The 138423-nt window shown below is 54.4% G+C and overlaps 5 protein-coding genes and 1 long non-coding RNA gene across 16 annotated transcripts; 2 read left to right on the forward strand and 4 right to left on the reverse strand.

Annotated features, from left to right (window-relative positions):
- Positions 1-1657: 1657 nt before the first annotated feature.
- Positions 1658-10359, forward strand: PTGES (prostaglandin E synthase). 4 transcript variants are annotated; one of them, XM_054084067.1, is made up of 4 exons: positions 1658-1922; positions 2683-2865; positions 4333-4415; positions 7616-10359. In XM_054084067.1, the coding sequence occupies exons 2-4, from the start codon at positions 2758-2760 to the stop codon at positions 7863-7865; spliced, it is 441 nt and encodes a 146-aa protein (XP_053940042.1). In that variant the 5' UTR covers positions 1658-1922; positions 2683-2757; the 3' UTR covers positions 7866-10359. The 4 variants fall into 4 exon arrangements, with proteins under 4 accessions (XP_053940042.1, XP_053940040.1, XP_053940041.1 ...); XM_054084065.1 differs by having other exon boundaries at positions 1659-1926; positions 7616-10358; XM_054084066.1 differs by lacking the exon at positions 1658-1922 and adding an exon at positions 1963-2105.
- Positions 10360-14531: 4172 nt separating this feature from the next.
- Positions 14532-40493, reverse strand: PRRX2 (paired related homeobox 2). 4 transcript variants are annotated; one of them, XR_008452988.1, is made up of 5 exons: positions 40236-40493; positions 18052-18236; positions 17708-17886; positions 15536-17133; positions 15447-15465 (listed from the first exon to the last, which is right to left on the reverse strand). XR_008452988.1 is itself a non-coding variant. In XM_054084064.1 (4 exons), exons 1-4 carry the CDS (start codon positions 40477-40479, stop codon positions 15423-15425), a joined length of 651 nt encoding a protein of 216 aa, XP_053940039.1. In that variant the 5' UTR covers positions 40480-40493; the 3' UTR covers positions 14532-15422. The 4 variants fall into 4 exon arrangements, 3 of the variants coding, with proteins under 3 accessions (XP_053940039.1, XP_053940038.1, XP_053940037.1); XM_054084064.1 differs by lacking the exon at positions 15536-17133 and having other exon boundaries at positions 14532-15465; XM_054084063.1 differs by lacking the exon at positions 15447-15465 and having other exon boundaries at positions 15528-17115.
- On the reverse strand, positions 32507-39636 carry LOC128854086 (uncharacterized). The gene is made up of 2 exons (XM_054084061.1): positions 37805-39636; positions 32507-37707 (listed from the first exon to the last, which is right to left on the reverse strand). The coding sequence occupies exon 2, from the start codon at positions 34615-34617 to the stop codon at positions 33493-33495; it is 1125 nt and encodes a 374-aa protein (XP_053940036.1). The 5' UTR covers positions 34618-37707; positions 37805-39636; the 3' UTR covers positions 32507-33492.
- Positions 40494-47297: 6804 nt separating the features above from the next.
- ASB6 (ankyrin repeat and SOCS box containing 6) lies at positions 47298-52688 on the forward strand. 2 transcript variants are annotated; one of them, XM_054084440.1, is made up of 7 exons: positions 47298-47367; positions 48163-48396; positions 48835-49016; positions 49262-49368; positions 49767-49875; positions 50385-50471; positions 50657-52688. In XM_054084440.1, exons 2-7 carry the CDS (start codon positions 48284-48286, stop codon positions 51331-51333), a joined length of 1275 nt encoding a protein of 424 aa, XP_053940415.1. In that variant the 5' UTR covers positions 47298-47367; positions 48163-48283; the 3' UTR covers positions 51334-52688. The 2 variants fall into 2 exon arrangements, with proteins under 2 accessions (XP_053940415.1, XP_053940416.1); XM_054084441.1 differs by lacking the exon at positions 47298-47367 and adding an exon at positions 47377-47460.
- Positions 52689-53390: 702 nt separating this feature from the next.
- On the reverse strand, positions 53391-57301 carry NTMT1 (N-terminal Xaa-Pro-Lys N-methyltransferase 1). Of its 4 annotated transcripts, none has more exons than XM_054084445.1 (5): positions 57213-57292; positions 55754-55818; positions 54754-54949; positions 54278-54530; positions 53391-53900 (listed from the first exon to the last, which is right to left on the reverse strand). In XM_054084445.1, the coding sequence occupies exons 3-5, from the start codon at positions 54913-54915 to the stop codon at positions 53644-53646; spliced, it is 672 nt and encodes a 223-aa protein (XP_053940420.1). In that variant the 5' UTR covers positions 54916-54949; positions 55754-55818; positions 57213-57292; the 3' UTR covers positions 53391-53643. The 4 variants fall into 4 exon arrangements, with proteins under 4 accessions (XP_053940420.1, XP_053940421.1, XP_053940418.1 ...); XM_054084446.1 differs by having other exon boundaries at positions 57155-57262; XM_054084443.1 differs by having other exon boundaries at positions 53392-53900; positions 54754-54996; positions 57213-57301.
- Positions 57302-67031: 9730 nt separating this feature from the next.
- Positions 67032-83288, reverse strand: LOC128854088 (uncharacterized). The gene is made up of 3 exons (XR_008452990.1): positions 81858-83288; positions 76448-76557; positions 67032-71636 (listed from the first exon to the last, which is right to left on the reverse strand). It is a non-coding gene; the product is annotated as an uncharacterized LOC128854088 (long non-coding RNA).
- Positions 83289-138423: the final 55135 nt, after the last annotated feature.

Raw genomic sequence — 138423 nt, forward strand, 5'->3', positions numbered from 1 at the left:
CCGTTTGGTTTAAATGTCTGCCAGTTGCTTGTGCAAATTGTCCAGGGCTTCCTGCCCAAGCTTGAAAAATGCTGAGGAGGAGCAAGTCTGTTTGGCTAGCAGAAGTCTTGGCTTGTCTGCAGGTGGTATCAAGCTTGTGTGTATTCCTGCTGCCCAGTGAGGCATGCTGGCTGCCTCAGGAGGAGAAGGTACACAAAAGAAAAAGGTCTCCCTGCTGAAGAGCCTGCGGGCTGGATCCTCAGCAGGTAAAACCTGAAGTGACTCCATGCAGGGTGTGATATGTTGGTGAAGGGTCTGGTTGCTTGTCCTGGCCCCTGGAAGAGCTGGGATAGGGGCTGCTGGAGAAAGGATCATCTCCGTTGCAGATCTGGTCTGGCCCTTACATCACCCCAGTCTTTGGGCACCAAAGTCCTCCCTACTATGATTTTGCTCCCTATCATGTTTGGAGAGGTGTTAGGCCTACAGCTCTGCCATCAACTGCTGATGCTGGGCATTATGGCATTTGTAATTGCTTGGTGACAGCACAGGACTGGGGTCCAGGACAAACACCCCAACCCTTACTGCAGTGTTTGAATCCGCGTGGCTGCTGTCTGTCCTGGTGTCCCCATACCCATCTCTGTGGAAGAAGCCCAATGGAAGCGTTCCCTGTAGAGCTCCACACTGGGCTGTGCTGGAACTTGTTCTACAGCAGCTCTGACACAGAGGTGGTTGTGACTAACTACAAACACCCCCACCTTGAAACCATGCATTTGGCATTTCCAAAGGCTCTCTGCACACTCAGACATTGTGGGGCTGAGCCAGTGCATCACAATGAGCGGTACGCTGTCTCTAAGGTTCACAGCATCCAGACAGAACAGCGGTGGCAAGGGAGATTCAGAGGCAAATGCAAAGAATTTGCAGATCTCCATGCCAGAAGGGAGATATTGCGCTTGAAGGGTCTTTCTAGTCAGGGCTGGTGGGATAATTCTGCCCAGATGGAGAGTGACTCTTTTCTTCCTTGCCTTACTCCCCAGGCACGAGTTGACCTTCCAGATCTGCCCCTATGACTGGACTCACGCTCACGTTGATGATGCTGTGTACAAGCTGGGCCAAGGACTGCTGTGCCCGGAGCAGGAGGCTGCCTTAAACCCACACCAGGACCCCAGGAAATGACTCCTCTAAATTGTTCTCCCTGGGAAGTGAGGTGAGGTGCCACCGGCATCCCATTGCTGGGGACAAACCTGTCCTTGTGCAGCAGGGACTGTAGCGACAGGACTGGACCCCGGTCCTGGGCTCAGTGCAATGCTCCTCTCGGGTTACTGTGGAACTTCTTGGAAAGGACAGGACTAATTTTGCTCAATGGCTGTTAAAAAGTTCAAAAGCCCCAAAAACCAAAACCAGTCCTAGAAGCAACAACACTTCAATGGATTCTTTTGTAAATGACAAACCCTCATACTCCATTCTTTGGGGTTTTGGGGGCTTTTTTTTTGTGGCTTGAAATGGAAGTTTTTATTCCAACATATTGGTGAATTAAAAAACTGCTCACATCTTCAAAGCATTCATTTTCCACTCAATCTCCAACAGTTTCCACTTGCCTGAAATAAGTGTGGGCTGTTCTTTTTTTCGGTGTAAAGGAACCAAATCCCAAATCCAGCCCTTTAACACTAATAAACTTGGAGAGCTCCAATCTGCTCGCTGGAGGTTCGCTGCTGCCAGCGCTGGGGCCAGGGCTGGGGAAGAAGGAGTTAAAGGTTTGTGTTGGAAGAGCAACCCAGCTGCCTGCGGAGCCTTAGATCCCACTCCTTCACCAGCGTTTGATGACTATGGAAAAGGCAGCTCCAAATTCAAACGCTGCTTTCTAGACCGAGGACAGAATTACACCCAACTACCCTGATTCACTCTCTCCGAGGAAACCAGGAGGAGCTGTCTTTGGGGCTGGACAGGCTGGTATTGATTTCTCTGCGCATTTAGGGTTGTGGTCTGTGGTTTGCCTGGTTGTGCTTCCAGACTGGTCACTTCTGGAGCTCCCGGGCCAGCCAGGGGAGCAGGAGCAGCCCAGGCCCGCGGGTGATGGGTGCTGGTAGGGCAAAGGACGGCTCTGTCCCCTCTGCCCCATCCCTCAGCAGGTGGCTGTGTAGGGGAGGGCTCAGCCTGTACTGGGCGGGACTGGGGAGTACTGGGAGTGCTGCCACGGAGGAGTGGGCTGTGGGATCTGGGACAGAAGGAGCAAAGGGCTGGATGTGCCTCTGAGGTAGGTGCCTACCTTCTTCCTAACTCTTCCTTTTTCCCACGGCGGATCAGCTCGTTCCCCTGGGTGAGGGATGCTCTGTGCAGCTCTGTCCCTCTGGGCACAGACAGGAGGGGACATAGGGCATGGGGGTCATGGTGGGCTGTTTTAGGGAGGCAAGAGTTCTAGCTGTGGCCAGGCTGAGCCCTGCTGGGTCCCACACGGTCAAGGGGGATTGTATCCCAGTTTGGGGACTACATCCCTGCGGAGCTGGTGGTGGCAAGGAGTGAGGAGCAGGAGCAGCCTGCAGCAGGGAGCAACGTATCCACATCTGGGATTCACTCACCAGCAGCTCTGCTGTACCATTTACTCTTGTCCAGCGTGAAAGGGGCCGCAGGGCTGTGGGCTTTTGCTGAGGAAACAGTGGTGACTTCTGTTGTCTTTAGACATGGCTGTTCCTGCCCCCTCTCCCACAGAGCCCTCTCGCAGCCCAAGCAACATCTCCACCGGCTGTGAGTCCTGCAGGCGACCGAGCGGCACTTCCCTCCAAAATGATGGAAAACACAGTCTTTATGTCATTTACATTCTACAGCACAATCCTGATTTTAAAAATGTATGTGGTTGCTATCATTACGGGACAAGTGAGACTCAGAAAGAAGGTAAGTTCTGTTTCCTTTACCTTTTTCTCCCTTTCTGGCTTTTTCCTTAGGTTCCTGTGGGTTTTCTTTCCCTTTCTCTTTTATTTGCTTTAAAGGCTGACGAACTTTTCCAGAAGCCAGTTGAGTTTTCTTTGACTTAAGTTGAAAGCAAAACTTGTTTCATTGCTGTGGCAGATAAAGATCTTGCTTCTCTTTGGCTCTTTTTGTTTGTTTCTACAATCTGTAGCTTGATTTTATAATTTCAGAATCCTAATCTAAATAGTAATTTCAGATCTAAAATGCCACCACGCAGGTGAGCTGCTTCTGGAAAGGGAGTGTTTACAGTCAGTTTGCCGTGTCGGGAAGAGAAGGAGGAAAGAAAAAAAGGTTTAAGAACAGATTATTGAAATGGTCTTTTTTTCTTGAAATGTAGCAGAAAGCTTTTGTGCTTCCAGAGGCTGAATCGCTGTGTCAATGCTTGAGGAGAGCAGAAAGTCATGGAGAATAAAAACTATAGCTGGAGGAAATGCTTCTGGGACACAAGGGGGAAATACAGGGAGGACAAAGGGCTCTAGCTGCTGTCTGGAAATGGGGTTAACCAGACCTTTTATTGCCCGCAACCCAAACTGAACTCATGGCAAAACTCAGCTGTTTGTAAAATCTGTTTTAAAGTAGTTGAGTTTCTGACTGCATCAATGAAATGGGAGGGAGAGGTTTCTGCTCTGAGATAAAATACAAAGATAGCTATTCCTGTGCTGCAGCATTATTGTAGCGAGTGATTTGGCTTCTCCCGTTGTGTCTGAATGATGCTCCAGCCCTGGGACAGCCTGTGCTTGTAATGTGGTTAAAGAAAGAGCCAGGATTCCTTCCAGGCTGCAAAGTGAAGCTGCTGCGTGTAACCCAGTCCCCGTGAACAGCTTCTAAGCATAGATGGGGAGCTTGTATAAATTATTTTTACTTCTAGGTTTGTTAGCGTAGGATCTGATTTCCCCAGGACTGGTTTCAGTCGCACAGCCTCACTGCTAAAAAGCCAGCTGGGGAATATTCTTTCTTGGTAGGGTGAACTAATCTGTCAGTCTAGTTATCTTTTGGATGCCTTATTCAGTGTCTGCAAGCTCTGTGCCAGCAATGAGCTCACTTGATGGCTGGCAAAGTCTGCTTTTGATGGGTTTCATGGGGAGAAGCAGACTGGGAGGAGGCTGGATCTCCTTTGAAGCCCCTGATTGGGGACCTGCTTGGAGGGCAGAATTGGGTTTTTCAGAGAATAAGGAAAACCCATTGAGAGGTGCAAAGTTTAACCCCTAGGATCATGCACATGGAAGTGCAGTTGCTCTTGCGTTTGTGAAGGGTGGTGAGAAACAGGTGCTGAAAGGTCTCCTTGGGCAGGAAGAAATTCCCACTGGTCTTAGAGACATGGGGCAAAGCTTCTACCTGTAAAGTTCCTGAGAACATTATGAGCACGTATTTTATGGGGATTCTTTCTTGCAGGCGTTTGCAAACCCAGAGGACGCGCTGCGGAATGGGGGGCTGCAGTACTACCGTGAGGACCCCGATGTGGAGCGGTGCCGCAGGTGAGTACACAGTGGTGCTGACATTTCTCCAGCAGCCGCAGGGAGGTCGCCGGCAGCTGCTGGCAAAGCAACAGTGGGAAGCTAAAGGGCTCATTAGTTAAGTAATTACCTCCATGGGTTGGATGCTTGGAGCTCGGCTGCAGGACGCTGTACACTGCAGCAGCTTAATATTTAATGGAAGCTTGGTGTGCACTGGAGCGGGGTTATGTGGAAGGACCTGGGTTTGGGGTCTGACTCAGACACAATGAAACTCCTTCCTAGATGCTCAAAATCCTGCAAGCCCCAGAGGGTTTATCCCATACCCACACCCACAGGCTCCTCGTGCCCTGCTCCAGAAGGACCCTGAACCCTCCCAGATCCCTGCACAGCTTGGACAGTAGAACCAGACCATCACTGGAAGTCCGTGACTGGTCACGGTACTGTATGCCACCCTGTTTAGGGGTCTGGGAAGAGGCTGGACACTGTGGCAATAACTTTTGTCTCCCTAATTAAGCAAACCTTGTATCAGGTATTCAGCCCTGGGCTTGCTTTGCTGTCCCTTTTCCCCAGGAGGTGACTAGACTGTTGGGCTGGATTGCTGTGTGGGCTGGTGACGTGCAGGAAAAGGAGTTGGAGCAGTCCCCTGCTGTCACTCAACCCTCAGCCGCCAGCTCTGCTGTGGGTGGGGGACCACGCTGCTCACCTCTCACTGCCTGCAAGATTTGCTTTAAAAAACATCCAGGGCCACCTAATCCCTGGGCTTGCAGAGGAAGGAAAAAGGGAAACAAGCTGTCCCCTTGCTAGGAAAAAGAAAATAATAGTAGTAATAATAATCATAGACCTCTTTTGATTAGTCAGAAAAGACAAACTTCTATAAAAATAAATAACCAGAGCTGCATTAAAGACCTGGGGAGCTCTGGGATGTGACTTGTGCGGTTAAATACTCAAGGGCAATCCTTGCTGGCCTATTCATAGCCCTGGGGAAGACAAATTCAACCCAAGGTGTCTCTCCTGAACAAGGCTGATGTCAGGTTCTCTTCTCGGGTGTTATCGGAGCAGAGGCACAGCCGGGCTGCTGGGGTCTGTGCAGGGCAGGAGCAGAGCAGAGGAGAGCAAACAGCAGCCAGGTTTCCCCCTCGCCTCTTAGAGAGGCCCCTGACTTGGTCTCAGCTCTGGAACATCAGAGCCTTCTCTTTCCTTTCTCCTCCCTGTTCTTTCGCTTGTCCTTCCAGCCCCGCTGGACCTCCTGAGGGGCTTGTTGAGATGGGGCTGCTGTGGGGCGAGGTGGTGGGTATCTGGCAGCTGCCAGCTCCTGGCACGGCTGACACCAGAAGCAAACCATGTTCCTCACCGTGGTCCCGGCTAGGCTGTGGAGCATTTTGTGGCAGTACCTGCAGAGGCAATGCTGGCTCGGGAAGGCAAGCGCAATCCTGGGCTGGGAAGAGAAGAGGCTGTGAGCAGGCAGACAGCAGCCTGTCCTCGTGTCTGGGAAGGGGCTGGCTCTGCCCAGGGACCACCTGGCCGAGGGTGGAAGCAGAGGGCTTCCTGCAGCTCCCTGCCTTGCTCCCAGGTTTGGCAGGGAATAAGTCTGCGTTCTAATCAGCCCATTCCCACTAAGTCCTCCTACAACAGCAGGACTCGTTTTATTGTCTTCTCCAGGTCAATTCCTCTGTGCTGTCCCAAAACCGCACCCAGAGAGCAAAGGAAATAGGGTTTCCTTCCTGGCCTGGGCTTTGGTGTGGGGAGGGAGCAGCGAGGGACGCTGGCAGGGGCTGGAGCTCAGCACAGGGGTCGTTCATGGTGATGTGAACCAGCTGCTGGACCTGGAGCCTTGTTCATGTCCCTGTCTCCAGGCAACACAGCGGGGGCGAGTAGTTTGGGACAACCTGGGTGATGGGACTGATCCTGCCTGGGAACAAGAGTCACCCTCAAAAAGAACAGAGCACTTGGTGTTGAAAATTTCTGATGGAGAAGCTTTTGGCAAACCTTGGCCTGAAGAAATCAGTGCTTGGTGGGGCAGTTAAAACACAGCCCTCTTTCTTTTCCAAAGTCAGTTTTCAGCCAGGGCTGTCCCTGCCTGTGTCTGCACCAACGAGCTGTAACGGAGTGTTCTAAAACTTCCTGGCCACTTCTCAGCTTGCGCAGAAGAGCAGCGCAGGCATCTTGGCCTTTGCTTCAGGGAGAAAATAGCTTACAGTTTTCTCTGGGCTTTGTGAAGATTTAAATGTCCTGAGGCACAGGAATGGGGAAGCAACTGTGGTTCTTATCAAGGCTTCATCTCTGCCTCTCAAACCTTCAGAGATAACAGGGAAAAGGCAACTGAGACTCCTCGTGCCTGGGTCACTCTTCAGCCCAGATCTGAACCCACGAGCCAGAACACAACCCAAGGGTCCCCCTCACCAAAGCGCAGGGCTGGGCTCTGTGCTGCAGAAAGCAGCTCTTGCGTCGCAAAGCAGCAGAAGAAGGAGAGACGGAGGTGGTTGGAGGTCGAGGGCAGCCTCACTGCTTTGGGAAGCAGCCCCTCCTTCAAAGAACTGCACCTGGGGTAGAAGGGACATCGCCTATGCTCATGGCACGATCCCCTCCTGGTTTTGTAGCGATGTGTGGTAGCAGGTGATGCTGTGACATCCAGGAGGGTGCACGTTCGAAGGGAGCACAGGGCTTGGCCCCGTCAATGTGTCATTGCAAGGCCACAGCAGTCCCTTCTGCCCGGCTCCAGTGCAATTGAGTGGTGGCTGCTGGCAAAGTGCAGGGGTGCCTGGGGCGCTCCTCCCCAGTCCCATGGGGCAAAGCCATGAACCCTTCCATGCTGGGAATCTCTCCTCTGGAGAAATCACAGCCTGGAAACCATCTTGTTATTGTTTAACTTGGTCACCTTTGGGGCTGTGCCATGCTGGCACCGCACCAGCTTTGAGCTTTTCACAGCCCTGCAGGGTCTTTATTTTACTTTGTTTATTTAAGAGCTGTAACCCTGGAGCTGTCATCTGTTGTGGCAAAGGTGTCCCAGTCATGGAGGGCAAGCTTTGGTAGCACAGCATCCCAAGGGAGAGACAATGAGTGTAAAATCCTGCTGCCTGCTTATGTCAGGGGATCTGACTCCTTTGAGGGTCGCATCCGCCCTGTCTCATGGAGCTGCACCCTTGACTGGGTGCTCTGGCTAGAAGGGATGGGACATGGCAGGGAAGCCTGGTGAAAAGGAGCAATCTTATCTCCCTTTTCAGGGCCCACCGCAACGACATGGAGAACATCTTCCCCTTCCTCTTCCTTGGAGCTGTCTACTCCCTGCTGGATCCCAGTCCTGCGGTGGCCAGGATCCACTTCTTCATCTTCTGTGCGGGGCGAATCGTCCACACCATCGCCTACCTCCTGCGGCTGAAGGCACCCACACGCTCAGTGGCCTACAGTGTGGCACAGCTGCCCTGCTTCTCCATGGCACTGCAGATTCTCCTGGCCACCACCCCATACTGGTAACACCCAATGAAACCGGCCTTCCAAACCCCCTCGTGCTGTGCTCTGCCCGTTTCCCAGCTGGACCAGGTGATCTGTGTGTGCAGGCACTTGGTAGGTTGCCAGGGAGGCCACCTGCACCCCAGGGATGCTCAGTGCAGCCTTGGTAAAGTCCCTGTGCTATTGAAATCAAGCAAGGAAGTCACCAAAAAGAAGGGACATGTCTCCCCATGGAGTACGGAAGGGATGGGGAGGCAGGTTTCTCTTGCTTCAGCTAAGGATGGGAAGGGGAAAGCACCCGGACTGCCCCTTGAGGAAGGGGTTCATTGAAGGAAAGAACATTTTCTGGCCCAAGTGCATTCAGAACTGGGAAGAGGAAGATGTGCCCTTTCCCCTTGGTCATTCACCCTGTGAATCAGGAAGAGAAAGCCACGAGGGCTCCATGGAATCTCTTGGTCATCAGGGGTGGGTGGTCACAGAGGGAGGTATAAAACAGCCAGCCTCCTCCTGCCTGGCCGTGTGGGTCTGTGGAGAGGGGAGGGTCCCTTAGTTTCCCTCTCCCCACGAGGAGGAGGACAGGAGGCAGGTGCCTGCTGGGCAGCGTGATGTGGAAGTGAAAATCTCAAGGGTGATGCTGCAAAGCCACTGATGTGGCTCAGCGCTGCCAGCACCGCCTCATCTCACACCACACAACACAGCTCCTTGCTGGGGAGCCTCACTGCAGGCAGGAGCTGGTCTGTCCCAGCTGGTCTGTCCCAGCAAGGACACGGCTTGGCCAGTATTCGGCACCTCCCAGCCAGCAGCAGCTGTGGCTTTTCCATCTCAGTCGCGCTGTGGCAAGATGCAGAGGGATGTGACTGGAGCAGCCGTCAGGAATCGCTTACCTTGTGCAGAGCCGGACACAAAGCTCTGGGACTTCTGGAAAGACTGAGATGCTCACACAAAACAGAGGGTTTGCTGTTTGCAGACAGAGCTTTCTCCCAAGGGCGGTATCTGCGTTCATATGCTGCTGATGCCTAAAAACATTCCCAGGGCAGCAGAGCAAATTTCTCTTGCTCTGTTTGTAGCCTTTCTCCAGCCGCAGAACAGCCCATTGCTATTTGGGGAATGTGCCGTGACCACTTTGGGGGTGTTTTCTTTCCTGCTCTCCACTGCTGCCAAGCCATGCACAGCCTGGATTAGCTGGTGTTTGCAGAAAGCTCTGGAAATGAGCAGACTGGCTTTGAACCTCTTGGCAGGAGGAGGATACCACTGCTCTGAAAGCCGTCGTGTTGGAGATGAGAGGCTGGGACAAGGGTATCACAGGATGACAAACCCTCCTGAGCTCCTGTTGTGCAGCTGTCCCGAAGAACCAAGGGCTGGTCCAGGCAACAGCGGCATGGGATGGAGAACCGCTTTGGAGGACAAGGCAGGAAGAAGGCTCTGCTGTTCGGTGCCTCCTCCCTCCTTTAAAGACGACACAGGGGTTTGCTAAGAGCACAGGAGGAAACAAGAATGAGCAGAAAATAAATTCCCCTTCCATGTGTCCCAAGCACTAAAGCTGTTCCTTTAACTCTGCTGCTCTCAGAGGTGCTTTTACCTCACTGAGCACCTGTGTGCACAAAGCATGAGGTGAGACATCAGCAGAGACGGATGCTCTGAGCCCGTGCCTGGCTTGGGTAGCAGCTTCTGTACCAGTAACTCTTGACCCCCGCCTTAGGCTAAGGTGTTTGGTGAGGTTTGGAGCGGAGTCTGCAGCTCTCCCATGGGGGATGCAGGGCCCACTGTATATGGAAAGTGAGCAGGACTGCAGGTTCTGCAGTTTGCTCCTGGCCAACAGAGCCTTAACAGATGTCTGGCTAATAAATTCCCCTCTTAACAAGCCTTTTCGGCCTCACATGGTGCAGGTCCCGAACTCCTGTACATTTTGCTGCTGCTGCACATGCATCCTGGTGACAGGAAGCAAATATTCCCAATAAAAACAAATCATTTTACTCTGATACATCCTTCCTTCGGGAGCAGCAGATGCAGCTGGGTAGCAGCTGGCTCCAGCCCCAGCAGGACAGCTCTCCAGCTGTGAACGGCTTTGCTAAGCCCCACTGCAGAGCCTGGAGCGCCCCAGAACTGAAGAGATGTCCCTTTCTTCTTGGCCCACCTGCCCTGCAGAGGAAGCTCTTTTCCAGGTGTGCATTATTTGTGCTAATCCTTTAAATTCAGCAGAGCTGGAGCTAATGAAGTAGTTGTGCTGTTTTCCTGCCTAGAGTAGCAGGTTGCTACAAAGCTTGGTGTCCATCTATCCCTCCTCCATCCCAGCTTACCCAAAGCAGTCTAGCGGTCTGATATGCTTTGTCCTCACAAGCTTGCTTCACACCCTGATTGTTCTCAGCCAGGTGCTTCTTCCCCAAGTGGTCAAGTTTGCGCTTAAATTCTGGAGGGCTGGAAAAGTTCAGGTAAGATGTGGTTGCTCTCATTTCTGTGGTTATACCTTGCAAAGGAGCTACCTGTGTTTTTAAAGCTCAGCTTAGGTGTAGCTTGCTGTGATGCAAAAACTTCATTTTTCTGTTTTTTTCCCCTGTTTTGTGAACCTGTTGGTGTTTAGGTGACGTCAGTGTCCATGTTAGCTGGTTGAGATGGACAAAATGACTCCATTTGGTAGTTTTTTTTCTTTCCTTCATGCTTTCTGCTTTCAAATAAGAAAGGCAGAGGCTTTATAAAAGGGACTCTCTCCAATATATTTTGCTGTGGTTAGGGATGTAGCTTGGATTGAGATATTGGCGTGGAAAAGATGAAATGGGGCTGCAGAATCCCCCAGCCCCTAGAGCTACCAGTTCCTTCAGCCTCCTCTAAACGGCCTGTTCGGTGCCTGGGGCTGATTCCCTGCGTGGAAAAGCCGAAGTTATGCGCAGAGCTCCGCTTTCTTCTTTTTTTATTAAAAAAAAAAAAATAAACCCTGCTGTACTGGCTGCAGGGAAAAGCTTGGGAATGTGAACTCTCCTGGCTCCAGAAAAACAAACAGAAAAGCCCACGAGGCAAACTTCAGAGAGGCCCAAGCATTGTGCTTATTTTGAAGCGCTGTGGGGGTTTGCGAGCGGCAGGATAGAGCCCGCTCTGCGCTGCGTGGCCAGCCCGAGCCCACCAGGGCTCTCCCAGGACCAAGGCTGCCAGCTCTGCCCTGGGACGGCCGGGAGTGTTTGCTGTGTGCAGGACAACTGATGAGCTAGAGCATCCCCTGCCTTTTCCTAAGTAATATCCTAAAGCCCAGAGCTCCCAGTTTCCTCCTCCAGCCTCGGAACAGGGGAAGATGTGTGTGAGGTCTGTGTTATGTGCGCCTACAATTTGGTTTTCACACCTGGCTCAGACCTGAGGTGGGAACACTACAAAACCCATCCGGGGCTGAGGCACTCGGAGGTTGGTGCTCCAATATTTGAATATGATTCACACTGCTGGTTTGTGTCTTCCCTCCTCCTGCTGAGCCCAAGGTGTCTGGAGGTGGGAGAAAGGCAAGCAGAGACCCATCGCAAGCCACTTGCCCTCCCATGCACTTCCAGTCAGTTCAACCCCAGGATCCCTCCTACCCCTTCCTTACCTGCCTGTACTGCTTCCTGGGGGTCTTCTGTTCATCCAAACTTCTCCCCTTGTGGGGTCTGGAATGAAGATCCCCCTCGAGCATCTTTCCTCTGACAAAGGTCACTCTGCCTTCCCCAAATCTCCCATTTCTTCTGGCAGGTGTGGGGCTCTCCCATCCTGTCCTGTAAGGTTTTGCCGTACAAACCCCCTTTTCCCTCTTGGGAATTGGGTTTCCCAGGGAGGGAAGAGCAAGAAGAATCAGCTTTACAGGTACAGACATCCCAGCCATTAGTCCCCTGGAAAAGATAACCTGGATAACCCCCCTGGAGAAGTGTTTCCCTGCTTCTCTGTGGCATCAACAAGGATGAAGGTGACACAAGGAAAACTTTATCCACCTATTTTTTCCCTGCCTGGCTCTTGAGCTGAGCTGTGAGGTGATGCAGGTGCCAAGACTCAGCTCCAGGCAGGGGAGAAAGAGTGGGACGGGGGGTTCCCAAGCTCTGGGGGGGATGGGGAGAGGAGCAGCATGGTGCGGGGAGCTCAGCTCTGCACCCCAGACCCAGCCCGGGTTCCAGGCTGCGCTGAGCGGGGCTGCAGCTCCCTCGTGTGGCTGCGGGGGGACCAGGCTGTCCCCAGAGCCCCCCGCTTAGGGCGGTGGAGCCAAGGATGCTCCATGGGGAGGGGGCAGCGAGGTAGAGGCTGGTCTCTTCTCCCAAATAACGAGCGATAGGACAAGAAGGAATGGCCTCAAGTTGCGCCAGAGGAGGGTTAGATAGGATATTAGGAAAAAAATCAGTACTGAAATAGTGGTAAAGCATCAGAAAATGCTGCCCGGGACAGTGGGGGAGTCACCATCCCTGGAGGGGTTTAAAAAAGGTGTAGATATGGCATTTCAGTGCATGGTTTAATAGGCACAGTGGTATTATATTGATGATTGGACTTGATGATCTTAGAGATCTTTTTTTCCAACCTTAATGATTCTATGATTCCTCGAGGAGATCGTATCTGCTCCTGTGCCCGTCGGCCTCTCGGGATCAGACAGACGCGATGCTCTGCCTCACTCCTGGCCGTGCTGTGCATCTGTATGCAATAATTCTCCCTTGGCTTTGTAAGACCCACTACAAAGTGAACCTTGCTTCCTCCCTCCTTCCCAGATTGCTCCAGAGCGCTACACCCCAGCAGACAGCTACCATCCGGCTTCTCAACTGCTTTGCTGCACCCTCGCGTTAATTCCTTTTGGGGTTTGGAAAGAAGCAGCAGTGAGTAAAATACTGTATCGGCCCCAGGGAGGAGATGCTCCTTCCTAAAGAAGCGCAGAGTTTGGAGCGATCAGGACAGGAGGGGTTTGGCTGCCAGGAGGTGACACATTACTGTCATATGTACATACCTTTCTGCAGCTCGTAGGTGTTGACAACAGGGCTTGGAGGGTCTCCAGACCTTTCTGTTGCCACCAGAGGGAGAAGGGCTCAGCGCAAGGGTAGTGGGAGAGGAGGCTGCTGTAACCACTGGGTGTCTGGAGTGTTCATTCTCGACAGGGATAACCAGGATGGCAAACCTGTGAGCTGGGAAATGTGAGCTCTGTTTTGTCTCACTGCTGTGGCAGCCCATGGTGATGACAATAAAAAACCTGTTCTCATTAAAATATTGCAAGGGGCAAACGTCAGCTTTCGTCAGTCAGAAACCCATGCACGAGCGTTGGGCTGTGGGGTCAGAAACGAGGAAAGGGGGTACAGGGAGGTCCTTCCATCAGCCGAGACTTGCCCTTTTGTTGAAATCCAGCTGCTTCGAGGAAGGAAGTCCAACTCGCAGCTAATGTTCTTGCAATCTCCCCCACCACCTGAAGTTGTGGTGTGCGGAGGGAGAGCAGCTCTCCTACAGAAATCTGTTCTGATGATGGATGTGTCCATGATAGATTGCTTCCTAGGAGGAAACATTCCCCCGTGCTGGAAGAGGAGAAGTAGCACAGTGCCCTTGAGCTCTTTGCTGGCAGCCTTCCCCCAGCACACCCCTCCCCTGTGAAGTGCAGACCTTGCCAGGTGAGCTGCAGCTCTCAGGGCTTTCTTCTGGCTTGCAGAAGTAGCCCATCAACTCCTGGGAGCTGGTGGACCGGGGGGTGAGAACTTCAGCTCTAGTGGGAGCTGAACTGAAGCTGGGACAGTTCAGGCAGGAAATAAGTGACATATTTCCAGCAGTTAACACTAATGAGTCACTGGAAGAATCTGCCTGGGGATCTACAAGCTTTTCACTTCCAAGGATCTTTTGACTCTGGGCTGGATGCCCTCCAAAGGGATGCTCTGCCTTGGCCACATGCTGAGGACATGAGGATGCTGCTTGGGTGATATTCTCTGCCTGCGGCTAGGCAGAAGGGTGGAAAACTGACCTACAACGCCCTTATTGAATGAATAAATGTTTACAAAGCAGTAGTGGAGCAGGACAATAGGGGTGGTTAAGATGCTGGTGTGGGGGACCACGGCTGCTGGAGTGGGTCATTGTGTGTCGGTGTGCTGCACGCCCCACAGATCACATCTATAAATCATGTGTGAGATGCCTTGAGTCCCAGCACCCAGTCACAGTTCTGGGCACCGGCTTGATTCCAGGTGCTGAGGGAAGATTTCAGTGTCTGTGAATTTACCCACTGCTCCAGGGATGACACGAGGAGCTCTAGCTGCATTGTGGAGGATTCATGCTCCTTTCAAACCTTTCATTTTGGGGCCACCCCTTGTCTTTCCTCTCCTAGAACTGAAAACAGGGCTGGAAGACATGAAACCTCGGCCTTTGGGATGATGTCAAACATAGAGATTTGCTCTCTTCCTACCAAGTGCCGCACTGAAATGGCTGTAATGGCACCAACTTCTGGTGCCTCCTCCTTCCAGCCCAACAGTCTGAGCTGGTGGTGCCCCCGTGCTTGGCTGATGGATCTTTGCAGTGATGAGGAGAGGGTGGTCTCTCATCCCATTGCCCGGGGCAGTCTGTCTCCTGCCCATGCTGCTCATCCAGGGCAGGTGGGAAGCCGCAGGGCTGTGGCCGTGTCCCCGTCACATGCGCGAACACATCTCTACTCAGTAAAATATTTATTCCTCCATTATTTCACAAGGGTTGTTTTTACAAAAAACCTTAGAAAAATTTCCAAAACAGAGACATGCAGAAGAGAAAACAACAAAAAAAAAATCCGCCGTGGATCTTGTTACAAGTAATTGAAATGTACAAATAGAAAGGGCGAGAGGGAGCTTGGATTACAATAATCCCTCTGTCCTGCTACCCCTCCCTGGGTGCAATTTGCATCTCGTCTCGGTGCGGCTTCGGTGTTGACTGACAAGCTGCGAAGAGCTGCCAAGAGCACAGCGAAGGAGGGGCCCTAAGATTAGGAGCGAATGTTTTCAAATATATATACACATATAGATATTTAGTGAAGAAATATTTATTCCCTGCTTTTTTTAGGTTTGCAGAAACGGCATCTGCAAACTATTAAATGGGTTTATTTTCATTAATGCTCTCAAAGAGGCAGCGACATTTATATCCCTGTGGTTTCTTCTTGTATAACTGAAAGAGCCCTGTGCTTTCCATGGGAATAGGACCCCCCCTAGTCCCCTCCTCCTGGTCCAAGCGGCGTTTCTCATGGTGGATGATTTGAGCCGCAGTGGATCCGTCTTCCCCCCCTAGTCTGGTATCTGAGCCTTTATCAGGTGTCTGTGCGGTGTCTTGCTGTGGTCTGGGGATCTGCGTACTCTCCTTCTGGCAAATGGGGGGGTGGGAAAACAGGCCTGGAAATAGGGGTGGGGGACACCAGATGGGTGTTTAGGGTGACTGTGCTCCCTGGGTGAGGTTGAGTTGTTTTCTCTCCGTGCCCACCATGCTCGGAGAAGAGGAAGAAGCCGTTTCTGACTGGGAACTGTGTGGAGTAGAGCAGAGAAAGCCAGGACTGGGGAAGGATGGAAGGGCTGGTTCACCCCCAGCTGGAGAAGTCACTCGCTCCTCTCCTGGTTCTTCTATTGAGTCTTCAGCTCCAAGTGCTGGGTGAATCCAAGGGTCCTGGTGTCATTGCAGCCGCTGGGTACCACACGCTGCTGCTGTGAGAGCCCTGGTGGGAAAGGGAGAGGATGCTTCTGGGAGCAGGAAGGACTCGGGTGGGCGCATGGGTAGCTTCCAACCTTGGCATCATGTATTGGAGGGTGTTCATCTGGAGGAAGCACCTTAGCAATTGCTGTATCTGTCCTTGGTTCGACCACTACAATCCCTGGCGGGGCTAAGCCCTTTTAGGTAAACAGGGCTGGTGCCTCCTGTCCAGGCCACCTGTCTTGAGCTGGTGGTGTCCCCATGCTTGGCTGGTGGACCTTTGCAGCAGGTAGGAAAGGGTGGTCTGGTTTTCAGAGGGCTTTGTCCACAGGTAAAACCTCCATCGTTCTGGCTCCTCTCCCCGTGCCGCGGTATCAGCAGGGGAAGGTGGAGGGTGCGTCTCTCTTCGGCTCAGTCCCATGGGTGAAGGACTGGCGTGGTGTAAGCCTGAGGCAAGATTGCCCGCCCTGCATCCATCCCCTGAACATTCCACTTTGCAACCTCATTAGGCTGCACGGCAGGGTGGGATGAGGGGGAAACCACTTCCTTTCTGCAAAACCAAAAAAGCCCACCCCTATGGAGTCGCCAGCCCCAGATCCCCACACACATCTGTGGAGCTGCCGATGGGGAGGCTGTGCCTCCGGAAGGCGAAGCCTGCTTTGCCGTTGGCACAAAGCACTGGGAGCCGCCTACTCAGCTGAAACCCAACAGCTTTTTCCAATTTTCTCTTTCCCTGGGATGGTTCAATGACCTGGGGCTCTGCAGAATTGCTGGCAAACCCACTGAGCCAGGGCAGCGGTGCCTGTTTGGGGACCAGCACTGCTCCCCCCGGCTCATGGGAGAGCTCACAGCCTCCAAGCAAGCCTGTTGAGATGTTCCAGCCCTCCTCGCCCCTCTGGGAAGAAGCAAAACCTGACGCCATTGACATAGGCAATTCCTAAATGCAGGCAGCGTGGTACAGGGAGGGCAGCCGAGGACTGCCCATACAGGGGCGAGCCATCAGCTTCCCAAAGTCTCTCCCAAGCGCCATGGCTGGCGATGCACAAAGAAACAAATGTGTGGGTTGGCTTCGGTATGCGTGGTTGAGTGCCACGAGTCGCAGCCCAACGGAAAGGGGGTTCATGATCCTCCCACCATCGCATGCTGTCCCTGCGGGAGGAGGAGACCCAATAACTCTTTGGCTCTCTGGGCGCGATACCCAAATTGGTCAAATCCACTGGTCCAAGATCCTTCCATGTTTGGAAGCAAATTCTTGTTCCCTTGGCAAGTCTGTTTGTCCTCGATGAGTGTGTGGGGGGTATGTGTGTGTATATATAGCCTTTATTATAAGGGTGCACGGAAAAGCAAGTTCTAACCAAGTTTGCTCCATATGTGGCTATAATTATGTGCCACTTCGGCCTGGGACCGACTCTACCTTCAAAAGGGAAGAGGAGAGGAGAGGTGCTGAGACATTGGATGAGTGGCATATGGGTTGGGTGGGCAGTGGATTTGTCCTGGATGGGCGCAGGAGCTCCACGCTGTATCCTGGATGAGGCCATGGAGTAGGCTTTGCCCTGGTCAGTTCACAGTTGGCACCTGGTTCTGATGAAGGCTGAACTCTTTGGCTTTGAGGCGCAGGCTGGCGATGCTGTTGGCCATGTTCACCCCTTGGGTGGGCGTCGCAGTCCCACTGGAGCTGTAGGAGGGCACAGTGCTGCAGGGAGGGGAGCAGTGGAGGAATGAGGCATGGCCCACGGAGGAGTCCTCATGCCCTGCACTGTCCTGCCGGCTTCCCAGGCCAGACTTGCAGTTCCCTCTTAAGACATCTCCCACAAGAGCAGTCAAGGCTTCGGCATTTTTGTGTGGTTGGAGGCATGTGGGAACCCCTCAAACTATGCACCAGAGGGCCCTGCCTTGAGCTTTTGGACAAGATGGCTGGATGCGGAGGGCTGGGATCCAGAAGGGACCCATGTCACCTCCCATGCCAAGATGTGGGAAGGGTCAGCACAAGGCCAAGCAAATCTCTTATGAGGACCAGGGCCCCTTCTCCAGCCCTGAGGCCCTCTCTCCACGGAGGCAGAGAATTCTGCTCAGCAGCAGGCGGGGGATGCTTAGACAGGGCTGAAATGGGTTCCCAAAGCCGGACAAGCTCCTTTTGGACCCTCCTTTTGAAGTCCCTGCGTCCTCAGCAGCAGCATAGGGCTGTGCTCCTGTGGTTGTGGGGCAGTACCGCGGCAGCCTTGTCCCACGGCCACCACCTCCCCAGCTCCTCCAGTGCCTGCACCTACCTGTACGGGGAGGTGCTGGTCCAGGAGAGATATTCTGGGGTCAATGCAGTGGGCCGTGGTGCCATGGGCTGCTCAATGGCTGCTTCCTGGCTGTAGGATTTGAGGAGCGATGCTGATCTGTTGGCCAGCATTGCCCTCTCATTGCGGCGAAACTTGGCTCTCCGGTTCTGAAACCAGACCTGTGTGTGGGGAGGGAAGGTGGTCAGTGGGGACCTGGTGCGAACAGGGACGTCCCAAGTTTCTGTCCTACCCATTGTGGTCACGTACGAGATGAAACAAGAGAGGGGACGGTCCTGGGGACAAGGCAGAAGGTGTAGTTTTCTCCCACACAAACCTTTGCTCACCTGGACTCTGGCCTCGCTGAGGTTGACCCTCCTTGCCAGCTCTTCCCGCACGAAGGCGTCAGGGTAGTGCGTCCTCTCGAAGACCCTCTCCAGAGCCTGCAGCTGGCTGCTGTTGAAGGTGGTGCGGTTCCTCCTCTGCTTCTTCTTCCTCTTGGCCGTCCCGCAGCTTGGGCTCAAGCTCTCACCTATGGGGAAAACACAGAAGAGGCCACGTGAGCCAGACCCATGCGAGACCCCACGCAGGGTCCCAGCAGGGCTCAAACCCTCCTGGGGGTCCAGGTGTGCTCCCGTGGGCACCTGGGACTCTAAGGAGCAGCATCCAGGCAACCCTGTGGTGTCCATGGGAATGAAACCCCTTTCAGGCCTTGCTGGACCTTAGGGTTAAACCAAATATTTGCAAAGACCTATGATGGTTTTGAGTCTGGCTAAAACCACCTGGACCCGATTTTGAATACAGTGGATTCTGGGGCAACGCTTGGCTCAAACCGCTGGGACTGTGTCTCGCAGCCCCTCCCTAAAAGGGACACATCCACAGGGTGTCTTTGGCTTGGCTCTTGCTAAGGGTTTAGGTCAAGTTTTCATGGATGGCGATGGAAATTCAGGACCAAAGCGTCTCTGAGATGTGGGTCTCAGCTCCCACCTCCAGCACCCCCCGAAGCCCTGGCTGTGGCGTGTCCCCGAGGTGACGGCGCTGCAGCCAAGCATCTGCTCATCCCGCTCTGGTCTTCTAGGAACGAACGCCGCTGCGTCTTGCAGAGCTCAGCCTCCGCAGTGTTTATTTCAGGCTTTGCTGGCTCATGGAAACATGAAGCTGAGGGTGTAGCTTGGTTTCTCAGTATTGATCTTGGGCTTTCAGCCAGGCTGAGATTAATCTCCTCTTTGTCACTAATATCATCAGGTTTAGGCAAGTTTATTAAGTCTTTTTTTTCTGAGCTATGCCGTCAGCTGTGTGCAAAGGCTTCGCGGGGAACGCATCTCGCTGTCATTCTTCCTTACGGAGGTATTGGTTAATTATTCTTTCCATTAATAAAGCATCTGGATCTAATCTGTACCTACTGGTGGGAAAGTATTTTGGTATGATTTGAAACGTTAATAGTTTTATGACATTCTGATCCCTAGCAGGGTTATATTGGGGTTTTCTGCTCTGTATCACTGCAGAGGCTGTGATGGCAGGAATTACTGCTCCCTGAGTATGGTCAAGAAATAAACACTTGCTAATAAGCTATCTTGATGCTTATTAAATAGATGTGCGGTGTTTTCAGATTATACTTGAGCAAGTAACAAAATCTACTGGAAAAGATATTAACTCTCCTGCTTCACGACACCACCAAGCTGTTGAGCAGGAGGTAACTACAGGTTCCAAGATCTTTAAGGCCAGAAAAACCTTCTTGGACCTTCATTCTAAGTAATTCAAGCCATGAAACCTCCACCAGCAAGTTCTCCATCAAGTTCCTAAGGTCCCTTTGTGCCTGAGTACACCATTCTCAAGGGTTGTCCCATCCTGAGATGAGCCAGGAGGACCAGAGAAATCCCAGTATCTGCTGGCAGGTTGTCCCTGGGACTGGTCACCTTCTGCCCAAAGCAGGGTCCAAACTTAGAGCTACTGCTGAGTTTCCTTGCACCTTTCCCTGAAAACCATACTGCTTGCTGATGCCACCAACAGCATCCTGGTGCCAAACATGAACCATGCCAGGAGATATGGTAGAGAAGGAAGGATTAAGCTTATTTCCATTGCTGGCAGTGGCATCTTGGAAAGAGCTGATGGCTTTTCTGGCACTCCACTATAGCAAGGACCAGTGCCAGGGCCTGGGAGCACTGGGTGCTGCCAACACCCTGACCCATTGTGGGGTGAAACGTTGGGCTGGGAGGAGATGCGGAGCTGGGACCTGGGCACCACCGCTGGCCCCGTTCCCCATCTCCCAGGCACAGGCAAAGATGCTCCATTATTTTAACAAGGATGGCACCAAACGGTTAGGATCTTGGGGAGAGGAGAGCACCCCTGGATGGGAAGGGAAGGAAAATGAGCTCCATCTAATTCCCAGGACCTCGCTGCAGCCGTCGGCATTTCTCTCGGTCTTTTATTGTGTTGTAGACGCATTTGGACCTTTGTTGACCATTCCTTGGGCTGGAAACAACCTGTGCTATTTGGGACATGGCCTTCTTGGTAGGATAAAGACAGAATGGACGGCGCCATGCCTGAATACATGTGGGTTTGAAGCCCTTTCCCCGGCCAGGAAACTGCAGGCTGCCCTTTGCCGCTGTTCGTATTTAAAGGCTCACAAATAAAATTCTCCAGATTCTCTCCAGCTCTTGTTCCTGCAGCTTCAAATGTTCTGCCAGTCTCTGCTTTCCAGTTGTCCCTTTTACTTAAACTCCTTTTTTGGTCCTGTTTTCCTTCAGCGAGCTAACGAGCCGCTGGATTAAGATACACGAAGTCCAGCCACGGTTGTCCCTGGGTTTTCCAGGAGCCTGGGACCAAAATGGGAACCATCAGGCTGGGAAGGAGCTGCAGGATGTAAAAGGGTGAGAGATGTTTCCTTGCAGGTTTATGGCCACCACGTAGGGGCTTATGGGGAAATTATAGACTGGGGCTTTGTCGAAACGGTGCCATCACCAAGGGCACCCACTGCCCCCCACCGAAGTGGCAATGATTTGAGCAGAACCCTAGTAAATGTATAAATAAAATTTATAAACCTCCTTTGGTTTCATCTCCAATTTAAAATCTGGCCGTAGAACTTTTCCCTAAGAGAAAGGGAAAGCCTAAGCCTAAGCCCTAAGAGAGGGCTTCTCTTGCCCATTCTAGTTTGGCTGAAAGCAAGGAGGAAAGGTTCTTAAGTTAACTCTCAAACCAGCTCAGTAGGATCTGGCCCCATTTCTGGCTTGTTTCCATCTCTCCAGACCTGCAGAGTCAAGAGCTAAATGGCCACCAGAGCTGCTTCCTGTACAGAGCTGGCAGGCTCTGGAGACTTAAGACCAGAACTGGGTCAGGATGCATCCAGGTGCTGTTTTTTCCTGGTGGTTGGAGAGCTGCAAGCGCTGGGCAGTGCCTGGTTTGGGGCATTTTGTTTAGCCTCTCTTGTTGCTTTTAATGGAGGGACCTTCTCCTGCACCACAAACACCCTGGGAAGCTCCAGGGAGCTTTTTGGAGGATGTTTATGGCCAAAATCCCTTTCCAACATACTCAAACCTCCCCTAAAACATGCTGCACCCTGGCATAGCCCAGAGGTCCCCAGTTCCCCTGAGAAACCTTTACTTTCTATCTCAATTGTCTGCTATGTTCATTTCCCACCCCAATTTCCACTCCATCTCCATAGTGGAGAGAGGCAGCTCCATGCCTGGGTCCTCCGCTCTGCTCAAAGACAAGTTGGGTAACGGATCAACATCTTTTCCCCATCAGCTCAGGCATCGCAGGCTTGTGGGACCAGATAAATGCCACCCTCATTGCTGGTGGCGTGCATCTGACAGGTTTACAGCGTGCAAAGTCGGGCTGGATCGCTTCTATCAAAGATGCTTCAACAACAGCTTTAATCAGCTTTACAAATCAGCTTTACAAAACCAAGCTAAGGGCTCTGCGGTACCCAAAGAGGACGAGTTGGATCCATGTCCGTGTGCCACTGGCACTATCAGACCCAGAGACCTCCCTGCCATCTCCCTGTCACCCACCCATGGGAATCGGATCGGAGCAGATTCGTTGGCGCTTCAACAGAGCAATCGGTGGTGGGCTTCCAGGAATGAGAGTTCGTACTTGTGCAAAGCTAAAACCAGTTGCTGCCGTGCTTCTTTTGCCCTAAAGCAGTTGTCAGGGAGGTTACGGAGAAAGGCAAACCCCTCCCTTTGTCAGTTCGAATTTGGGGGCTCACTTGAGGTGTGGCTGGAGGCATTGGCTGGATTGTCCAAGCCTGAGGTCAGAGGGGACCCCTGAGCCATTCCCCCAGCTGCCTTCGGTGTATTTATCTTCCACTGATTACAATTTCCGCTAAAGGGGAAAAGAAAAATGCAGGGGAAGGGGGAAAACGTGAAGGATAACGTTACTGAATAATGAAAGATGACATGGGGGGAGGATGGGGAGAGGGAGGTGCTGGGGCTTTGCGCAGAGCAGGATGGGCTTAGTGTGATTCATTTAGAAAGCCTTAAATTACCCCAGTGTGTTAGAAAAGACACGAGTCTTTTCCCCCATGATGTGGATGAGTTTTGGGGTGCTGGATGCAGCCTCGGTGACCTCCAGCCTCAGGCAATGCTGCTCTATGGTTGCTCAGGGGTGCTGAGGGTCATCCTAAACTTCTCCATGTGGGAGCACCAACACTAGCAAGCTTGGGGCTTGCCGTGCCGGTAAGCGGCTTCGCCATCAGGAACTGGGGAGAGACTGGTCTTGCCCCATTTGCAAAGGCAACAGTCTCAGCACGGCTGGGTCAAGCCGTGCTGGTTCAGCTGAGCAGCCACCAAGCCCGCTGTTCCGGCTCTTGCCCTTTCCCACTGTGCTTCCATTAGTAGGAAGGACTCCGAGGGGTTTCGGCTGCTGAAGCCCAGGTGCGGGGCTTGCCAAGGTGGGGCCCCACGCTGGCAGGGCCCCCAGCCTCCCACGCAGCAGCCGCCAAGTGCTGTAAAGAGGTAATTTTCACTAGATTTCCACTGAGGCTTCGGCTTTGACTTACAACCTCCATTAGCGAGCGAGAAACGACCTCCGTGCAGCTGCACTCCAGACCTAACCAGCTAAAATCTCAGCTGCTCACACGCCTGATCTCACGGAACCGCAAAGTCCCTGGGCAGGGATGCTCCAGTGGGGCGGCTCATCCCATGGGATGGCTTTTGGTGGTGGGCTCCGCTTTGCATTCCTGGTTTGGAGGGGGTTTCTTTCCAAAAATCATAGAATCACTAGGTTGGAAAAGACCTTTGAGATCATCGAGTCCAACCATACCTGTCCACTACTAAGCCAGATCCCTGAGCACCTCATCTACCCGTCTTTTAAACACCTCCAGGCACCTCCAGAGCACCTCCCTGGGCAGCTGTTCCAGTGCTTGAGAACCCTTTTGATGAAGAATTTTTTCCTAAAACCTCCCTTGGTGCAACTTCAGGCCATTTCCTCTTGTTCCTTGGGAGGAGACACCAACACCCACCTCGCTACAACCACCTTTCAGGCGGTGATAAGGTCTCCTCTCAGCCTCCTTTTCTCTAGCTCATTCCAGAGCACAATGTTCACCCTACACTGTCCCTGCGAGCCACGACAGTCACCTCAGCTGGCTGCAAGATCATCTACCCCCAGGCGATGCCGCAAATCCCAAGTGCGCACTATCATCTCCAAGGGTGCCACCAGCTCTGCCACTCAGCTTTGGGGCACAAGTCCCCCCTCTTCTGGGGTGCCATGAGGGAGGCAGCGAGTTCGACCCTTTGCTGCAAAAAAAAACTGGCTACATCTCCTCCAAAGTGTTTCATTTTCCATTGCACCATAGACCTCCGAGCCCCAAACAGTTTTCTGCTGTTAAATTATTTCACGCGTTCCATTTATTTGCGAGCAGTTTGCCAAAGACCTTTTAAGCTTTAAATTCTTCACCCCCTCCCCAGCCAAATGATCAAATCTGTTGTACCATTTACTTCCCTTCTTCGCCTGGAACAGCATTTTTTTCCCCCCTTTCTTCTTCTCGGGTATAATTTAAGGGTTGAAATAGCCTAGAGGGAATTAGCTGTAAATTCTTCCTAAGACAAATAAATTCAGCCCTCTAAGTTTCTACGTTTTTCAAACTGTTGAGAGACGTTTTGGGTTTGTTTTACTTGAAATAATGATCGTGGCATATCTGACCCTCAGGCTGCGGCCGGCTCTAACCAAATAAATAGCTTTTATTAATTAAGGTTTATCCTTAACAAATAAAACCCCAATTTGATCTCGGCCAGCTGAATTAGCAAAAATAAACAACGGGTTCTCCGGGCACTTGATGTGGATTTAACAAATTAACGCTGGGCCTTCATCAGGGAAGCCGCAGGGTGGTGGAGGCCTTTTACAGCCAAGAAATCCTTTGGAAAAACAATGTCTTTCGTTTCTCCCATGGTCTCTCTCAGTAAACATGTGGACTCCCTTCATCCCTTTCTATACTCGGGGGAAGCGAGGAGAGCTCCGGCAATGACGTCCACCAGCGTTTCATGTGCAATTGTTTAGCTTGTTGCTCTAAATCATGCGATGGAGAGGAAGCGCTTCCCTTTGGAGCAGCGCTGGAGCAAAACTCTTGGGTTTGGGAACTGCCCTTCTGTGATGTCCGCCTGCTCCAGCTCCTTTTTATCTCATAACCTTCTGCTGAGACACCCGAAGCTGGGGGTGATTTGGGGCAGCAGGGAGGTTTTGATCTGCCCACACTGGCGAGGAGGGATGGCAGGAGGGACGGATGCTCCACACACCAAAAGGGGGCTTGTGGTTGCCGGCAGCACAGGGTTTGTTACACAAGTGATGGTGGGAGCCGCCTATGCTGTTGCAGGTCTTTAATCTTCCCAAATCGTCAGCCGGAGGGGCTGAGAAGCAGCTGGGAAGCTGGGACACCCAACTGTGGTGCCTGTGCTGCACCCACCAGTAAGCCCAGCCAGGGTGCACGGCACCAACACGGCGTCACAGCTCAGGGGCAAAACCATATCAGTGTAACTCCACTTTCTGGGTGGTTTCACCCCACTATTCGCTTTCACCCCACTACTTTCAACTCTTGAGTTTCAACTCTTGAGTTTCACCTCTTGAAGCCACCAACCCCTGCCCACAGGGTGCTGGTCCCAGCTTTGCTCAGCATGATGCTGCGAGGTCCAAACGCATCCCAATAGCAATCCATAGGCACGGGAATCAGGGTATCCTGGGAGAACAGGGGCTGCCAGCCCTTCCCCAGGCTCTGATCTCCTTGCCATTACTCACTCCCACTCCCTGCTCCCCTCTCCCTAGCACATTCCCAGCCTTGCAAAGACCCCGGGAAGCCCAGGGGCTTCGAGAAAGAGGGATTGAACCTGCGGGGGGGGTCCAAATATGCTGAGTCCGAAGGAAACTTTCTCGGCTCAAGTGGCGTACATGAAAAATTTAAGAGAGGGGCAAGGCTCAGCTACTGGAGAAACATTACAGCAAAATGTTTCCGAGGATGTTTCACCTCATTAATTGTGAAAAAACTGAAACGCTGACACGTTTTTACAGGCTGCCAGTTTTGCTGGGGGAAAAGTGTCTCTGTTAAAAGGAGCAGCTAAAGCCTGGACCAAGAAAGAGGCCAAGGCTGTCCCGAGAGGGCCTTAGCCTGCGCTCACTGACAGGCAGCAGCAGACTTGTTTTACGATTATAGAGCTGCTGCTACACCAGCCAGAAACCACCCAGCGCTGCGGTTCGCTGCCCCTGGCCGTGCGGATGCCCAGTTTTTGGGAGGATCCTGCTGAGCGGTGCTATGACCGCAGGGATGCTCTGGGCACAGCCTGCACCCCCGGAGCCCAAACAGCTTTTCCCCTTGCACCCTCAGGAGCTGTGATTACAGCTCAGCAGTGATGCTAGGGATGCAGTGTGGTGTCCGCGTGCCCATTGTGGCACGTCTGACCGAAAGCCTGAGCAAGCTGGGAAGGTCCCAGAGAGCCGGACAAGCCAGCATCATCCCTGAATCCAATCAGGGATGTGTCCAACCCATGCTTGCAACCCAACGGCGGCACTGAAGCCTTTTTTTTCCTGCTCATCCCCATCTTTAGTGCAGCAAACACGGTGGGAATGTGATGTTTAGCTGGGTTTCAGAACCAGAAGGAACCTGGAAGGGTGGAGCCCTGTGTTGCAGGATGCTGCCTCTCTCAGGGACAGTCCCAGTCCAGCAGCAGCCACCAAATTCACTGGTGAGAGCCACAAGCAGATTCAAAACCAGCTTTCCAGCAAGGATTTATCTGCTGCAAAACCGGAGCACAGAAGAGGGACAAGACCAGGAGGTCACAGTGAGGAGGGCAGGAAGAGCACAGAAGAAGGGGATGAAGGAAGAAAGGGGTGAAGAGAGGGGAACCGAATGCTGGAGAAGTCAGGTGAGGACCAGACCAGCTGAGTTGTGTGCTGTGTGTGCCTTGAAATTCGAAAGCTGGTAAAATCCACAGGGTTGCAGTTGTTTGCTGCAGGTAAAGCCCAGAGGCTTTGACATGCCCAGCATTCCCTGAACTCTTCATAGCCCTTCCCACCATGCCAGAGCCTCCTGCCCCATCCTGAGGCTCATGTGTAGCCCAAGAATGTGTTTGCCTTGCTGAGGCCGGGCCCTGGGAATGGTGTTTTGGCACAGCCAGCTCCTGCGTCAGCGGAAGTGTTTAATTAATTAATTGCAGCCGTGTTCCCTGAAGGAGGAGGCAGGGTCGATGGGATGCTGTCAAACCTTGGGAAGGAGCTGGGAAACATCTTTGGCTACAAAGCTCCTGTGGGAGAGGGCTGAGCAGCATGAGAAACTCCCCTCTGCTCTCCCGGGCAGCTGGGGGTGAAGGTGCCATCACCCACCTTTTATCTGGGGTGGGAACCGCCTAACTGTGGGCAGACATTTGGAACAGTGGACATGGACAGACGTTGCTGCCAGGCTCACCGGCTCCAGGATGGACCCCAGCATCCTGAACCTGCAGCAGGATCCAGACCACAGGGCCTGGCACCATCAGCATCCCCTGAAACAACTGCTCCAGAAACAACCTTTAAAGCCACGCAATGGTGTTGGCGCCCGGGCGCAGGGCTCAGCAAAGCCTCTTTTTGTGCTTTCCCACCCACCTGGCTCCCACACACCCTGGGAGACGGGACCAGGGCCATTGTGCAGGGCTGCAGGGCTCAGACTGCTTGGCTTTGCCTGCCGACGGGTGGCACCAGCCCAGGGCATCCAGCCCGGGACGTGGGGTACGGAGCTCATCTCTTGGGCTCAGTGATTTGCAAGTGAAAAATTCCCTCCCAGGGCTGTGTTTGCAAGGGACAGCGTGTGACCCCAGGCTAGGAGAGGGCTTTCAGGAGCTGCCAAGAGCATCCCATGTGCTCGCAGGGAGGCTGCAACCACAGCCTGACACAATGGGCTGTCCCAGCTCCAGTTGCCTCCATTGTGTCAGGTCTTCGTGGGGATGGAGCTGCTGAGGAGCTGAGTGGGGAACAAGCTGGGCTGCTGCTCCTCACTGACGACCCTCCTGAAGGATGGCAGGGCGAGGAGAAAAAGACTCCCAGGAAAGGTCTGCACGAGTTTGTCTGGAACAGTGGCACTGCAGTGGTCACCACTTGGCTTTGTGTGGTTGGGGTCTGGCCAGGGTCTGGCATCATCCCCAGTCACCATGGGAAAACACGCAACTCAAAGGATTCACCTCTTCTAGGGTCACCCTTTGCCTAAATGAAGACTAAGCCTCCAAAAACTCATCCCTCATGGTGCCAGTCTGGGATCATAGAATCATAGAATCATAGAATGGTTTGGGTTGGAAGGGAAGTTAAAGCCCATCCAGTTCCACCCCCTGCCACGGGCAGCGACACCTCCCACTGGATCAGGAGACTCAAAGCACCATCCAACCTGGCCTGGAACACCTCCAGGGATGGGGCAGACACCACTTCCTTGGGCAACCTGCGCCAGGGCCTCCCCATTCTCATCGTGAAGAATTTCTTCCTGATGTCTAATCTAAATTTTCCCCCTTGCCATTTAAAGCCATTCCCCTTCGTCCTATCACTCCATGCCCTTATAAAAAGGCCCTCCCCAGCTTTCCCGCAGCCCCTTTCAGTACTGGAAGCTGCCCTAAGGTCTCCCCAGAGCCTTCTCTTCTCCAGGCTGAACAACCCCAGCTCTCTCAGCCTGTCCTCATGGCAGAGGAGCTCCAGCCCTCTGGATGTTCCCTGCGAATGCCAAAAAGCAAGAGAGGAAGACGGGATAGATATAGGGACGTGGTGGGTGCTGTGCCATGGCTCCCAGCTTTGCCCGGGGATGCTCAGAGAGCCTGTGTCAGACCGAAAGGCTCCTCAAGGCAGAAGGAAAAGGCACCATGGTGGGTTTGAAGCGCGGAGCCGGGCCAAGCCCAGAGCAGCACCGACCAACGGGGGAGTAGGAATTTTAATTTTGTTCTCCCGCGAATCTGCCAGCCCCGCCGTGGGGGACGGGGGACCAACAAAAGGCGCTGGCTCTCCCCCAGCCGCCAGCAGCCCGGAGCCTCCCCGGCGAGGAGGCATTCGCTAAGGGGGTTTGCTTTCATCTCCCGGCCAGGAGATCTTCTTGAGGTGGGACGAGACCCATTCTCAAGCTTTCCTGTGCCTTACACCACTGTAGCACCCCGAAATGCCTTTGGGGATGAAGTCCCTGGGCACCCACCTGGGAGCAGCCTCCCTGGTTCTGCCGTGCATTAAAAGAGCTGAGTGCGGAGAGCGGCAGCGCTGGGTATGGTTAACAGATGTGTGAATGGGCTGCGGTGCTGGGAAATAGCCGGCCCGGGCCCCGCTGCCAAAACGCTGGGGTTTGGGTCAGCCCTGGGCACCACGGCGAGGGGGACGGGCACAGGGGACAGGGGGTGAACGATGCCAGGATGGAGGATGCCGGGATGGATGAACCCTACCATCCCGTCTCAGGGCAGATGCTGCTTCTCTCCCCATCCTGCAAACGTTTTCGGCACCGTTTGGTGCATCCGTGGTGCCAACATCGCTCACACGCGGCTGCCTGACAGAACAGGTCACACAGTTTCCCAGCAGGGCACGGGGCATATGTAATTAATTAGCACTAATGAGATTTGTGCAAGCGCCGACCCTGAGTGCAGCACCCGCCCGCGCTCGCAGAGCCCTACCACAAACTCAACTTTAACTGTAAAGTGTTTTTTCCACAGGGGGGAAAGGGGACGGGAAGGCGGATGCCTCGGACCATCACGGCGTTGAGAGCTCGCTGGGACTTTTGCATGATGTTTAGAAATAAAACTGATCGGCCAGGGCTGCAGAGCAGGAATGCTGCCTCGAGGGATGGCTCCCAGCCAGGGACCCCTGGCATGACAATCCCAGCCTTCCTCTCCCCCTCCTCACCACCCAAACAAGGTGGTTGCTTGAAATTTAATAAGCAAGAGCCCATAGGAAGACAGCCCCAACGGTGCCTGGCGCTGAAACCCAACCCCAGCCCTCCAGGATAAAGCACAGACCCCATTGCATCGGGTTTATTGCCAAAGGGAAGAGAAGAGAACGCGCAGGGACCAAACGCAAACCCCATGGTGTCCCCTCCTTTCACCGACCCGACTTCCCTCTCCTTTCTGAGGACAGCTGGGTGGTTTTCACACACAGGATGAGATGCCACTGAGTGCCCACCGTGTCAGCAAGCACCAGCACCTGCTGAGAGCCCATCCCGTGCCTGCATCCAGCATCCCTGCGCCAGGAACACCAGGATATTTGGCCAGGGTGTGGGATGGGCACAAGCCCCTGGCCAGGGCCCCGTCCCACCGCTGCTCCCGGGAGCACCTTCGTGGGCGCGTGCATGCACAGACATCCCAGAAACCCTTGCCAGCGAGCAGCTTTGCTGCCCTCCAGTCTGGTTTTCATTTGAGGTCGGTGGCCTCCTGCCAAATTTATTGTAAAACATTCATTTTAATAAGTGGCTTGTATCTTTTGGGGGGTTTTGGTTTTTTGGGGTTTTTTTTTTTCAACCCAGCCCGGTTAACCGTTTCCAGGTTAAAGCAGAGCTGTGAACGGGGAGGGTGGGGATGGCAGGGACAGCAGAGACAGCACGGATGGCAGGCAGGATGCTGGGGACAAGTACCAGCCATGGGGAGGACACCAGGGGACACAATGGAGGTGCCAGGGTGGGGGCAGCTGCATCAAGGTCCTACTTCTACAAAGCACAACAGAGCTGAGACCCTCACCCTCATCACCCTGAGCCTTCATCCTCTCCACGTCCCTAGAGAGCCCAGTCTTGCCACATTGGAGACCATAACCCCAGCACCCAACTTTCTGAGACCCCCAGAGCCATCCAGGAGCAAAGTGGGGGCACCAATGTTTGGGGTCCTGGGCTGTGGGTTGGGGACCTCCAGGCATCCTCATACAAATCTGATTAAAACTTAACCCCCGATGGGTAAACCAGCTCATGCTGAACACGTGAAGGGCTTTGCGAAGTGGACAGTGCCTGGTAGTTTAGTTTTGACATTTGGTTTAGGTTTCATAAAGTTCTCCTAATACTAATAGAAATGCTTCAGCATCTTTTAATTTAAATGAAAACAGTTATTTTTTTAATTGAAAAATTCCCCTGAGGTATTTACAACCCCCAAATTACAGCCATGTGGCCGGCCCGGCAGAGAAAGTGAAATCGGTGAGGAGGGAGCGTGGCAGCTGCCCCAGACTGAGCCCAGCGTGGTCACAAGTGCCGGTGGCCATCCCCGTGTCACTCATGTCCCCTCCACAGCATCCCACGGAGAGGCTCTGCTTTGCATCTTTGCTGGGGATGTGAGATCCCAAGCCACGGGGCAACCAGCCCCCTGGGCTGCCTGCCACGGCTGTCCCCAGCGGGATGGCATCCTTCCATCTTCCCTGCATTCCTTCTGTCTTTCCTTTTTCATCCTTCCCTCTCCCCCTTCTCTCTTCCTTCTCTCTTCTTCTACTGCAGCGCCCTGCGGAGCTCAGGGTGCACTGCAAACCCCCCCTCATCCAAGCAATGCCCTGGGGTACAACGCAGCTCCCTGCATGACTCAGGGTGCAATGTAACCCCCCCAAACACACTGCATTGCCCTGTACAGCTTGGGGTGCAACTCATGCTCCCCAACACACGCTGCATTGCCCTGTACAGCTTGGGGTGCAACTCAAGCTCCCCAACACACGCTGCATTGCCCTGTACAGCTTGGGGTGCAATTCAAGCCCCACTCAACCAATGTGCTGCATGAACAGGGGTACAACTGAACCCTCCCTCCATAACTTAGGGTGTAATGCAACCCCCTGCTCCCCAATCACCAATACACACACTGAAATACCCTGATACCCTGTACAGCTTGGGGTGCAATGCAACCACCTATACACACATTGTATTGCCCTGTACAACTTGGGGTGCAATGCAACCCCCCCATATACACATTGTATTGCCCTGTACAGCTTGGGGTGCAATGCAACCCCCCATATACACATTGTATTGCCCTGTACAGCTTGGGGTGCAATGCAACCCCCCACACACACATCTTGGGGTGCAATGCCATGCCCCCATACACACATTGTATTGCCCTGTACAGCTTGGGGTGCAATGCCACCCCCCATATGCACATTGTACTGCCCTGTACAGCTTGGGGTGCAATGCAACCCCCCCCCCACACACACATCTTGGGGTGCAATGCCATGCCCCCATACACACATTGTATTGCCCTGTACAGCTTGGGGTGCAATGTAACCCCCCATATACGCGTTGTACTGCCCTGTACAGCTTGGGGTGCAATGCCATGCCCCCATATACACATTGTATTGCCCTGTACAGGTTGGGGTGCAATGCAACCCCCCATATGCACATTGTATTGCCCTGTACAGCTTGGGGTGCAACATAACCCCCTATACATTGCATTGCTCTGTACAGCCTGAGGATTAACGCAGCCCCCCCATACCCACATCTTGGGGTGCAATGCAACCCCCCATACCCACATCATCTTGGGGTGCAATGCAGCCACCACCTCTGCTCCAGCTCTGTACCCGGGCTTTCCCCCTCTACTGCCCAGGCTGTGCCCCCCTCCCCAGCACCCGCTTGCGCCAGCGCTGCCATGTGCTCCGCGGCGCTCCGGCGGCTCCCCTGCCATGTGCACTCCAGTTTCCTTGCGTGTGAAGCCTGCAGCCTCTCAGATTCAGTGGCTGGAAAGGATGGCGCCTCTCCACATCTGGTTCAATGCGCGAGCCTGGCGCCTGGCTTAGCCACAGTCTCCATTCAGAGACACACAGACTTTAATAGACTCATACAATTCTTCCTGATCTATCGCTGCAGCCGCAGCTAAAAAGCTGCTTTCCTATATGCGCTCCAAAGGGGGATGAGGAGGGAAGGGGAGGGGGCTGGTTGGTGGCTGCCGCTCTCTGAAGGTTCGCAGCCTGCCCTGCGTCCCCCCCGGGACCTGAGCTGCGCCCCTCCCGCTCCTGGGGGCTGTTTGCCCCCCAACTCTGGGATGGAGGAGCCATGCCTCGGCCTCGTTACGCCTCCTGCTTAATTTTAACGCCTACAGTCCCTTCAAGATGCTGTTTACACCCAGCATCGTGCACGGCCCGGGCATTCCCAGCAGAGCTGCAGGGGATGGCGGGTGGCAAGGGGGACCCCATGTGCCCTCCTAACATCCTCAGAAAGTGCGGGGGATGTCCCAGAGTTGGGATGATTCTCCCAACTCCTCCAACATCAGCATCCCATTGACCTCGACCTCCCTGCTATGGGATCTGCAGCTGGAGCCCACGGGCAAGGGGCTGCCCCACAGGCTGATGCCATCGCCCCACACCCCCTCCCCAAACCCCTCGTGATGCTCCCGGCGGGTCCCAGCGCTGGGTCTGGTTTTCCCAGGGGAAGCGCAGGGCAGGGAAGCATCCAGCGAGGGATGCTGAGCATGGACAGGGCGTTTCGTTACACCGTGGGAAGGCTGGAAAACATCACCCGCAGCCACGTGTCCCTCGGGTGAACACAAACTCTGGGAATGCCTCAAGGGTAAGGGTAGGATTTTTTTATTTTAAATTCTCAGAAATTTCAGGGCGTCCAGTTAAAAGCAGCCCAGTTCTGCGGTGCTGGGGTAGCCCAGGCCAACAGGAGCTGGAAAACTGCCTTGAAACCCAAAATCAGTCCTTCCATACCACAACGAGTTTCTTTCTCCATCCTCCCTGACCGGGTTGGGCATCGCTGACCCCGCACAGGCACTGGGACCAGGCAGGGGATGGTTGTCTCTGCCCACCACACTTTTTCCCCTCGTCCCAGTCACTTTTTCCAGCTGGGAAAAAAAACTGTTGTGCATTAACCCTGATCTAAACCCTTGCCCAGTTCCAGCTCAGCTCAGCCAAAACACGCTGCCCTGACAATTTAAAGGATGCTCCGAGCCTGCCCAGTAGCTGAGGGATCCCATCCTGGGAGGATAACTCCTTCCAGCTGCTGCTCAAGTCACAGGGAGGGGATGAGGTGCCAGCCGGGGGACACCAAGCCTCTGCCAGCCACAAAGCGCCCAAATCCCATCCTGCTTCAAACCTCATCTCTTCGTCTCAATGATTTTACAGCTCCGGGGGCATAATTCCCCGTGGCCGGAGGAAATCAACCCCAGCAGAAGGGATGATCAGCCCCGCTCCCTGGGAGAGAGGAGGGTTTCTAATGAGGCAGCCTCAAAGCCCCAAATCATTTCATCAGCCTCCCAGCTACAGACACACGCCCAGGCTCTCTTAAAATGCTGATTCGTTGAAATTCACCCATCTTGGCTGCGCGGAGTCAAAATTTCATATTTTTCTTGTGAATCAGCCCTGTTCCCTGAAATAACAGCCCAAAAGGAGAGGGGAAATAGTCTTGCACTGAGCTGTTCCTGGTTCAGCTAGACATAACGGCCCGGGGAAGGCTGGGCAAGGTGTCCCTGTGCCCTGGCACCCTCCAGAGCTGGGCACGAGGTGTTTCGGAGCTGCTGCTGGGGCTTAAAGCACATGAGTGGGTGCTGCTGGGGCTCCCAAGGGAATAGGGCAAAGCGCCACAGCCTCAATGCGTGTGGGACCCCCACACTGTCCGCTCCAGACTCAGTCAAGTTGTGGCTTTTGCAGCTCTGCCTCACTCTCCTGTGCCCTTTCCCTGCTGGAAAGATGGGGTGGGAACAAGCACGCCCTGCAGAAATACTTGCCAAAAACCTGGCTTGATGGGGGTGCCAAGGGGAGAAAAAATTTCCTGCCATCCTGGTGCAGGTAAGTCTCCCCCAGAAAGGGGGGATCCATCCCCTCAGGGTCTGGTTTTGGGTTTTTGTCCCTTTACCTTCTGGCAGCATCTCTCCCAGCACAGATGAGAGTGTGCGCAGGGACCCTGCAGAGCCCTGAAATGCTGCCCAACACGTGCTGGTATTTCTTTCCCTGTGGCCCTGGGGAGGGCTCCAAGTGAGCAGGGCTTCTTTCCAGGGCTGCAAAAGCCCCTGCTCCAACCCAGAGCCCCCTGAGATGGGGTGGAGGGAGCCTGGAGCCCAGGCTGAGGTGTTCAGCCCATCTGGGGGCAAATTTTCCCCAAAGTGGAGCAGAGGTGCCCTCAGTTTGCAACCATAGGTGTAGAGCATCCTCCTGGTGCACAGGGAGGTGTGGGATGATGAGCAGGAGTCACCATGGGAGGAGCAGGATAGTGCACAGGTGTCACCGCAGGAGGAGTAGGATGGTGAGCAGGTGTCACCCTTCAGGGCTGGAGGGGACAGGGAAGCACAGAGCAGCAGTACCAGGGTGGTCCCCATGCCAGAAGCCCCATCAGGCTCGGGGTCTCCCAGCCGTGACCACCACCCCAGGGTCCCTCCCTGGCTAGTTTTGGCAGGGCTATGACCTAACTCAGCCTCTTGTCTTGCCTGCACCATAGGAAAAGCATCACTCCCATTCTTCCTACTGGTTTTGGATGGGCAAGACCTGAGGAACCAGTTTGCCCCATCCCTGGGACACAGCTCCCCCAGGCAGCCCACGTTCAGGACAGCAGGTTCCATGGCAGTGACACAAGGTGAGAGCCACGATGGGATGGGGGGTCCCCAGTTAGGGAGGGGAAGCCCGGCTGGAGGGTTCCCTCAGCAGGTTGGGGCTGTCCCCTCTGACAGCCTGTGGGGGTGCAGAGTGGGTCCCTCCCTGTAGCCCCCTTTTTTTCCTGACTGGGATACGCTGGGCTCCCTGCGAGCGGCTGGAAACTGTCTGGGTGAGCTGGGACACATCAGGCTCCTCATCCATCCCTCGCCTGTCACCAGCCTTGCACTAAAGTGCAAACAAATGTGGAGGCCGGGAGGCGGTGAGGGGCGGGGAGCTCCCGCCTAGATTAATTGGCGCTTTCTCAATACCCGCTGAGGGATGCTGCACTGGGGACCCACCAGCGTTGGGCACCGGGCAAGTGCTGGTCTTGGGCATCAGACCCATCTGTGCTGTCCCCTCGCCCCTGGGGACCATCTCACTCCAGCAGCCCCACGGGTGTTGTCCCTGCATGGAGATAATCCCCTTGTGTTGGGGTCTGCAGCCCTCAAAGTCCTCCAGGGAGGGAACTGGGGACAGTGAAGGTGATGTCCAGTCCCTAAGAGCCATCGCCAAGCAAGGGTGGCTCCTGTCCCAGTGCCACCCAGCCCAGCAGTGATGGCTTTGCAAGGACCAAGACAGCTCGCCTCCCCCTTGCTTTTAGATGTCACTGTTCCCAGCTCTGCCATGCAGGGTCTGTCCCCACCAAGGGCCCTGCGGGAGGTTGCCAGCCTAGGAGGATCCCATGGATGGGGAATGCTGTGCTCAGACACCCTCAGCTGCTGCAGTTTTGGGGAATGGAGAGGGAGCCTTGTACTCAGCCTTGTACCCTGGTGCATCCCAACTTCTTTCCCCAGGCTCTGGGATGAGCAGGTCCTGGGGCCACCCCAAGCCGCTGGGACCCCTGCTGTCCCCTCTTCTGTGGGACAAAGGCAGAAGAGTCTTTCCTTGGTGAGTTGCAGAGATGACCATCAGACACCTCTCCAAGCCTCCCCTCCCTGCAGGGGCTGAGTTGGGGCGCTGACACCCCCATCCCTGCCCAGGTGGCCACCCAGAAACTGCAGAAAGGCTCCCAGCCAGAGGGGCTCAGGGGATTTCCATCACTTTTGGACCACAGAAAGCATATGCTGGGGAGAGGGGTCTGGTGGTTCTGGAGTTATGGGGTGGGAGGACCCCAGCTGGCTACCCGTGGACCCAGCTCAGGAGGTCTGTGTTGCCTTGAGTCAGGCACAGGGGGTTGGCCATGAGTTAATGGTGCTGAGTTTAATTGCAGCTGAGCCATGTACGTGCGTGGATGTCCCAGGGAAGGCAGATCCTCATGGGCACATCCCAGCCCTTTTCCAGCAGCGTTGTGTTACAGGGCAGCCTTCTGCCTGTTTAGCCTGAGGGGCTTGAGGCGTCCCCAAGTTGTGTTTCCCATCTGGTTGGGATGAGTGGAATGTGGGAAGGCAGAGAAGCACAGTCAGAATGTGCCCTGTGAGCCAGAACCAGCACAGCCCTCGGGCTGGACCACATGGGAACATCAGCCGGGATGGCTCTGTCTCAGGACGGTGCCCAAGCCCTGGGAGCAGCTCAGGGCTGCTTGGGGCAACCAACCACCACTTGTCCCCAAAGCAAATTCCTTCCCCTTTTCCACTCTGTTACCAGGTTCCTGCCCCTCCCTGCCTCACCTCTCCTTTTTCAACTGCCATCGCTTAAATAATTAAAACCAATTTGCAGGAACATCATCTTAATCCCTCTGCCCCCTCTGGTGCAGCCTCTCCTCATCACTGCTCAGCACCCACACAGCCCCAGTGCAGGTCGGAGGGTCACAGCCACCCTGGGGGTGAGGAAGGGGCCCCACGAGCTGTTCTGCAAATAGGATGTCCAGGAGCCACCACATCTCCCCATCCCATCACCCAGTCCCACCGGTTGCAGATGAATGGGCAATGCATGCCTGCCCCATGCTGGAGGATGCCCTTGGAGGGGCCACAACCCTTCCTCTCAGCCTGGCCATGACAGAAGTGGCTCTTTCTGAGTTTTTCAGCCCAGAAGTGCCTGCCAAAGCCAGCGCCCGAGTCCCTCTCCCATCCCCAGGCGGCACCAAAAGTAAGTTCATTGTTTGAAAAGCCATCAGTCAAGGCTTGCTGGCTAAAATTACCCTCCTGTTTTATCATCTTGAGAACATTAAGGGCTGTTGTTAACAGATGTTTCGCGTTACACATTATTTGTTAGTCTAATGAAAGGAGGTGAACAAGCTTTCAAGACCTCAGAAGTTGTGCGAAAGGTTTGCGTGGGGAGGCTGCTGCACGGCTCCCAGGGAGGATGAAGGTGAAGATGAGGATGGGGATGAGCCCTTGCCACCCTGTGGGTGTTTCCTTGGCTTGTGGGATTTCTGCCCCTTCATTTTTGGGTGCCGTGAGAGCAATGTGTGGCAGAGCTGATGTTTGCAACTGTCCCCAGTGAGGACTTGCTGGGTGCCCTCAGGGCCAGTTTGGGGCTGGGGCTGAGCGGCCCCCTTGGCTGGAGCTGGAGGAGGGGATGGCTCTGATCCTCGGTGCCAGCAGAAGGGATGTGCAAGGGGCTAATGGAGGAGCTGCTCCTGGAGGAAAGCTGTGCTCAGGGGCTGGACACGGGGCTACCCCCAGCCTCCCTCCCCAGCAGAGAGGGCTGTGGGATAGGGCTGGTGGCTGCGGGCAGGAGGGGGTATAATCCCTCTCTGCAAAGAATAATACTCTGCTCCGAGCTTCTCTGGCTCTGCCAGCCCTGGGAACAGAAGCATCCTCCTGCTGCAGCTCCCTGGGGAAAGGGAGAGGATTTTGTGGGGGTCACAGTCTGCCAAGCACAGCCTGGGGCTGTCTAAAGCATCCCTGTGTCAGCTCTGCCAGTGTGACCCTCGCAGAGCATGTTGAACCCTGCCCGGTGGAGGGGACACCCACCGGGCTCGGGGCAGCTCTTCCTCCAACCTGGTGGAGCGATGACCCTGATAATCGCTTCCCAGCCAGAGCGCGGAGCTGCATCCCGCAGAGCAACACTTGGGTACCAGGGGCTGTTGGCATTGACAAATGCAGCCAGCGACTCGTGGGGCTCCAAACTTGCATCTGGCAGAAAAAAAACAACCCTACGATGGTGAAGAGGAAGATGAGGAAATGCTGTGAGGCTGTTTTACTTCAGGATGCCAATAAAAGATAGCGTTACCAGTAAAAGTTTCTCTGCTGTCATCACGCTGATGCTGAAAGCGTTGCAGATGTGTAGCAAAAGGCTGACGCTGGCAATAGCAGGGCGTTCGCCTGGCATTTCAAGTCTCTCCATCTTGATTTAGGAAATTGCGTGCCAGTTTAGGCAGTGTCAGTGGTTAACGGGTCTCCCAAGTCGATGTTTTTATGCACACGAGTTTTCTTCTCTGCTTCTTTGTGGTCTTCTTGCTCGCTGCTCTCAGCTCCCCATTGCTCAGGTATTTCTCTCTCCAAGGAGGATCAGGGAGAAACGCTTCCACTCCTGGATGTGTTGTTGGAGCATCTCAGACGCCGACGGTGTCTTCATCCCTGCAGCCTCACAGAAACAAGTGCTAAAGGGGAAAAATCCCCTTGGTCCAGCGGCGCTGGAATCAGCAGGCCAAACCACACAGGGCCTTTCTTCCAGGAGGAATGGGCTTTTAGTGTGAAAAATGGGTTTGGTGGGATCAGCCACCCCCCTTGCCTCTCTTTCTGGTATTTGCATCACCCCTGGTCCCCGCTGAGTCTCTTAGGGGTGTACTAGGAGCTCAGCAGGGTGGTGGTTTCTCGGTTGGTTTGCAAATATGAGATGAACTGACTGCTGTAGGCTTTCCGAAAGCTGCTCTGGTCCCACACGGCACACTGTCCCCTGCACGGTCCCATCAGCGGGCAAAAACCTCCAGGCAGTCCCAAAGGCAAAGCGAGTACAAACAAAACCCAAGGGAATGGGAAGGAGGATGGAAAATAACGCCCAAAATACTAGATACCATCCCGGAAAGCAACGCTCAGCCTCACCCAGCCCTCAGCATCCCAAGCAGAGGCAGCCTGGGGGCTCAGAGGGGCTTCTCCGCGGAGAAAGGAGGTTGTGCAGGGAGTGGGATGTGGGAAGGAGATCCTTCAGACCTGCACGCAATGCAGGAGCCATGGGAGGGGACAGAGAGAGCACCCAGTGCGTGGGGGGGGGTTCCCACTGGGAGCCCCTCAGTGCTGCCTCTGGGCACGGCTCAGGCCCCCAGCAGGATGCACTCGGGGGGCTCTGAGGACAAGCTGGGAGACCAAAGCTCAGGCGGGAGCAGGTTTGGAGGATGCCACCCTCAGGGTCCCCTCTGGGTGGACACCTCCACCCCACGCTCTGCCCCTGCGCTTCTTCTCCATCCCCATCTCCACCGCCCTTGTGCCCCGAGGGGACACCCAGCTCCGGGGGCTACCGGCTGCTTCCAGACTTTTTTTTTCCCGCAGGAACGGAGAGAATCCTCCTGGCCCCGGAGCCGGGAGGGATGCGCGCACCGGGGAAGCGAGGTTTTCCCGTTAAAAACGCGTGTGCTGCCAGAACGGAGCGCCGCAAACCCGTTTCTTCTCCCAGCCCCGGTGCTGCCGGTGCCACCGGCCCCGAGGGGACCCGCAGCATCCCGGTCATCCCCGCCCCGGGGGAAGGGAGGAGGGACCGGCCCGTGCCCGGCATCTCCGGGGGCGTCGAGGAGACAGACGGTGAGGGGTCCCTGTGCTCCCCGTCCCCGGTGCGGGGTCCCAACCCCCCCAGTGCCATGTCCCGTCCCCTGATACGATGTGGCACATCTGATAGGATGTCCCGGTCCCTCCGCTACGACGATCCCGTCGCCTCGCGAAGCGATATTCTTCCCTGTCCCTGGGTGCGATGTCCCTCTCTACTGGTGCGACACCCCAATCTCCCAGTCCGATGTCCCTCTCCCCTGGTGGGACATCCCATCCTCCTAATGCGACGTTCCCTACTCCCATGCGACATCCCTGTCTCTGGTGGGATGTCCCTCCCCTTCACTGCGATGTTCCCGTCCCCCGGTGAGACACCCCAGTCCCTCTGCGACGATGTCCCTCTCGCCGGGTGCGACATCCCAGTCCCCCCAGTGCGATGTCCCTCTCCCCCGAGCGATATCCCTGTCTCCGGTGGGATGTCCTTCTCCCCAGCACGATGTCCCTCTCCCCCAATGCTGTGTCCCCCTCCCCTATCGTGATGTCCCTCTCCCCCAGTGCTATGTCCCCCTCCCCTATCGCAATATCCCTCTCCCGAGCAGAATGTCCCTCTCTCCCAATGCTATGTTCCTCTCCCCTATCGCGATATCCCTCTCCCCAGCAGAATGTCCCTCTCCCCAATGCTACGTCCCCCTCCCCTATTGCGATATCCCTCTCCCCAATGCTACGTCCCCCTCCCCTACTGCGATATCCCTCTCCCCAGCACGACGTCCCTCTCCCCTATCGCGATATCCCTCTCCCCTATCGCGATATCCCTGTCCCCAGCACGATGTCCCTCTCCCCCGCTGCCACCCGTGCCCCCGGAGCGCCGTCTCCTCACCTCGCCCTGACGGACTGTCCCCCTCCTCCTCCTATCCCCCCCCCCTTTGTCGGCGGGGACCCTTCGCCCCCCCGGTCGGGACACTCACCGTCCTGGGGCGCCGCTTCGCTGCCGCTGCTGCCTCCCGACGGCTCCGCTGCCGCCCTGGTTCCTCCGGCGGGCTGAGCACCGGCCGGGGGGGTCCCGTTCATGCCGGCCGCCACCTCCTCCAGGTCGAGGAGATGGCTCACGCTGAAGTTTTTCCGGCTTTGAGGGTTTTCGGGAGGCTCCGCACCGCGCACGGCGCTGGGGGCGAAGGGTTTGTCCATAGCGAAGGTTGCCGAGGAGTCCATAGCTCCCACCCCCAGCCCACCCCGAGGTGCCGGGATGCTTCCCGGCCCCCTTCCCCTTCCCCACCACCCTCTAAAAAAAAAACCAAACAAACCCTAAAAAAAGTGAGAAAAAAAAAATAGAATAATACTACTTAAAAAAAAAAGAATAAGGGAAAGGGAAAAAAAAATAATGGAAAGGAAAAAAAATAATAATCAAATAATCAGAGCTGCCCTGTGAGTCCGGCTCCCTCCCCAGCCCCTGTTCCGCCTTATGCTGACGTCTGGGGAAAAAACCACGCTCCCAGCCCAAACTTTCTTCCCCTGCTCTTTGCTCTGGAGCTGTTCAAACAAACGCCCCTGCTCGGAGCCGAGCGGGGCGGCCCCTCTTTCCCCCCCCACCCCCCCCACACCCCGGCACAGCGACCTGCCCCCCTGCCAGGGGCCGAGCCCCGCCGGCAGCCAGGCTGGGAAAGGGAGGGCACAGACAGAGGGGGACCCGCTTTTTCCCCCCCCCCAACTCTTACCCCATCCACACACCCCCCCCAGACCCCCTTCTTTAAGTGCTTCTATCAACAAGTGTAAGTGGCTGCGCTCCGTGGGGAGGGATGAGGGGGGGAGATTTCCAGCCCAAATGGGGCTGGAGGGAGAGGTGACCCGAAGGTTAGCGGGGGACACGGCCCCCCCTCCACCTCCAGCCCCCCCCCCCACCCCCCCCATCCCGGTCCCCATCAACCCCGGAGCAAGGTCACCTCTCCTGGGAAAAGCCTGGCTCTCTCGCCTTAATGAGATAATTACGTCCTGCACCACAGTTAAAAACTCATAGGCTGTTTCCCTTGGGGTTCGAAAGAAACCTCCCTAATGAAAACCAGCCACCGGGAGAGGAAAAAGGAGGTTTTTTTTCCTCTTTAAAAATTGGATATATATTTATGTAGAGACACATAGATGCGGGGAGGAGGCGGTGGGAGGGAGAGGGGCAGAGCCAGTGGTTGGGGCTGATTGCCGGTGTCCGGCGAGGGATGATGAGCAGAAATCGAAGAGGTTAACGGTTATGATTTCTTCCCAGTGATTCCAGCGTGCCCTCCTGCCCGCTGCTTGCAGGCACATATGGACGGGGCTGCGCGCACCAAGGCTTCCACGCAAAATCTCGGAGCGAGATATCGGCTGCTGCAGCCGAGCTCTGAGCTCATAAACATCCCCGCTCCAGCGCAGCCGAAGGAGGCAAACCCCTGGCTGAGTTATTTTAACATTTGTCGAAAGCTTTTCTTGCGCTCTCTTCCCCTTCGCGTTGGAGGCGTGCGGATTTTGAAGCCAGCCAGCGCTGCCAAATCTGATCTTCCTGATGGGGAAGCAGCTTCCCAGAGCTCTCCAGCTTGGAAGGGGTGTAGCTGAAGGCAGATTTTGGCTCTTTCCAACTCTGCGGGGGGCTTCCAACAAGCCAGCCCAACCTCCCTTCCCCCTTTCTTTTGGGGGGCTTCATTCATTTGGTCGTGTTGGCCCAATTTATTGACCCTAGGGCCACTTCAGGATTCAGCTCCGGTGTCTGGTCCTACCTCCCTTGGCTATGGAAAGCGTGGGTTGGTGTCACACCGCTTTCCACTCCTGTCTTCCCAGGGGCTGCTCCCCTTGGATCCGTGTTTGCCCATCTGGATGGGTCCCCGGCGGTGCCAGGGCGATGCTGTGCCCTGCGGTTGTGCGTTAGAACACGGATGGTACACCTCGCCGTCAGCCCTCCTGGCTGCCCCGTGCTCTTGGCAAGGAGACACCTGCATCGCCCTTGGAACCACCAAGCCCTGCTGGACCCAGCACAGCCCCATGCCACCTCTCCTTGGCTGGATACCTACTTTATCCTGCTTTTTTTTCCACCACGGCTGCAGGAACCTTCCCTTCCCAGATGAAGATGACACCGCATCCAGGAAAAACCACTCAAGGAACAGCCTGGAGGGTGGAGAGTTGCCCTTGGAGGACAGTGACCCATGGCGATGCGCCCCATGGGTGGGGTCGGGGCAGTGAGAACCCTCATCCTCCCCCCAGCATCCCCCCTTTGGCCCCAGAGACCGGGAACATCTTGCTGTGATTATTTTGGGGGAGCCGTGTGGCGGCTGCTCTCAGTCCATGAAGGAGTGAGGATGGGAGGGGGGGAAAAAGCAGCCCCAACCCCATTTATAACCCTCTCCCTCCTCCTCATTCACAGCCAGACCTTCTTCTTGAACTGTCTGGCTTTTCCAGGGGAGACGGCTTTCCTTCAGTTTGCAGCATTAAATAATTAAATGGAGAGAATAATCATCGGCGAAACCCCCTTGGGTTCGCACTTCCTCGGGCCCTGTGATTGCTGATATTTTTTTGGGTGAAATATGACCTTTTTTATGATCAAAGGGGATCAGAGTTCCAAAGGAAAGTAAAAAAAAAAAAAAGAAAAAGAAAAAAGGAAAAAAAAAAACAGTAAAAAAAAGAGGGCAAGCATTTTCTTTTTTCCCAATCCTAGCGGTCTGGTAAAGTTTCTTTAGACATGCAAAGATTTACACACCTTTCTGCAGGGTGCCTTAAATTACCCTCCAACTCTTTACACGTTTCCATGAGCAGAGCAAGAACAGTAAGTCATTGAGAAATTAACTGGCCTTTCAGAAATATCCCCTGTCGGCCTTTCAGAAGGAGAATGTCTAATGACTTTTTTGAAGTAGAGGTCAGGGTTTGCTTTTTTTAAATAAAACAATCTGTATTAATGCAATTTCCTTTTTAGCTCTAGGATTTGCCCTTTTTTTCTTTTTTTTTAGCATTTTTTTTTTAACTCCACCAGCCACACGGTGTGAGACCCGGTTGTTTGAAACCCACCCTCCTGGCGTTTCCGAGCTCTTTCCTTTTTATTTCGGTAAAAACTATGTTTTAAGTGATTAAAAATTGGACTTTGGAGCTGGCGAGGTGACTCTCGGCTGCGTTTAGGGCAAAGGATGGGTGGTTTGGAGGTGAAACCAAATGGGTTTGCTTTGCCTGACACCCAGCGCCGGGGTTTTGCTGGGCTGGGCGGGTGCTCAGGGTCTGGCTTTGCTGAGCCAGAGCTGTTGGGCTGATGGACCAGAGCGGCACCGAACCGGCAGTGCTGTGCCAGGCTCTTGGGAGTGAGGATCTGACCGGCCAGAGCTTGCCAGGTTTGCAGTTTCAAGCCTTTGAGATGAATGCGTTTCTGTTTGCCAGCCCTTCATCTTCCTCTCTTAAGAAAAACTATATTTATATGTATATATATATATATTTATTTTTGTAATCTCGCTTTGTGTCCTAGAGGTTTCCTGATATTCCTCTCATGCTGCGATAACATCTCGCGCTTCCAGAGCTCTCGTTGCGGCACGGATCCGGATATCTCCGCCAGCTCCAGCCTTCCTCCTCACTCCCAGACATGGGTGGCTGGGGTGGGACGGTGCAGCATCCTTGGAGCTCTGCTTGGGTTGGTGCTGCTCGCTTTCGTTCCCGGGGTTCTTGTTCTTCTTAATACTCCCCAAATCTTGCTTTAGGTGTATTATTGTGTAGAGAAACCCCGTGAGTGGAAGGGGTCTTGTTACTATGGAGATGCACTACACCTTAAGGAGAGTGTGAGGAGTAATGGGATAGTAAGGAGTAAGACTACGGGAGATGGGTGGGGGTTGACGGTCCCCAGCCAGGACCCAGCAGCCACTTTTGGGTCAGGTTCTTGCCCATTGCTGGGGTAAGAGGGCTGCCTGATTAAACCTGAGCCATGCCCAGCTCTTCAGGGACCGGAGCATCCCCATCCTGCCCCTGGCACTGAGGGCATCGGGCTGGGCAGGAGCCAGCGCAACGTTGCCCACAGGGATTCCAGCCGGGGGCTTTTGCTGGAGGAGCCTCCCCCATGCCCAGCCCTGCTGCTCCCAACAGGAATAGTATTTCTCTGTCCACTGAGCAATTCCTCTTTCTCCCTCCAGCCCCCAAAAGGGCAGCGTGCCCTGTCCCAGCTCCTCTCCTCCTCTCCCCTCCAGCTCTTCCCATTCCCTCCAAGCTTCTTGTCTCTGCGGTCGGTGCCATTTATAAAACACCCCAGCCAGCCCCTTGGTGAAGGTTTTTCTCTCAGCTTTCTTATTCCCTCTGTTCCTGCCTCTTTCTTTTGCTCTTTCTTTCTCTCCCTCTCTTTCTTTCCCTGCCAGGAATCCCAGTCCCAGATGAACCAATACTCCGTGGCTCAGCTATTTCCCTTTTATTCCACCCCCCCTCCTCCTTCCACAGCGAGATGGGAAAAGAGTGAACTAAAAAAAAAAAAAAAAAAGAAAGAAAGAAAGAAAAAAAAAAATCAAAGCTGCACATATTGGATCCAGATGTGCTTACAGCCCTTTCCAGCAATTTAATTAAATTCCCCCAGACAGCCAGGAGGATTTCTTAATGATCAAATTTCCCTGGCTTTCCTCCTAAAATGCCCCTCTTTCTTCGGTTGGCTGTTGCTCTGTCTCCCTGATGGATCGCCAACTCGCATTCTTCTCAGTCCGCCCAGCCAAGGTGATGGGGAGGAAGGGGGCAGATCCCCAGGCTGTTATTTTAGCCGGGCACTCCATCGCCTCGGCCGACCGCATCAGAGACATCCTTGCTTACAAAATGGACTTTTTCACCCCAAAAATATGAGGGTGGGGAGTCAGCTCCCTAGAGGTCGTGGCTCATGGCAAGGTCATGGCAGGACCAGGGCAGGGATGCTCTGGGGAAGGGCTCCCGTGGTTCCTCACCAGCTGATGGCCAGGGAGGAGTCAAGAGAGACCCAAGCCCAGGGAGAGAGCCAAGTCTTGGGATCTCAGGACTTGACACCTTCCAGGGCTGGTTTTGAGCCAGGATTGGCCCCACACTGCACGCTGAAAGCATCCTTTCCAGCCGAGGGGATTAGTGAGGTGGGGGCAAAGCCTCTACAGAGCTCACGGGGGCATGGCTGGGCTGGTTGGGCATTTTGAGGCAGCCCAGGGTTGTCCCCTCAGCCCCAGAGCAAACACAGCGGGTGTTGGAGGTGGCAATGGGGTGACCCACACTTGCCAGCCCTCCTTCCCCTGCCAACAGCGGGGAATGCAGGGGGGATTGCCCCCAAAACAGTGTCTGATGGAGGGCTGAACCTGCGCGGACCCCACGAGTGCAAGGCAGGTGGGGACAAGTGGCTGCGCCTGGTGCTGCCACCCCAACTGTGGAGGGTCCAGGGGTTCACTGGACCACGGAGGGTTTGGGCTTTACCCAGACCAGGAGGGTCCAGGGTTTGTCCATCCTCTGGTGGCAGCGAGGAGGCACTCAAGACCATGGTCCAGCTGAGGCAAGGTTGCACTGGTTTGAAGGCAGCTCCTACATGCATAAAACATCCTCCATGCAAAGGGAGAAATTCTTGCTCCTTGTTACTCCTGTTGTGATTCCCCTCTGGTCCCTGCCCAGGGTGCTCAGACAGGATTATTCCCACTGCCTCTTGAGACAATACACGGATGATGCCCCTCAAATCCTACTCAGGGGGTCTACCAGGCTGAAAGGGGGACCCCACGCCTGATGGCATGGGCATGGGACCCCTGCCCTGATGTGGAGGTGGACTTGGAACCAGGGGGCTGTGGGCATTGGGGTTCCCCACCCGGACACCTCACTTTGTGTAGGGTACGATAGGTGGGAAAGAGCGGGAAATGTGACGGCACATCAGAAAAACGTGCAACCAGCCCGGTCCTCTCGCCCCCTCTGCCCCCGGGCCACGGCTGCCTCTGAAATCTGGAGGCGCTCCACCAGAATAAAATAAATACGTAAATAGGAAACCCAAGAGGGCTTCAGCTATTGCCGGCTCTCCGGAGCTCCCTGCGTCTGGAAATTCCACCGTAATAATAATAATGATGATGATGGTGATAATGGTATGAATAAATCCTGGGCTACACTTCCCCCGTGGCTCTTTCAGCAGGGAAGGGTCCAGGCGTGCTGTGGGCAGCACCATCTGAGCCGCCTGACACCCGGAGCCCCCCAACCCCTGGAGACCTGGGGAGCGGACAGCCATGGGGTGCCACCTCCCACTCTTCCAACCCAAACCGTTCCCTGATTCCACGCGCACATGTGTGTTTGCCTCTGCATTTGCAGGTGTGCACCGTGTGCATGCGAACAGCTGTGCACATCTGGGGGGGGGCTTGGAGGGGTTGTGCCACTGTACCTGGGGTGGTTGTGCCTGCGCACGGGGGGTCATGCACTTGCGTGTGCACATGGCAGCGCCTTGGGGCGCGCAAACACCCCGTGTACACCTGTGCCCACTGCATGCACACGGGAGCGGAGTGTGCACGGGTGCCATGCGTCAGGGATGCCCATGCTCCGGGGGTGCACATCAAGGATGCCCAGCCCGCACACTGAGGATGCCCACGCACCGAGGATGCAACCTGTGCACCGGGGATCGCCATCCCTCGGCGATGGCCGTGCCCTTGCACCAGGGATGGCCGTGCCCCGGGGATGCCCATGCCTGTACAACGGTGATGCCCATGTACCGGGAATGCCCATGCTCACACACTGGGGGTGCCCAGCCAATACCTCGGGGATACCCACGCACCGGGGCTGCCCATGCCCAGTGCATAGGGGATGCCCAGCCCGCACACCGGGGCTGCCCGTGCCCAACGCCCCGGGCTGCCCAACCCTCCGTCTCCCCGCCCCGCGCTCCCGCCGCGCCTCTCGCCAGCCACGTGCTGCCCCCTGCCGGGCGCCCGCCGAGGCCCCGCCCACACAAAACCACGCCCATCCACAAACCACGCCCACAAAGGAGACCACGCCCACTGAGAGACACATCCCGCGCAGATGCCACGCCCACAAAAAAGAGACACCACCCACTCACGAAGCCCCGCCCACACCCACGCCCTGCCCATATAAGACCGGCCCCTTGAGAGGCCCCATCCGGTGCTGGTGCTTCCGCTTCCGGCCGCGGCGCCGGTAAAGGTGAGGGGCGGGTGTACTGGCGGCCTCCGCGTCTTTCCCCGTGCCTGCTGAGGGCTCCGGGGACTCCTGCGTGGGGTCGCTGAGGCTGTCGCGGTGAGGGCCTGGGGGCTCCTGGTGTTGCTCCCTCTTAGGGCCTCAGCGCTCTTCCCTGTGGCGTGCAGTGAGGTTTATGGGCCTCTCGGTCTGCCCCTCCCAGGGTTGTAACCCTGTGCGATGAGGCGTGTTGGCCTCTGGGCCGGCTTCTGTGTGTTACTGGGAGGGCTGATGGGCCTAACTTGTTTCCATGGGTCACAGGGAGGGCGGATGGCCTCTGGGCTGGCTCCTGCGGGTCACTGGGAGGGCTGGTGGCCCCTGGGCTGGCTCCTCCAGGTCTCATGGAGAGGCTGGTGGCCCCGGGCTGTTCTCTGTGTGTCACAGGGTGATATAGGTCTTCCAGCCCTGTGGAGGCTACTTCAGCCCTGCTCCCTCTGAAAAAGGCAGGCCCTTGCTGGATGCAGACACTCTGGAGCACTCAGACTGGCCCCAGTCACCCCAGAGCGTGGGTCCTTGTGGCAGAGCCTCCAGAAATGGAGCGTGCCCTGAGCCTGGGCTCTGCCTGGTGTGTTTTCTTCCTGCGCGCAGATAACACCAATTTGTGGGTCTGCGTGCAGGTGATAATCTGAATGCCCTGTGGTGTGTGGGAGGAGATCCCTGTGCTGGTCTTCATTGCGGTTTAGAAACAGAAAAGGAAGGTAGGAGGAAGGCTGTGCTTTTTCTAAATATAAAACTGCTAGAAGGGCTTGTTTGTTTTAACAGGAAGGAAAAGTCCTTTAGAAACCAGGCAGCGCCGGGGTCTGCCTGCTGGAGGCCTGTGTGGGAAAAGACACCACTGCCATGCTGGAGGCCTCTGGATGGTCTGTGTGCAGAACAGAGCACAATGCCTTTCCTGCATGGCTTCCGCAGGATCATCTTCGAGTATCAGCCCCTGGTAGACGAGATCTTGGGGCTGCTGGCGATACAGGACACAGAACAGCAGAGTGCTCTTGAGAGGTAATGAGATGAGGCTGTGAGTGGAGCTCTAGGATTCTGTTTGGTGTTTGAGGGGTGAGAGTTGGAGCTCAGTGTTGCAGCTGTGGTCAAACACAGTGCTGTCTGGGAACAAAACCTATTCCTGGTGAGCAGCTTGTCCCATGGTCCCCCTTCTTGGTGGAGTTCTTTGGGAACATGGGGACAGAGTAGAGCAAACTGTATGTGCTCCCCAGGAACAGCCCTTTCTGCCTGATCTGTGGCAATAAAACCTGAACTGGGGTTAAGCTGTGACCTGCTGCTGCTGCATAATCCCACATCAACATGTTAGAGACGAGAGGATACAAGACAAGAGGGGACACTGGGGCATTTTTCTTTACTCTCTGGAGCTACTTTGACCCTTGCAAACACCTGAGGTGTGTGCTGTTCAGATAAGTAACTGGCTGTTTTCTGTGTCTTAAGCCCTGCCTGTCTGGGTGGTGACAGAAGCCAGCTCTCAGCTGTGAGACGAGTCTTGGAGAGGGAGACCCACTCCCCCTTTTATCAGGAAGGTGTCAGCTATGCCTTGCTGAAGGTCATCGAGCTGGGGCTTGTCCCTGCTGCAGAAATTCTCCTGGAGTTTGGAGCTGACCTTGGATTTGAGGGTAAGGCTGGTGGCCCTGGGAGGTGGTTATGGTTGGGGCAGGAGGATGGGGTACTGCCAGTTCAGCCCCCTCTCTGCTGGGGTAGCATGGATCTAATGTTTAGCTGTTGCTAAAGCAGGACTTGGGTTTTCATGGGCACCGCTGTGTTCTCAGGGCCCACCCAGCTGCTCCCTCCTGCTTTTGGTGGGTGTTTGGGTCATTATGGGGAAACCCTTGGTTCTCTCTGACTCTGTTTTTGTCCTCAGATCCCGTCACCTACTACACCCCCCTGCACATAGCAGTGCTCCGCAACCAGCCAGATATTGTGGAGCTCCTGGTGCACCACGGGGCTGACATCAACCGGAGAGACCGGGTACGGGATTAGCTGCCTGAACACAGCCAAAGCTGAGCCCCCTTGGGATTTAATTGTGAGGGACAGCCCTCCCTGCTCGCCACCTCCCAGGCCACGCTGTGTGCTGCTTCCCCTCAGCAACCTCCTGGTCCCGTTGTCCATAGTGCTCCAGTGCTGTGGCAGAAGGTCAGGTTGCCTTTGGCCAAGCAAACCTGCCTCTGTCATGGAGTGATGGGTGAGGGGAGGCTGGAGGAGACAAACCTTTCCCTGTGGATGCACCAGGGAAGGCTCACTCTGATTTTGGAGGATGGGATGAAATAAACTCTTATGTTGGCTGTACCGAAGCCCCAGCAGCGACTCTCCAGAGGCTCAAGGTCTTTAATAGTGGTTTTTGGCTTTTTTTCTCTTGCTCTGTGCAGATCCATGAGAGCAGTCCCCTCGATCTGGCCAGTGAGGAACCTGAGCGGCTGCTGTGCCTCCAGCGGCTGCTTCAGCTGGGGGCTGATGTCAACGCAGCTGACAAAAATGGTCTGTGTGCCCTGTCTGGTTCCCTCAGCCCAGGTGTCCCCAGCACTTGGCCCACACAGGTGGGCTAGGGTGGGACACAGACTCTGTGTCATTCCATCCCTCTGGTTACCAACTGGTTTGGAAGTTGGATGCAGGCTGCAAACCCTCCCTGGTGTTCTGTGTTTTCTTACATCTTGGCTGTGTCAGATGCACGAAGGGGCTGTAACCAGCTCTGTGTGGCCCACAGGAGGGGCGATGGCTGTGTTACCTCACAGCCCTGCGTACTCATGTGCTCTAACAGCTGCTCTGCCATGGCATCTGTGCTCTCCGGGGACATCACTAGCCTTGCATGTTTGGCCTGTAACCCTGTCCCCACTGCTGTGATGCATCATGGGGACAGCAGGAGCCTGCCAGAAGGGGAAGGGCCGTTTCTCCCCATGGCTGGTGATCTGGTTGGTGGGGTTGATTGTTTTCCTTCTTGCATTTTCGGGTGTTGCCCTATTATCATCTGACCAATGGCTCCATTGCAGGAAAGACGGCACTGTTGCATGCCTTGGCCAGCAGTGATGGTGTCCAGATCCGCAACACCGAGAGCATCCGTCTCCTGTTGGAAGGAGGTGAGGACAAACTTCTCTCCCCTCCATGCATGGTCCTGCCAGGCCTAGTGTTGGTTGATTCTTTGTACAGAACCAGGCACTGCCCTCTGATCTCTTTTATGTTCCCACATGAGCAAGAGTAAAACCTGGTGGTGCTGGAGTTAGTGTTGTCCTAGCCTCATTGTCTGCTGTGTCCTTTCTTCCAGGTGCGGATGTCAGAGCCACCACCAAAGATGGTGACACAGTCTTCACCTACATCATCTTCCTGCTGGGAGAGATGGTGTGCAGCAACACCGAGGAGGCACAGGTGATCAGTTGCTTCTGCTTTCGTGTCACGCAGCTGCTGCTGGCCCATGGTGCTGACCCCAGCGAGTGCCCGGCCCCTGAGTCCCTCACCCACCTCTGCTTCAAAAACTTTGAATGCCACTTCCCGCTGCTGCGTTTCTTGCTGGAGTCAGGTGCTGCCTACAACTGCTCCCTTCACGGTCCTTCCTGCTGGTCAGGCTTCCACATCGTCTTTGAGTGCCTCTGCTCACACCTCAGTGTCTCTGAAGATGATGGCTTCTCTACAGACCTCATCCAGAAGGGTCAGACTCTGCTGGAGCTCATGATGGCCAGTTCACAGGCCATCCGGCTGCCCAGCAACTTTGAGGTCAACACCAGCAGCTGCAGGTACCATGGGGAGAAGATCAGGACTCTCTTCTGCTCTCTGAAGCAGCTGGAGCGCTCCCCGCAGGCACTGAAACATCTCTGCAGGGTGTTTATCCGGCAGCGCCTTAAACCATGGCCAGTAGATGTCAAAATCAAGGCTCTACCTCTTCCAGACAGGCTGAAATGGTACCTCCTCATTGACCACACTGCTGCCGGGCACGAGGACCCCTGAGCCTGACTAATGCCTCTGCATCTTCCCCCTCCATGGTCATCGTGTGCCTGCAGCCACCAGACCTCTGCTCTGGGCCAGTTTGCTCCACAGCAAGCAGAGTTGCTGCCCGAGTGCCTACTGCTTGGCCAGTGCTGCCCATGGTGTCCCCCTCTGTGTGTGCTTTTAGGGGTGTGATGCCACATGCATGTCTATGGAGATCTTGTCACTTTGGGGCATGTCATGGGGAGGTGGGCAAAGCCCTGTGGCTCCCTGAGGGAGCATCCAGGAACTGGATACTGGGGTGTGGAGTGTAAGGGAAGGCCTGGTGGGCAGAACCAGTGGCATGGTTGGGGTGGTGTGAGTGGAGAGGCAGCCTGTCCCCTCTCTTTCCAGCCCTGTGGGGTCTGGGGTGGGTGAAGTAGTGCCTTAGGCGATTGGTGGAGCTATGAGATGCATTGGGGTGCTGGGAGAAGAGGTGTTCCCTGTGTCAGGAGAGTGCTGATATTTGTGTCCTGGTTTCCTGCCTCTGGGTTCTGGTGGTGGGAGCAGCTGTGGTGGAGGCAGGTCTGGCATCTCCATGTGGATGAATTCCTCGCTTGCCAGGGCTTCTGAAACCAGAGTGGGGCAGGGTGAGGGGAAGCAGGGCTGGGAATGGTGGCCAACTGCTCGGCACCCTCCAAGGTTATGCTGGGAGCGCCCCATCCTCCCAGCACAGAGGATTGTCCACCAAGGCATCTTGGATGTGCTGGGCTCCAAAACAGACAAATGGATGTTTCTTGACTGTGTTGTGTTCCCTGCGCAAAGACAAGGAGCAGGCAGCTGAATGCCTTGTGCCTCCCTCCCTGTTCCTTGGCTCTTCCCCTTGCCAACTGCTCCCAGAACAAGAGTTGCAGCAGGACTCATGGGTTTCTTCCCAATCTGTTACTGGAAGCTCCAGACCCTGAGGCTGCACATGGAGGTCCCACGTCCCAGCCTTGCCACAGTCGTTTGGCTCCCCTTTCTAGGCATCTGCTTCCTCCTGACATGCCAATGACTACCTGCGGCACTGAGCCCTCCATTGTTTGTTTTTTGTTTGTTGTGAGGGATGTGCAGAAGAGGATGAAAAGAGGAGAAATCTGTTTGGAGCTGTTACAGTTTATGGCAGGCGGATCTGGGATTCAAGGGCAGTTTGGCTGCAGAAGAGTTGTCTGCCTGCATTGCCCTCCTGGCAGCATCTGTGTTTTCTCCCACCCTGTGGAACTGGAGCTGTGCACCATGATAAACTGATGTTTAAGGAAGAATATTAATGTCATCAACTACTCCCTTGGATTTGTCTGGAATGGGGAAGGACCAATTAAATGAGGCCTTTTATAATAATGACAAGGGGATCATTTCTTCTGTGGGAGAGAGGGGGTGGAGGAGAGGGTTCTGCGGGGATGAGGGAAACTGGATAAGCCTGGCTGGAGGGACCAGCTGCACCTGGGGTTTTCTCACCCTCCTGGCAAGCTGTTGGGCCAGTGTTGGCAGAGTTGTGTTACGTTAGGGTGGCACAAGTTAGGCTTTGGTAAGTGATGTGGTATGGCCAAGGAGGAGATGGGAATGCTCAGTTGTGGGGATTTGGGGAGCAGCTGTAGCAATGCAGTCTCTGAGCAGGAGGTGGTGGGCATTGCCATGAGCCAGGGGTGAGGGGAGGGCCGTCTCAAAGGAGTTTGGAGCAGGTTGGAGGGCTTTGTCTGGGTTACCCTTCTCCCCATCCACCTCTTCTGCTGCTTGTGGGTTTAACGGAGAGGCCCTGCAAATTCCAGAATGTGGTGTTGCCTCTCCACCCCACCAGAGGGGAATGGGAGAGGTTTCTCCTCTCTGCCTTACTCAGCTTGCTGCAGTGAACAAGAAGTTCAAAGAGTAGGAAAGTGTCAAACCTGCGAGCAAGGAACAGAGCCCAGACTGTCACAAAGGTGCTCTGAGCTCCTGTTCACTGACAGGAGCCCTGTGCAATGGCAGTCAGCAACCTGCTGGTGCCCGCGGAGCATAACTCTGGCAGAGTACTCGTGTACAGAGCCCCCAAAGGTGGCATTAAGCCAATGCTGTGTCCAACAAAACCCACGTGCAGAAGTGCAACAGCAGGAAAATGTATTTGGCAAACACCTCTTTTCACAAACAGCAGCAACTTGGAAGACAAAGCTCCGTCCTTGCCACCAGCCCTGGAGAGAGGGAGTTGCGACGCCCTCGCCACTGTCCACCTCCCCCTGGTGAAGGCACGGTCCTCACCCCTCCTGGCCCCAGCAGGAACGGCTGTGCTGGCCTGTGCTCTGAGCTGGCCTCGGAGAGACCTCCTCCCGCTGCTGGCCACCCTCATCTCATGGCAAAGGTGTAGACATGGTAGATCTCATCAGGGAAATTCTCCTGGCGCTCCTCAGCCAGGAGGTGGAGCCCAGCCCGGTGGATGATCTTGCGGACCACATCCAAGTCCCGGCAGACGCTGCTGTCCACATCATCCATGATCACACCCTCCTGAGCCATATTGTCCTTGATGACCACGATGCCATTGGGCCGCAGGCCGGCGCGGCACCGCTTTAGGAAGTCAGAGAGGTGGTTGTCAGTGAGATGTCCTGGAGAGGCAGAGCAGGAGGGTTAGAGGGCATGGGGTGATCGGGGCAGGAGGAGAGGCGAAGACAGGGAGCTGTGGTTGGAATCCCTCCTGATACAGGTAGCCAAATACTTGAGCTAATTGCAGGTGAAAGCTTTAGCTTGGGGATGTCCAATTTCTGTTCTCTACACAACTCCATCCAACCCACACCTCCTCCCTGGCCTCCAAGGGCTTGGGAGAAAAGATTCTACCCACAGAGGGCAGGTCCCCAGACCAGCCTCCCACCTCATCCTCAATGCAGATCTTGAGCTCTCCTCTCCCGTGTGGGGCACCTTGGCAGGGAAAGCTGGATGGAGGACAGGCTGGTGAGACCCCCCCCATAAGCTGAGTGACCCTCACCAATGACCCACTGGATCCAGATGACATCGTAGGAGTTGGGCTCGGGGCTGAAGTCCTGAAGGCCACAGCAGAAGTAGTTGCGCACGCGCCTGCCCTCCTCTCCTAGGTAGCTCTTGGCCTTGGTGAGGAAGTCCTCAGTCACATCTACCATGTCCACTGTCTTGAAGAGAGGGAGCAGCAGCCGCTTGGTGATCCGGCCGATGCCTGCCCCACAGTCCAGAGCGCGAGTCGTCCCAGTGCGGTTGGGGCCATCCTGGAACAACCACAAGGGGCTGAATCCCACCATGAGGTACCCACAGAGCGGAAATGAAGCAACCGCATGGGATGGGGATGGGGTAAAGGGGACCCATTACAGGGCAAAGCCCTCCCAGCACAAATGCAATGGAGGATCCTACAGAGCAACTCGGAGGCAAGAGCCCAGCTCTGTGCTGGGAGAAGGATGGGGTTTTGGGAGCATGACAGACTGTGCCACCTACCCGCAGAAACCTCTGCAGGAACTTCCTGGAGCTGTTGATGTCTATGCTGGAGATGTGGCCGTAGCCCCCAAGCATGCCGTCCACCGTGGCAGGCACATCCTTCCAGTACTTCTCTGCCTTGGAGTAAAACTCAAATTCATTCTCCACCACCTCACTTGTCATGCTGGCTGAGGGGCATGCGCCTGCGCAGGACTCGCTGCTCCTCCAAGACAGGGGAGAAACCGCTGGTCAGGTCTGGAAGAGCTGTGGGCACAAAGCCCCCCCCAAACCAGGGAGGCAGATGTGAACTCTGTGCACCCACCCCAGTTTCTCTTTATCACTCCTTCCCCTTCCCCAGGGCTACTTCAAACTCTAAAAACCTTCAGCAAGATGGAGTCAAGATCTAAATCCTGGTACTCTCTGGAGACCAACAAGTCCCAAACCCCCTCTCAGACAGGGATGCCACAGCCAGAGCAGGCATCCCCAAGCCCTGATCAGCAATACACCCAATTATATATATTTTTTTTTAAGGCTGAAGCACCCTGTTCACCTATTCTGCCTCTTCCTCCCTTGTCTTAACATTTTACAGATTACACATTTATCTGCAGAGACCATCAGTCACCTCTAATTACGTCTGGAGTTGTTAAAAGTTACCCTAAGCACCTACCTGAGGATTGTAAATCTCAGCCATGACCATAAGTTAGATGTTTGCAATATAATAAAGTCAAGGTATAATCAGCAATACAAGCTATAAATCCCCCCAAGACATCTCATAATTCAAACCACTGTGGATTTGATTAACTGTGCCGGGGATAAGAAACTAGATTTAAGGTGGCCAAAGGGTAAATTCAAGGACTTCAAACACCTTTACAAATAAAGGAGTATAGAGTGTTCATGGCTGGAACTTGCCGGCAAATATCCTATTAGATACAAAGCCTTTTTTATCACAGCTTAGGCAGCTTCAATGGCCCCACGTGGTCTTGAACATCTTGGGGATGGAGCAGAGGACGCAGCATCTCACCTTACAGATCACCAGTTGAAATCCAGTTTGGCTCAGTGGTGCCAGGAGCTGGTCTGCGGTGTGATCTTGAAGAAGAAAAGAAAGGGTTTTAGTCCCAAACCACCCTTTTAGACCCACCAGCATGAGCGAGGCCAACCACAGCCCCAGGGAGACAGAAGTAAGGGCCACCTCAACCCCACAGGCACCATCTGGGCCTGTTGGGGGACAGGAGCTGGTGTTGCCCCATAACTTAGAGGTGGTGGGAGTCTGAACCATGGGTGCAGCCTGTGTGTAGAGGGTTTAGCCCTGCTTTGAAGCAGTTCTACCATCTGATCACCTGGGCTGGCACCCTAGTTCGCCCTCCTGGCAGTGTAACGCCTTCTTTGTCCCCAGGTTCAGCTGTGTGGTGTTGTTCCTCAGGGTGTCACAGGCTGGGAGCACCCAGTGCAATGATCCTACACACCAGCGTGGACCCTAGTGCCCTGAAAGCCCCCAAACCTGGCAGCTCCCCAGCTGGGAGGTCACACCAGGCCTCCTCACATTCAGGGGAGGGAGGTCACCCCACTATGGGGGCCCTTCCCAACCTGCTGGCATCATCTGGGGGCTGGAGGGGGCAGAGAGGTCCTCAGAACAAGCAGGGCAGAGGGGCACTGGGGTCTCCTCCCTACGGGGACAGAGGGTCACCAGGAAGAGAGGGACAGGGTGGCACTGGGGTCTCATCCCCAGGCAAGGGCAGGCAGAAGGGTCCCCAGGAGGAGCAGGGCAGGGGGATACTGGGGTCCCATCCCTAGGAAAGGGGGCAGAGAGGTCCCCAAGAGGAGCGGGGCAGGAACGCACCACCCTGGAGGGCACTGGGGTCCCATTCCAAGGACAGGGGGTCTCCAGGAGGAGTAAAGCACCACTATGGGCGGCACCGGTGTCTTATTCTCGGGCGGAAGAGGGGACCCCCAGGAGAAGTGGGAGAGGGGGGCACCACCACGGGGGCACTGGAGTGTCATCCTCTCGGAGGGAGGAAGGAGTCCCCAAGACGAGTGGGGCAGGGAGACACCGGGGTCCCATGCCCCCAGGCAGGGGGTGGCACGGGGGCACTGGGGTCCCATCCTCAAGGGGCCGGAAGGGTCCCTTGGGCGAGCAGGGCAAGTGTCACCGCCATGGCGGACACCAGGGTCCTACCCCCAGGGGGAGCAGGGGGCAGAGGGGCCCCCAGAAGGGGTGGGAGAGCGGGGCACCGCGGCCCCCTCCCGGTGTGGTGTTACCCCAGCCCTCCCCGTGGCCTCTAGGCCCAAGCCGGCCGTTCCCCCGGTGCCCCACCCGCTCGGGGCCTGCGCCGTGGGGCGCCCCGCAGGCCGCAGCCCTGTTCGACGGGGGACGGTCCGTTCCGGGCCTGGCCGCCTCCCCCCGGTCCGCCCTCGCTCTCCTCACCGCAGCGGGCACGGAGAGACCTGGTGCTGCCCGCGACCCCCGCCGGCCCCGCCGTTACCTGCGCCGCGAGGCCCCCTCAGCCCGCACCGGCACCGCCACAGCCAATCGGGCGGCGCCGGCGCCGTGACGTCATGGAGTAGGCGGAGCATCACGACGGGCGTGGGCTACAGATGGGCGTGGCCTGACGCTTATCCTCATCCTCCTAGTGGGCGTGGTCAGCATATGGGCGTGGTCTGAAAGTGGGCTTGGCCTCACAAGTAAGCGTAGTCTGCTCTGATGGGCGGGGTCATGATATTGGACGGAGCTCTGATGGGCTGATTCCTCCTAGTGGGCGTGGCCTCTTGGAAGTGGGCTTGGGAGCCCCGCAACTGGGCGTGGCTTCTCTGTAGCATGCCAACTATTCCAAGTGGGCGTGGTCTCCTAGAGGGCGTTTCCTTACAAATGGGCGTGGCCTATCAATGGGCGTGGTCCCCGCTCTGTCTTACCACGTGGGGGAGAGCGGGGGACATGTTTGATGCGGAAGGGACTGGGACAGACTGGGGTGAACTGGGACGCCCCGCGGCGGGGTTGGCGGCTGAGGGCGGCCCCGTCCCGAGCCCGCAGCCTGTGTCGAGCGGCCCCGGCGCTGCCCGCGGGCTCCAGCGGGGCTTCGTGCCCGGGGAGGCCCCGCCACTGCGCTGGGCTCGGGGGAAACGGGCGGGGGATCTCGGCTGGGGCACTGCGGGGCGGCACCGCGGTGGCTCGGTTGGGGCGACCGGGCCGGGGAGTGTCGGGGTCCGTCCCGGTACCGTCCCGTCCCGGTCCTTCCCGCCGTGCCCCGCCGCGAACACGCGGGGGCGCTGTTGTCCTGCCGTTCCGCCGCCGCGGGAACTTCGCTGCGTCCTGCGGGGGGCGGGGGGGGGGGGTAGAGCGGCGGCAGGACCCCGCACCGGCACCGGGAACTGCCCCAAACCCATCCCGCACCGGCACCGGGCACTGCCCCAAATCCACCCCGCACCGGCACCGGGCACTGCCCCAAATCTGCCCCGCACCGGCACCCAGCACTGCCCCAAACCCATTCCCCACCGGCACCGGGCACTGCCCCAAACCCACCGCACACCGGCACCGGGCACTGCCCCAAATCTGCCCCGCACCGGCACCCGGCACTGCCCCAAACCCATTCCCCACCGGCACCGGGCACTGCCCCAAACCCAAACCCCGCAGGTCCCCGTCACCCTCGCTGTGCCCCGGTGGGGACATGGGTCCTGCCGCTCGCCCTGACTCTCCCGTGCCCTATCCTGCCCTGTCCCCATCCTGTTCTGCTGCACCAACACGGGGAGCTGAGACCTGACAGACTCATCACAGCTGTGCCCCTCCACATCACACCCTGGCAGCCCGGGATGCAGCCGGGCTTTGCCCCTTTGGGAAGCTGCCGCCTTCCCCCTCACGCTCTCCCAGGGATGCTCTCCCAGGGATACTGTCTGGTCAAGGGTGAACATCCCACCACACCTGGTCTGTACCCCAACTGGATCAGGCTGATTCCCGCTCATCTCCGTGGATAAGGATAAGCGGTACCCAAAGTGTTCAGAAGGGAGATCACTGTGGGGGACAGTGGCAAAACAGGGCTGCAGGGTCCGTGGGGAAAGGAAGATGGTGTGGATTCTCTGGTGTCTAATACAGGATGAGTCCTTCCCTCACCTTCCCCCAAGCACAGTCTTGCACGAACCCTGTAGGAACAAAATCTGCTTGACATCACCCAAAGTGGTCGGAATGTAGCAGCCACAGGGAATGTGCTGCACGGGCACAGGGGGAGTGACGCCCATTCCCACCCAACCAGCACCTATTTACACCTGAAAATGTCCTAATGGCCCCAGAAAGGACTTGCATTCCCCCAAACCGAGCTCCTCACTGGAGAGCCATCCAAAGACCCACGGCACAACCAGGATGTGGCCTTGGTGCCAGAGCTCCCTGCCATCCTTTCATGGTGCCTCTGTGGAAAGCAAAGGGAGATTCCACCCTTGGCAAGAAGCCGTCACGCCAGGGCAGCTTTTGGGCATTGAGGTCCCCCCAGTTCCTGCAAAAGGACGAAGCACGCCAGGGCCAGCAGTGGCCCAAGGTGGGGGTTGGTTCTGGGAGCACGTGTTTAGTTGGCTGTGGAGTTGGGGATGCAGCAAGAGCACCTCTAAGCACAGAAAGCACTGGGTTTACCCCATTTTGCTTTCTACATTTTAAAGAAACGAGGCTGTCATCACTGGGAGGGGACACTGAGCCTGGGGTAGCAGCACACAGCTGCTCCCGCGGTGGGGTGGTGTTTGGGGAGTTGCATGGGGGTGATGCCGAATGCCCCCCTGCATAATTACCTTAGTGACTAAAATCCAACAGTTCTTCCCTCACTGAAGACACCGGTGGCTATTGCATTGCTCTGGCCATCACCTGCATCTTCAAGCAGGCCAAGAAGCATCCACATCCCATCTGCATCACCTTTTCCCTGCAGGAGCCCGCACTGTTTCCTCCCTGCTTCCCCCCCAAAAAAGACATTTTAATCCTCTTTTCACTATACTGCACTGGGGTTCCTGCGGACCCTTTCTATTAAGCCTCAGCCTTTCCATCCTTCCCTATCGCCAAAGTCCTTTGTGGTGGCAAGGAGGAGATGGTTCTCCTCTCATCCCCCAAGAGCTGGGGCTCCAATTTGGCCCCTCAGGTTACGATGAAACGCGCAGTGTTTGCCTTGAACCTGAGTCAATCTCTCTTGCAAACGTTCCCTTGGAGTTTATATTATGGTATATTATTAAGGCAACAGAGTGTGGCTGAAGATTAAAAGAGGAAAAAGAAATGGGTTGAGCATCCCTCAGCTCGCCATGCTCCCGAGACCAGCAAAGGACCAGGAACAAGAGTCTCGCTATCGCGGATGCCCTGTTGATCCCACTCTGTTGGAGAAGGGTCCAACCTCGGGGCCAGTTTGTGGAAAGCCAAGTCTGCCAAATCGTGGTGGCAGCAGCACCAGCTCTGGTGGCAGAGCCGCCCGCTCCCCTCTGTGGCTCAGCTGCCTCTCCCTGGTCGCCACTGCTGGGAAATGCTTTTCCTCTGACCAGTTTCAATCTTGTCACTCAGTAATTCCATGTGTGACGAGACAAAAAAAACACACCCGGACCCCCTTCTCCAGCCCATTTGTTTCCCCGCTCGCTCTCCTCCATTCAAAGGTAATCACCGGCGCTGTGATCGCTCTTCAGGAATATATATTTGTATTTTTGTTCTTTTCCCCAGGTGCTTAATCACCCTTATTACCCTTTTCTGATTAATTAATTTTAATTAATTTTGCACTATCATTTTTGAGAAGAGGTGACCATGACAGCACATGTTGTTGCAGGTGATGTGCAAGGCAGGTCCTGCAGTGCCGGCACAGCCCTCCCCTCAGCACCATTTAACCCGGGTCCAGGTGGGTGCCTGCTGCCCTGTTTTCTACCATTAATGGCAATTAATTAAGAAACGAAGCCCTCCAAGGCCCCGAGAAGAGCCCCGAGGTACTTTGCTGGGACCCCCGCAGGATGCCCTGCCAGGTGGGGTTTAATCCTGGTCAAACCTAACGCTTGATCCACGTTTGCCCGGTTCCTTCAGCCGCCTCCGCTGTGCCATGGCCAAGGCTTGGGAAGTCGGAATAAATTAGGTCAGAGCTTCTCCCACTCACTGAGAGTGTCCAAGGCGCTTGGAGGGGTGACAGAGATGTGGGTCCCTTTGTGACCGCCGCGTTCCAGCATCTCACATCTTCCAGCACTGATGCCAACCCTTCACTGGATATCGGCACAGGCTTCAGCCCCGCATCACCCCAGAGCCAAAGCACACCCTGTCCTTAGAATAAATACAGATGTCCTGGGGACAGAGGTCGATGTCCCTTTGCTGTTCATCCCCAAAGCAACCCCAGGTCCGTACCTCATCCCCAGCAAGGAGAGGGAATGTGGGCTGGGAGGCTGCAACCATGGGCACAGTCACACCCAGGAGATTTGTCAGAGCTTCCCATGTCCCTGTCACTGGCCACTGTCTCCAGATAGAGCTGGTCGGGTCCTTCTCCTGGCTGGATGACATATTATATTATATTATATTATATTATATTATATTATATTATATTATATTACAATATATTACATTATATTATATTATATTATATTATATTATATTATATTATATTATATTATATTATATTATACCATGTCATATCATATCATATCATGTTATATCAATCATATCATATCATATCATATCCATTAATAACTATATATAGTATAATATAGGCTATATGCTATAGACTGCATGCTATGTATTGAACAGGAGATAATACATAGTGTGTGTATGTATAAATTCTCTCTATACACTGTGTGTATAATATTGTGAGTATAACTGTGCATCTATGTGCATTTATACACATCTATATAGCGTAGATGGACTATTTATACCTATATACATACATGCATGTATACAGCATACCATATATGCACACGCATACACCACATAGATATAGGAATATGCATGTAAATACATGCACATGGATTTATGTGTGTATATATATATGCACTCACTCAAATATATATGCATACACATATATAAACCATATTTTTATAGATGTATATATGGTGTACAAGGTATGTTAAGGGGGAAGAGGAAGAGAGAGAGTATCTACGTGTATATGTGTGCACAGTGAAGCTGCCCTGGCTTCGTGGCCGATGCGGGGCAGCACAGAGGAAGAGGAGGAAGAGGAAGGAAACACGGAGGAAAGTGCACGGCAGGGAGAAAGGGAGAACGCAAACCGCTCTGCGTTACAAAAGCTCCCCTCTTTGATTAATTGTACTTTCTGGTTGATAAATGTTACTCATGAGTATAAAATATGCAAAGCACTTAACAAGTTCACACTGTTTAAAGAACTCAACTAACTAAATTAAAATTCCATGATACGAACAGAGCTGCTGAAGAGCAGCGTGGCAGCGCTCTGCTCGGGGAGCCGGCGGGAGCGGGGAGTAGCGCCGTGGCCACGCAACGCATCCGTGCATCCCTCCCCGTGAACAGAACCGTGCTGGCCCCACCACGGCAGCACCCAGCAAAGGCATCTCAAGCCTGGCTGCAGATGGTGGCTTTGGTGAAGCTGTGGGTGGCGATGTCTCTTGTGGCCCTGCTGAAAGGGTCAAAGAATCATAGAATCAATGATAGAATAGTTTGGGTTGGAAGGGACCTTAAAGATCATCCAGTTCCAACTCCCCTGCCATGGGCATGGACACTTCCCACTGGATCAGGCTGCCCAAGGTCCATCCCACCTGGCCTTGTACACCTCCAGGGATGGGGCAGCCACAGCTTCCCTGGGCAACCTGGGCCAGAGTCTCACCACCCTCATGGTGAAGAAATTCCTCCTTATGTCCAGTCTAAATCTGCCCCTCTCCAGTTTATCCCCATTGCCCCTCGTCCTATCCCCACAAGCCTTTATGAACAGCCCCTCTTCAGCTTTTTTGTAGCCCCTTTCAGGTACTGGAAGCTGCTCTAAGGTCTTCTCTGAGCCTTCTCTTCTCCAGGCTGAACAACCCCAACTCTCTCAGCCTGTCCTCGTATGGAAGGTGCTCCAGCATTTGGATCATCTTTGCAGCCTCCTCTGGACCTGTTCCAACAGCTCCATTCCTTTCTGATGTTGACGATTCCAGAACTGGACACAGTACTCCAGATGAGGTCTCACAAGAGCATCCCCATAGAGTGGTGAAGGACAGCAAAGGGCCAACCCAGGGCATCCACAGCCCTCAGCGCTGCAGCACTGCCTTCCTGGGTCTGTGCCGGCAGGGGTGACCCCAGCACGGGACTAGAGGCCAGCTTGGATGGGCAAGGGCTGAAAAATTCATTCTAATTCCCAGCCACCCACTACAGAAGGTGGTTGCAGGCAAGAATCCAGCCCCAGGGACCAGAGCAGCTCCAGAGGGCACCCAAACCCCCAGAGCAAGGGGCTCCTAGCTGTGATGAGGCTTGATAGCACCCCAACTCACAATCACCCTGAAACCACTGTCTCTTTCATCACACCCTCATGAATCTGATACCTCTCTGCATAGTTGCAGTGCTGTGTCCTTCCAGACCTTTGAAAAATACCATCTCAGCCTGTCCTGACCCTCCTGAAACGGCAGCTAAGCAGCCTCAGGGAAAGGGGAGTCCAACAGGCACAGGGAGAATGGGAGACCTGATCCCCATCCACGGGGCTTATGCAGTCCTGCAAGTTCCCACTTCCACCCTAGCTCATACTGGAAGAGTCAGCAAGGACCCTGGGGAGGATGCAGCACGAGCACTGGGAGGATGCAGTGTGAACTGGGAGGACGCAGTATGTGCACTGGGAGGATGCAGCACGAGCACTGGGAGGATGCAGTGTGCGCTGGGAGGATGCAGCATTAGCACTGGGAGGATGCATTGTGAACTGGGAGGACACATTGTGAACTGGGAGGACACAGTATGTGCACTGGGAGGATGCATTGTGCACTGGGAAGATGCAGCATTAGCACTGGGATGATGCATTGTGAACTTGGAGGACACAGTACGTGCACTGGGAGGATGCGGTGTGCACTGAGAGGATGCAATGTGCACTGGGAGGATGCATTGTGAACTGGGAGGATGCAGTGTGCGCTGGGAGGATGCAGCATTAGCACTGGGATGATGCATTGTGAACTCAGAGGACACAGTAAGTGCACTGGGAGGACGCGATGAGCACTGAGAGGATGCATTGTGAACTGGGAGGATGCAGTGTGCACTGGGAGGATGCAGCATGAGCACTGGGAGAATGCAGTGTGCACTGGGAGGATGCAGCATGAGCACTGAGAGGATGCGTTGTGAACTGGGAGGACACAGTATGTGCACTGGGAGGATGCGGTGTGCACTGGGAGGATGCAGCATGAGCACTGGGAGGATGCAGAGTGTACTGGAAGGAAGCAGCATAGACTGCGAGGATGCAGTGGCACCCTTAGCGGTTTCCCCTGCTCCCAGTGCATGGCATGGCTCCTGGGTCACGCTGGCCGTGCTGCTCTGCTTGGCCTCCTGCGCTCTGCCACTGTCCCAGGGCTTGCTGGAGGCAGCTCTGAGCAGCAGCAGGCAGACAGGTAGCAGCTCCCTCCTGCCTGTATTTGTGAGAAGAAGGAGCAAAACCTGGCCTGCGTCTGGCCTGATTGAGTGCCTGCTTCTGAAAAGATTTAAGAGCCCTCCTTCAAGTGTGTCCCCAGAGCCATCCGTGAGCCCCCAGGTCCCACACCCCCAGCCACCCTCACCCAAGCTCATAGCAGCCCACTGCAAACCTCTGACTTACCAAACCATCTCACAGGCAGGACGAGCCCCACACGCAGCCCCACTCCTTCTTCCCTGCGCCTCCAGTGCCAAACAGTGCGCCGATCGCAGGCTGGAGATCTCCAGCCCCACCTGCCCTGGGCAAGCACCACAGGCGCTGGACCTTCACATCGTCATAACTTTACTGCCTAAATACTGATGGAGCTACAAGTTAATCCTTTTTTGTGATCCCAACAGACCTCTCAAACATGTTGGGGCTGATGGACCCAAACTTGCCCGTGTCTCAACATCCTGGGATGTTTCTTCATCTTCTCACGCTCCTGAGCCTCCTTCCCAACCTGTGGCCGAGCCGAGCTCTCGGCACAAGAAGCTACAGGCAGGGGACAAGCAAGACAGAGGGACCTGACCAGAGGAAAAAAGGGGTTGTTGGTATGGGTTTGGGTTTTTTTTTCGAAGTTAGTCTTCACTGGACTGGAAAATCCTTCTGCAAGATGTGACCCTGCACCCACTCAGCCCCAACAGGGAGAGACTAAAACCTTCCACACTTTGCAAAAGCTCCTAGGAGTTTTTGCCAGGAAGGGTGAGCCAGCGTGGCACGGGAAAGGAGTGCCGGGGAGCCAATCCTGAGCTCAGTGCTGAGCCCCCGGCACAGCCCGGAGCCTCCAGCACACCCCATCACAGCACAGCCGGTGCCGGGCTCGGCGATAGCAAGCTGCCTTGGCTTATCCTTGCAGTTTGAGAGATGATTTAGCCCTCGTGAACCCAGCCGGCCGTAAATCCTTGCATAGACAAGTCCCCAACATTCGTTTCAGGCAATGCAGTTTGTGTCACCTCAGCATTAGCATTTACACTCTTATTAATTAATACTTGTTAAACTGAGACTAAAAATAAAGTGCTCGGCTCCTCGTCTCTGCTAACGCCTCTTTGCCCTCGCCTGACAGCGTGGCTGGGCTGTGGCAGGCTCAGCACCCGGCTCCTCCCTTCTCCATAGCCAGAAAGGAGGAGAATAAAGGGATATATTGGAGCAGGAATCCCTCTCAAGCAAAATTTGCCCCTTTCTGCACAGCCTTGATGGGACAAACCAACTGGCTCAGCTATTGCTAAGGGCGTGTGGCAGCGTGAGGCTCACTCTTTTGCCTCCGCTCCTGCCTGGGACCAGCTGTGAGGTGATGGGGATGGTTGTGCACGCAGTTTTTAACCTTTATTTTCCATTCCAGCTTCTGAACTTGTTTTTCTTTTGCTGTTTTTTTTTGTTTGTTTTGTTTTGGTTTTTTTTTCCTCTCTCTTTTGAGAGAGCACAGTTGCGTTTCCCATTTTGAGCTGATTTTATTTCCCAGGCTGGACACCCCAGCAGGGCTCACGTCCAGGAAGGAAATGGTTAAGCGCGGTGGGCGCAGGTGGGCTTTTGTGCTTGCACACAGGCAGGCGCTGCCACCACTGCCTTCAATTAAATCGGAAGGGCAGCAGTTGCTGCAAAAGTCTCTTTTCCCTTGTTGAAAGGCTGGGGGCTGCTGCCCATCAGCATCCATTTGGACGCAAAGCTGCGTATGTGGGGTCGTGCTGCAGACAAGGGTCTGAAACGGGGGTCAAAAAGGCTTTTGAGGAACCCTAGGGATGAAACCTGGTTGGGTTTGGGCTCGGGCGACAGTGCTCTCCACCACACGCCAGCCAGGCGTTGAACTCACGAGGCTCCTTGGTTTCTCCCTTCCCAACTGCGCGAGCTCTCGGGCTCCCTTCAGACCTCAGCGAGGCACAGAAAGCTCAGCCTCAGCGCAGGCGGCTTCACGGAGAGGTTACCCACCTTGTACTTGGATCTGTCGCATATGGAGCTGGGGCTGCGTGAGGCTGTGCCGACTGCAGCTCTCTGGCCCCTCTTGCTGGGAAAGCAGCCTGGTCTGCAATATTTAGTAATATTATTATTAATAGTAAAAATAAATAATATTTAATAACAATAATAAGTTGCCAAATAACCTTTATTAATGAAAACCCAAACCCTGCAAGTTTATGCAGCTCTGGGAAAGCCCCGGGTTACCAATCTGCATGACTTATAACACCAGATCTTGCAAGACTTGGCCATGACCTTGGGTCCCGTCTTGGGTGCTCTTCCCAGAACCTTTCTGCTTTAATTTTCCTGGAAAGCCCAAGCTCCAGCAGTAGAAATCTGGAGGCCAGGATCCCACCCTCCCATCCCAGCTGGAGCAGCTCAGCCTGGAGTTGGGGGGTGGAGGAGGTTGTCCCAGCCGTGAGAGGGAGAAGCTGATGCTGAGGTTCCCCTCTGAGCTGGGGGTGGATGCCGGAGCCAGCAGCGACGACGGCGCTTGGTGATGCTGTGTGGCTCGCGTGCATCAGGAGTGAATGTTAATGGTGCTGAGCTCCAGGGAGAAATGATCAAATTCTCCATCTAAAGTGGGGAGGAAAGGAAGAGGAGGGGGAGGAAAGGAAAATAACTCTACAGATTAATCCTACTGATGAGAATTAAAAGCGGGCATCGCCAAACCAACCCCAGAACGAGCTGCTCCGGAGCTGCAGCTCAGCCCCAGCCACCCTCCAGCATCGGGTCTGCCCGAGCTTTGCTCCTGCTTGTCGCAGACGTGTTAAGCCAGGCTTCCTGCACAGGTGCTGCAGCCTGTGGGGCAGGATCAGGCCCCTGGGGCCAGGATGGCATGGGTTAACCCGGCTGCGAGCCTCATGGTTTTATCTTCATCTCTGGTGCCTTCGGTTTCCCCGGCTTTACCTGCCCAGGGGGCGAGCCAGAGCACCCCAAACCCTAAGAGTAGTTTCAATGCCAAATATTAAAAGAATGAAATGTTCAGGGCTTTTTATTTATTTATTATTAACTTCCTGGTTTTTAAGCCCTTAAAGATTTACTTTTCCCTCCCGTTCTCTCCAGCAAGGACAGCTCCAGAGGTACCCCCAGGCCTGGAAGGAGGGCAAAGACTCGGCAGTGATGATGGGACTCCAGGAGCTGCTGTTTGAAAAAGAAAACCAGCTTGAAAAAGAAAACAAGGTAAGAGCTTGGGAGCGGGCCATGCCACTGCTGCTGCAGGATCCGACCCTCCCGGCCACAGCTCCCTCTGCTCTGCTCCTGCCGGAGCTGGAAAACCTCCTGGGAAGTCCCACGGGAGGGACGTGGCTCCAGCATTCCCGGAACACCTCTGGGGGCATGAGGGCACCTTCCTTGGCTTGGACAGCCATGGTCACGTTGGATGACACCAAGGAGGGTGCAGGGCTCTGTGCTGGGGGACACAGCCAAGCTTTGAGGGTCCACATTGGAGTCGTGGCTGCAGCAATCCCAGGGGATCACCCACAGGTGGGACCCCCTGCACCTCCCACTCTGCTGCACCCCACCTTCCCGCTCCCCTCCACTGCGCCGCCAGCCGTCCCCTCTCCCTGGCTGTGATTTCATTTTGATCTCGGGCTGCTTTCCTCCCTCCTTCCATCCCTCCTCCCTCGCTCACTGCTGCCAAGTCCGCAGGTTCCCGCTGTGACCTTGAGCTGGTTCCTGGAGCCGGTTGTGGGTTTCTTAAAGGAGCCGTGGGGGCTCTACCACCTCCGTTCTGCTCCCCCAAACCTCAGCACAGCCATGCACCAGGACCCCCGGGGATGGGGGGAGCCAGGAGTGAGAGCGGGGTGGTCCCTGAAGGCATAAAATTTGGGAGAGGTTGGAAGTGGCCAGTCCTGTGGCCACAGAACCACAGCTTGGCTACACTCACCACCACCTGCTGTGTTTTCTCTGGGGTCAAACAGCTACTGGGATGGGGTTCCTGCCCACCAGACTCAGCACTTTGGAAGGGGTGGGGTGGGCAAAGCCCCCTCTGAGCCTGGTACCCAATGCTGGTGGCTACACAGAGAGGGGGAGACCAGTGCCGGCATCTGGAGGCGGAATAATGCCTGGGTTATGGGGTGCACGCACCTCCTAGCACGGCAGCCAGTTGGTGCAGTGGCCATCAAAGTCCTCCAGCAGTGGCAGAGAGAACCTGAAAGCAAAAGCGATGCTTCCAGCTCTTCTCCAAAGCCAAGGGAAGGGGTGGATGACAGCCCATCCACCACGGAGTTGCACATAAACCCCAAATCCCATCTGCATTTCCATGCCCCAGGGCAAAGAAAAGTGATGCCTAGAGTCTCAGTAGGGCAGAATCACCCCGAAATGCCCTCCTCTTGATTCCTAAAAGCACCTCAAACCCTCCCAGGAAAATCCTTGTCTGGGTTGAACCCCGCTTGCGATATGGTCTTGGGGGAACCAGCTCTTGGGCTGAGACTGAGAACCCAAAAAGCGTCTCAAAGTGCAAACAGCTCTGGTGTGGAAGTGCAGATGGAGACTCTGCTCCTGGGAGCAGAGCTGTCCTGGTGCCCATGCCATGGAGGTTTCAAGCCACAGCTTAGCTAAACTGGACAGGCTGAGACTTCAGCCTTGCTTGGCCAGCCCAGACCATACTAAAAGCTCCATCAGCTGGAGAGGACCCCAATCAATAATTGCCTTCAAGGCAAGTAATAAAACTTTGAAATTATGCAGGCAGCGCTTGGCGCTCTGCGGCGAAGGCAGTGTTTAATTCATGGGGGATGCTCTTGGGGAACCAGGGATCAGGGTCTTAAATTAGGGAGAAAGGACGAGGGGTCACACTGCCGTCATCTGCACTGAGTGTACGGTGCTTGGATGGGCTTGGAAAATGCTGCAGTGATGAACCCTCTGCTGAGCCTTCCTTGCTGCGAAGCCCAGGAGCAGCACCTCATCCACAACCTGCCGGAGTATCCAAGGGATCTAGAGGCGCCCCAGTTCACACCCTTGTTTGAGCATCTCTTGGTCCTGGGGAGATGCTGAGCATTGTTCCCTGCTGCCTTGTGGTTGCTTGGAGCACAGAACCCCACAGATCAGCCTGGGAACCCCAAACCAAGCACTACTCTGTGAGCTGGGAATCAACAACAACACCTTCTTCCCTGGACATGGAGCCCGTGGTTTCCCTCTGGATCACTATAAAAACATTTGGACCACATAAAGGCAGCAGAGGGCTACCAAAAGTCACAGCCCAGTAGCCAGGGCACCCTTGGGAGCCCCATATCCCATGAAGAGGATCATAGAATCATAGAATCACCAGGTTGGAAAGGACCCAAAGGATAAGCCGCTCCTCTTCATCCAAGCTGCTGGAACCGATGCGCTCAGGGCTGTTGAGGCAGCATGGGAGGCTCGGTCATCATCCCACCACCACGGGGACAGTTCGGGAAAGCCCAAACTCATTTTCCACCTGACGTGGGGACACAGCGCTCTGCTTAGCCAGTGCCACACAGGGAAGAGGAGAAGGAGGGATGGAGGGGGAGGAGGCAGGAGAGAGGGAAGAAAAGGAGAAAAATGAGTTTTCCTGCTGCCCGAGCGGCGTGGCGATTGATCGGGTGCAGGCTGGTGTGGAGCGGTGCTGAGAGCCTCATTCCCCACCGCCAGCTCACAATTATTGGAAAAAAACCGGCGCTGCTGCTGCAGCGAAATTAGTTATTGATCTCTTGTCTGGGTAACAAGCACAGCGCTCGGCTCCGGGGCTGCTCTCCCCGCTGGCCGGCCCCGCAGCCTCCCCTGCGCACCCCACCGGGGCTCAGCATCCCCAGGGCTGTCCCAGGGCTGGAGGTGACGAGGAGGCGACCAGAGGTTTCAGTGCTCACCCAGGCTCCAAAGCTGCTCCCCAAGGAGGTTTTGCTCATCCCACTGCATGCGACGAAGACATAAGCAGCAGAAAAAGGGCCCTGCCCCATGCAGGATGGGACCCCCAAGTGCTGACAGCCTCTCACTTTCACCCTCTGTAAAGCTTTTGGCCCCACACACAGCCATCTCCCACCAATGACAGGGCACCCTGTCGCCAAGAATGGGGTCAGGGTGTCTTGGGGACCTTTCCACCTCCTGGCCATCACAGCCTAAGATAAGGCAGTGGGAAATTAGGCAGCCAGAGAGCTTTTGTTGTCTGAAAAGGCTCCGCACATCCCTGGCCACAGCCGGACAGAAAGGCTGGACCAGCATCCGCCGCCTGGCCCCACAGGGATGGGGACACAAAGGGAAAGGCAATGCTGCAGCGAATGGTTTCCACCCATCCTAGAGACACTTTCACAGTTTCAACAACAACAAAAAAAAGGGCATTTATTTTCTTGTAATTCCTAGTGTGAGGCTGGAACAACAGGGGACATTTCAAACCATCCTGTTTTTCTTCACACATGAGGTCACCAGAGAAACTTGAGCTTCGGGCAAAATTGGGGTTTGGTTACCAACAGGTTCGTTTCAAGTCTCACCTTTGCTTTGAGTTAATTTGGGCATTTCTTTTGCACAGAGCGAGGTTGTTGTTGGCAGTTTTAGGCTGGCGCTGGGGTCCCCTCATCCACATTGGGGTTGTTTGACTGTTCAAAGGGTTTTTTTCCACCAGATTTTTGCCCCACAAAGAAACTCCCTGAAGGGCTCCCTCCCCGGGGGTGTAATTAAAGCAACTTTGGGGATGTAAATGAAGAGCCCCCCTGATGGGTTCCTGGGGCCACTGGTCTTCGCAAACCCCACAGATCTTTATCTTAGGCTTTTTCTGTTGGGTCCCTGTGATGGGGACATGGCCTGAGCCGCTCTGCCTGCAGGGTCCCAGAGGTGCGGGGTGTAGATCAGCAATCTCGGGGTGATCCCTGGTGGTGAGCATGAGCTGGTGGCTTTGTCCATGTGCAGAGCTTGCAGGCTGTGCCGGTGGCAGGGTTCCACGAGGGGACACAACGGACCAGGACCCATCCCATGATGCTCTCAGGGATGGGCAAAAAGTGGCAGTGGGGTGGCAGGTGAGGGGACAGCATCTAGAAGCCACTGAGGGCCACCAAGGTGGCTCATGGGGTGTCCTCAAGCCCTGTGGCATGGCACACAGCCAGTTATCACCTCCTGCTTCCCTCTCAGCATCTCAGGCAGCGCAGGACCCTGTCCGCATGGGTGTCCCTTGGGAGGCTTGGGGGGTTCTGGCCCCTTCCCCAGCCTTGGACAAAGGCGTGGAAACAAAAGCCTGTGGGATGGGAAGGTATCTCCCTGCCGGGGTATTTGTTTAGCCCTGGGGGAGGCGGAGAGGGGAGAGGAAACTGCATTTCAAAGTTTTTCACCCTTTGTGAACTCTTCAAAGCGCCCCCAGTGCCCCCCGCATGGCTCCGGTTACAGAGGGGTCCCCACATGTTGCACTGGGTCCCCTCCATCAAGCCTGGCCCCTTCCCTGTTGGTGTCCTGAGGAGAAAAACAGACAAGATAGGGAAGGAAAAAAAAGGCCAGTCCAGCCAGGAAGAGGTAGCAGAAAACTGCGGGAATGCTTCCCCGGCTCAGCCCCTCTCTGGGTGGGAAGCTGAGGATGCCCCAGCTCCAGGGACCACTGCTGGGCTGAGAGTGAGCTTGGGAATCCATGTGCTTCTCCCCATTTCTCAGGAGGGAGAACTTGGGCTGTTACCCCAAGTCTGGATCAAACCCGATGCCTGGCCCCTTCCCAACCCTCCCAGAGCCAGAGCAGCGTGGCAGGCACGCAGGTCCCACTGGAGGCACCATAGGAGGTTGGTAGAAGACATCCAAGCCAATCCCATCACTCGCAGACCTGCCCAAGCGCTGCCAACAAGGTGCAGCCAACACTAGGAGGGCTCCGGCCACCTGTAGCTGTCCTCAGGCTGCTTTCACAGGTCCCCTTGTCACATCCATCACCCACAGCTGGACGCATGCCTGCCTCTGGCCCCGAGGTCTGCTGCACATACGGAGCCTCCTGGGGCTGTTTTGGTGTTTCACTACCCTAAAGGCACTGATTTCCCACCTCGGCCACGCAGGGAGGTACAGCAGAAACAGCCACTGATGTCTTCTCACAAGAAGCAGCTTCCCAGTTTGCAACTGGGAACTCTCCCAATGAGTTAGCCTCACCCTGTTGCCGGCACCGAGAAAACCAGCCAGCAATTTCCCCCCCCCAAACCCCGGTAAAGCTGGGATGTGGATCCTAACTGCTCCTGACAGCCTCCAGAGCTTTGCACTCCACGGGTGCTGTGCAGAGATGAAAGCGGAGGAAGGTGCAGGAGATGGGGCTGACTCCATCCACCGGCTCTCCTGCCTCCTCACGTCCCTCCCGCACACTGGCGAAAGCTGAACCCACGCCGATGGCAGAGGCTGGGCAGATGGAAAGACCAAATGATGGCTTTGCAGGGGGCCTGGGATTTGTTTGAGCCATTGCTGTCTCGGTGAGTGACTTCGAATAACGGATACACTTGAGAAAATCGCCATCTGCTCCCGGACAATTCGCAACCAGAGGAAAAGGTGAAATAAATTCAACGACTGTATTATCTGCCCAGTCCTCGCTCCGACAGAAGGGTCAGGCTTTGTGCAGCATCCTGAAAGCGATTTGGGAATGAGAAGATGGTTTGGGATGAGCAAAGAGTGCCGGGCGAAAGAGGCTCGGCTCGGGATGCTGCGCCCGCAGCAGGGCTCTCCTGGCATCTCAGCTTTGGTGAGTTTGGCAGGAAGACAAAATCTCACCAGATCCATTATATTTTTTCCATCTCTGAAATTCGAGTGCCTCCTGCTTCCAGCTGGGCTCGAAATACCACAAAAACAGATGCTACAATGCAGCACTTTAGTGCTCCGAAACCAGAGATGAAAAATAAATGCAGGGGTTTGCAGTGCCAGCCCCACCGGCCGGGCTGGGGATGAGTCCTGAGGGTGGCTGGAAGAGTCCTTGCAGCCACAGACCAGCCCTCCACAGGCTCAGCAGCTCCAAAAACCAACCCCCTCATCCTCAGCAAAGCAAATCCATCTCAGGAAGGGATAAAAGTGCCCCCTGCATCTCTGCTCAGCCACGTCTGCAAGCCCAGAACTCCCCCCTCCTATGACTTAGATGCCTGCTTTTTATGCACTTGCAATTAGGAGGTGGATAAATCCTCCCTCCAAAGTCACAGCACCATGCAACAGTCCTTGGCTGGAGGAGCTCTTGGTAACTCTGACGGGACTTTGCTGGGGGTGAGGAAAGTATCAGTGCTTGGTCTTCCAGGAGCAAGAGGAGCAGGGGATGAACTGAGCTGGATGTGACCATTTTTGGTGGCCTTGACTCCCAGCAAGCCCAAAGCAAGGGTGCGGAGGCGCTCAACGCTGGTGCTGCCCTGCACTCCTCCCGCACCGAAGGGAGCCTGTTGTACTGTGAAAGGTCACAATGCGGTTTCTTCACCCAACTCTTCTCCTCGCTGGATTTTATCTGGGCATAAGGGTGCATTTGATGCCCAGGGAACATCACCCAAGCTGGCACCACCAGCCATCGCCTTGGCCAACATTGCCACTTCACCCCACCCCAGCCCTCCCAGGTGGGAACAAGCTCCCAGCGCAGCCAGCCTGGCTCCCACCCCACCAGCCCGTTTTCCTGGGCAGAGGCTGCCCACGCCTGAGCACCTGGGACCACATCAGCCTCAGCGTGCTGCCACGATGCGCTGCAGCATCACAGAGATCAACCAGCAATAAACTCTTCCCCAAGAGGCGGTGGCCACCAGCGTGGATGCTCTGGTGTGCCCAGACAAAGCTGTGCGTGAGCGGAGGAGACTCCCTCCAATGTGTTTGCTGCCCACACAGGAAATAAAAGCACCCGTTTGGTTTTTAGAGCACGCAGGAGGTGGGAAAGGCACTGCTGTTGAGGTCAAAGAGAGAGGAAAATAACTGCAGAGCCCTGACCACGGCATCATGGGGAGCCCCAGCTGGGTGACACTGCTAAGGGGACCCCATGCAAGGTCCTGGGAAGGGCTGGGGGCTCAGCAGTGAGCCCCAACCACAGCCACACATGGGTCCCACCAACACAGCATCCTTGAGCTAGACGCTGCCAGCCCGCAATGGGCAGGATGCTCCCGCTCCCGCTTTGCCTGTGTGTGGTTGCAGCGCTGCTGTTGCTCCCTGCAGCCAGTCCCCTCCTTGCAGAGGATTCCGGGGGTGCCGGGTCCCCGCCAAGACCCCAAATGGCCTCATGCCAAGTGTCACAGGCAGGACTCACTCAGCTTAGAATCATGGAATGGTTTGGGTTGGAAGGGATCTTTAAGGCGCATGGAGTTCCAACCCCTTGCCAAGGACAGGGACACCTCCACTCCCACTGGATCAGGTGTCTCAACGCCCCATCCAACCTGGTCAAGGAAAGTGAGTGCCTGGGGGGAACAAGCCTGGTCAGCTGCCTGAGGAAGAGGAGGAAGATGAAGATGAGGACGTAAATGGGGAGGAGGTTGGGGTTAGGGATGAGGATGAGGTTAGGGATGGGGACGGGGATGAGGATGAGGTTGGGGATGAGGACAGGGATGGGGATGAGGATGAGTTTGGGGATGGGGATGTAGACAAGGATGGGGATGAGGATAAGGATGAGTTTGGGGATGGGGATGAGGATGGGGATGGGGATGAGGATGAGGATGGGGATGGGGATGAGGATGGGGATGAGTTTGGGGATGGGGATGGGAATGGGGATGAGGATGAGTTTGGGGATGGGGATGTAGACAAGGATGGGGATGGGGATGAGGATGGGGATGAGGATGGGGATGGGGATGAGGATGAGTTTGGGGATGGGGATGGGGATGAGGATGGGGATGAGGATGGGGATGGGGATGGGGATGAGGATGAGTTTGGGGATGGGGATGGGGATGAGGATGAGTTTGGGGATGGGGATGAGGATGAGTTTGTGGATGGGAATGGGGATGAGGATGAGTTTGGGGATGGGGATGTAGACAAGGATGGGGATGAGGATGGGGATGAAGATGAGGACGGGGTTGGGGATGAGGATGGGGATGGGGATGAGGATGGGGTTGGGGATGAGGATGGGGATGAGGATGGCAAGGCAGGCAGCGGGACAGCAAGTCAGAACTGCGCAGCCGAGCCGCAGCGGGCGGGAGCGGGAAGGCGAAGCTGAGCGAGCGAGGGAGAGGGAGCAGAAATCTGTTGCCCAGGATGTGTGCTTCGCTGTCAGCCGGCTCTGATTAACGGGCTGCCTTCCAGCTCCGCGCCGGCTGCGTTCCTGGCAGAAGCGGAGCCCCCCGGCTTCCTGCCGTAGGAGTGGCTCGCTGAAAGGTTACATTTGCACAATGTGCCGCTGGAAAAGCGGTGCCAGAGGTTGCAGGAGGGGGAGCCGGGCGAGCCGGCAGCTCCGCTCCGCTCTGCCTGTGTAATGGAAAAAACCCTCTGGGGGACGCGCAGAAAAATATCAACTTGTGCTCCCCTCCCCAGCAGGGAGATGCTGGCAGAGCTGGGGCCATCCGGCTGTGGATGGGGGGGATGAGAGTGAGGGGTGGGGACATGTTAGAATGCACCCCCAGACCCTTAGTTCTGCTCTGGATCAGCCCCTGTGCAGGGAAAAATAAGGCTCTTCCCGCATATCCCCATCCCCATGCGCTGCAGGGCAGCGAACCCCCTCCTCGGTGATGCCAGGCTCCCTGGGAAGGGTTTTGCCCTAATCAAGACCCGCGTCTCTGCCGCTTGGAGAGGAAAATTGAGATGGTTAAGGGGAAATTTCCAATTCTGACAAGGAAGCATTTCCTTCGATGGAGCTTCAGTGCGCACCACTGTGATTTATGGGGCTTGGCACAGCCGACGACTACATCCACACACACGCACATGTCTCATCTCCAGTTTTCCCAGACCCACTACCCTATAACTTTTGGTCTGGGAATATGATTTTGGTGTCTGGAAACGCCAGCTCCTTGTGGGATCGCTGAGCCCACCATCCCTGCTCTCTGCCCCACAGCATCTGAGGCTCTGAACAACCTGATCCAGTGGGAGGTGTCCCTGCCCATGGCAGGGGGTTGGAACTCCGTGGGTTTTGAGGTCCCTTCCAACCCAAACCATTCTATGACCTCCTAAAAACCTCAGCTCACCTCCTCCATCATTCCTCTTGCACCAAGGCAGTCTCCTTCTGAGCAGTTTGGCAGCCTCAAGGGCAAAGACCTTCATCCCTCTCTGCACATGACCCTTCCTTTCACCTTCTCTTTTTTTATTGCATCTCAACCTGGTCACCTTTTTGCCCTCATCTGCAGAGAAGGGGTCAGGACAGCACCCACCTTCATCCCAGGGTGCCGGAGCCAGCTCACTCTGCCTTGTAGGAGCTGACATTTTCCTTTTTGTCTCCCTTGTTTCCTTGGTTTCAAGGTTTTTCTTCCTCATTGAGCCCCTAATTAAAGAAAAAAAAAAGAAAACTAGTGAGGATTCCCAGATTCGAGGCACTCGGAGGGGAATTGCAGCTCCCCATGTGGGCTCTCCCTCCCTGGCCACCAGACCCAACAGTCTTGCCCTTGTTCCTTGGTTTTGCCCCAAACCTTTTAAATCTTACCCTTCTCTTTTCCCAGAACTGGGCTGAGTCCAAACCCCACCAGGTTTCCCTGCTCAGCATCGCCCAGCCCTGGCCCCCACTGCGCTGGGGTACAAGACCTCCCCCTCCACTGTCCCCGGCTTCCCTCTGTGTCTGTTTTCATTAGGATTTGGAGATAAGCTTCCAAATAAAAGCAGTGTTTTTAACCATTTGGCCTTATCAGTCAGCATCCAACAGCATTCACTATTCAACACAGTGGGGCTTAGAAGGTGCTCCAAGGAAAAAGAGGACCTCAAATATCCAGATCTCTCCTTCTGTAAGATGCAAACCAGCCCCACAGCTTGTGGCATGGCTCTGGAGGGCACTGGTGGCTTTGGGAAACTATTCTACCCTTAACAGCCCCTGCCCGGTGACAGCAGTGTTAGCACTAACACGTGTGTGAATAATACAACCCAAGGACCAGCTCAGCACACCTGGATTTTATTCCTGGTTCTGCCTCTGGCTGAGGAATGACCTTCAGCAAGTTCTTTCCCTTCCCCACGCCTGTGTTTTCTCTTGCTCTCCTGCTAACAGCCCTTTCTAAGCCCAGCGATGCTCTGCCTGGTGAGACACCAGCCCAAGGAGACTTCATCCAACCTCACCCCTCCCAAAGATGTACAAATGGCAGCAGCTCTGCACACCACCGGGTCCTACATCCCCTGAGCACTCACCAGAGCACCCTCCCCCTGCAGAGCCCCCTCCCTGACAGCCCATCCCGTGGCTCATTTTTACGGCGTGTGTGCAAAGCCCTAAATATACGAAACAGCTGCCGGCAGCTTCCAGCCCCCAAGCTGCTCTGGGGAAAATCAGCTCTTCACATGAGCCTCGCCATGGGGGGGGTCCCCTGGGATGGGGCTGGATAGAGTCTTTTACTCTTCCTCTAAGTTTTGGGGACCGTGGTGGGGGAAAGAATTCCTCCAAGAAGATGCACGGGGGAGTAAAAGTAATGATGGCAGCAAACTTGCCTTCTGAACATCCAGCTGGTTGGAGGCTGCAAACCAACCCAAATGCCCCAGGGAAGCCCTGCTGCTCTTGCCCAAAGAGCCCCAACGCTGCAGAGGGTCCCCGCTAGGGTTCAGTCACCTTAGAGACCTGTAACTGACAGTGGAGGAACATTTCTACCTGGATGGCACAAAGAGGAGTATAAATAGCAGCCGTTTCTACCCCTTAGCGGCAGAAACTCAGTGTACAGAAGGCAGATGTGTCCCTGGGAAGGGAAGGTGGGAGGTGATGCATCAGATCCATGCTGCAGCCCCACTGAGCTCCCCCCTGCAGACAGTGGAAGGTTCTCGGCGGCTGGGAGGGCACTGAGGGGGGCACACACACCCCCTTTCTGTCCCAGGGGAGGAAGACAGTGGTGCTGCAGCCTGGCAGCACCCACCTCCCCAGAAAATCCAGCCCTGGGAGCAGTGCAAGAACCTAGGATGGGGAAAACATGTCCTGTGTTAAGGGCCTCCAGTGCAGAGCAGATATTTAGAAGAGCCTGGCTTGCAGAAACCTCCACTGCAAGTCCTATTGCCAGAGCATGCAAAAAATCCCAATGCCAAAGCATGTCCAAGACACCCAGCTCTTTAGGGAATCAGATTTGGACACACTCTCAGTGTCCAACACATACAGACAGCATGGTGGCTTTTGGGGACAAGTCACACCAGGAACTGTGGGGTTCTCTGACCTCCGTCCCACACTCGCTGCCTTCCTTGAGCCAGAGCCTGTTCTCGAGGATGAAGTTGTTTCCTGCCCTTTCCCCAAACAAGGTCCAAACCATACTGAAAAAACTCGAGTCCACTGAGCCTTCACTTGTGGACGGTAGAGATCTGCCTGATTGCATGGGGTTGGCTTTCTTCCTCCTTTCCAGCTGTTAAATTGCATTATAGACAGTTAAAAATACAACACATACTTTCCTAATGTGACTTTTCCGTGGTAAGCAAGCAGCACGGGCGCCACCGAGATGCTGGAGGTCGCAGGAAGAGCTGCTTGCTGTGTCCACAGATGCTTGCAAATGCCTGGCCCCAAATGTGGGTCCCACAGAGAGGAATCACATGGCCCCATGGCAGCTTTGGCCTCGGCACACTGACTCGATGGGCTCACTGCCTCTAGCCTCAGTTTCCCCACTTGTGAAAGCATTTATGCTCCATCCACTGTGATGAGATCTCACATTAACCAAAACTTGACGTTCTTTTTTGGGCTTTACAGAAAAAAAGAGTCTTTTGCGCACGGATCAGAGGTTAATGAAAGTCCGGGGTTGAGCTAGAAATGATCTGTTAATAAGACTTATTGTGGAAAAGCCTAATTCCTGAGCACGACTGACCTGGCTGTGTGGCATCCCACCAAAATGCTGGTGGGACATGGCCTGGCCGGAGCTTGCAGCGGGCACAGGGCAGTGTTGGGGTGGCTGAGCTCAGCTCAAGGCAGTGGTGTTGCTGCAAGCCATGTGCGAGCTCGGATGAATCTCTCTAGCAGCATGGCGAGCTCTGCTGTGGTCTGGGGTGGGTGGGTGGAAATAAACATCTTTTTGTTTGCTACAGCACTGGAAGGAGAAACCTTCCTCGCTGAGGCTGGGTTCCTTCACAACAGGGTGACATCTGTGGTGTGAAGAAGGCAAGGGGAGAGCAAAGGTGATCTCTGCGGGAGAGGCAGCACCCGCTGCAGAGCAAACCACCCTCATCCTGCCCAGAGCACCAGGGTGAACGCGGCTGGAGCCCCAGGACAACCTCCCATCCCATTTGCCAGATGGGCAACCCAAGATGAGCCCTGGGATGCTGACGTCTCCCCTCAGCTCCCTGTTCTGGGAAGCGGGGTACGTTGTTCCCCTTCACCCCAACCAGGCTGATCCGACCCAGACCAACCCTGACGGACACCACCTCAACCTCTTGAAGGATTGATGCCACCACCCCAGCGTGGGCTTGGAGAGCAGAGAGGAGCCCAACACCCCAAAGCAGCTGGGCATTCTGGACCCCTGGCAAGGGGCTGGGATGTGGAGGGAAGCCTGCAAGAGGGCAAGGAAGGAGTTAAATTTAGAGCACTGCCAGGTCCCCCCCCCTCTCCTGCTTTGCTGCTAACTTTGGGAGGAAGGGAATAGCATAAAGGTAAGAGTGGAGGAAGGAGAGAGGAGACAGATGAGAGAAGGAGCGAGCGAGAGGGGGAGCGGGAGAGAGGAACAGACGGCAGAGAGGGAGAGCGTGGGGGGGAAGATGCTGACGCTTCTCCTCCATCTCAGCAAAAGGCAGATAGAGGGGAGCAAGGGAAAAAAAAAAAAGAAAAGAAGGCAAAGACCAAGGGAACATGGGAGAGAGAGAAGGAAGGAGCCAGAGCGAGGGAGCATGTGTGAAAGTCGCAGTGAGAGAAGGGGCCTCTTTGATTCCCGTGCCTCATACCAGACAGTGTCTAGACTGCAGCAATTATTGTCAGCTCAGAACACCCAGGCATTGCCATTTCAGCTGAAAGGGAGCTTAACAAAGAGCGAGGAAGAAAAAAAATACCCTGCCGGCAGAGAGCTGGTCTCCCTCCAGCACAAGGGGCTCTTCGGAGGGCCCTCCGTTGCCCCCAGCCCCTGGTGAGCCCCAGGTGCCCTCGCAATGTGGGGAGCAAAGAGTTTGCTGGGCAGTGAGGTGGCTGCGGGCTGTGAGCGGTTCCCAGCCAGGCATTGGGATCCTTGGTTGGGTTTGGGCGGCAACCACTGGACTTGGCTCTCCCTGCAAGCCCAGATTTTGGGGCTCAGGGCAAGAGGTGCAGGGCTGGGGAGGGAAAGGGTCCCCAGGGAGGTTGGAAGTGCCCCGGCAGAGGGACAGCTTCCTCAGCAGGCAGTATTCAGCTCTGAGTGCCCATGGAGTTGTTCCCTGGGCCGACAACAGATGCTCAGGCACCTCAGCCTCCCTGTGGAGCCTGGAGGATGCGCACACATCCTCTGAGAAGTGGGCATCCTCCATAGAACAGGGTACCTTCCGCCTGCTTGAGAACCCCAATGGACGCTGCTCCAGCAGCTCTGTATCTCCCTTGGGTTTAAGGAAGTGATGGGTCACTCGTGCAGAATCATGGGGATAGAAATCATCCCTTCTTTCCTTCATCCCATCTCCCTACCACCATCTGAGACGTTACCCTTTCCCCTCTCAGGCCCTTTGCCCTCTAAGGGGCTTTTGTGCCTTTAGAGGTCTGGGATGCAGCTGAGCTTCCTGGGAAGGAATTAACGCCCAGAATTGGCCAAGAGTCAGGAATTCCTGCCATCCACTGGAAACATCTGCCCAGTGCCCACCTCGGCTCTCCGGTGAGAGCCAACTCTGAATACCTTGGAGGAGAAGAGGTCAGGAGGACAGCCTGTGTGCCCTGTCTACACTATGCCTGTTGTTTCGGGGATGGCGATGATTCCACCCCACTGTCCGTGAGGCTGCCCTGCAGATGAGCCCCTTTGGGAGCACCCCCAACTCCAGGGCTGTGCCACCCACCTTCAGAATTTGGGTGCAAAGGGCAGCATGGCCAAGAGACCTTCTCTGCTGCTGGATGGCACCAGGGACCATCCCTGCGGAGACCCACAGCTGGTCTGCTGGGAAAGACGGTCAATCCCCCTAGATGCTGGCATGCAGCTTAGGTTTAATTAGCACTTTTAATGCTTGGAAAGGAGGCGCGAGGGAATACCCAGCAGGTTGGACATGTTTTTCTCACTAGCAATCCGGGCTGGCAACAGGGAAGCTTCCCAGGTCCAGCTCGCTCTACTGGGATGGAGTGACATTGCCCTGGTATCTAAAACACGGTGAGTCCCACCTGGACCCCTCAGAGCAGGGGCACTCCTGTTGAAAGAGGGTTTTGTTGTAAACAGTCAACGCATTCTGCCAGAGTGGGATACAGTTTGAGAAGTGCCTGACCCAACGCTGGCTCAGCTGAACTCTTTGCCCTTGTCTCCTCTCTGCCTTTGGGGAACAACGTCCATTTTCTGGCCAGGTCTGGTTGTGTCTGCTAAATCAAGGACTTCTTCTCCCTTGGGTACATGGCTCTGATGTTCCTGTGTGGATAAAATCAGTGCCACTCAGGATCCAGCTGCTGCAACCAACCAGAGGAGATGACAGCAGAAGTCCTACAAACTATTGGGATTGCAAAACCTGCCCAGGGAAGCACTCATCCCCCCGGTTTACCTTGGCCGGCCATGACATGCCATGGAGATGATGCTGTTTCCCAGTGCAGGGTTCCCTGGGCAAGGGCTGGAAGAGGAAAGGACCAGCTCTGTCCATTGCTCCCATCTCCCATCGTCATCACATTGCTTTGGTGCCCTTGGCTCCCATCACCATGGTGCCAAGCTCCCTCCTGTGCCATTGCAGTTGGCATCACTTCTGCGTCTCCAGGATGGGGTCTCCAGCTCTGGCAAAGCTCTGCAGCCAGGGTTTGTAATGCTCCAGCCATGGAGGATACTGAGCTTCCAACAAGTGTAGGTGCTGCAGTGAAAAAAAAATACTTGAAATGAGCAGTGCTACGTCTTCACCTTGTGAGCTTGGGCCAGAAAGTGACGTTTACAGGCAACTTTTGGCCAGCTTGCCCTGAGCCAGGGCTGGACCATGAGGAGCCCAGACCTGCGATGTCACTCAGGGGCTTGGGGAAGTGTTTTCCTAAAGATCTGCCAGCTGCAGGACTTCCAAACTACCACCTCAGGGCTTTGCACCACAGAATAGACAGAGCCGTGCAGAGCAGCGGGACCACCACCGAGGCCGCTCTGCAGTTCCTGATGCTGAACTCCCTCTGAAGCGTGGTGAGGCCATGGAAGAAGGAAGACCTTACCTTCTGCTCTTTCTTCAGCAACCCTCCCTCAGGCAGTCAAATGATTTCCAGAGCAATCTGGGGAGCCCCAGTTCCCCACGGTGTCCATGTAAGACCCAGCCCTGAGAGACATGGGGTCCCACCAGCAGCCCCCAAAGCCTCCAGCACGTACCCACAATTAGGACCCTCTGAGACCTCATCAACAGCCCCCAATGCCACCAGTGTGTGCCCACAAGTAGGACCCTCCAAGCCCCCTGCTTCGCTCCAGCGCTCTGAAACAGCCACAGTCCCAAGCAGAGGGGGAGAGGAAGGATCTGGGAAGCCACAACCACTGTCACGTATGACCTCTGTGCACGGGAGTGGGTGGGAGGGAGGGAAAGTGGCTGTATCCTGCTCCCCCAGCACCCATCCTGCTCCCCCAGCACCCACCCTAGGGGGCACTGACATGTGCCAGGAGAGGCTGGCAGTGATGAAGGTGGCGAAGGTGTGGAAGGCGTGAGGCAGCCTGGGCTCTCCGGCTGCAGCGGGGACACCTCCAGCCCTGGCACCACTCCGCATTTTGTCCCCACCACACCATGCCAGGACCAGGCTGTGCCAGAGGCACACAAGCAGTCATAGAATCACCAGGTTGGAAAAGACCTCTTGGATCATCGAGTCCAACCATTCCTATCTGCCACTACACCGTGTCCCTGAGCACCTCGTTTACCCATCTTTTAAACACCTCCAGGGATGGGGAGTCCACCCCCTCCCCGGGCAGCCTCTGCAAGTGCCCAAGACCCTTTCTGTGAAAAATTTTCTCCTGATATCCATTCTGAGCCTCCCCTGGCGCAGCTTGAGGCCATTCCCCCGTGTCCTGTCCCCTGTCACTTGGGAGAAGAGCCCAGTCCTGGCATCCCAATGCCCCACCACGACCCTCACCCACTTTCCCACCCTCTGCAGAGCTGTCTGCAAAACCCAAGGGCCTGTTTTCCAGTTCCTTTAGATATAACACCCCCCTGGGTTTTTTGGTTTTTTTTTTTTTGCACTCCCCCCTTTCCTTCTTTTCTTCTTCCTGGGTTAAAAATAATCAAGTTTCTGGGAAGCAGCAACTCCTGCTGCGCCTGCCTCCCCGCACTCTGCGCCCCGGAGAATAGCTCAGCGCTCGGCTCTGCGCTCCGGCCCCTCCTCGCTGCTCTCTCCTTCCTCCTCCCCACCCCCTACAGGGATCTGACTAATATGCTTGGGCTCTGCTTGCCAGCTCAGCTGGAAAGGAATTTAACCATTGCCTGGCCGGGAGGGAAGAAGCAGAGAGCCCGGACCCCCCACCGGAGAAGGGTAACCCATCTCCATCACCTGGGACCCCCGGGCTGGGTCCCTGCTCCACGGTTGCTGGGGTGATGGAGGAGGAGGGATGCGTGGTGCCAGCACCCCATGGAGAGCAGTGGTCCCTGCCCCATGGTCCCTTGGGTGATGGAGGAGGAGGGATACTTGGTGCCAGCACCCCATGGAGAGCAGTGGTCCCTGCCCCTTGGTCCCTTGGGTGATGGAGGAGGAGGGATACTTGGTGCCAGCACCCCATGGAAGCAGTGGTCCCTGCCCCATGGTCCCTTGAGTGATGGAGGAGGAGAGATACGTGGTGCCAGCACCCCATGGAGAACAGTGGTCCCTGCCCCATGGTCCCTTGGGTGATGGAGGAGGAGAGATGCGTGGTGCCAGCACCCCATGAAAAGCAGTGGTCCCTGCCCCACAGTCCGTTGGGTGATGGAGGAGGAGGGATGCGTGGTGCCAGCACCCCATGAAAAGCAGTGGTCCCTGCCCCATGGTCCCTTGGGTGATGGAGGAGAGATGCGTGGTGCCAGCACCCCATAGAGAGAAGTGGTCCCTGCCCCATGGTCCCTTGGGTGACGGAGGAGGAAGGATGCATGGTGCCAGCACTCCATGGAAAGCAGAGGTCCCAGCCCCAAGCCGATCGTCATAACTCTCATGAACTCTTTCAGAGATGTCCTACCTTCCCGTAGGCAAAGCAAAACGCCATGGTCCTCATGGCTTGACTTGGAAGTCTTGACTTGCCCTGGCTCCTTATCCAGGCATGGATGCTCCCTGGACATCCACATCCCCAGCCTGTAACTCACCACAGTTCTCAGCGCTGGGTGAGGATGGGAGCCAGGGTCCCATGTGATGATGCTCGAGGGTCACAGTGAGACCACCAGCTCCAGCCTCGTGGCCCCGAGGTCTGGGAGGGGGGGAGCCTGGATGCAGGGAGCCATGCTCAGCCCTGCTGCAGTGCAGCTCTGGTGGGAGCCAACAGTACTGGGACCCAACCTCTCCTTCAAAAGAGTGGGTAGGAAGCGGTGAGGAAAGGCAAGGTCACAACTGAGTGAAAACCTCATGGGGAGAAAGCTCCCTCATCGCCCACAGCTAAATCCTGGAGCTAAAAGCACCAGTATTTGCACAGACCCCCCCGCCTCTTGCCAGCCAGGCTCTGAGCACAAGCAGGTTTAGCAACACAGAAGGAGCAGGAGCCATGGCTCTGTGGGAAAAGGAAAGCACAAAGCCTTGACCGAGGTTATCCCAGAAAGTCAGTGGCAGAGGGAAGAGCTGACACCTTCACCCCCTAAGGCTCCAGCTTGCTGGTGTATTGCACCATCTCCCTGCTCCACCAAAAGCTCCCCTTGAAATCTCCTGGCCATCACAGAAGGACTTCAAGGCCAGAAATCCTGCACCTCAGTGCTGAGCTGAGCCAAGAGGCGCCGTCTCAGCCGCCGCTAACCCCCAGCGCTGCCTGGCTCAGCCCAGCTGCTCCAGTGCCAGGGCACAAACTGTCCTGGAGAAGGACGGTACCTTTCCTGGAGCCCGCTGCCGGGTGAGCTGTAACGGCCCCTCTGGAGATGGGGACAAGAAAAGGACATCGGGCACAAAGCAGCGACTTAGAGGGTGCTGGGATGCTCCATAGGGGGGTCCAGCATACCCCAGGGGAGGGGGTTGCCCTGGCAAGGAGGAACCTGAAAGAGGAAGATGTCTTCTCTCCAAATCCTCCCTTAAATGGCAGTTCTGCTGTAAAATAGGAGAGGATGGAGCTCAGTGTTTGTTTTCTCTGCAGGACCTGAGCGCGGTTCAGCCTGGGACTGCAGAGCCAGGCTGGGCTCCTCGCTGACACAGCCCTGCAGGAGCAGCGCGTTCTGCAGCCCTCGTTCGGCTCTCGCAAACATCCCCGCAAACCTATTCCCCACTGCTGGGACTCAGGGCACGAGAGACGAGGGGAACAAGCACCCAGCTCGCTGCCACCACGGCTTTCTGCCCTGGCTGCTGGGGCTCGAGGCAGCAGGATGGATTGATGCAGGACCCGCGAGCCCTCGCTGTGCGCCAGGAGATGCTCAGCCAGAACCTCTGCACAGTGGGGTCGGAGGATGGAGCGAGTGATGGCAAGACACAGGCCAGACCTGGAGAAGGACCAGGCTCTGACCACCCTTAGGCAAGCAAGGACTCTTCCATTTGCTCCTCGATCCTAAATTTCCGGGTGCCTATGGAGCTCCCCCCGGCTCTGCCTGCCCTGCGGGCCCCACAGCAACCTCAGCAGCCAGGAAATGCTGGCAGGAGCGAAAGGGATTGGGAAACTGCAGGCAGCAGGATGAGACACGAGCCAGCACAAGCAGGATGTGACTCGGAGGTGACGAGGACTGCCGGAGGGGTGTCACCAGGAAGCGGTACCTGGGGCTCATCCTGTACCCTTCCCTCTCACGCTCCTCACAGCTGAGCCCCAGCGCAGCCTCTGCTCCCCACACAAGTCACCAGGTCCCACTTGTGTTTCACCACCAAAATTCTTTGTTAACAGCACAGCAATGATTTCTCCCTCCAACCACCACAGGGTTTCCCTGGGGCTGTCACCCAGGGCTGTCTCCTCCACCCAGGGGTGTCCCTGCCACCGCAGCGCCCTAGCCCCATCTCCCCCTCTGCATGGCAAACCCGTAATCTCCCAAGGGTTTTTTTCGGCGCAGACGGGATGGTGGCGGTGGGAAATTTGGGGCGAAGGGGGCTCAGGCGCTGGCTAGACCTTCCCTTTGTCCTGTCTCCAACCAGCTGGTTTAGCACTGCAGGAATGGAGAAAGGAGAGGATGGAGAAAGAGAATGAGAGGAATAAAAAACAGGAGGAGAAATGTGGGTTTTTTTCCCCCCCCCACTAAGCACCCAAATCAGCTTTGCTTTGTCTTTTAAACAGCTGCCCTGGCTGAGGCCAGCTGATTCCAAAGTGGCCTCTTCCATGGGTGATGTCTTGCCTGCGGCTCCCGTCTTCCTGTCCCTCACCTAGCTGTCCCCTGTGTGCCATGGTCCCTGGTGGGGACACCAGCTCATTCTCGCCTTTCCTAGCTCCAGCATGGCCAAGGAGAGAAAACTCAACTGCCACTCCTGCAAAATTACCTGCTTGAGAGGAGACCTCCAACCCCAGGCACAAGCCATGGTATTCACCCAATTAAAAGGCAAGGAAGACTAGTGAAGAAGCCCCCTGCCAACAGGGAGATGTTTGCTTGCTGTGGGGAGGAGCTCAGATCACAAATCCCACTGCACCCTCTGGTTGATAAGGGCATCCCACACCCCTACAGAAAGACGCGTGATGGAAAAGACCCTATTACATGAATAACTCCCACCCTGGCTCACCAGGCAACAAAATCTCAAGGGCTCCAAGATGCTGCAGCGTTCCTTTTCCATCTCTCCTTGTAAGCAGGTCAGCAAAGCATAAGGACACAGTCGCAGGGGAGAGAGAGCTCCAAAGCTTGGAAGGGAGAAATGAGAGTGCCGGAGCACAGTTTAGCCTGAAGACCAGGAGATCCTCCTTGGACATATCTCTGGACCCAGGAGGATGCAAGAGCAAACAACCACATCACATTAACTCCCTGAAACACCACAGTCATTCTCTGGGCAATGCAATATCTCCAAGTTGGGGCAAACCCTTTATCCTCCATCCATGATCCAGGAGTTCCTCCATTGCCCAGAAAACACAGGGCATTTATCCATGGCCAGCTCCGGCCATGGCATGGAGGCACCAGCTGCAGGGCTGTAAGGGGATTTATGCGGTGCTCTACTCACTTGGTCTCTCCCATCTTTCTAAGAGCTAAGGGGGATTTTGTTTGTTCTGGAGGAATAGTAGATTTACCAAAAACTGGAAGATTCCAAAAGGCTGAATCATCCTGAAACTCAAGGTGAAGTTTGGAAAAAATTGTTTGGAATGAAAAAAAGAAATATGTGTGTTGGGCAGGGTAGAAGGCTTTGAAGATGGCAAACTGTCTTCTTCCATCACTTGTACTACGAATTTTTGTATTTGGGTATTTTCTAGAAGAATCTTTTTTACTTTTTCAGTCCAACCAATCTACTTTTTTTCAGTTCAAAAATGATCTCAAGGTAAAAGAAGAGATTCCATACAAAACAAAACTCTCTTAAGCCAAACCAAACATTCTGACTTTACCTAAAAGGACAGGTAATGGAGTATTTTGTGGATTCTTGCTTTTTTCTCATTTTGCCATAAGCCATTTCCTAAATCACTGTTCTGGGCTGATATGGTCTAATTCCCACACCCAAGACATTCCCTCTGGCACAAACCAACACTCTCCATTCATTTTCCCAGCAATGTGGTTCTCCTTCAATGGAGCAGACCCATTGGAGTAACTACCTCTTCCAAGAAGGATGAACTCTTTGGTTCACCTTGCTCACAAACCTCTGAGCCTGCCCTGTGCATCCTTCACAGGACCTCCACCCAACCTTGAAACCCTGGTCATTAGGGGAAGCTTAAACCTCCTGAATAAATAATAACTCAATAACCCAACAGCCACCTCTACTCTTAAACTGGAGGTATCTCCTCAGGATAGGGGAAACTGAGTCAGTTGTTGAGAGACCTACTCTCCAATCGAAACCAACCTGATCCAACTCAACCTAATCCAATCCGACTCAACCCAATCCAACATGACTCAACCCAACCTTCTCCTTGCCACCACACATTGCCCCAACCTCCACCCCCAGGCCAGGTGGCATCATGTCCAACTCCAGGCTCACCGATGGCCAAGAAGAAGGATTTATCACCCAATAAAAGCAGTTTTCACTAAGGCTGCTGCGTGGAAGGTGTGTGTGAGGTGTTAGACAAAGAGATGCCAGGCTACGTTTCCAGCTCCTGCGTTGGGCTGCAGAGGCAACTGGCAGCAGGTCTGTGCCGTTCGACCCCAGGCAAAGAGGTGAAACCCCAGGAAAGTAGCAAACAAGTCGAGGTGTAAATGCGACATGAATTCACGGCACTTCAGCGCGGTTCGTTATCTCTGCTAAGACTGGAGTCGGTGGAGCCAGGTTTGAGAAGAGCAGAAATATCAGCAATTAAAGATATGTCGTGTCAAAAAAACTCTAAACTGATTAAAGTTGAAGGCTCCGTTTTCTTCTTTTCATCAGAGAACGGAATCAAAACCTGCCTGGAAAGACGCGCTCCCCCCGTTCCCAGCGCTCCGAAGGCAGCGCCTGCATCCGTCCTGCTGTGTCCCTGCATTTTAATTACCACCTTATTAATATTCATGAGGCTAGGCACTCAAGGGGGATTGCAGTCTGTCATTCTCTCTCTCTTTCTCTCTCTTCCCCCCCCCACCTCTCTCGGCTGAATCTGTGGGTTTTTTTTCCCTTCCCCTTCCCAACAGTTGGTGTGCTGCATATCCGAACGCGGGCGCGTGTGCACGCAGCCCCGAAGGCGCCAAGCGTGCAAGGGGCCGCGGCGCAGGGAAGGGTGTGCTCGCCGTTGGCAGGTGGCACGGCTTGGGGTGTGGGTGGCTGGGTAGGTGCAGGATTGCACCCACCGCACATGGCAGCCCCGGCATCCGGAGCTAAAACTCCAGCTTGGAGCGAGCATGTGTGCGCGCATATGTGACTGCTGCGCACTCGGGGCGTGATGCCGGCACACGGGCAGAGCGGCCCGTTGGGGAGCGGGAGAGCTTGGCGCACGTGCGAGCGGGTGTGCAAGGAGACGGTGTGGGGAAGGGGGCACGTCTGAGTGCGCTCACGCCTGCGTGAATAACTCCTGGAGACGGCATCACTTCTCAGTGTTGGGGTGATGGTGTGGGACCCATTGACAAGAGCATGGCTGTGCAGAACAGCACGGCGTGAATGCAGCTGCCCTCAGCCCCCATCACCCTGTGGACCGAGCACCCTGCGCCCCGGTTCGTTCTCCATGCCAGCTCTCCACATTCAGGCAAAATCAGCCACTGCTGAAGCGAGCAAGAGTACCACAGCACAGCTGAGGGGCCACAGTGCCCTCAGGGCCATCACGGTGAAGCAAGACCCAACAGGTCTTGCATGCACCCAGCCAGGGGTGACCACTGGCTGTGCCCTCTTTGTTGATGCAGATTGCTGGCTGGGCAAATTGGGTCCCGTTTGTTTTTCCAGGTCCATGGCATTGTTGCCCTGGGAAGAGAGAGGGCAAAAAGCCTGTCTGGAGGGCACAGCGAGGGAGTGGGCTGTCAACAGAGCTGGAGGTAAGTTGATTTTCTCATTCTTAAGTTGAGCAACGTGGGGTCTACCCCCTCATCACTGCTGTACAGCATCTAATGCTTTCTACATTGACCGTTGGAAACAGTGGCCACGTGGGCAACAGAGAACTTGCCTGGCTTTGCAAACCCTGCTCCTCCCTCACTGGAGGAAACCACGGAGGGCCAGGCTGTCCCTTCCCAGCTCCCTGTCCTGAGGGACCGTGCTGAGCTGATGCAGAGCCCACATTATGGGCTGTGGGTAGGTGCCTCCATCACCCTATGCTGCTCAAAGCTGTTGGTGAAGGAGTACACGAGGCTGCCCCATCCCAACAGCCACCAGTTGCAGGCTGGAGCCCACCTTCGTTTTCCAGGCAGCCGCAACTGGACCAAAATCCCACCTTCCCCCAGCATCTTCCTCTCGCCTAACACCACCCAAAGCACTGTCAGGAGCCCAAAGCAACTCTGGGGATGAATCCTGCAGCCCAGAGCTCTACCTCCCTACCACCAACCACCTGCAAGCAACCTGTCGAGAGACACTCCAACTCGGCGGCTCCCCAACGCCCCACTTGCTCAGCTCCACAAATATTTGAATTAAGGTCCCCTGGGGAGCCACAGTCACAGAGTAACTGATTTCTCCTCCTTCATTATATCTCTGTGTAATTTACCGAGGGACGGCGGCGTGTGCCTCCATTCGAGCGAATTCCCAGCAGGACTCCCGAGAGCTCACAAATCAGGAAAAGGCAAGGCATTAGAATATGAAAGGTGAGGCTGGTCTCCCTACCAAGACTCATCTCGCTCTTCCCCAGCTCCACCAGCTCTGAATTGTGTTTTATTTCCGTCTGCTGCCTCTCGTGTGAGCAGGGAGGTGACGGGTTGGGGACGGGCCACGGGGATGTGTTCCCAGCTCTGTCCCCATCTCCTGCTCCCTTCTGGGCAAGAAGAAGGGGAAAAGGGTCACCTCCTTCTTGGCAGCATCTCAAGAGTCAGAGATGCTGAGGAAGCCGATGCAACAAAGGTTTCGAAATGCAACCATGTCACCTGGCCTTAAAATCTGATTTCTTTTCACCCAGCTAAGTAGCCTGTGCCACAGTTTCCACATCTACAGAAAAAAAGGAATCATTCCCTCCATTTGTTAGTTTAAGACCCTCAATGTTTAGATGCTGGAGGTCTATAAAAGCCAACCAATGTTATGGATCCATCTGGTTTGCATCTCTAGCTAGGAGGAGCTGGAGGACAAGCTTGCCAGTGTGGCTCTGTAGTTACTGCAAAGCGCACAAAGAGTCACCAAGAAGAAAGAGAAGGGAGAGAAAACGAGGCATTTGAACCAAGAATGCACAACTGAGCTGCTTGGTGTTGTTATTTAGTGAAACACCAGGTGTGAGGAGGCTGGTCCTCAGTGGACCCACCTCCATCTGAACCCAACCGAACCAAACCCATGGCCAACTGCCACTTCTCAGCCCTGTGCCAAGGTGGGAGCAGGTCACCTCGAGAGTGGAAGGTGTTCATTACTGACAGCTCATGGAGGATGACCTGACCTCTCGCCGGTCTTTGCAGCATCTATGGTCTGGGTAGGAGTTGCCCTTCTCCAAACTACCTGGCCACCGCTAGGGATGAGACACCAGAGCAAAGTGCTGGCTGGGCTTGGACGCAGTCAGCTTTCTGTTCCAGCTACGCTGCAAACAGCGGAGGGCAACATTTTGCTTCCTGGAAACCCAGAGAAAGAAGTATATTTTCTGAAGATCTGCAGCTCATAGGGAACCTGTAATGGAGATTTCAGAAAACTGGGTGTTCCCCCTTCTACCTCCTCTATGAAGACAAAGACTTAGCAATGGTGGTGCTGCTTCACAGGCTTCTGCTAGGCTTTTCTTTAGGAGCTGGGCACACAAACCCTCACTCTCGTGCTTCCCTTTAAAGGCATGAAATCTACCCATCCAAAAATCTGCTGGTCCCTGGGCTACCTCAGCTTCTCAGAGCTCTTCACACAGTCTGGTTTAAAGACCGGGGGCTGTTCAGCCTTTAACAAAGAGCTCCTTTCTCCCCAACCTTCACCAGTCGTTGGAGTTAAATAGGCTGTGCTGAAACCAAACCAAACAAAGCCCCTGCAAAGCTGCTCCAAATCTCTGTCCCCTCGCTAGCGCTCTGGATTTCCTCCCCCCTGAGCCTGGGCACGGTGCTCCCCAGCACGCTACGGCTCGCTCCCCGCTCCAAAAGGCGGGCGCGATGGGCTGAAGCAGTGAGGTTGCGTTCACTCCTGTTCTTCTCACTGCTGGGCATCCGTGGGAGGTGACGAGGGAGTGTCTGGGGGGGAAAACGTACCACAGAGCTGCTCCAGCCTCTGCCTGCACTAATCCTGCTCCGGCAGATTTACTTGGGACACCGGCCACGCTGCTGCCCGTGCCACAAACCCTGATAGAGCAGCTCCTGAGCAGCCCTGATGGGCACCATGTGGCTTTCCATGCGTGGGATCCCCGATGGAGACCTTTCCAAACACGCTGCTCAACACAACCTCTTGCAACCCTATATAGGGCACGTTCGCCCCTCTCCTATTTTGGGGGGCAGATCCCCATCACCGAGCCCTCCACCCCCAAAGTTCTTAGCATCAGGCGTCATTGCAGCAACCAATTTGCTGAAGCAGCTGCTTTCGCTGAGCAGGGAGGTGATGGCAGACAGGGGTCTCCATCAACCGGTGGGGGATTTTGGCAATGCCAGCCGCCGGAGGGGCTGCTGGCTCCCAGGCCCCCACATCCTGAGCATGTGAAGCCTGGGGGTCGGAGGGGGGGGTCTCTGTGCAAGCAGCTCGTGATCAAAGCACCGAACTCAGCCCGGGGCTTTTGGGGGGGAGGCAGGCGGCGCGAGATGAAACGGAGCAAAGTTCTCTGGGTTCGGACGCGGGAGTTGGAAAGGATTCGAAGGCAGCTTGGAAAAGGAGGAGGAGAGGGCTGGGAGCAGCAGCGTTCAGCAGAAAGGAATGTCCTGATGGGACGGCAGCCTGAACGCCAGCCAGGAACCCCCCCCCACCTCATTCCCAAGGCTGTTTAAAAGCCCCGGACCTCTCCAAGCCCTTTAATTGGCGCTTTAAAAAAAACTTCCTTGTTCCTTGACGCTGCGAGGTTTGCGTTTCATGCCCAAAATGACTCAATTCCCCCTCTCCCCCCATGAAAAAAAAAAAGAAAAAAAAAAAGAAATCTCCTTTGAAAGGTTTGTTGCAAACCAGCTCCATCCCCTCCCCACCAGCCCTGGTAGCCCCCAGCCCTCACCCCATCAGCCTCCTGTGTGTATTCTTGTTCTCCCCTAATAATCCACATCCCAGCTGCCTCTCTCTGCCTTCGCCCTCCTCCTCCCTGCCTCTCTCGCTCCCTCTTTCTCTCTCCTCCCCCCTTCCTCCCCCTTTCCATAACTCAAAAGCTTGTCAGGCTGGTTCCAGACTGCTGGCGCCAGGCTTCACTCCAGGAAAAAAAATAAAGCAAAAGAGAAAGGCATGCAAGGCAAAACAGCCCCGCCACATGAACACACATCAAACCAGCCCTTTATCTCCCCGGAATGCTCTCCCCGCTGCAGAGCTCCCTACCCCGGCCCAACACACGCCTGCTCGCGCACGAAGGAGCGCGTTCCCCATCCCCATAACCCTAATGCAGCAGTGCCAGGCTGCGAGCGCACACGCCCCGGCACGGAAAAAGCGAAGGAGCAAATACAAGATCTATTATTTACCAGCGTATCAATTATTTAGAGCCCCGGCGCGAGGAAGGGGTGGGGAGAGGAGGCCGTGGCTGAGGCAGCTTTTACCTCAGCAATTCAGGCAAAAGGCTTCTTCTGCCCAGGCCCTCCTCCCCACCAGAAGGGATGTGATGGGGTGTCTCCAACACCAACCTTGCGTCCCACCCCACTGATACAGGCTCTTCACCCTAATCCTTTCTGCTTTCAACAAAGCAAGACCTCTCTGCCACAGCGAGCCCCACTATCCAGCTCCAAGAGCATCCCAGTCCCAAAGGCGTGGGATCCGGTGCCCGAGCAAGGGCTGCGCCACCCCACGTGCAGGGTGGTGTCCCCAGGGTGAGACTTCTCACACGCAGGGACCCAGCACTCTGCTTCTCACCCAGGAGACTGGGCAGCTCCCAGTAATGTGAATTTTGACATCAATATGTACTTTCTCAGGCACTTCCAGCAGCGCCCTCCCTGTTCCGTGGTGCATCCCACATTTTCCTGCAGCCTGGAGGATGCACCACACTGCTCATCACCACCCCAAACCACAGTGGTGGCCAAGGCGGGGCTCTGGAGCCCCAAGTCACCCCACACGCAGCCAGCCCTGATGGTGCCGTGTCAGTGCAGAGCAGGAGAAGTAAGGTGTCCATCCATGGCTCTCAACCTGAAGGTATCAGGTCAGATCTTGATCCCAGAAGTTCAAAACCAACATTCCAAACCCAAGATCCAGCTAAGGATGCAGGAGGACGCCTACACCAGACTTCACAGCCCTTTCCAGCTGTGTTTTCTCTTGGATTTTGGCGCAACCCCCATCCCACTATCTTTGTGCTGCCACTGGTCCCAGTCACCAGGCAGGTGACACTGATGGGCAAGGGTTCGCCCATGGGCCGTTGCTGCAAGCTCGCAGTTGGCTACCGCAGCCTCCCTGCGCGGTAGGTGCCTTTCAGCAGCAGATCACACTAAAGTAGCTACAGTGGGAACGTGTGATGAGGTGGGTGTGCTAAGAAGATTTTTTTTGGCAGACTTCAGGATGACTTTATTGCTCACAAGTTCTCGAGTCATGGCTGAGTAACACACTCATTGCATGTCTGAAACGAAAAAAAAAAAAGAAAAATCCCTTACCCCAGCACAAAATAAAAAGCCTGGACAAAGCCTGTTTGCTTTGCTCCTCTTCCCCTCTCTGGCTTTGCACAGATGGGGGCTGCGAGGTGCCCACGTGGGCTGCCTATGAGCCTGGATGTTTCCCCTGTAGTTCGGAAAGAGGGATGGCCAGCAGTTCCCACCAGAAGCATGAACAACCCTCTTCCGAAGATGACCCCCAGTGGGTTCCCTTCCCAGCTGGTGGGTCAGGTACCTGAGGCAGAGCAGCATCGTCTGCTCTAATGGGATCTCTGGGATGTTACTTTAATTTGGATGGCTGAATCAGGCCAAACAAGCCGAGACTTTCACAGCGGAAGGTGCGACCTCAGCCTGCCGTGTTTTCTTCTAAGAACTCTGCCCTGTGGCACTACATCCCCAGCCAAGCGGCGTAAAGGCTCCTGGGCTAGGTCAGGTGAGACCCTTGGATGCACCACGGGGGATAAGTTTATGAAATGCAGCTGCTGGTTTGGGTGCTTCAGGGTTCCAAGAGGGTGCAGAGAATGTGTTGTCTGAGGACAAAACCATCCCCACCTCAAGCATATTCCAACTCCAAGAAACCAGCAGCTGCTCTTTAAAAGCAACCAACACATTTCTAACCTGGAAGGAAAACTCTTATCCTCTGCTCCAACCAAGCCAGCGGTGGCTGATCAAACCCCTGCGGCAACTCGGAGAGATCAAAATGTATTGATTTCCTACCCAAGGCCATGGGTGCAAAGAGTGAATCCCCATCTTTGTCAGGTAGGGAAATGAAGGTGAAGACGGACAAAGTGACTTCCTTAAGGTCAGCTGGGATGTGCAGCTGGAGAGCCGGGAACAGACCCCAGGACCTGAGCCTTCTGCTGTGCCACTCCCAAGTCCTCACACCCACCCTGAGCTACCCCTGGGTCAATCCCTCTCCACAGCTCCACGGACCCCATAGAGCCCAAATGACTTCTGAATGTCCCTCCACTGGAGAGGGGAGAAGGTGGGGAGCATGAGCTCCTCCAGATATTGGCTTTTGAATGCCAAGAGCTTCACGAGCTCCTCTCCAGCCTCAAAGGAAGACCTCAACTGGGATGGAAAAATCTTTCCCTTGGGTAAAGAAAGAGTGGGAGCTGCTCTCTGCCATTTCCTGTCCCAGTTCTCCCACCCCAAAAGCTAAGGACTAGTTGGAAAACGGGGAAAACAACCAAAATGATCAGTCCTATTATTCCATTTTAACAGGTTCAAAATGGATGTTTTGTAAATCTGCTATTTTTTTTTATTATTATTATTGTGAAAACTAACATTCCAGAAAATAAGGTCCTTACATTTGCTGTTCCTCTGCCTGAAAGAGCATTTCTTGGGGAGGAAAACAGGGCGGCTTGGGAAAGGGAGACATTTCACTGAAGATTGAGGGGGAAAAAGCAGAAGGACAGGATGAACCCTTCATTTAGAAATGTCACAGGCACTTTTGTGAAGAAAAATCCCATAATGTTAAATTTTTTTCACAAAAACTTTGTGTGCGTTTGTTTTTTAAAGGCTGTTTGTTTTGTTTTTTTTTTTTCCAGCTAAAAATAAAACTTCACATGCAAAAGAAAAAAAAGAAAGAAAGTCAGCCGTCCCTGGGCACAACTGAGAGTGCTTGAAGGGACAACAGCCACCCTGGGACGGCTTGTGCTGCTTCTTGACAGGCGGCCCTGATGGTGGTGACACTGCCGGCTCTCGCTACGTGCCGGGGAAGGTTGGAAGGATGCGATCTGCCCCACGCCTCGTTTAAACAAACCCAGGGAGTGGGGTTGGCAGAGCACAATGGCAGATCTGCAGTGAGCCAGAGCTGATGAGTGCCAAGATCGGGGCTGCTTCCTTGCAGCCAGCTCCTGGCACAAGGGGATGCAGATGCCTGAGAGCATCCCCAGCCACGCGCGGCTGCTCGGTGGCTCCTGGCCAAGCTCCCGAGTTGCCCCCGCTGGGTGCATTTGCTGCAGTCCCCAAGGAGCATCACTGGGAGCCCTGGTCTGCTGGGATTAGCTCTGCCCCAGCTCATTCCGCTAAGCCCATCCTAGGGCAAAAGCAAGAAGCAACAACACTGTTGGGGCAGAGCACATGGGTGCCGTGGCCAGTCCCAGCTGTATCCTTTTCCCATTTCCCTTCCATGTGTGCAGCTGGGCTCCCCGCCCTACTGAGGTCAGCTCCGGCTATTCTCTCCTCCGTTTCCCCTGCTCTTGCCATGCACTTCCCGTCTCCCTTTGATATTTCACCTTCACTGCGTCATTCCCTGTGGGCCGTTTTAGGGCTTGGGTTCACGTGGACGTGTTGTTCCTCGCTGTCGTTAAAGACCTGAGCCAGGGCCAAGCCTTGCCGTCAGGGACTGCTTGTGCCAGGGAGCGCATGGAATAACCTGGCTCACAAAGGTGACTGAACCAGCACAAGCCCAAAACTGAGCTTGCACCAACAGCCCCGAGCGGCACAAGACTAGGAGAGGGGAACACCATGAAAAATAACGAGGAGCTGGGAGGAAACAAAGGCTGAGTGAAACAGAGAGCTTTTCCAGCAGACAGAGATGGCCAAATCCAGCGGTCTGATCGCAGCGCTGGGTTTAACCAAAGCTTGGCAGGACCTGGAACCGGCCTGATCCGGGCAGAGGAGCCGTCTCATGTTGGCCACTCACTGGCCCAACACCACTGAACCAAGGGAAACCCCAACACGCTGCACGGGGCAGAATTCTCCTGGGTGTTCCATGCGGGACACTCGAGTACCCATTCAGCTGATATGGGGGGCAGCAATCTGCACAGCGCAAGCAAAATCCCCACCAGGGTTTGGGGTGGAGCAGCTTCCTCATGCTCCCACAAAGCCCTGGGGAATTAATGCAGAAGAGAGCAGCTGGGCTTCTCCCCAGGCAAGCGACTGCCACGCTCACATGCGCCCTGTTTTGGCCAACTGTCCTTTCCACTGAGGAGCCACAATGTGAACAAAAAACATCTCCGCTGGCCCCTAGCACTCCCTGCTCCCCACGTGGCACGGGGCCAAAACCGTTGATAAAAGACGACGGAAATCAGAGCACGCATTAACTTTGTGGTGGATTTCCCTCGATGGACCCCGGCAAGGAGCATCACCCACCCCACCCCAGCAGAACCCACACCAGCAGCGCCAACAGCACTCAGCCCTAAGGGCAGCTGCGGTGATTGGGTCCCTTCAAGCTGCACAAACCCATCACATCCCCAGGACACCTTCAGCACCGACAGCCGACGTCTGCCGGTGACCTCCCAGACACGAGCTACAGCCGAGCCATGTCAGCGAGATGAGGCGCTGCGCACGGGGGCTGCTTCCTGCGGTTTTAGGGAGGAGGTGGGGGGGGGGGAAGTCTCTTGACATGAGAGCCTGGAAGAGGGACCTGACCTCAGGTTGTAGATTTCTGCCTGTTTCGATGGCAATCGCTGACAAATGCTCAAGAGTACATTTCTTTGGAGGAGCACAAGCTTGTGGAGATAAGAGAGCTGAGGGGAGGGCTGCGTACCATCTCCCTGTGTCCCCCTACCTAGATGTTCCTTTCAGCAGAGGCTCAGCCACCTCCAGCCCCATCTCACCCTACTCTGAGGGTGCTCTGCTGCCAGGGACAACAAACAGACCCACCCTGCTCCATGGGTGGTTCCCCACGAAGAGTGGTGTTGCAGGAGTACGGGTGAGACCTTAAGCACTTGTTTTACCAAATGGCTTTAAAGCTACCGCATCCCTTTCGACTATCTCACCTCTGCCACTGCCTGGAGAGGGACTAGGATGTCCTCAAGCTCTCCCTTCCTGTGTCCTTTCCAAGCAGTAAGCTCTCACACGGTCATGGATGTACTTCCAAGCCATCACAGGCAGCACTCATCACTTGAGGTCTCTATTGGATATCATCCATCAGAGAAAGAAACCTCACTGCCTGCTCCACCCTTCTTTTAGCTCACAGATGCTTAGGACAGGGTTGATGTCTTCAAACACTGACACCAACATCTCTCAGCCTGAACCTTACGGGGCTAAGAGAAGAGAGACGTAGAACAAAAATAGTAATGTCTTGAAGACTTAACAGCCCTGCAACCCAAACCCGACTCTGGTGTGGTGATGGTCTCCCAGCCCACTGCAAGGGGCAGTAGGGAACAGGCAGCATTTTGTGTTTTCAGGCCCAAAAATAGAGTGTTTGAGTGAGTCACAGGGATTTTTTGTCCCTCTCCTGGAGGCCTTACATTCATTCATTCTTCCCTTCTTTTGTCATTTTTGATAACCTGAAATATTAGTCAGCTGGACTGAATCTACTCACTGTCTCCAAAGGAAAATACGACCAAAAAATGCACCAAAATAATGTGGCTAAGCAGGAGCATCCAGAGCTCCTAATGACTTCCAAGACCCTGGAAAAATCAAGTATCAGCTTTTAAAATCATGAGATTTGCAAGAAAAAAAAGAGGGGAGATCAGCGAGCTTGCTTTTATTTCCCTGTTGTCTTTTGAGGCTTTAGGCTGCTCTGATGTCACACTGCTAAGCTCATCTCTGCAACCATGAAGTAAGAAACCCTTCAACCAGCAAAGACCCAGAGCTCTGGAATCACAAAACCAAAACCAGAAGAGAAGAAGGAAATGCTAGAAGCCAAGGGAAATCTCAAGAGGTTTGTAGGACCTCTCACAAGACTGAGGAGCATCAGTGGGCAACGAAGAGTGAGCGGTGCCCTTGAAAGCCCCTCTCTGCCCGCAGAGAGATGGCGAAGGGGGTTTGGGGAGCAGCACAGGGAACATCACTGAGCGCCAGCATGGCCGTGGCGTGTGTCTGGCTCTTTCTTGGCAATCAAATACAGTCCCAGGAAAGGGAAGAGACTTCCAGCACATCTCAGCAATTTCTCTCTCTGCTCCCAAAGGAAGAGTGTTTATTGGAAGCCATTTTCTGCACAAATAGCCCTTTCCTTCTCTTCCCACAAATTCAGACAAAAATAGTTTCCTAAGCTTGAGGTCACCAAACCACAGCTTCCTAGATGGATGTGCAGAGCTCAACCTTGAGCAAGAGACAAGGCATTCCCAAAATCCTACTCTGAGCCCACCCAGCTCTCCCAAAGCAGAGGTTTTACATCCTCTTCCCAGCAATGCTTGTACCAACTTCCAACCTCTCCACTGCATTACTCCTCCCCAGCGCTTTCCTTTACGGGTCACAAAGCTCTCTGCAACCTCAGGTCCATTCACCTTCCATACGTGCCCGAGAAGGAAGCATTATCCCAAACCACTGCTCAACACACAAAGAGTGAGGAGCAGCTCGCTCAAAGTGTGCAGTGGCAGATATTTGGGCTTCAGTCCCTAAAGAACCGGTGCGAAAGGGCAACAGCAGTGATAGAGACAGATAAGAATCAGGGGTGTTCCACCAATGTAGGACCAATATCTGCCCCAGAGCAGGGAGGCGGTGGTGAGGACGTGTCCTCGTTCATGCCAGGAGGATGTGGACGTCTCCCAAAGGGCCCATGGAGCAGAACACGTGGGGAGATCTGGGGTGCAGTGGAGCCAGCGCTGCCCAGGGCAAGGACAGGGTCTCGCTTCCGAGCTCCTCAGTTTTGCAGCCCAGCACAGGGCTCCATCAGCCAACAGAAGCTGGAGGGGTCCCTGCATGTACCTCCACCGGCTGTCCTGCTGGCCCTCCTCGGCCACATCGTCTAGGCTGGGACAGGCTGAGCCTGTACAGCGCTGTCCCCAGCCCACGTCCAGCAGCAAAACCACTTGAACACCATGACCGTAGTGATGAAAACCACCACGCATGTGGCCTGACCCTCTCCAGAAGAGCCCTTGCCGTGTCCTCTAAGGCTGAGCCGCCCACGGACATTGCATGCCAAGCTGCTGTCTTCGAGTTTAGGGAAGGGAGTAAAAGAGGAGGATTTCAAAACATCTCTGAAGCTGCTAGGAATGGAAGGCAGAGGGACTGCAGCGCTTTGGAACTGGAAATGGGCAGGACACAGTTAACGCCTGGTTCCTCATCCGAGATCTGGAGGAACTTGGCTTCATATTTCACCTGTGGGATGTTGCAAGAGGACAAGAAGCCCTGAACCCCAGTGGCATGAATTCCCCAGCTCGGTCACAGCCGTAGGGAGGGAACCACAACGTGCCCTGGCTCCACAACCGCTCTGCCAAAGGTAGGAGCCTCCTTCCCAGCACAGAGGGTACCACTGGCAAAGGCTGGTGCCACCACACCAAGAGACACTGAAGAGATGCCGAAGCCGTACCGACTCCACCGGAACATCAAAACGCCAGCGATTTAATAAACCACAACCAAGCAGTTGGGGGCTGATGGCGAAGCGGCCCCACGCGTGGCGTGGAGCAGGGGGCTTCGCACCGCCTGGCTCCCCTGCTCTTGAAAGCAAATACAAAGGCTGGGCTCCCCCAGCCCTGGCTGATGCTCGACCTCTCCGTTGTCCTCGCTGCACGCCTGTCCCAGTTCCAGCAGCCGGTTGCTACAGCAACTGAGCTCTGACTAATCATTTGCGCAATGACCTTTTTTCCCCCCAGAGAGAGAGAGGGAGGGAGATGGAGAGAAGGGAGGGAGGGGAGGAGAGGCAAAGCAAGCGGAGGTTAGCAAGAAAAAGCAGCCAGGGAGAATGTATTTTTTTAGGCGATGAAGGATTTTTTTTGGGGAGGAATGGGGGGATAAGGGTGGTGGAGGGTGGAGAGGAAAGAGGGTGTCGAATAGGTCCCCCTTCCCAGCTCTGCGCTTGAGGAAGGATGGCTGGGGGCAAAGCCAGCTGCCAGCAAGCAAAGCACCTCTTGCTGGGATCTTTCCATGGGCAAGGGGGTGGGAGACTCCAAACAGGGCTGACACTGCAGCCCTTCTCCTCCCCACCACCCCACACTGACCCCAGCCACCACCAAAGGGCCAGAAGTCAAGAATTTGGCTCTATCTCATCACTGAACGCTTGGAAAGGGCTGGTTGTTTGTGGGATAGCCTGGTCTGAGCACCCCAAGCTTGAAACCTCAGTGATGCGTGGTGTCTGAAGGAGCTACACCAGGGCTGAACTGAGCTAAAAAATCCCGTGTCAGCATTACACCAAAGGGGAGCATGGCTGAACTCGGCTGAGCCACAAAAACCAGCCTGGGAAGAAACCCGAGCCCCCTCCAACAGTTCTGATGGTGTTACTGGGAGGGCTTCACTCCCACCTCCACTGCCTTCAGCTGAGCCAGACCAGGGTCAGGTCTGGCTCTAGCTCCGAAGCAGAGTAAATAATGCAAAAACCCTTTTCTGCACAGCTCTGAGGAGCATACGTGAGATCGCATCTTACTGACTCGGTAGGAGAAAACAAGTTTAGAGGTTGCACAGTTCTTCTCGTGCCAGTTGGCACTTAGAAAATAAGTTGGTGAAACCAAAAAAGCAGTGGCAAGCAGGTCCTCGCCAAAGGGTGGACGGCTGTGCCTCCAGTCTCCAGCTTTCACGGCAAAAGGATTTGGGCTTTTCTCCAATTGAATCAGAAAACAGTCACATCTGACCTTGACCAACCGCAAAGCACTAAGCCAGCTGAGATGGACAATAACAGAGGTCCCTGGTGACTAAGAGCAGAAATCTATGCAGAGTCACAGAAGAATGGGTTGGCCATTTGGAAAGAAAAGGAAGGTTGAAGAAAATAAAATGTTTTTGTGGACAGATATTCCACAACAGAGCCTGACAAACTGCAGTACTGTTGTGTGAATTAGAGGAGAAGGAGGAGGAAGACTCGGTATGACTAACGAGCAAGCCAGGAGAAAGAGCTATATCCTGAATGGTGCTGAGCACACATTCCCCACATGCAACTCCTGCCAGCACGTGCTGGAGCTCAGGACAGGGACCTCTCATTGGGTAAGACAAAACCTCATTCAAAGAGGTACGGTGGCCTCGGCTGCTCCATCCTTGCCTTGTCTTTCTGCACCAAAGACGAGCTCTTTCCTTAAGGCAGCTCTGACAAAGTCCTTGCTCCAAATGCCTTCAAAAGGTCCTGGAGCCAACCCTCCTCTTTCAGCCTACTACACTTCCCTCTGCCCGTCAAAATAACGCAAAGGACAGGACACTCCTAGCAGGCATTCTCCAGCTACTTTTGTACAGCTAGAAAACGTAAAGCAAGACTCGCTAGATCATCTGCAATTTATTTAAGGCACACAAAGGAGAGGCCAGGCTGGGAGGAATGCTCTGCACACAGTGTGCACCCAACAAATGTCCCTTATCAGCATGACTTGGCACCTACAGAAATTCCTACTGCAGCGTCTGACCCCAGACTTTGAGAAACCAACAGGAGGGTTCTTTTCGCACCCGTACCAGTGCCTACGCTACGCAGGGCATTGCAGGCAGCCCCGGCTTGTTCTGCTCGAGCTTGAATAGCTCAAAGCCACATCAAGCCCAATGTAATAAGTGCTGCTGAACAGCAAGATACGTTAACTCAGGCTTGGTGCTACGTGGCCGTGACACAGGGCTTGCAGTTCAGAAGGAGCTCATGCCTGCCTCCGATCCTCCTTGTTGAGAAACCCAGGGCTGCAGTGAGTGTGAAACAGAGTGAGTAGAAACAAAACTCCTTTCTGCCTCTTTTTGGTTAAATCGCTCTGCAGCTTGCAGAGCTCCACCAAGGACAATTATTTCCAGCATGTGCCGTGCGTGAATGCTGCAAGCAAGACGGAGCTGGAGTTTCATCATAGCCCAGCTCTGTGTGCAGAGTGGAGGAGGAGAGGAAAAAAAAAAATAGAGGAGAGGGGAGAAAAAAAAAAGGAACTTGGAAATGGAGGCCCCCTGGCCTCACCCTGATCCTGAGGAGGCTCCACTCTGCTCTTGCTCAATCAGACACCGAGAATGAGGAAGCGGAGGAGACAGGTGGGGGAGGCGGAGGAACGGTCAAGCTGAAGACAAACAGCCTCTGAGCTGGGCAGCTTGGAAAGCTTCTCAAGTGAGAGGGCAGAGGGGCAAAGAGTGGGCTGTGTCCCGTATCGGAGCCCTCTCCCTGTCCCCACCCAGGCTGGGAGGCTCTGTAGCCCTCACCCCAGAGCCTGCGCTAGGTTTTGATAGCCAGAGTCCAGGACTTTAAGGAGATGGTCTCCAGCATGGAGATCTGCCAAGCTCCATTGCATCACCAGCCTAGATCTTGCAGACCCAGGCTGTGGCTGGTGACAGCCGAGAACCTGCCCACTGCGCTGCCCGAGCGCCTCCACGGAGCACGGGGACGGCACAGCCCTCGGCAGACAGAGCCATGCCGTGCAGTGCCAGTCACAGCCAGCCAGCTCTCCCTCTTGTTTGGTTAGAGCCGGCTTCCAGCACAGTCGGCAGCTCAGCCACTCGCGTCCACACTCTGCAATACCAGGAACTGCAAGACCAATGTTTGCTGCAAACAGGATCTCCCATAAAAAATAAAAAAAAAAGAAATAAATTACAAGATGTTTCAGGTGGCTCCACATGCTCAGGGGTGGTCCTCTCCGATCCCACTATCCCCAAACCCTACACCTCGCTGCTCTGAGGACTGCACACCTTACCTCCCCTCATCCATGTGCCAATGGCCACTGTCACCTTTCATAGAATCATAGAATGGTTTGGGTTGGAAGAGAACTTAAAGATCATCTAGTTCCAACTCCGCTGTCCTCTGTCCCCACCCATGCAGACAGGCTGATGTCTCCACCTTGTCTTGCTCTGGGGAAGGAAGAAACCCATCTGAAGGAAGCCCAGCATCTGCACGGCCCCTTCGGTGACAGACCAAGACTCCAGTGTGGTCTTCTCCTTCTGGTTTCTCCTTCCACCTCGGCAGGCCAGTAAGGAGGCGCCTTGACCTCATTCCTCTTACAGCAAAGGACTTTGCAGCAGAGACATGAAGGGATATGCACAAGGCCAAAGAGGACAGAGAAGGAGGCAGAGGAGCTGGTTGGACCCACTCGTTTAAATTTCTTTATGAGGAGCAATATTACCTGCACCCTAGCACTGTTACTGCCTGCAAGGGATGGTTAGACAACTGCAACTCATCCGTTCCAAACAACACACAGTACGAAGAGGCTGCCCAGCCCTCAAGTAGGGCTGTCCCAGAGCATCACCAGGGATGCAGGCAGTGTGCATCTTCCCAGCCACCCAGCCTGGGATCCCAGCCGACTGGTAACCCTCCTACATGCAACACAGTTGACCCATGAGGCACAAGGACCTGAGCAGAGATATGGTTTATGTGGAAAGCAGTGAATACAGAAAGTTGGTGGTGGATGCGTCAGTTTACTTTCTGTTAAAATCACACCTTGAATTTGCTCAACACGAGGCATGTGTGGGGTATCCTTAGAGGAGATTATGAGATTACATTCTCATCACGCAGAGGAAGATCAGAAACAATGGCCCATAAGGCAAACCCTGCACCCAATCTCAAATATCTCCAGGTTCACCAGCAAGCAAGAACCAAGATACTGAGATTCATCAGCTCGATTGCCCGGTTCCTAGAGGTTCACACCAGTGGTCACGCACAGGAATGGAGCGATTTGGGGGTCACCACATCCCCCTGAACACTTGCTACCCCATCTGCCCACCTCCCTGGCACCTTGAGGGGATGAAGGCCATGGCAGGAGGGAAATGAGAGGTTCACTTTCAGGATGAAACTCATCCCAAGGGAAAAGGTTTGCTGTTTCCCAAGAGAAGTGGCAAATCCCAAGGGATCAGCCCTTCAGAACTTTCAGGGAGCCAACCAACCCTAGAAAGCGACCAGAAAAGAGAGGGGGGGAAAAAATACCACCAGCAAATCCTGGGGAAAATGGAATTTTCTTTCCCTTCTACAAGGCCATTGCAAGGCAGGAGCTGAGGGAAGAATCCTTTACACCCCTGCCAATTCCCCCCAGCCCATCATCTCCACCAAAACATAGCAGCCACCAATGCAGAACAGTGCTGGAACAACACACCGGTGGGGACCTGTGGTTCCGTGGCAGGAGCCCTTTGGCTCTGCGTTGGGCAGGGACCAGGGGAGATTTTGGAAAAGGGGATGAAGGAAGAGCAAAAGCACCGGGATGAGGCCTGAGGGCACCAGCCCAACACCACTGTCCACCACTGAACCACCCATGGGACTTGAAGAGGAATGAGCCCCTCGGAGCAACAGCACTGGGTTAAAATAAACAAATACGATTCTGGTGAAAGGGGAAAAGGGGAAAAAAAATAAAAAAGAGGAATAAAAGACATGCCTCTCCAGTGCCTCTTCCCCTCCCAGAAACCTGTGTGCTATGCAAATATATGCAAATGAGACATGGAAGAGGGGATGAAACTGGCTCTCTAAACCAGCATGGTTTTAGATTGGGAAGCATTGGAGGCAGCTTGCTGGAAAGTTGAGGCAGAAATAGCTCCTCATGAGAGGGATGAGCAATGACGACTGGAGGATACGTGTCCCAAAATGCCTTCAGTGGCAGCATCCGCTCCCACAGAGCCACGGCAGGACACAGCGGCAGCAAACCCTGCCTCCTGACACCCCAAATCAGCAGCCAATCTTAAAGCACTCCCCAAATCCCACTTCCCTCCGGGGGTGGGGAAAGCAGAAAACTTGCTTTACTGCTGTTTGCGATTCCCCTCTACGATTCCCAGGAAGGGTTGGCAAAAAGCACTGCAGTGCGTAGAAACCCAGGCAGTTTGGTCCAAAGCGGGGTACAGCCAACACGGGCAGCCCAGGGTGATGCTCTCCAGGGTGGGCACTTTCCTGGGGGCTGCTTAAGGAGTGACATCTTTCTTACGTGAAGGATGGGATCGTACAAAACTCCAACTCATTTGTTCCAGGCAATTTATCCACCCAAGTATTGCCTTGTTCGGTAACATTTTCTCAAGGGGTTTCTGCAGAGAAGCAGGTGAAATCTAGAAAGTCTGAAGGTTTCAGAGTGTAAACACTATTTGCCTTTGCAATGCTGCTCATGTTGATAGCCAACTCCTGAGCGTTTTTTGCTCAGAAACAGGGAGGGGCGTTTGTGTTGAACCCTCTCTGCTCAAGAAGAGACTTGGCTGGAGCAAAAACCCCTTTCCTACCTCATCGCCCAGTGCAGGGTTTTTACAGAAATAGCTCAGAAGCTCTGAGCTTAATGGAAAGTTTGGGATGGACTGCCAACATTCTGGGCAGCCATGGACCATGGCAGCCCTGGGCCACGGCAGCGAGCGATTTCCATCGGCATCACTGGGATGTGTTTGGAAAGTTGCCTCCTGTGACTGCAAGGCTTTCAAAACTCACCCCAGGCACTGGAGATGGAGGGGAAGAGGACAGAAGAGCAGAAAGCGGACAATACCAACACCTTTCCTCATGTATCTTGAGACCAAAGTTGTGACGCGAGGTCTGCTTTGTATCTGCAGGGTAGAGAAGCGAAGGAGTAGGATATCTGCAAAAAGCACTGGAGAGGACTCGACTGCTCTCTAGTTCAAGCCCCTGCAAGATGACTGTCTCCTACCATCTCCTCTCCAGTGCCTGCCACCATTTGCAACCTCACCTTCCCCCCGCAAAAGTCACAGTGCCATATTCCAGACAGCTCCCACAGCCCTGCATCCTAATTTGCTTTTCATTTTGCTTCATCTGTCTCATTAAAGGCAATCTCCAGCGACTCCGACACCAGTCTCTAGCATGGCGGGCGTTTGTGTTTCCACCGTTGGGTTGAGCAGACTGTCAGCACTGACAGCCCATGTGCACGGGTGCCACGCTGTCATTTAGCGGCGCTGAGCAGAGAGCAGAGGCACCTCGCATCCTCATGCTGCTTTGCAGTCACTGTGAGGTAACCAAGGTACATCCAGCCCTGTCCTGCAACCAAGAACTACCCCCGTACAGGTATTACAGCCTCACATCACGCATCCTTTAGAGGTTCATTACCTGTTCAGCTGCGGTATCTTGCAGTCCAGCACATCAGCTTCCCTGGACAATGGCCCTGGACAATCTGGGCCATTCCTATTCATAGAATCATAGAATAGTTTGGGTTGGAAATGACCTTAAAGATCTTCTAGTTCCAACCCCCCCTGCCACGGGCAGGGATATCCCACTAAATCGTCCACAAACCCAGTTCCTTTACTTGACCTGGTCTATAACGCAGGGACAAGTTTAAGCATCTCTCTCATCGATGTTCAGCTGAGGCAAGAACAAAGCATCTCCGGCTCTTCCCTGTGTTTTTCAATCCTTTCCTCCACCCTTTTTACCGTATCTCCCCAACACCTCTCAGGGAGCTGCCCTGGCACTGAGGCTCCAGCAGATGTGTCGGTGCATACACACAAACCTTCGGAGCACACAACAGCCTGCGACTCTATTAAAAATACAACCTTAATCCACCTCCCTGAAGAGAAAGGTACCATGAAAGTGCCGTGGAGTGGCAAGTCCAGGAGATTCCTGGCTAAGGGAGAGGAGCTGCTGCTCACCTGACCTCTTCCCCATATCTTCGCCAACTCCTGCTCCTATCCGAGAGCTGCTTATTTCTCCCCCTGCACACACAGCAAAACCCTACAAACCTGAAGAATAAAAGGTGCAGACTAGCTGGGATTTCACATTCTGTGATTAAGGATGGAGGCAATTTCTCCCCTCCTTGGGCTGATAGAGCAGGCAGCAGATGAGCACGGCTTCTTTTTTTGCGCGCTGCCAGCAGCTGCGATAGGCACCTCTGCCGTCACCAAGCAGAGAGATTATTCTCTGGATCTCGCGGGCTGTTTATCAGGAAGACTCACTGCTGCAGCGGCTAAACCAGCTTAAATACCAAAATTAAAAAATAATTTAAAAAAAAAAAAGAAAAGATCTTTTCTGTAACCTTGGAAGGAGAGAGATTGGAGAAGAGGAGGTAAAACCAGCCGGGAGGCAAGTCAGGGTCTTATTAAAACAGCCGTGGGCACAGGAAAACAGGCTCTGCAGCCACCGCTGCAGGGACCGATATCCCTGGCAGGAGGGATGGGGCAGCAAAACCCGCTGGCAGGGGACAAGAGACGTGTCTGGAGCAGGGAGCTGCCAGCGGGCACAGCACTAGGAAGCCAGGACAAAATCGGCAGAGCCTACACTGGCAGATCTCCCTGGTCTTGCCTTCAGCATCATGAGGTGCGGAGCCATTGGGAGCACGTGAGGAACAGGAGCTTCGCGCCACGGCCAGGGTGGCCCAACTCTGGCACCTGAGGAAGAGCAGCAGAGCAATGTTCCCTCCTCACACATGGCCGGGTAGGGAGTAGCACGTGTCAGGAATAATAAATTGAATGAGAGTCCGGATCTGGGGACTGCACGGGAAGAAAAGGCACGAGGTCTGATTTCCTTGGGCATTCAGAGCCTTTGAAGATCAGAAAGCAGCTAAGTGCAAGGCAGGCTTTCAAGCTGGCAGTGTGGGTTAGTGGTGGGCCTGGGACCCCCCAGGGAGGAAGAACTGGAGGATCCTGGATGCTGAGTCGGATCCTGACTCCCACCCACAGGAGAGTAAATGAGAACACCTCTATTGGCATCGCAGGAACGTGCTCCTCGATGAGCTGTTTAATTGGCACATGGATGTGAGCTGGGGAGCACCGAGCTGATGGCTTGGGGCTGGCTGGGCGCTTGCAGGTTTTGGATCATTCAAACACGTCCCTCTTCTGCCACCCCCTTGACTTCTATCCAGACAAACCCTCTGTGCTGGCGATGATCCCATCCCCCGGCGTGAGGGACGCGATACCCACAAGTACCCTTTTTGGAAAGGGGAGGTCCTGCTGTGCTTCAAAGCTGGAGTCTCCAAACCTCCCACTCCTCTGAAATTCAGGATGAGCAAGACCCTTCCCAGGGAACATCCCAGCCACTTGCACGAAAGGTTAAGACCACTTTCCAATTAGAGAGGCAGGAGCCATCGCAATAAAGCTCTTCTGAGGGGATATTAATCAGGGCATCTTCCTCTCGCGGAAATGCAAATCAGCAGAATGGAAACGGGAGTGATTAGAGCCAGGGAATAATGTGGACACTTCGATCCCAGCTCTGCAAGCAGCAAGGACCATGAGGGTGCATGAAGATGCCCCCTGGGCTCCTATACCATCCCCTGTACTCAGGTGGAGGTATGTGGGACCCGTGAGATCCATCTGGGAATATTCAGCATTGGGTTTTCATGTCAATGCTAGCATCAAGGCTACGAGAACAGCACCAGTTACAGCAACTCAGCCCCCGGTTCCCAGTCTGGCTACAGGGCTTTGGTCCATCATCTTCCACTCACCCAGAAGGGAGGATGGAGGAGAGCCGAGCGGCACGGGCGCACAGGTCAGGGATGTGGCAGAGAGGGCAGCAGCAACAGATAAAGGGTGTAGAATGGAAGAAGAGGGTATGAAGAGTCAAAGTCAAAGTAGAATGGGGCCAAAGAGCAGGCCGAGGTGGTGGGGTGCACAGAGAACCTCCCTGCCCAGGGAAGTGCCGCACCGAGTCCGGAGACGGCTCTGCTCCTCACGGCAGGAGGCATTAGATCCAGCTGAGCTGCTACAACGCAGCATGCATGTAAATCAGCCGGACAGGCAGAGAGGAGAAAAACAAGGGGGATGAGATAAGAGGATAGAGAGAGGCGCAAGGGGAGGAGGAAGAGGAAGGAGAAAAGGGGAGGGAAGGAGAGGAGCAGGTGTGAAGAGAAAGAGAAGCAAAGAGAGGGCAAAGGGGGAAAGGGAGAAGAAGGAGGAGGGATGGGGAAGCAGAAAGCAGCAAGAGGGTAGGGTGATGGGGCCAGGGTTGGTCAGCATGCTGCAGTCCTGCCCGTGTGTGTGCCAGGCAGGGGGACAGCCACAGGCATGGGCTCCTACCACCCCAGGCAGGGAACACGGGGTGAAAGTCCCAGAGCATGACCCAACCTGGCCCAGGGTGCACCCTGCTCCTGCCCCTCGGCTTCCAAACCCTGCAGCACTGCCGGGCTCTGCTGGGGTCTGAGAACAAGCAGCACCACCCAGTTGATTTTCCAGCCATGAGGGAGATGTCTAATGACCACACAAGCAGCCAGCCTGCCGTCCTACAGGCCCTCACAGGCACACGAGTTTCCCTCAAATCACCTGTCCTGAAACCTGATGTGCATTTATGATGGAAGGGTTGGCAAGTGTCAACCTGGAGGCAACTGTAGCTTGGGGATGAAATGACACACACACATCACTCCTCTAAGTAAGGAACATCTCTCGAAGCACAGCGAGCGATTCCTGATAAATAACATGGTCCAGTCCCTTTCAGCCAGGGAACTCAAAGGCAACATATTGTTATTAAATCCCTAAGCTGAGGATCAGCACTTTGTGAGAATTTCTCATGAGTGGGCAGGGCACAAGGATCTCCCGACATCAACATGCACTAAGCAACCAACACTGATGCAAATACCATCTGCTATAATTGTGACACCATCTTTAACCACGTAATGAACTAGGATGTCACCACATACAGAGTCCTGACGTCACCAGTAAAGCTGGAAAAATATCTACAGTAAGATGATCAGAAAAATGAATCCAAAGGAAGAAGATCTCAGCCTGGAAAAGAAGCAGCTAAAGAGGCACATTTGTGGCCTCCAGAGGTGAGCCGAGATTGATTGCTCGCTGCGTCTCCCAATAAAAGAATTAGGAGATATCCAATAACATTAAGAGGCAGCAGGTTCAAAAGAAACAAGAGGAGATGCTTCCTCACGTGGTGCGTGGTTAGGCAGTGGAAGTCCTTGCCACAGCTCTCCAGGGATGATTAAAGCTTACGTGTTTACAAAAATCAACCAGACAAATTCATGGGAAATCCATGGAGGGGTATTAAAGACAAAATGCCACTCTGGCTCGGGGAGTCTCTGAGCTGCCACGTGCTTAGGGCTGGGAGATGCTCAAGAGATGCATTGGTGTTGGTCATTGGGGAGAACGGGCAGGACACAGCCGGGTCTGGGAGGAGCAGCCCAGCAGAGCTCCTTAGGCTGTGCTGGAGATGGCAGATGACAACTCTAAGCCAGCGCGTTGACGTCAATACCTTCTGTATCACATCCTAGGTGATCCCAAAATCCCAGCAGCTGGGTGTATGCATGCCCCAGTCTTGAGGGCTGCAGAACCCCTCCAAGATACAAAGCCTATAAGAGCAGGACCACGCAGAATACTATTAACGTCACCGGTTTAACACAACGCAGAGCTGCCCTTAACCTCACCCAGGTTACCCTTGTGTCCCTTTGCCAAATACCATTTCCCAGGACTCTGGACCCCCCTGGGATGAACACAGGGTTCCATTCCTGAGGAGCTGGCCACACGCGCCCCTTCCACGCACGCAGAGTCCGTGCACGTAGCCATCCCAATTAAACCCAACTCCATCGCAGAGGGGCCTGGCAGCGCTGCATTTATCAGTCCGCCTGGAAGGGGCTTGTGCAAGCTGTCCCCCCGGCTGACGGATTAGACAGCAGACAATTAGGTTTCAGAAACACACGCGCGCGCACGAGCACACGCAAGCACATGCAGGCACACAAATCCTTTCTCTCCATCCATCTGCAAGGCCGAGGCGGCCGAGCCCAGCTGCGCGGCCGTCCGGTGCTTCTGAAGCTGCGTGCAGCTGAATAAGAACGAGCCTCCACGCCTCGGCTTTCAGCGCCCGCTCGCAAAATGAGCGAGAGGTCCCCAAAGAGATGACACAATTGCAATGGAAATGATTAACCCTTGGCGGGCTGGTTTCGCTGCCTCCTCCCCGCTCTGTGCAGCTACAGCCGGTCTGGCAGCAAACTCTCACTCTTTGGGTTTCAAGGACAAAGCCGGAGCACGTTAGTGCTCAGCTGGTGTTGCAGGGAACAAGCAGCCTCCTGCGTTTATGCTCCAAGGTAAGCCAGGCTTTTTTGGAGCGTGGATTATTTCAGATGCATCCCTTTGCTGCTGGGGGATTCCCAGCTCCTGGGAACAGGGACGGTGCATCAACGCGAGCACCACTTCTGCAAACATCCCACAGAAAGCATCCCCTGTTGGTGCCCAAGACCAGAAACTCTGATTGCTACATCCAGATCCTAGGAGCAAGGCAAGCCAGCGTTGCTCACAGAATCACCAGGTTGGAAAAGACCCATTGGATCATCGAGTCCAACCATTCCTAACACTCCCTAAACCATGTCCCTCAGCACTTCATCCACCCGTTCCTTAAACACCTCCAGGGAAGGCGACTCGACCCCCTCCCTGGGCAGCCTTGGGTTGTCCCTTCCAAGGGCTATACAGAACAGTAATTAAATATTTCAAAATTAATTAAGACATGAAATGGCTAAGACAGAAATGGAACGAGCTGAGGTGGCTTCTGAAAGGCAAAGCCTGTGCATCCGCTCCGGGAGAGGATTTCTGATGGAATCAACAAAACAATGGATAAAGGGAAATCAGTAGATATAATTTATTGGGATTGTCCTAAAGCCTTCGATAAAATCCCACATGAGACACTATTAAGGAAACCAAGCATTACTGGGCGAGATGTAAAATATTGCCGGGGAGCACAAAGCAGTAAAGTGGCAAAGACCAGCATGGGAGAAGGTGGTTAATGCCCCGCGGGGATGGAGGTCAGCGAAACCAGAGCACGGCTGTGGTCCAAGCACAGCTCCTGCCTGGATCAGGAGCAGGGAACTGAGAGCCCCAGGAAGGCAATGCCGCGGATGCTTGAGGCACACAAACACCTTCACAAAACAACTCCTAAAATCTCTCACTCCTCCTTTCTTGCTTCGCACAGCCTCTCTGTCCCAAGCTGCTTGTGAACCCATGCAGGCAGGGGTTCAGGGCCGTGAGCAGCACCCCCCACTCCCTCTCCCACACCTACTTGAGGGAAGATAAAATGAACATGACACCAAAAAGGACCATGTCAGCCCCTGGACTCGTGCCTCACACTCACAACCTTTGATCTGCCGGTGTCCTTTCAAGAAGTCTTTCAACTGTCCATGTGGAGAGGAGAAAGCCCAAGGAGAGCAATCTTCCATCCCGTGTTAGGAGTGGGACAGGCCGGGGGTGGGAGGATCCTCCGGAAACATCACACTCTGCTGCACAAAGAGCTTTCTAAAAACAGCGCCATGATTTAATTTTTCTTGTAGTTAGTTTTTGAAGAATGGGAGATTAGATGAGCCCCTCTTGGTGCCCAGTCCCCACCTCGCCCAGGCAGAGGATGCAGCCAGCTCCAAGACAACTGGCTTCCGGATAAAAACAACCACAAAGGTAACTCAGCCCAATCCTCAAACCAATTCCAGCAATTTTTTAAGGTATATTTTTACAAAACACAGACGTAAACCCTAGTAAGATGCATCATGCACTAAAGTTAGAAGCACCTCTCCAGATGCACTGGGAAATGTCTAGATGTTTGCTGAGGAAGATTGCTGCTCCGCCTGAGCTCTGATAATTATTAGAAGCATAACAGTGGAGACACGAGGATGGAACTGGCCTCACAAAGCACATCATAGAGGAATTTAGAACTGCCTGGAGGCAGCCGCGTTCGTCGCCTGCGAGCAGCTGGGTCGTGCAGCCAGCTCTGCCCCACGTGTGAGCTGCTCCATCTCCAGATCCACTGGCTTTTTTACTGGCTCCAGCAGGGCTGGCTCAGAGCCTTATCCTACCCTTCACCAGAAACCAGCTCTTTAGTTTCAGCCTAAACTTATTTGTGGCCAGTTTCTAGTCTTTTGGTCATCAGCCAACAATACCCATCAGTGAAACAGCTCCTCTCCCGCCCCAGGGCTCCGTGTCCCCTGATCTACCAAATTTGCAAAGCTGAATTTGCAGAGTCTCAGGAGATGGGCCATTCACCACTTCTCCTTGGGGACTTCGCTATCATTTCATGTACCAATCACCCCTTCGGGTTTATCAAGGACCTGTGTGCTTCCCTCTGCAGCACTAAGCAGGGTTCTGGGAAGAATTTTAAGATAACTACACTGCATTTTCCTCCTCTCCTTTCATCCCATTACCCATAGTTATATCCCTTAAACCACTCTAAATAATTACTCAGCCGGATGTTTATGACCTTCAGATATTTGTCCATCCCTGGTTTAAGTGAACTCTTCGCCAAGCTATGCTTAATATTTAGAATGCACAGCAAAACGTTCGTGTTCAAAATACTTCCAGGCTATGGTGGGGAAGTCGATAGAAAGGACTGATCCTGCACCATTTGCCACAGCTCCGAGGCCATTTTTCACTCCCAGACAGCTTTCTGCTTCCTCAATGTGATGTTTTCCCATTAAAAAACCCAAAGCCTGGAAACCTCCCTGTGCATGCTTCCGCTTCTCCCAGTCCTTAGCTTAGGGAGAAGGGAGAGAAGGAACAGTTTCTGTGGGGTGGCTCAGGCAGAGGTGAGAGAGAGACAGGTAAACCTATCCAGGCACATTCTTCAGGAAGAAGAGCCAGTTTGTATGGGGAAAAACGCCCTTGGGAATTATAGGGAAGGGAGGAAGAGCACTAGCTTCTCACAAGAGGAGCCAGACTCCAAAATAACAGCTGACAAAAACAGGAGAACCCAATGCTTTCCTCTGTGCCAGGAGCATCACCGGCAGAGATGCCTGTGCCCCCAAAGCCTCCCAAGGAACAGTGCCTGGAAGAAGCAAGGGTCAGGGCCGCTGCGAGGGATGGCGAGACTGGCCGCAGTAACAGAGATTTACTGCTCCGAGCCCTATTAGCTGGGCCATCTGGATACCAAGCGTCAGCACGAGTTATTAGAGACCACAGCCTGATGTTATACGGGCACAAAGGTGGGGAGAAGTAGGAGATGCTGCTCTTCCCATACAGGGAGGAGATGAGAGGTCTAGGAGGGTTTCTGCTGGAGCAAAAGCCCAACGCGGGGAAGAGGAAAAGGTATCACTGATACCGACACAAACACACTGGTGTGCATGTAGTGCATCTGTGCTTGCGGCTCCACGCACAGGCGCTCATGCCAAGGTGGAGCCCTGGATTCCACTGCAAAGGTGAGAAAGAGGAGAGGTAGATGGAGGAGGAAGCAGGATGAGCTCCCATTCTGCAGCATCACAAGCTTCAGGCATTCACCTGCCCTGAGCAAAATGTCAGGAGGGTCTAAAAATTTGCGTGAATGCTCAGTTAGGGGTGGTTATTCCGCTTTTGGATGTTTTATGAGGTCACATTTTCCTTCATTGCTTTTGCTGTGGCTGCAAGAGATGGAAAGACTACCTTTATTTTTTGACTGAAAGTTGCGATCTGATGGCTACCAGACTCTGTGACCTGGATCTTTAAAGCAAGCATTTAATATTGATGAAGAAAGGAACGTAGGTGGGTGACAACATTTTGTAGTGCAAACCCACCAGGACCTGGCACAAGGACACATTCTCTCTTCTCATAGCCAGCCTGGGTTTCTGTTCCTTTGCAGTGAGCTTGGCCTCAACGGTTAGTCCTGATATATATCCTGCGAGAGGTCCCAGTCTGACTCATGGAGGGGAAATGACTCTCTGTGGTTATGAAGCATCACTTTCCTAAAGAGGAAAACAATCCACCATGTGAAACAAAACCTATTTTCCTTCCTTAAAAGTGGGCATCACCTTTCAGGAGGCAGATGACCCAATTTGACCCTCACACAGGAAACAAAATCTGGCTTTGCATGAGTAGAAGAGTATTTCCACCAAACCCATGCCATCTCCTGGGATCTTCATGTACCATCCCAGAACCTCCACCATCAATGTGACCCTAACCTTGGACCCATTTCTGTCCTCTGTGGGAGACGTATCTGCCTCCAAATCTTCAGCCCCAAAGGGAACAGACCCGGCTACCCCCAGCCCTACTGAAGAGCATCCTTCACATGTTCCCTTCATCTCCCCACACCAATATTGCAGAAAAATAATCTCCCAATTGTCCCCGCTGCCTTGTTGGCTCCTTAGAGGGCTAATTCTGGCTAAAGAAAATCAAATGGTAAAAGAGGAGGAAAATAAAAGGAGAAAGAAAAGAGGACAGGAATAGGGCTGGGGATGTGGGGGGCTGCCAGGCTGGGGCTCCTGCAGGTCTCAGCCCAGCATCGGGCTATTTTCTGCCTTTTCCTCTTCCTTGCCGCCACATCACCATGGCAACACTGTCAGTTGAGCAGCTTCGCTTCCTATCTCCACGGGGATTTTTGGGGGAGTTTTTTTCCACCCCTTCTTCTCACCATCCCAATTTCCTACTTGGGCATCCACCTCAGACCCCCATCCCAGGGAGGGTCCTGGCCAGCGTTCAACAATGCCAACCAGAGATTTACAAGGGGTGCTTGTAAGATCCTCCTCGTGCTGCACAGCCGGGGATGTCACTGGCAGGACCTCCTGGGGCAGCTCCAGCCAGAGAGGGATGATTGTTCCCTGCCTGGTGAGGCACAGCATCAGCTGCTGGAGCACAGCCCTGTGCCAAGGCAGCCCCTGCACACCTCTTGCTTTCCCTTCCCCGCTCTGGGAAATGTTCTCCTCTTCAGCATCTTTGGCCCCAATGCAACGGGAGGCGTTTGGAGGAAAAGAGCAGGTGCTGAGGTCTTTGGCAGTCACCCCACAGGCACGGTGCTGCCCTAGGGTGCAGACCCGACCCAGAGAAACCCAGGGAGAAGCCCTGTGCAGGGTGATGGACTCTCACCGCTAAGGAGAAGTTAAACACCTTCTGGGTGTAACTGCTCCTGCCATCGGGGTAGGTCAGCCTCCAGAGGGCCCTTCCAGCCCCATTTTCTGGGGCTTAAGATGGCCAAATGTCTTATTAAACAACTAACCGAGCCAGAACCATGGGTAACTTAGTGGTTTTAGAACTCAACAGAGAGAAGCGTAGCAAAGCCATAATGGTGATGGAGAGGAGAGAGGAGCTGGAAGAGGAGGGAATAGGAAGAAAAGAAAAAGAAGCCTTTCCTTCTCTGAGTTCAAACACTGTCCAGGTGTGACAAAAGAGCCCTCCACAAGGAACAGGGGTTTTAAGAGCATCCCCTGACATTAGTACCTTCTTTCACTCAACAGCACTGCTCTCCTTTTCCCCTTTGAAAACCCCAACCTTAAACACAAAGGAGAGTCTTTGGCCACTCAAATCCTGACTTTGAGAAGACCACAGTATAATCTCATCTTCCTCGCCTGGTGTTTGGCCCTGCTGAGCACAGGGCTGGCACATCCCCACAGCACCGTGAGCTCATCCCGCCTGCCCAGCTCCTCATCCGAATGGAGGAGTCCCTTTGGGGTGTTTTGCATTGGTTTTGGTGCCTTTGGAATAGCTGTGGTTGGAAATCAGAGGCTGGGCTAATCTGACCCTGTCACACATATCAGATGTGCAGCAGAAACAGCCCTCCAGTAAGCGTTACCACGACATTTGGGGAGGGTGTTTTTTTCTTCTTCTCTTTTTTTTTTTTTATAGCAGACATCTGCAGCGGGAGAAGAGCGATGGAGGAGAGAGGAATGAGAAGGAACAGCAATTCTTCTGACAGCCAAATCCCACCGATTTGGGGCATGACAGCCCCGCCACCCCTAAATCCCAACTTGCCTGATGTCAGACCAAAACCCCACCAAGAGAGAAACAGCCTGGTGGGGCTCTGGACCACTCAGCATAACCCCCTGGCACAATTATCCCTGCAGACACCCATGCCAGGCTCCGGGTTTCTTTATATGCAGAATCACGCTGACTTAACTTAAGGTGCAATTTTGCAGCCTCTTGCTGGGGAAGCTGAGTTTCTTTCCATGTGGTTTAAGTCAATTAGGAGCAGGTTGAAGCTGAAGTGAATTAAGGCGTTCAACCCCAAGTACGAGTGCCCGCCTGGGGGAAAGGGGAGGGGAAGGCAGCTCTGCACCACTTTTGGCTAATCCAGTGCAACTCAAGCGATATAAATCCGAGAACAGACAAGGCAGCATTCTTTCTCCCTCCTCCTCCCTGTTCTCACTTTTTCTCCCCCCTCCTTGCTTCCTGCATCCTTCCCCCATCCCCTCCCTGAAGACTTTTTCCTCCTGCTGTTCATCTCTTCCCTGCTTTCTCAGCCCCCCTCCCGATGCCCACACGCGCGAGGGGGCCGGGAAGCAGTTGGAGATCAAACTCCTGGCAGCATTGAAGCATCGGCCGTGCAGAAAGCCTGAGATAGCTCCAGAGCAAGGAGGTAAAGAAGCGGATGAGTGAAAATTGGGTGGGTTTGGGTGCGAGCAGAGGAACAGCTTGCAGCCTGGGAAGCTCAAGGATGTAAGGCAGCAGGGGAAGGAGTCTGTTTTATAGAACCAAGCATACATGGAGTCACTGGGGTTTGTCGCCACACAGACCTGACTGTGTCCACCAGCTCCCAGGACACAGGGCAGGGACAGCCAGCGTGCCTGAGCAATCGGTCTGGTGCCACAGGAACAGCTCTGCTGGCTTGAGGAGGGAAGTGCTGCATGGCAATGACCATCCCACATCCTTCATGGCATCACTTGCTTCTCTGTTGCCTTCTATGGGGACATCAGACAGCATTTTAGACTCCAAGATTTAGGGTGTTTAGAAGTCTGTAGGGACTTCTATTAAAGCAGGGAGGTGCGTTAATGGGGACACCATAGGGTGTCTTTCAAGTTTAAAAGCCCCTAAAGTACCACTTCCTCTGTCCCTCAAAAGAAATCCCTTAATCTCCCAGATTTAAATCTGAAAATAAAACAAGCAATGCTTGATTTCTCCCAGATCTCATTTAACAACTCAGGCATCAAAGCCCCTGAAAGAATAGTGGCTTCTGACCCCAAGTTGCAGGGTCTGGGTAGCCCTTAAACACGCTAGGAGCCAACTCCAGCTGCCCTTAGCAGCTTCCCCCAGCAAGGGGAAGAGCGTAGAGAGGATTAAGCAGCTCCAAGCCTGGACTGTACGGGTTTCTTTGCAGCTGCAGACTATCTGCATCTGTCCCCTGGAGCCACAAGTGGGGTTTTCCCCAGGAGACTAGGGGAGAGGAGAAGGATGGCAGCCCAACTCCATGGAGCTGCTCAGGGGCTGTTTGGGGGATGCTAAAGCTCAGTGCAAAGTCCCTGCCACGCTCCGGCTGCTACTGAGGACTCACACACCGCAAACAACCTGCACGAAGAGAATACCACCAGAGTGAAGCCCCACACACGCCCTGCTCTGCACCACAAGCTGAGCTGAAAAAATCCTCATCCCTGGGTGCTTTCCACGAAAGGGCAAAGACATCAGATATTTCCAGAGATCCCTGCTGCCGTTAGAGCCAGGAGCACTGTGCAGTTATTCTCTGTGGTTCACAGCATTGGCTGCTGCCAGCAAAAAAAAAAGAAGGAATTGGGAGGGAGAACAGAGCAAGCACAGCGAGGGGATGGTTAATTAAAAAAGCTGCCCATGATGTGCACTTGCCAGACAAACTTTGGGACATCTTTCCACACCTCATCAATGCAAACGAAGCAGGAGGACCCAGGGAGACATCCCAGGCTCCCCGTTGGGTTTCTACCCAGATAACTGGATGACAAGGCTGGTTCGTGGCAGCAGCCGGTGCCCACAGCATCTTCTGACCCATAGCTGCAGCCTTTTAATCTCTGCCAGCACCAACTCAGGCAAAGACGTGGGAGTCAACACACACCGAATCTGCTGGGCTTGTAAACGCTGAGAGTCTGGGAAGAAATGTGGTGTGGACAGGCTTATGTCAAGGAGCCTGCAACACACCACAAGCATCTCTCCCCTCTCTGATCTGCTCCAGCCCCCTCAGCATCCACACACACCAATCTCCTTCTGGGCACTGCAGCCCTGTTCCACTCCACCTCAGGACTGCTGCAGTGCTGCTGTGCTCTCCTCAGACACTTAATGCCTCAAAAATGCCAAATCATTATTTTCTACCCAAGTATAGATTCTCCTCAACACCCTCTGGTTGAGCACCCAAAGGAAGACCTTTCCATGAAGAAAAACCAGGAGAACCCAACCCTCCCTGCATGGAATCTGTGCTCCCACTCAGGAGATGTTGGGGTTGGCACAGGCATCCCAAGACCTGAATGCAGGATCTCGGGAAGCTCCAGCTAGAACGATGTGAAGCATGAATGTGCTAAGTGTTAGAGAAGAAGACTGGACACATCGGACATGAAGCTAGATCCTATTCCTGCCTCTGTCCCCAAGTCCCCTCATGACCTTGGACAAATTCCAGAGGCACCAGAGTTTCAGGCAACTTCTGCTCCAGTTTGGGTCCAGACTTCCCTAAGCAGAGCCTGGTGCGGCAGGCTTGATGCTGAGCAGACTGGAAAACCAAAGCCTGGTCAACACCTTGGTTTCTCATCCTTCTGAAGGGCATCACCGTTGCTGCCTTTCTGTCACTCCATTTCCAGGCAATTTGTTGGAGGCATTGGAGTGGGAAAGAGATGCTTCACATTTGTGCAGCTCTCTGCGAGCTGGGGAAAAGTCCCTTTCTTCCAGAAGGGCTTGGAGGGGGTCCAGGAAGAGAATCAATAAAGAAACCCTCCTTAGAAACCAAACCAAAGCATTGGGTGTTTATACAGATCCAGGGTGCATTCCCAACACCCGTACTCGAGGGAGGTTGGACGTATCATTTAGGCGCAGTAAAAATCTCTTGGGTTGAAAACCAGCAAGGCTTGCAAGGGAGCTTGGTGTTTCCCCAATGCTTTGGGGCACGTGGAGCACAAAACTGCCACAAGAGGGGCAACATTTGTGCTCCAAAGCACTGGTATGGATGTAGGGAATTTGGGAAAAAACAGCAGCAGTGAGAGCATTAGATCTGCTGAGGCGCAGCAGGCGTGCACTGGGCAAGGCTGGCCTTTGCTCTCCGTTTTGCTGTCCCCAGTAGTTGTGTAGCTGTCACCCAGCACAGCTTTTTGGAGACCCTTTGGGGCAAGGCAACAGGAACGAGCCAGAACCTAATCCTGCAACATCAGCTCCGACCACTCCAACCTTGACAGCAGCAGCATGAACGAATGGAAAAATACAGAAAGGATCTGAACAAAGCTCCCTCATAAAACAGGCTCAAACCACATTTTGGACCCCATTTCCCACCCTTGGTCCCTTGTCTTGACAGCTGCACTGTGTATCCACAGGGAGAGAGCAGATTCGAGCCCAAACTTTAAAAAAAAAAGAAAAGAGGAAAAGAAAAAAGGAGAGAGGGAGCGAGCAAGCGAGAGAGTGTCTGACTACAGCCCTAAGGGCTGTCACAACAGATAAAACCTCAGCCAGGCTTCGCAGTTTGAGCTCCTGCACGCTAATGCACAGCAGAGCTAAAAATACCGATGTGTGGAAAAGCAGAGGCTGCTGTTGCTGCCTTTCGAGCTGATCGCGAGCTCCAGCTTCCCGGCAAGCCCAAAGCAGCCAGATGCACGGCCACAGAGGGGGAATTGCAACCCCAGAGAGGGGCAGGGGCACCCCAGAGGTCTCCCCCACTGCCCAGCCGTGGGGCTGGCTCTGCCCACGCCGTGCCTGGCTGAGCCGTCTCGTGGAAAGGGCTCGGTTGGGTTTGTGCTGATGTGAAGTAAAATATCTGGGCCACGCGCTTTCTGCTCTGCAGGCAGAGCAGGATGGCAGTGGAGGGATGGAGCAGCCTTGGGGAGATGGGCCAATGCGTGGAGAAAGAGGAAGATGGAGCTCAGGATGAGGAGGAGATGGGGTGAGGCTTTGCAAGATGGCAAAGAGGCAGGAGAGATCCAGAGCCCCAGCCCTGGGGCTGCAAAACAACCAGCCCAGTGCTAATCCCCGAAGTCAGCCTTGTGAGAGGTGGGAACGAGCTCTCGTGGCTGTGTTGCCATGCTATCTCCCAAGTTATCTGGCCCTCTTCTCTACAGCAATTGTTACCTCATCTGAGGCCCAGGAACAGGAACATACTTAGCCACGCATTTGTATCCAAGCATGCACTTAAAGTCTGTTTTCTTGAATGGAACCGAAGGACACGCTCAAGGGTTAGCATGTGATTAGCAGCTTTCAGCAAAGGTCATTTCTCTGAACCAGGGTTCACTCAGGGCCCCCTTCTCCCAAACCAAGGGAAGACACCGGGTGTTCCTAAGCTGTTATATCCCCTCCTGCAAATTCACTCAAAGCCCACTGCTCCCAGGGACAACCATCCCCCAAAACGTTGCTTAACGTTAGGCATTGAGCAGCCACCACGCTTCCCGCAGCAGATCTGTGTTGCCCCTGGCACTGAGCAGAGCAGCCCTCTGCACAAAGCCTCCAGTTCAGCAGCTCAGGAAGGTGTCAGTCTAACTTCGGACACCACCAGGATGAGGAAGGCTTGGATGGTCTCCCTCAGCTCACAGCCAGGCTGTATCTCATGCGCTGTGCATGCTCCGGCTCAGTCCCACAAGCAGGAGAGGTGCAACCATCTCGGGGTCACTGCACCCTCAAGGCTTGGAGTCCAAATTCAACCTAAGGGCACCAAAAATAGTCTTCAGAACCCTGGTGTCCTGGCTAACACAGCTACGCTGCCTTCCTACACCTCATAAGGAGCAAATCATTACCTGTTCGTCAAAATCAGGAGGCAGGCTCCCCGTCCCCAGTCAGCAGCTCCCTGCAACACACTCCCACATCGGCACTGACCCACCTGCAGAGTTCACAACCCAATTACCCCATGCATCACCCAATTCCTTTTCTACTCACAATAACATTCAAGACACCAGCACAAAGTCCCCCGTGGATCTGTTTCAAGTTGCCTTATCAGCACATTTGGCGTTTTCATCATGCTCAGGACACAGTCCCTTACAAAGGCCAATTTATTTTGAAAGCAAACCTTTGCCTTGGAGGCTGCACCTTCCAGCAGGCAGCAGTGGTGCCAACACAGCCTTTGGGCAGGGCGAAGAGCCCTGCTAAACCCAACAGCATGGGCCGTGCCCTGCGCTGGGGCGCGGAGCCAGGGAAGGAGCAACAGCCCCGTCTTCACTGATAACCCAAACTTCTCAGCACCTGAACTGGTTATGTTCACCACACCAGTGCAAGCCACAACTGCAGATCAGCTCCTGAATAATAGCTATTAGATATTATTAGATTATAATATATTCGATTGTATTATCAGAGTAATTAACGGATGTTAACAGAGCGTGTTGAGGAATTAAAGGGAGAGGAAAGGTAAAGGAGGCAGGGGGGGAACCAAGCGAAAACATGCTACCTGAACCCAGAGGATGAAAACCGTGCGGGAAGAGAAGAGCAGGTTTTTATAGTAATTACAACATCAGTATTTATGGATTAGGCCAAGAGGGCCCCCCCAAGCACTGAGTGCAGCTGGGTTGATCTGCAGCCAGCTTCACTTGCACAGGATCGGGCAGGAAAACTCCCTCTCTGATCCCAGCACAGCCCATCCAAGCCGAGCATCAGTCACTCCTCTGTAATTTGTTTTGCAGCACGACAGACTCCCAAAACATCAAAACTCTGGTGCTTTTTTTTTCTTTCCAAGTCAAGTAGACACTTGCCAACCAGTCAGCCCAGTCCTACACTTCCAGTGTTGGAAGGACTCATCCAGCCCTCTTTTTTTTGCTGCATGCAAGCGAATTCATACTGTATCTACACGAGATATATGAACTTTACACATCACCATCCAACTAAAACTCAGTGTTGGCAAATATCACAGCACCATCACAAGGTGTTGCAAAACCTTTTGACTTCCACAAAGCCCCAGAGCCGTGAACTTATGGAAGGAAAAGAAAAAGGAAAAAGCCAAACCTCTTCTTTCATTAGAAAGGAAAATTCACAGCCCTCATGGTTGGAGGCTAAAGAGCTGAAAATATGAGTTCTGAAAACATAGCTCCTAGCCCCACAGAAACTGGGAAGCACGTAGAAATCCAGATTTTTCACACAAGTTTTACACCAGGCTTTTATCTGGGGGCAGGAATTGGCATTACAATCACTCTCCTTATTTGCTTACATTTGAGCATACAAAGAGTACGATTCCCAACAGAGCAGCGCTCACAACCAGGACCTCTTTTCTAAACAGAGCCAGCTCCAGCAAAAAACCTGGTTGTCCACAGAGAAACCTAAGCAGGAGCAGAACCCACCTAAGAACCAGCCACAACCACACTAACAAGGAGCCCCATGGAGATCAAACACCCAACAGACACCTCAACTGAGCAAGAACCTCTGCTACAGTCCTACCCACAGCTCTCAAAAAGCCCCAGTTCCTCACCTCTCTAGCTGAGAAGATCCCTTGTAGCCACCAACGCTTCTGCTGAGCCACCATACAGCTTCATCATCAAGCTTTTAATTGAAAAACCCTCTAGAGGCAGTGCTGCACCAGCTGTGGTCAATCAGGACGTTCTCGCACCTTTAGCACTCTTGAGGAAACCACTTTGCAAAAGGGAGGTGAAGGGGCATGGAAATTCCCACCTGGAGACTCAGAGCTGAGTTGAAAGCAGCTCTCCAGCCCCGGCAGGCTCATGCCCCGAGTGACCCCACGTCAGACCCTGTGAGGCTGTACCCCTTCCTCACCTGATGCTTCAAGTTGGATTGCAAGACCTGTGAGATAAGAGGCATCTTATGCATTGGTCCAGCTGCCCGCAGCCCTGAGGTTCTGCTCTAGCAAATGGAAAGTGCAGCTGGGTGAGTTTCTGATAAATTTTATCAGACTCATCAGCATGAATGTGTCCTTGTTGGTCCTCTCAATAGAGCGTCCAAGAAAGAGAGGGGCTTTGGGCTTTCAAGCCTCAAGGTGTTGTCTCTGTGAGGGTCACAGCCACCAACCAGCACAGGATAGGCATCCCATAGTGCTCTCTTTCACAGGTTTTGGGGCAAGTCAGCCTAGCCCATCCACTTCTGTGGGGTCAGTTCAGCCCTCTTCTCCCTTCCACCCCGTCTCCAGCCTCCTGCCTGAGGCGCAGAAAACCCAGAGCCCTTTCAGAGGCTCACGTTGTCACCAGGGAGAAGTGCCAAGCGCCGGGGCAATTCAGAAAACCCCAAAAGGGTCTCAGTTCAGACTCCTAAAGATGCTCCTAAGTCGGCACTGCCTGATGGTGCCGGGGCAGACTCCTCTCACACACTCCTGTCCCAAATTCATGAGGCCTCTTCACCAGCTCCCGGTCTCTTGAAATTCTGCACACTAATAAAATCCGAACTAATTTACATCCAAGATGGGGAGTGAGTGGCAGCTGTTGCTATAGAAACCCTCTCCCGAGCCCTGGCTCCCGGCTGCAGCTTTGAGATGAGAGACTGGAAGGCAGGTTGGTCCCCAGCCCTAATAGCTCTGGGATGTCCCGTGGTGCCCAGCTGGCCCTGCATGGGCTGAACCTGGCACTGCTGCCTCAGGTCCTACCTCAGCAAGCGTGCAGGGAGGATGCAGTGGCCACTGCCACCACCAAGTCAGCCTCACCTGTCCTGTCTTCCTCCAGATCCTGCCTTTCGCACCCTTTATCACTTATTCCCTGCCCACCACCCTTCCCCAAAAGCCTTTTATCTCCTGGATCTGCAGAATAAACCCCACTCTCATTTAGAGAAAGCGAAATAAAAAGGACAACAAAGCAGAATTGTTCCCTGAGCTGCCAGACTTTGGAGGAAGGCTGGAAAATCCGAGCTGAGGAGCCCACCAACGGAAGGAAAACTTGCAATGAGTCTGAAACTTAATGTGGTTATTGTTTTTCTCTTCAGCTGGACTAATTCAGGGCACAGCCTACAGGGGGGTTAATGCTGTGGATTGATGACAGCACCTTAGACAAGATCTTCCTTTGGCTCTGAGCGGGCTGAGTCCTAGTTTATGGAAGGAGCCTACCTTACAGCATGAAACCAGGACCCATCACTGGGGCTTCACCACTCCGCAACAGATTTCCTGGGCATGGAGACATCACATCTCCATGGTGAAGCATCCAGGAGTGAGCTTCTTCAGCAGAACAGCAATTAGAGGACATAATCTCCACGAGGAAGGGAAGAAAGCAGCTCCCCTTTTGGTAAGGCAACCAGTGGACCCAGAGCGACTGTCCCACCTCCAGCCTTTATGCTGCGGCCAAGTAGTTGCACCATCAAGGCTGCAGCACCCTGAGCTCTGCCAGTAGCATCTAGACCCAGATCTGCTCCCAGCAGCACGTGGAGGACAGTTGGTGAATAAACGTATCTGGACCTCGGGGCCAGATCCTGTTCTCAGTTACACCTGTGTAAAACAGGAGGGAATCAGTTCTTGAACTGAGACATCAGTGTGTGTTGAGTGGCAAGTACACACATCTGCATGCACACTGGTGGGGTGAATGTGCTTCCTCCCCCATGGACTTATTCCTCAGGTCTTCCCAGAAGCAGAATCCAGCCCTTAGCATGAGTTCTCCTGAGACAACCTCATTTTCCCTTGGCCAAGATGTCAAGGATGTATGAAGGTTGCTAAGTGGAGACATCTCCTTCGTCTCCTACTTATGTGCCATGCCATGTGGACACCACGAGTCCAGGATCATGGGTGGTGGAAGGATCCTGGCCCACCACCTTGTCCCCGGGGATGCATGTCCCTGGCATACCTCAGGAGCTATTTATTCCTCCCTCCGGCTCTCAGCTGCCTGCTCTGTCACACAGGGAAAAACTGAGTCAGACCTTTCCAAGATAAGGCGACCACATCTGCAGCCCAGCTCCGCAGGAATGTAATCAAAATAGCGACCAACAGCCTAGGCAAGGGAAGAGGGGAGCCAGAACTTTTCACTGCCGACTCCGACCCCCTGATGGACCGTTGCCATGGAAAGCCAGCAGCCAGCAGCCCCAGCTGGGGTCCTGCTGAAGGATTTTCCCTGCTTGGCCTGAGGCTAGGGCAGCGGGAAGGGGGGGGAAAACACCAGGGAAGAGCTTGCATCTTGCTGCAACAGCCCTACCCTGCTAGCAGGTGTGGAGATCACCTCCCTCTTGGCTGGAGCATCCCGAGATGGTTTGTGATCCAGCAGTGGGCTCAGACACTGCTGGGCAGGGTTTGAAGCCTGGTGCAGGAGCAGGGATAATAAACCAAATAAACCAAACACCATATGAATGAAGAAGGGACAGAGGGATGGTAACTTAAGACCAGGCTGCCATCCTCTGAGATGGTGAGGTCTCTAGGACATCCATCCAGCTCTTCTCTCCCCTTCAGCCTGTTTCCAATCCCTCATTTTTGCATGAAAAACAGGGCAGTAATTTCCCTCCTGCGGGGAGAAACAATACAGGAGCTGAAGCTGACTCCTTCCAGGCTGCCTGAGCAGGCTGACATCTCGGGGAATGTTTGTGCAACTTTCTTATTGTGAAAAAAACCCACCACGGTTGGAGACTGCACCGAGCTGGGCACTGCATAAGAGTTTAATGCTCCAGTGCATGGAGAGGAGGTGGAAAAAGGCTGCCTACTTACACCAGAGCCTGGATCAGGCACTATGAAATCTGCTGCCGGCAGCCAGCACCCAAAGGAGCCGTCACCCCTCCTGCTGCCTCGCCGGGAGCTGGCAGGAGGGGACGGACAGCTGCTTCTCCATAATCATCTCTCCACTACTGACGGCACGCTGGAGCTCATTTTCAAAAGACACCTTGGGAAGAAGAATGCATTTTCAACAGCCAAAGCAACAGGAAGACCATCTCCTTCCAGAGAACCAAAGATGCACTGCAAAATAAAATGTCGCTTCTTGTTAACCCTTGCCTGTTTCTAAGCAAGCAAGTTGCTGGTCAAATCCTGCCCGCCTTCACAGTCCTGTAGCTTTGACGATTGTCTCAGCAAAGAGACAATGACTCCTCAAAGACTTTACTGACTGAAAACCCACCCTGAAGGAGGGGCTGTGCCCCAGTTTGAAGCCAAGACTTGCTCTCTCAGATACCTGCTGAGATCATGGTCTCAGCGATTGCCGTTCTGGGCACCTCTCAGGTGTTCGGTACGCGCGTGGCACGCATCCCCCAGGATAGGGGAAGAGGTGCAAAATCCACCAGGTAGAGATCCCAGCCTGCTGTGGCTTTGAAAAGCATCCCTAGCCCAGGAGGGGAAAGGAGAGCTGGAAAAGGTGAAGGGGAAGGGAGGGGGATCACCACCTGCATATTGATCTGATGATATGAAAAGGGTTTTTCTTCTGGTTCCTGAGCTGGAGACAGGAATCTATTGGATGAAAACCTCAGCTCTCCCGCTGCCCTGGTTTCAGCCACTCCAGGCTGCTGCTTAATTAGATGAGCATTAGCAGAAAGGCAGCTGGGCAGCCGGGAGGGGCCCAGCTTTCTGCACCCCGTGGACCCTGGCTTGACGGGAACGTGCTGCTGTTGGAGGCACCGCTCAACCGTACCCGCCAAGGCATCCTCCTGGCTCCTCTAACAGCCAGGCTGAGCCAGCCGGAAAACACCAAGACACGCCAGGGAGCAGACCTGGCTGACCCTCCACCCCAGCTGCCCCCACAAAACGCAGGCATTAACCCTTTCCCCCAGACTTCCAACAGCCACATGTGAAGCCCAGCGATGGGAAAGGGTTTCCTCTTGCATCAGCCTCAGGTTTAGCTCAGTAACGACCCCGCAGTCAAGGAGGTTGGAGTGTGGAGCAGGCATTTTTCTTGCCTGCGTCCTATCTGGGAGAAATTACAAGAAAGTCGTGAAGGATTTGCAGTTATTTTCACGCTCCTTTTCCCAGATTAACACATGGATCCACTTTCTGTTCAGCAGTCTGAGAGCGTCTTGTTTTGTCTCTGTTGCAACCTCACACTCCTGCACCCCAGAGCCTTCCAGCACCCCACCGATGGGTATGGGAGATCAACAGGAGTGGAGGAGCTCCCATTGATTAGCATGCACTTATTAATTGGGCTCAAGCTCCTCAGCAAGTCAGATAGTATTTTATCTTCATTTTACAGATCTGGGAGCAAGGAGGCAGCTGGAAGACCAAGGGACATGCCCAAAGGTGGTCAGCAAGAAAATGGCAGAGCAATGGAGATGACAGGAGTCCTCCCTGACCCCATTACCTGCACTGAACCTGCCAGTGACATTACATGATGACAGCTCACCAAAGCCCTGTGTTTGCAAGGAATAATGGGAAGAGCCCATATTACCCGCTTGCATAAATGAGTCTCTTTCCCTTGTTATCGATGGAGCGACACAGATTCAAAGAAATTGGGTTACATCCACATTTATATTGGGATGCAACACTCACAGATTAATATAAGTTCCCCCTGACTGTCAGACCGATGCCAAATCCCACCAGGGGAAAAGACCCTGCTTTGTGTCAAGGCTTTACCAGGGACACGGGGCAAGCTCTCATCACATCTTGTAAAATAAACTTTCCAACAACCCCAGGATGCAGCTGTTTCAGCTGCTTTTAGCAGAAGACATTATCTGTGGAGCAGATAAACTCAGTTCAGCTTTACCTACGGCTCCAAAGCCAACTCCTCCACAGCAGCGTCAGCACTCAGCTAGCTGCTATCAGCACATCTGCAACGCATCCGTGCCGGAGCAAACTTATGCCTGCTGGTTTGGAGGGAGAAAGCCAGAGCCTTTGCATTGTCCTCTTCCTGCAGCGCTCTGGTCTGGCTGGTCTGAACTGGCTGTGGTGGGAGCAGGAACACGTTACTCTGGTTCCTCACCCTGCCACTGCTTTTTTGTCCTCATCCCTTTCCCTCTTTACTCATTCCCCAGCCAGCATGGAAACACAAGGGGAATTGAATAGCTGTGAGCTCCCATTTAACAGCCACACAATGTGGGGCAACAACCAGCCCTCAGGTCTTCTGCAGGAACTCGTGAAAGCAGTTGGGTGAAGGTGTGACACAAAGCCAGGCTCTCTGGGGTCAGAAGTCAGGAGGAACGAGGGAGCGGAGCCTTGGCTTGCATTTCCTCCTCGCTTTCTTACTGTTCCTCATTGCTCTCAAGAGGATTCTTTCATGCTGCGTCTACACAGGGAGAGGTGTTAGCTGAGATGCTCAGCTCACCACGAGAAACTGCTGTTCCCTGCTCTGAGACCTGCGTGTGGTCCAACAAGCTCCAAACATATTGTGCACCCTCTGGTCTGACAACTCTGCGTCTAGCTCTGGAAACAGGTTGAACAGCATGTATGGGAAATAAAGGGAATCTGGGAGTGGGAAACAGAAGGGTCAGTGGAGATGGGTGACACCAAACCTATCAGCTCCATGACGTGCTGAGATGCCAGTTGAGCTGATATCCCCCACACACTGGTGGGGAAGAAGGCTCAGGGGCTCTCACATTCAGAGAACTCCAAAGGATAAATTTTCCCTGCCATGTCACAAGACCCAGTGCAGCAGCCCCCACACATGACATGCTTCGAGGGCTGAACCCCACCACAGCCCACACCAATGCTGGAAACCTTGTGCATGCAAAGCAGAAAGTGTGTCCCACCAAGCAGAGATAGAGCTCCAGCAAGAGCTGCAGGGAGAACTGTGCCTACACCTCCCTGCAAGCAACCCATTGAATCCAGGCAACAGTCCACAAGCAGAGCAAGAGTTACAGGCGCCAACGTCCCCCTCCGGCTCCCAGCATGACTCACACTGGTTGCCATGAAGAAGTCAACATTCTCATGCAGCTACCCCACGGTGGAGTGAGAAGCTCCTTCAGCTATTTACTGTCTCTCTGGGGGAGGGCAGCGAGCGGTGGGACCTCAAAGGCCAGCACGGTACCAGATGGCAAACTCTGGCATTTCCACAGGCATCTCTATGCTGCTACCAACGCGGTCTGTATGTGCAGCACGCCCCAGACGATGCTCCCTGCTAATGAGATGTTCAAAAATGAGAGAAGGGAGCAGGGCACCCAACTCCTATTGGATTTAGTTCTCTTTCAGCTTCTTTAAAATCTCAGCCTCAAAGCTCCCCACTCTTGCCAAGCACCGCACAGAATTAGCTACACGTGGAACAATCGATGCCGGGGAGGGAGAAGCGCACGCACGCTCGCACCCACTCGGCACACGCCGCTCAGCACAAAGTGAGCACAGACCTCTGGCAACAGCGAAACCCAACATATCCACCGGCAGTTTCTCCCAGCATCGATGCACCGCACGGAGGTGTTCTCCCGAGCGGTGCCCTGACCCCACAGAGGGACGGCTGCTCCTGCAGGCGTGTGAAAAGCCCCGGCTTGGGAGAGAGGGGGTAATTATATGCTGGGGGAGCAGCTGATTCAGACCCTCCCTGACCCCAGGCTGAAGAGTTCTCCTGATCGATCATGAAGATGCTCTTTCATTTTCCTCAAGCATTTCACTGACGGATGGAAAAATCAATGCCCCACAGAGGAGTCTGGAGGGGGTTGGAGCAAGGGGGAGAGAGAGAGAGAAAGGGAATGGTGAATGGAAAGGAGGAGAAGGGAGAGGGGAGACAGGCGCGTTCCAGGGAGGCAAGGGGCTCCTGGAGGGGGTGGTGGGGAGGAGGGTGGGCTGGCAGCACCTACAACCATCGCCTGCTCCTGAGGTTTGGGATGTCCTCCGCAAACAGAGGACCAAGGGTAGAGCAAAGCTTCTCCCTGCTACGCACCATGTAGCCAGGGCACTGCTGCTCCATGAGCCCCTGCTGGGCTGGTGCCTCCTCAAGCCGAGAAGCGCTTCTGCATCGCCAATGAAGGTCCCAAATCTGTGCCATGGGGTCCCCCCTACAGCAACACTGCTGGTTTCTATGGAAACATCTCCCAATCCCCCCCCCCCCCAGAAACACCCCCGGTACCCACGCTGACATGTAGGGGAAGAAACCCTCGAGGTTCGCAAGGCTTTTGGGTGGAAAATTCCCCATTACATTGTTTTTCATGAACGTTTCCCTGCTGAGATCCCCCAGCTCTGACTCAGTACATGGGTGCAGTCCAAGCACTGTCTTGGGGTCCCATCCTGCCCACGCAGCTCTGCAGGATGCCTGAGGGTGGGACAGGGATCCCCAGTGCCTCTGTGCCAGCAGACCCTGCGGCTCCAGCGTCTTGTCTGTCCTGCTGGGCAGAGGTGCTGCCAAAAGGGACTTCACCCCTTCATGGGGCTTAAATCTAAGATCAAGCTAAGACCCACACAACTCATTTAACTCCAGAGTTTCAGACTGTTCTGTTTTCAGAGAGACAGTTGAGCCTCTCCATTTGTACTTGCCAACACCAGCCACTGGAAGAGACATCTGTGAATCTCCTTTTGGGTCAGGGAAAAGCCAGGATCACAGTACTGAATGCAGATGAAGTGGCGGCTTGCCTCAAACAGTTGGGGTTTTCCAGTGTTTTCTTCCCCACATCCTATTAATAATTAACACAACTGCAATGAGAGACCGGCTTTTAAGAGGTTTCACCAACATGGACTGCGTTACAGTCCCTTTTCCAGGAGCAAAGGTTTGTCTGTTACCATTGGAAACCAGGCAGGCTCTGGTCTCAGCCATGGATGATGTCCTCATGGGAACTTGTGTCCGTGTCCCCCTTGGGTTGACCCAACCCATCGTGTTGCTGGAGCTGAAGCGATGGAGCCCTTCCAAGACAGCCCATGCTCAGCTCCCTCAGATCCCACCCTGAATTAGAAATTCATTAGGCCATTCTAAAGTCACCATCCTCTTCTCCTCCAGGCTGACTTAGGTGCGAGTTCACCAGGCGAGAGAACAAGTTATTGCTCCCCCTCAGGATGGTATTTGGAAGTCACAGGACAGAGTTTGGGGGTCAGGTTGGTCTCTGCTCTCTGATGCACAATCTCGTCCCCCAGTACCTGCAAAACAGTGAGTGAGCAAAGCCAGGGCAACCCATCCTAGGTCACGCTGTGGGATGTTTTTCAGGATCTCTCTTTCCAAAGGGTAGGGAGCTCCTTCCAGATCACCACGGCTTCCAGCTGCCTGTCCAACCGTACCATCCCACGCTGGGGACAATGTTCTGGGCCACCTGGGAAGGAAGAGCAGAATTTGAGCGGTCTCTAAGGGCTAGGATTTAGATCGAACCATCTCCACACCTCCAAACACCCTGCTGGGGGCGGGAGAAATACAAACAGAACATAGAGGATGCGATAGAAGCAAAGCCCTCAGCCCAACCAGTCCTGTCTCCTAGTAATTGTTTTGCTCCTGCTGGGCTGGGGCCCCGTCCCCTGCCTGGCCCCACGCAGAGCAGCCTCACTGGCCCGGCTGGTTGGGGCGGCCGCAGCGCTGCGGGAGGCAGAGCATGGCCTGCAACAGCCCTGGCAATAAACAGCTTCCACATGCATGCCGCATTGCCTAACCGCCCACTCCCTGCCCTGACATACCAGCACACTTATTCATCGGCGTGCGAGAAGCCGAAGCGGCGTTGAGGGCGCTTGGCTTGGATGCTCCAGTGCTTCCAAGCTGCAGCCCCTCCTGGGATAGGGTCCCGTGAGCTCCTTGGGCATGCAGGTAGCCCAAGGTTCCCATCCCGCAGCCGTGCCACAGTTCCAGGGCTGCTACAGGACCCCCAGGCTAGGAGAGGTGTTTAAGGAACGGGTGGATGAAGTGCTTAGGGACATGGTTTAGGGAGTGTTAGGAATGGTTGGACTCGATGATCCAATGGGTCCTTTCCAACCTTGTGATTCTGTGATTCATAAGCGTGGACAGCAGAGCTGACGAACCCCTTTAAATCTCCCTTTAACTGGGTCCCCAGTTTTCCTCCTTATCCCACACTGTCCACACACACCCCCAGGCCATCGTGCCATCCTTGCCTCCCATAACAACCAGATCAAATCCACTGAGCTCAAACCCACATCAGCCTTTCCCCCCAACTCAACAACAGCGTCCTGACCCCCTCTTGTCCTCTGTATGAAAAAAACTCTCAAATGAGGGGTTTGGGAAGGGTTTGAGCCCTCAGCCCTGAGGTGGAGGGGGGATCAGCACTCTGTAGAGGCTGCAGCTTCGAGGACATCGGGTACACATCAACCAACAAGATCCCGTTCACTGTCCCATCACAGCAGGGACATCTGGGGATGGGATAGTCCCATCCCAGCAGCCTGTGGGGATGCTAAACCCCCTTTGAAGGCAGAGAGCAGGCAGGGCTCCGGCTTGCTGGCATCCCGGCGGGTTTATGAGGAGGTTTTTAGCAGCACCAGGAACAGTCCCCGGATTAGAGCTACGGGCTTCAAAAGGAGCTGCCGAGCGTGAGAGCCGAGGGCTGGAGTCGCTGCGGCTGAAAAGGGAACGCTGCACATTATAAATAGCTGCCTCGCTGGCAGCACATCTGTTTCAGGCAGCGGCTCGGGAAGGCTGTGCGTGTTCTGGTTTGGCTATTTTGGGGGAAAAGAGATTTGAAACTCACTCATTATTATTGTTTGCCCAAGAGATGTGAATGCTGCTCATTTCTCCTTTGCTTTCTCAAAACAGAAAGCAAAAGGTTGGCCAGTTCCAAAGCACGCTGTCGTGTAAGGTTCCCTGGGAGCTGCAGCTCTCCCTGGGAGGTGGTACTAACACCAGGGTGACACCTGGATCAAGGGGGTGGTGGCATTACACAAGGCTGGCAGTGGGATGGGGACAGCACAGCCTTTGTCTCTGCTCAGCCATGAGCCACTCTAGAGCCTTGGGGAGCTGTGAGGGTGGGAGGGAGACAGGCAGCAATGAGACCAAGGGCGGGCATCAAGGCGAGGCCATGAGTGATGCTCCCCAAAATGCTGTGGGCTCATCTGTGCCGAGCAGACCGGAACTTCCTCACCTTCACACTGATGCCACCACGGCTCCGGCCTCTCCCTGCACTGGAGGAGAACCAGAAACCCTCCTGAGACCAGCTTTGATGCAGAGGAGCAAGGCCATGCAGCAGGATGAAGGCCACAGCCCCAGGGATGCTCCAACGCCACCAGGATAGGGGACAGAAGGATGTCCCAAGCCTGGCTGCACTGTCCCTCAAACACCCAACATCCCACAAGAGCCCATATGTGCCGAGGAGGTGTGGGATGCTGCTGGAACGAGCCTGCCTGGGGCGAGTGGAGAAGGATGAAGAGGCATCCAAAGTCCAACGGCACTGGAGCAGCCCCATGGTGCGCAACTCAGCCCAAGCGCTCCCGTACAGCTCAGCAACGGCTCATTAATCACTCGGCACCGCGGCGGGATGGAGGCCCTCGCCGACCGCCGCCAATCCCCGCGCCGTTACCACAGAAACAACCCTTACCCTGCACAGGCTTCAAAGGGTTTTGTGCGTGTGCCTGTGTGTGCTTCTCTATCTCCCCCCCCTCCCGTTGTTGTTTTTTGTGTGTGCGTCTGCGAGAAGAGGGTTGGTTGGTGGTTTGGTTTTTTTTCCCTTCTTTTCCCCGGGAAGAGTTTGGCAGCCGGGCTCAGATCAAGTGAAAAGCGAGCAAAGAAGACACGGACAGACGGACAGAGTGAAGGAGAACCGGGAGAACCAGCCGTGATAGCCACAGGCTGGAGGGGCTTTGGAAAGGAGAAGGGGAAGGGCTGGGGGGGGGGTGGAGGCAGCTGCAGTGCTAACGAGTCAAAAATAAATATTTATATGGGGAGAGTTTTAAAACCTATTTTGCATTGTTATAATAAATTATTCATCCGCCCGTTTCTCCCTGCCTGCCTCTCCTGGTAGGGAGCTGCGAAGGGAATGGTGCTGTGGGGTGGGTGAAGGGGGGTCACAGCTGACCAGGACCCCCGCACAGCACCCTAAGGAGAGGAGGCAGGGAGGTTTTTGGGGGGAAACAGGGGCACAGCGCAGATAAAACCGGACCCAGATACGACCGCAGTGGTGCCAGAAGGGGAAGTGTCGGGAGAGGTGGGTGTCAGGAGCCGGCGGCTGAAGACGCCCAGGGGACTCGGTGACCTCCTGGCCAGAAGTGTCAGAAATAACACGGCTGCTCTTGCACTGCACGCTGGGTTTGGATGGAGCACTTTGGTGACTCCCAGACTATAAGATTTTTGTTTTGGCAAAACCAGGACTTTCAACCATGCTGGCTGACACCCTGCAGCATCCTTCTGAGGGGGTGAGGATCCTCTGCAAGGAGCCCCTCTCCCCCACATCCCTGGCTCCCCTGTGCACCAGCGGAGGGCTGACACACACGTGCAGGTGGTGATACAGCTCCTACCTACGCTTCTGCACTCATATAGCAGCCAAAGAGCCACAGGGAGACCTGTGCCACTAGCTGGGACAACACTTCCAGAAGCCATCCTCACCTTTGCATCTCTACCTGCGCACTGACACGCACACAATACAGCCCTCTGCAAAGCTGGGAGCATCTTCCCGTTGAGGACCTTGAGCAACATCCTGAGGATGCCCCCAGATTCAGCCTTGACCCTTGTAGGTGCAGCAAAGCAATGGTTTTGGTCACTGTTGCACATCCTGGTGCTCTGATTGCAGCTGCCGTCACCTCCACCAGCACACAGGGTTTGAAAAGAGCCACAGAGGAAAGGTTCTGGGAGGAGAGGCTTGCTGTGACTATTTGCAGGCTCACTGCAATTGCATTTGCCAGAACTGCTGCAACAAGAGACAAAAAGCAAGCAGAGAGAAAGGCGTGAGCCTGGCTGAGCAACTCACAAAAAGCCCTTTGCCTAGCTGGAGGCTTCCAGCATATGGAAGAGGAGGTAAGAAGGCTGGAGAGGATGAAAAATGATCTTCTGGATCACCCCGCTATCTGCTCGACTCTTCTTCAGCCTCTCCTGACAGCTGCTCATCTGACCTGCCCCTCCAGCGACTCCCCAGCAGCCTGCTCCAGTGCTTCACCCCCAGGATATCTGAACATCAAACCTAAATCTCCCTTGTGCTATGGTTTAAACCCATAATTTCTTGTCCTACCTACCGTAGGACACGGAGAATCGTTTATTCCTATCCTGTTTGCCGCAGCCACTGACATATTTTTGAAGGCTGTTATCACATTTCACCTTCAGTCTTAGACCTTTTCATGAAAGATGGAACAGAAACACGGGTTTGCGACAGGGAGGAAGGGCAGAATAACAAAGAGATTTTTCTAGATCACACATGGAAACCAAGAAAGCCAGTAGAAAGGCAGGGAGCCAAGGAACGGGCAAGGAGCAGCCTGTATCACCAAGAAGATGTTTAAGCGAAACCAGCCAAGTTCAGGACGCAAGGGGAGATGCTGGACACACAAATCAACAGGGAGGAAAAGGGTTGACGTGAGGGTTGCAGTGACACAGTGCGGTGCAGAAGGATAAAACGGACCCAGGGTCCCCACTCAGGGTGATGTGACAGCGGCCAAAAGGGGCATTGGGACCCGGCTGCAAGCAGGACGAGGAGTTGTCTGGCCTTGCTTTTGCTGGTGCCATTATTTATGGCAGGTAATGTGCAGACTTGGTCCCGCGGTCCTGGAAAGGTGCCATGGAGAACCAGAGACATGAATGAGAGGCACACAACAGCGCGATCCAATATGCTTATCGTGCTTTCGCACAGCCAAACGCGTCAAAATTACTTACAAGAAGGAGATAATCTAATTTGATAAGGGAGAGGGTAGAGGAACAACACTGTGGGCATGGATATCAGGAGCAGAAAACAAAGGAGAGACTGCAGCAGGCATCTGCTACAGACCCCCAGGACTCGAGGAGAGAAAGAAAGAACAAAAAGATTCCTGAACCAACTATCAAAGAGCTCGGAAACACAGGATACTTGTACTCATGGGGCACTTTAACCACCCAGACATCTGTTGGGCGACAAACACATCAAAACATAGTCAGAACGGTTTCTTCATTATGTAGAGGACAATTTACAGATGAAGGAAGTAGAAAAACTCCACGAAGCTGCTCACCAACAAAAAGACACTGTTAAAAAGGCAGCTGTAATCAGGGAAGTTTGGAGCCTGTGATCACAAGTGACACAAACCCATCGGAGTGAGGACATGGAGGCACAAGATATTCACTTCAGAGCAAACACTGCAAGGGGAACTTAGGACAGCCAAGAGCAGCAGAGCTGGGACTGTTGCAGCAGCTCTGCTCTTGTCCCCTCTGATAGTGCTGCTGTGGGTACGGGACAGGATAAGCCTCCCAAAGGTGACAAAAAGAAAAGAAGCAGAAAGAACAGCCTTTTGCAGCCCTAAATACGGGCTGTCAATCCAACGAGAGGGTCAGTTTGTGATCCCACCTCAGCCAGTGGCTACAGCACGTCTCGAGACTGCCAAAGGCAGGCTTTTGCCCAGAGCACGGGGGAGGTAAAGGCAGGAGCAGGCAGCCCACAAGAGCTCATC

This window comes from Cuculus canorus, chromosome 19 (assembly GCF_017976375.1).
Source record: "Cuculus canorus isolate bCucCan1 chromosome 19, bCucCan1.pri, whole genome shotgun sequence".
Taxonomy (NCBI): Eukaryota; Metazoa; Chordata; class Aves; order Cuculiformes; family Cuculidae; genus Cuculus; species Cuculus canorus.

Excerpts from the sequence above, each read along its gene's own strand:
- ASB6 (XM_054084440.1), top strand. The coding sequence starts at position 48,284 with ATGCCTTTCCTGCATGGCTTCCGCAGGATCATCTTCGAGTATCAGCCC. Across the intron at positions 49,369-49,766 it reads ACATCAACCGGAGAGACCGG|ATCCATGAGAGCAGTCCCCT; the intron begins GTACGGGATTAG and ends TGCTCTGTGCAG. Across the intron at positions 50,472-50,656 it reads CCGTCTCCTGTTGGAAGGAG|GTGCGGATGTCAGAGCCACC; the intron begins GTGAGGACAAAC and ends CCTTTCTTCCAG.
- LOC128854086 (XM_054084061.1), bottom strand. The coding sequence starts at position 34,617 with ATGGAACCTGCTGTCCTGAACGTGGGCTGCCTGGGGGAGCTGTGTCCC.
- NTMT1 (XM_054084445.1), bottom strand. The coding sequence starts at position 54,915 with ATGACAAGTGAGGTGGTGGAGAATGAATTTGAGTTTTACTCCAAGGCA. Across the intron at positions 54,531-54,753 it reads TCCTGCAGAGGTTTCTGCGG|GATGGCCCCAACCGCACTGG; the intron begins GTAGGTGGCACA and ends TGGTTGTTCCAG. Across the intron at positions 53,901-54,277 it reads CTGGATCCAGTGGGTCATTG|GACATCTCACTGACAACCAC; the intron begins GTGAGGGTCACT and ends CTGCCTCTCCAG.
- PTGES (XM_054084067.1), top strand. The coding sequence starts at position 2,758 with ATGATGGAAAACACAGTCTTTATGTCATTTACATTCTACAGCACAATC. Across the intron at positions 2,866-4,332 it reads AAGTGAGACTCAGAAAGAAG|GCGTTTGCAAACCCAGAGGA; the intron begins GTAAGTTCTGTT and ends TCTTTCTTGCAG. Across the intron at positions 4,416-7,615 it reads GATGTGGAGCGGTGCCGCAG|GGCCCACCGCAACGACATGG; the intron begins GTGAGTACACAG and ends CTCCCTTTTCAG.
- PRRX2 (XM_054084062.1), bottom strand. The coding sequence starts at position 40,479 with ATGGACTCCTCGGCAACCTTCGCTATGGACAAACCCTTCGCCCCCAGC. Across the intron at positions 18,237-40,235 it reads CGAAGCGGCGCCCCAGGACG|GTGAGAGCTTGAGCCCAAGC; the intron begins GTGAGTGTCCCG and ends TTTTCCCCATAG. Across the intron at positions 17,134-17,707 it reads ACCAGCACCTCCCCGTACAG|CACTGTGCCCTCCTACAGCT; the intron begins GTAGGTGCAGGC and ends CCCTCCCTGCAG.